The 127,880-nt window shown below is 38.4% G+C and overlaps 20 protein-coding genes, 1 long non-coding RNA gene and 2 pseudogenes across 25 annotated transcripts; 14 read left to right on the forward strand and 9 right to left on the reverse strand.

Annotated features, from left to right (window-relative positions):
* Positions 1–3,987: 3,987 nt before the first annotated feature.
* LOC126791725 (65-kDa microtubule-associated protein 6) lies at positions 3,988–9,307 on the forward strand. The gene is made up of 12 exons (XM_050518193.1): positions 3,988–4,552; positions 5,459–5,662; positions 6,058–6,324; positions 6,679–6,894; positions 6,971–7,126; positions 7,202–7,361; positions 7,450–7,601; positions 7,831–7,918; positions 7,991–8,064; positions 8,146–8,220; positions 8,426–8,782; positions 8,946–9,307. The coding sequence occupies exons 1-11, from the start codon at positions 4,478–4,480 to the stop codon at positions 8,762–8,764; spliced, it is 1,806 nt and encodes a 601-aa protein (XP_050374150.1). The 5' UTR covers positions 3,988–4,477; the 3' UTR covers positions 8,765–8,782; positions 8,946–9,307.
* Positions 9,308–9,752: 445 nt separating this feature from the next.
* Positions 9,753–14,314, forward strand: LOC126791737 (IAA-alanine resistance protein 1). Its single transcript, XM_050518207.1, has 11 exons — positions 9,753–10,394; positions 11,003–11,086; positions 11,216–11,265; positions 12,184–12,235; positions 12,372–12,482; positions 12,559–12,827; positions 13,122–13,271; positions 13,364–13,471; positions 13,582–13,683; positions 13,769–13,813; positions 13,913–14,314. Exons 1-11 carry the CDS (start codon positions 10,103–10,105, stop codon positions 14,066–14,068), a joined length of 1,419 nt encoding a protein of 472 aa, XP_050374164.1. The 5' UTR covers positions 9,753–10,102; the 3' UTR covers positions 14,069–14,314.
* Positions 14,315–14,377: 63 nt separating this feature from the next.
* LOC126791761 (uncharacterized) lies at positions 14,378–15,556 on the reverse strand. 2 transcript variants are annotated; one of them, XM_050518236.1, is made up of 3 exons: positions 15,169–15,556; positions 14,888–15,085; positions 14,378–14,765 (listed from the first exon to the last, which is right to left on the reverse strand). In XM_050518236.1, exons 1-3 carry the CDS (start codon positions 15,217–15,219, stop codon positions 14,481–14,483), a joined length of 534 nt encoding a protein of 177 aa, XP_050374193.1. In that variant the 5' UTR covers positions 15,220–15,556; the 3' UTR covers positions 14,378–14,480. The 2 variants fall into 2 exon arrangements, with proteins under 2 accessions (XP_050374193.1, XP_050374192.1); XM_050518235.1 differs by having other exon boundaries at positions 14,379–14,798; positions 15,169–15,371.
* A 1,254-nt stretch (positions 15,557–16,810) lies between these two features.
* Positions 16,811–18,188, forward strand: LOC126791742 (putative clathrin assembly protein At1g25240). The gene has a single exon (XM_050518213.1). The coding sequence runs from the start codon at positions 16,837–16,839 to the stop codon at positions 18,097–18,099; it is 1,263 nt and encodes a 420-aa protein (XP_050374170.1). The 5' UTR covers positions 16,811–16,836; the 3' UTR covers positions 18,100–18,188.
* A 1,022-nt stretch (positions 18,189–19,210) lies between these two features.
* On the forward strand, positions 19,211–22,152 carry LOC126791759 (uncharacterized). The gene is made up of 11 exons (XM_050518232.1): positions 19,211–19,385; positions 19,588–19,652; positions 19,755–19,825; positions 19,905–19,954; positions 20,190–20,263; positions 20,347–20,409; positions 20,770–20,857; positions 21,284–21,346; positions 21,420–21,499; positions 21,623–21,694; positions 21,783–22,152. Exons 2-11 carry the CDS (start codon positions 19,621–19,623, stop codon positions 21,865–21,867), a joined length of 678 nt encoding a protein of 225 aa, XP_050374189.1. The 5' UTR covers positions 19,211–19,385; positions 19,588–19,620; the 3' UTR covers positions 21,868–22,152.
* A 781-nt stretch (positions 22,153–22,933) lies between these two features.
* LOC126791762 (uncharacterized) lies at positions 22,934–23,875 on the reverse strand. The gene has a single exon (XM_050518237.1). The coding sequence runs from the start codon at positions 23,743–23,745 to the stop codon at positions 23,188–23,190; it is 558 nt and encodes a 185-aa protein (XP_050374194.1). The 5' UTR covers positions 23,746–23,875; the 3' UTR covers positions 22,934–23,187.
* A 3,048-nt stretch (positions 23,876–26,923) lies between these two features.
* On the reverse strand, positions 26,924–31,277 carry LOC126792397 (uncharacterized; annotated as a pseudogene).
* A 686-nt stretch (positions 31,278–31,963) lies between these two features.
* LOC126792398 (uncharacterized) lies at positions 31,964–35,990 on the forward strand. Its single transcript, XM_050518825.1, has 14 exons — positions 31,964–32,070; positions 32,164–32,444; positions 32,614–32,723; positions 32,806–32,916; positions 32,999–33,056; positions 33,145–33,234; positions 33,440–33,534; positions 33,658–33,711; positions 34,050–34,187; positions 34,506–34,563; positions 34,719–34,833; positions 34,994–35,063; positions 35,287–35,358; positions 35,577–35,990. The coding sequence occupies exons 1-14, from the start codon at positions 31,964–31,966 to the stop codon at positions 35,691–35,693; spliced, it is 1,476 nt and encodes a 491-aa protein (XP_050374782.1). The 3' UTR covers positions 35,694–35,990.
* A 265-nt stretch (positions 35,991–36,255) lies between these two features.
* LOC126792399 (beta-amyrin 28-monooxygenase-like) lies at positions 36,256–38,492 on the reverse strand. Its single transcript, XM_050518827.1, has 3 exons — positions 37,520–38,492; positions 37,247–37,434; positions 36,256–36,582 (listed from the first exon to the last, which is right to left on the reverse strand). Exons 1-3 carry the CDS (start codon positions 38,490–38,492, stop codon positions 36,256–36,258), a joined length of 1,488 nt encoding a protein of 495 aa, XP_050374784.1.
* A 5,700-nt stretch (positions 38,493–44,192) lies between these two features.
* Positions 44,193–49,504, reverse strand: LOC126791720 (vacuolar-sorting protein BRO1). The gene is made up of 8 exons (XM_050518185.1): positions 48,690–49,504; positions 47,415–48,365; positions 47,200–47,289; positions 46,667–46,735; positions 46,199–46,339; positions 45,616–45,664; positions 45,058–45,161; positions 44,193–44,957 (listed from the first exon to the last, which is right to left on the reverse strand). The coding sequence occupies exons 1-8, from the start codon at positions 49,365–49,367 to the stop codon at positions 44,460–44,462; spliced, it is 2,580 nt and encodes an 859-aa protein (XP_050374142.1). The 5' UTR covers positions 49,368–49,504; the 3' UTR covers positions 44,193–44,459.
* A 989-nt stretch (positions 49,505–50,493) lies between these two features.
* Positions 50,494–52,484, forward strand: LOC126791754 (uncharacterized zinc finger CCHC domain-containing protein At4g19190). Of its 2 annotated transcripts, none has more exons than XM_050518226.1 (3): positions 50,494–50,551; positions 50,850–50,919; positions 51,354–52,484. In XM_050518226.1, exon 3 carries the CDS (start codon positions 51,413–51,415, stop codon positions 52,262–52,264), a length of 852 nt encoding a protein of 283 aa, XP_050374183.1. In that variant the 5' UTR covers positions 50,494–50,551; positions 50,850–50,919; positions 51,354–51,412; the 3' UTR covers positions 52,265–52,484. The 2 variants fall into 2 exon arrangements, with proteins under 2 accessions (XP_050374183.1, XP_050374184.1); XM_050518227.1 differs by having other exon boundaries at positions 50,532–50,551; positions 51,388–52,484.
* A 621-nt stretch (positions 52,485–53,105) lies between these two features.
* On the reverse strand, positions 53,106–55,583 carry LOC126791753 (fruit protein pKIWI502). Its single transcript, XM_050518225.1, has 5 exons — positions 54,975–55,583; positions 54,792–54,891; positions 54,597–54,692; positions 54,423–54,503; positions 53,106–53,301 (listed from the first exon to the last, which is right to left on the reverse strand). The coding sequence occupies exons 1-5, from the start codon at positions 55,526–55,528 to the stop codon at positions 53,239–53,241; spliced, it is 894 nt and encodes a 297-aa protein (XP_050374182.1). The 5' UTR covers positions 55,529–55,583; the 3' UTR covers positions 53,106–53,238.
* Positions 55,584–55,881: 298 nt separating this feature from the next.
* Positions 55,882–59,284, reverse strand: LOC126791729 (ATP synthase subunit beta, mitochondrial). The gene is made up of 9 exons (XM_050518196.1): positions 58,748–59,284; positions 58,244–58,319; positions 58,061–58,149; positions 57,859–57,976; positions 57,668–57,771; positions 57,388–57,546; positions 57,072–57,296; positions 56,679–56,990; positions 55,882–56,308 (listed from the first exon to the last, which is right to left on the reverse strand). The coding sequence occupies exons 1-9, from the start codon at positions 59,228–59,230 to the stop codon at positions 56,198–56,200; spliced, it is 1,677 nt and encodes a 558-aa protein (XP_050374153.1). The 5' UTR covers positions 59,231–59,284; the 3' UTR covers positions 55,882–56,197.
* Positions 59,285–63,363: 4,079 nt separating this feature from the next.
* LOC126791760 (probable histone chaperone ASF1A) lies at positions 63,364–65,567 on the forward strand. The gene is made up of 3 exons (XM_050518234.1): positions 63,364–63,622; positions 64,732–64,847; positions 64,959–65,567. Exons 1-3 carry the CDS (start codon positions 63,514–63,516, stop codon positions 65,355–65,357), a joined length of 624 nt encoding a protein of 207 aa, XP_050374191.1. The 5' UTR covers positions 63,364–63,513; the 3' UTR covers positions 65,358–65,567.
* A 170-nt stretch (positions 65,568–65,737) lies between these two features.
* Positions 65,738–67,978, reverse strand: LOC126791731 (protein DETOXIFICATION 16-like). The gene is made up of 7 exons (XM_050518198.1): positions 67,703–67,978; positions 66,994–67,538; positions 66,786–66,872; positions 66,653–66,709; positions 66,303–66,541; positions 66,001–66,206; positions 65,738–65,919 (listed from the first exon to the last, which is right to left on the reverse strand). Exons 1-7 carry the CDS (start codon positions 67,976–67,978, stop codon positions 65,857–65,859), a joined length of 1,473 nt encoding a protein of 490 aa, XP_050374155.1. The 3' UTR covers positions 65,738–65,856.
* A 1,048-nt stretch (positions 67,979–69,026) lies between these two features.
* Positions 69,027–71,406, forward strand: LOC126791721 (bZIP transcription factor 17). The gene has a single exon (XM_050518186.1). It carries the CDS (start codon positions 69,143–69,145, stop codon positions 71,216–71,218), a length of 2,076 nt encoding a protein of 691 aa, XP_050374143.1. The 5' UTR covers positions 69,027–69,142; the 3' UTR covers positions 71,219–71,406.
* A 171-nt stretch (positions 71,407–71,577) lies between these two features.
* LOC126791736 (protein DETOXIFICATION 12-like) lies at positions 71,578–75,025 on the forward strand. Its single transcript, XM_050518206.1, has 7 exons — positions 71,578–72,263; positions 72,925–73,469; positions 73,567–73,653; positions 73,764–73,820; positions 73,917–74,155; positions 74,238–74,443; positions 74,550–75,025. Exons 1-7 carry the CDS (start codon positions 72,018–72,020, stop codon positions 74,601–74,603), a joined length of 1,434 nt encoding a protein of 477 aa, XP_050374163.1. The 5' UTR covers positions 71,578–72,017; the 3' UTR covers positions 74,604–75,025.
* Positions 75,026–76,852: 1,827 nt separating this feature from the next.
* LOC126791733 (protein DETOXIFICATION 12-like) lies at positions 76,853–79,407 on the forward strand. Its single transcript, XM_050518202.1, has 7 exons — positions 76,853–77,116; positions 77,441–77,985; positions 78,141–78,227; positions 78,357–78,413; positions 78,514–78,752; positions 78,854–79,059; positions 79,168–79,407. The coding sequence occupies exons 1-7, from the start codon at positions 76,853–76,855 to the stop codon at positions 79,237–79,239; spliced, it is 1,470 nt and encodes a 489-aa protein (XP_050374159.1). The 3' UTR covers positions 79,240–79,407.
* A 16,988-nt stretch (positions 79,408–96,395) lies between these two features.
* Positions 96,396–99,356, forward strand: LOC126791732 (protein DETOXIFICATION 12-like). Its single transcript, XM_050518201.1, has 7 exons — positions 96,396–97,131; positions 97,456–98,000; positions 98,084–98,170; positions 98,295–98,351; positions 98,452–98,690; positions 98,792–98,997; positions 99,106–99,356. Exons 1-7 carry the CDS (start codon positions 96,868–96,870, stop codon positions 99,175–99,177), a joined length of 1,470 nt encoding a protein of 489 aa, XP_050374158.1. The 5' UTR covers positions 96,396–96,867; the 3' UTR covers positions 99,178–99,356.
* A 1,819-nt stretch (positions 99,357–101,175) lies between these two features.
* On the reverse strand, positions 101,176–102,692 carry LOC126791763 (uncharacterized). 2 transcript variants are annotated; one of them, XR_007671852.1, is made up of 4 exons: positions 102,425–102,692; positions 102,053–102,257; positions 101,715–101,962; positions 101,176–101,356 (listed from the first exon to the last, which is right to left on the reverse strand). It is a non-coding gene; the product is annotated as an uncharacterized LOC126791763 (long non-coding RNA). The 2 variants fall into 2 exon arrangements; XR_007671853.1 differs by having other exon boundaries at positions 101,532–101,962.
* A 446-nt stretch (positions 102,693–103,138) lies between these two features.
* On the forward strand, positions 103,139–110,662 carry LOC126792400 (protein DETOXIFICATION 12-like; annotated as a pseudogene).
* A 5,557-nt stretch (positions 110,663–116,219) lies between these two features.
* LOC126791734 (protein DETOXIFICATION 12-like) lies at positions 116,220–119,157 on the forward strand. Its single transcript, XM_050518203.1, has 7 exons — positions 116,220–116,618; positions 116,903–117,447; positions 117,553–117,639; positions 117,750–117,806; positions 117,935–118,173; positions 118,283–118,488; positions 118,596–119,157. Exons 1-7 carry the CDS (start codon positions 116,352–116,354, stop codon positions 118,659–118,661), a joined length of 1,467 nt encoding a protein of 488 aa, XP_050374160.1. The 5' UTR covers positions 116,220–116,351; the 3' UTR covers positions 118,662–119,157.
* A 765-nt stretch (positions 119,158–119,922) lies between these two features.
* Positions 119,923–122,247, forward strand: LOC126791735 (protein DETOXIFICATION 14-like). 2 transcript variants are annotated; one of them, XM_050518204.1, is made up of 7 exons: positions 119,923–120,174; positions 120,448–120,992; positions 121,081–121,167; positions 121,244–121,300; positions 121,404–121,642; positions 121,747–121,952; positions 122,174–122,247. In XM_050518204.1, the coding sequence occupies exons 1-7, from the start codon at positions 119,923–119,925 to the stop codon at positions 122,222–122,224; spliced, it is 1,437 nt and encodes a 478-aa protein (XP_050374161.1). In that variant the 3' UTR covers positions 122,225–122,247. The 2 variants fall into 2 exon arrangements, with proteins under 2 accessions (XP_050374161.1, XP_050374162.1); XM_050518205.1 differs by having other exon boundaries at positions 121,410–121,642.
* Positions 122,248–127,880: the final 5,633 nt, after the last annotated feature.

A 127,880-nucleotide genomic window follows, 5' to 3' on the forward strand; every position in this document is an offset into this window, starting at 1 on the left:
CTTGAACCATGCTCCACATCCGAGAAACACATGCCATTTTTGGCACCTGTATCTATTTTCTTGAGGGAATTTTGGAGATGGAAACGTAACATTTTTCCATTCTCAAGTAAGCACATTTTTTTAGCCTCAGGCTAAGGCTCCGCCCGATCCGATATGCAAGATTTTGTTGTTACGGACTTTTGATTAGTCAATCTATTTTGACTATGTTTTCTGCTTACTATTTTTCAAGTATGACGTTGGCATTGCCATGTTTCTTGCTCGACTTTAGCTTAAGTCATCTATTGGAATTGGAAGCTTGTTTGTATTGTATTAAATATTGGCATAGTCAATAAAATATCTCGTATTTCTTGTTACAATATGAACTCGTGAGAATTTTATTTGCTTTAAACCTAGCATGAATGGTCAACGTTTGCAACTCACGTGGTTTTTAAATTGGCCGCTTTTGGGTTACATGAGACCTCAATAGTACTACATTGTGTTTTTAGACCTTAAAATTTGGAAAACGGACCTCGGAACGTCAAAATTGACGACATTTTTCTCGGTTACTGTTCCGACATTTCGGTAACGTTTTCCGGCGTTTTGACCGCATTCTAGCCACTTTCCGGTGCCACCATCCGGTTCCTGTCGGCATCTCCTGTCGGACAGCAGCCCCGGCCTCCTTGTCGGCTAGCTCCTAGTGCCGCCGGCCAGTTTTCAAGCAATCGGCGCCGCCGGTTCCGGCGAGTTTTCGACGATTTTTTTGTCGGTTCTCGTCATTTTTCCGGCTTATTTTTAGCAGTTTTTACTGCCACATTTTTCCAGTCCAAATTTTACCTGGTTTTGAGTTATTTTCACATGGTTTTTCGGTTAATTTTCTGGTTTTCTCCAAGTCGTTTCATAGCTCAAATGTTTTATTATTATTGGTGACCACCCACGCCAAATGGATGGTTTTCCACCCTAATTGTTTGGTATTCAACTACTCCAATACCATGTTTTTCTAACTCTTCAGTTGAAGAATGTAGTTCTATTGCCATGTGATAGACTCGATGGGATTGCACATTTGTTTCAATCCCCCCTCTTACAATATCCTACGGCGTATTGTCTAGAGAAGTTCACCGCGTCGTTGACTCTCTTAATTTTATTTTGAGCATGTCCCGCCGTGAAATCGAGTGTTTTGCTAATTGCGTAACCACCCACACTTTCCTACGGCGCATGTAGTTGTTTTACGGATCTCGTGCGAAGATGTTTTATATCTTCGTGCCTTGCTAAGTTTTCAAAGGCTCTACATGCCAATGATGGATTTTCATCTTGATATTTGTGTTAAGAATGGAGAGGAATAAATATGTCAGATTCCATTGACATTAGCTTTTTCAAGCTTAGACAGTAGCTTTGTTAGATGCAGACATAACTTTGCTTGCCTGCAGCAGTAGCTTTATGTAACTCAAGATTCTTTGAATCATGGGTTCGGTTTTGCTGTCTCCTCGGTTCTGACATGATCATTTTTTGGTCATTTTGAACGAGATATGATGATTCGAGTTCTTTGAAATTTCACATGATCGTTTATTTTTCATATTCACGAAGCGATTGGAGGATCACCTCACCCATGCTCCACATGGTGAGGCCGAGCCAGCCCCTCTCGGCGGCTCCATGACATTAAGGCCGTCGGTGGCGGCATCCCCTCCTTCACAGGAGTTTGTATTGCCTCCCGTGTTTTCTAATGCCTCCATAAGAATCTTTGATGCCCATCGCTCATTTTTCAAAGCTTGTTATCTTGCTAGATTTCAAGGAAGTCCTTATTTACTAAGGCTCTAACCGAGAACATTCCACTCTTACAAAGTATTTAAGGTGACATTAGTGGACCATATCCAACCAAATGCGAACATTTTTCGGTATTTTTATGGTATACGTTAAGAGTATCGACACGTTGGTGCATGTCGCTTTGCTTTCCACATTGAACGCTACATTTGCTAAATTTTCTAGCCATGATCATCATACTAAGGGCTAACCACCCTTCATATCCTCTCAAATCTATTTGATTGGATACCGTTGGAGAGTTCACCTCCACGATTTTTGATGATTTCATTTTGCATGTCTACTGGGATCGTCGTTGAACATATTATTCCTCATGTTCATTCACTGCACGATCTAGCAGAGCTCGGACTTGGTTATGGGTACTAACCTGCCGATTTTTGTATGGGGATATGTAATGATGTTCCATGCAGCGACACTTATTCGTTTCAGACCCACAACTCACCAAGTGTTTAGTACATACTAGATGGTCACTGGATACGATCCCAACGTTATTTTCACTAACGCATATTTGGTTAAAGTTGTTTATGTGTCTCTATTGTAGTAATCTCAATGGGTCTACTTGAAACGATTAATTATTTTGGTTGGTTATGATTTATGAATCACCAACACTTGTCCGCTATTTTCAATCTACAACCGTTGATCTCTATCCTGCGATACTAGCAGACGGTCACTTTGATGAGACATACTTCCCGTCGTTAGGGGGAGATGGAATGCTCTCATCGATTGCAAGAACTCATACCCATATGTGTTCATATGAAAGCTAATTCTTGATTCTGTATTCCGTCTAAGTAAAGATGATGAAGAGATTCAATAAGCTATAGATTCATATATGTAAGTGTTGTTGGGACACTATTGCTTTCATTATGATGCGATTAACTATGCGCCTATGCATTGTCATTGGACTTGCATTGCTCCCTTGACATGAGTTTAGTTCTACACTTAGTGAACCAATACAAATCATATTCACACCAACGCCGCCAGCAGCTCCAGCAACATCAACGTATGCCTTGGTGTAGTAGTCGACACTGGTAGCGTAAAGGATACGTACGGTTCCGCTTCGGACCAAAATCAGTCATTCATTGGTCCATTCCCCCATTCTTTTTGCGAAAGACACATTGAACTTTATGTCATTGGAACGCCACGGGTGTCTACTTTCCAGAACATTTTACAATTTGCTGATACCTATTTTGACGAAGAAGTTATGGCCGTTTAAGTGAATGAATTTCATTCTATCCGAGAATCTGATTTTCATTGCAAACTCTTGTGTTGAGTTGTTATGCAATCTTGTTTCCTAAGATCTAAGTTTGGCTAAGTATAACATGTATGATCTAAAGATGTGTGGCTAGATTAATGATTAATCATTGGCTTAAGACTACGTTTGAGAAACATGTAATGGACATTGTATAAGTTGTTATTTGTACTCCATAATTATGGCACTAATCATGGGGAGTTGTTTCGTAGACTTCAGGAGGAGTCTATCTCACATGATGCTATAAAATGTAGACGGTGCGTTGTGCTCTTTTCCCCTTCGATCAAGGTTTTGTTTTTACCCAATAGGTTTTTATTTTGTTTGACAAGGTTTTTACCGAGGCAACGATGTGTGCACCATGCAACCTAGGCATGCGACACAAGGGGGAGTGTTTCGGGAGAATTATTATTATACCCTTGTGTGTGTCTTAGCCTAATAGGTTTCATGTTAGGAAATAGATTAACATCTCCATAATAGATTAGGACTCCAAATCCTACATGATTGTGGTTTTGTAATGCCTATATATATGCTCTCATATTATTTAATAATACACAATTTTTTCATCTTAAAACAAACCTCAAATTTTTAGCCACGGGTTGAAAACGGTTAATGTCAACTCGATAAATAATTTTATTTCTTAGAGCTAAAATTTTAATCATGAAACTATTTAGAGTTTTAGGTTGGAGATGTCTTTAAATTCTCATATTCATAGATCACACCTGACATCAAATTCACAGCTAAGCTGCTCTAAGATTTTGTTTCACTGTGTACTAAGACTCTCTTGCACTCATCTCATGAAATATGAAACCCACGCGCGCAATATGATGTATAGTTTCATTTAGCATTTGGCTCATAATGGAAAGATAGTCATCTCCTCTCTATTTATATATTTAATAATTGATTTGTTTTTGCTCTTTACTTATTACAAATGCCATTGATTTTCTCTTTCTTTCTCTAAAGTCTGAACCTTTACCCTATTCTTCTGCTGCTTCTTCTTCCTCTCTCTCTTTCTAGTTGGTGCTAGTTTCTTCTTTTCCATTCCCCGTTCCGTCCAAAACCCATCTCGGAGATCCTTTGCTTGTTCCAATTCTCACACATTGTTCCTGAAAAATTTAAAGAAAAAAAGCGAAGAAAGCTTTTGGCAGTGAAGAGTGAAGAGAGGGTTCAGATCTAGAAGAGCCAGGGTTGTTTATGGCATGGAGACAGCCACTGTTGTTTCTTGGTCTCTTGGTCTCTCTTTGACTTGATAACAAACACTTGGTTAATGCTTCCTCCTTCTTCTTCTCCTTCTTGTTCAGTCTCTTCTGTGGTGTGAGCTTTTCTCACTGTCAACCTCAGTTTCTTCAATTTGGGCTCTCTGGGTTTGTTGACTACTTGAAAGCTCACAAGAATCTTGCTTTGACATCAATTTGAGGAAGACACAGAGATCTGAGCAAAATGCTAGCTCTTGGGAGTCCCACTATCAGCTTCAGAGCAAGCAGCGGCTGCAATCATTTGCTCAAAGAGCTTCAGGTCTGTGTCCCTCTTCTTCCACTTTCTGTGTTTCTTGTTGTTTTTAAGCAGTAAAGTTTGTAACTTTATGTAATTGTGTCTTCTGCTTCTGCTTCTTCTTCTTGGAAGCTTGCTTTTTCATCATGGGTTTTCAGCTCACTTTTAAAGTTGTTTTGCTCTGTCAGAAAGGAAAACATTAATTATTTCGCTAAAATGTGTCATTAGAGCTTTAAATTAGGGGTCTCTTTTATGGTTTCCTTTGAATTGGTAAAGAAAGTAGGTGTGTCAACCTTTTTAAGTTAATTGACTCCGTGAAATGTGATCTGTTCATCAAAATTTGATCATGGTCTTTATGAAACATGTGTTTGTATACGTTAGAGAATATTTTTCTGTTTTTCTTTGTATTTTTCTGTTCTTCTTGATGGTTTCAACAATATCTGGAATTTAGTGATTTATGACAAGATTGGCAGTTAATTATCTTTGCAAGTGTCTTCCTGGATTGGAAAGCTCCTCAATTTGGCTTTCTTTCTTCAATGGGATTTTTGGGACTAGGGTTTATGTTCACTAATTTTTCTTATGGGATTTGACTTTCTGTTGGTTCTTCCAAAATGGTCTTTCCTCTGGTATTATTATCAGAGATGCTACTCGACTGGAATGGAGTTGCCTTAATTTTGGGTTCTTGACTTTTGTTTCCCAGTTTCCATAATTCAACATTACCACTTCATCTATCTCAGTTTCGAAGATTCTCTTTTTCCTTTTCTGCTTTGCAAGTTTGATGTGGATCATGATAGGATGAGAAGGATGCTGTGTGTCTCCCTAGGTTACTTTCTGTGGATAAAATGTTTGTTACCCCATGTAATTGTGGCGAGTATTTCACTCATGTGAGTACAAGATACAGCAATAACTGGTTGTGCTTCTGCTTTGCAGCAAATATGGACCGAAATTGGTGAGACCCTTGCAGACCAAGACCGTATGTTGTTGGAGCTGGAAAGAGCATGCTTAGAAATTTACAGGAGGAAGGTTGATGAAGCTGCCAATACCAAGGCACGCCTTCATCAGTCTGTTGCGGCAAAAGAAGCTGAGCTCGCCACTCTCATGGCTACTCTGGGGGAACTCAATATAGATTCACCGGTAAAAAATCCAACTTTGACTTTTGTGGAATGGAGACCACTTTTTGTTCTTGTACTAGCTGTATTTTGTTCTATTTTGCAAATTGAGTCATTTACTTGTGATTAATAATACTCTGATTGAATGGCCGGATATGGGTACATTCCACAGAATTAATCCAGAATTGAATCAATGATTATGAGATGTGGTGGAGAATGCCCCTTGGCTTTTTTTGTTGTGTCCTTGGATAATCTTGCTTGTAAAAGAAATTTCTTTCTCAAGTGTCCTTTCTCTTATTAAATGTTGCTATACACCGGTCTGCCTGATAATCCATGTGTAAAGTATATTCGTACTGATTGTGGCTACCAATTGCTGTTTTAAGTTGCAAATAGTTTCTAATTTACAACATAATTCTACAGATTCGGAAAGAGAAGAGATCAAGTTCTCTGAAAGAGAAACTCGCATCTGTAGAACCACTGCTAGACAATCTAAAAATGAAGAAAGAGGCAAGAATGAAGCAATTTTCAGATATAAGGACACAAATTGAGAAGATTAGCGAGGAGATATCTGGTTACGATAACCTCAACAATTCCCTGATTAGTTCATTAACCCTTGATGAACATGACTTGTCATCGAGAAAGCTTACTGAGTATCAAGGACATCTGCACACCCTTCAAAAGGAAAAGGTGAGTTTTGAGGTCCTGTTTGAATGGTTGCAACTGCTGTTCTACATCTGTGTAAATGAAATTGTGACAGTAAAGATAAAATCGTTAGATAGCTTATGTCTGATCTCACAAATTGTCAACAAATTTTCAGAGGTTATAATTTTATTGCTGTAACCCAGACTTGCATTCATCTTTTGACATAGTTTACTTTCAGCTTATACCTTGTAGGTTGACTTCTCTTATAGACAATAAAAGCTGTCCCATTCTAGATTGGAGACTATTTGCACTATGGATGCTTTGAATTGCTTTACTTAAATCATACTTTTGTAATGTAATTGTATCTACATCTGATAATTTACACCTCTGTTTTGGCAGTCTGACCGTCTTCAGAAGGTATTGGGATTTGTCAATGAGGTTCATTCTCTTTGTGGTGTGCTTGGCTTGGATTTTGGCAAAACTATAAGTGAAGTGGATCCAAGCTTGCAGAGGACAAACACAGAACAGTCCACAAACATCAGCAATAGGACATTGGAGGGTCTAGAACAGACCATTCTCAAATTGAAAATGGAAAGAACAGCTCGAATCCAGAAGGTAATTTTATTGCTGCCTTACATGCCTTTAGATTCTGGCTATGAAATAGAAGAGTAACCCTGTTTCTCAAATACAGCTAAAGGATGTCGTTGCATCACTCTTTGAACTCTGGAATTTGATGGACTCATCAAAAGAAGAAATGAGTAAATTTTCAAGGATTACCTACATTCTTGGAAATGCAGAACCAGACATTACTCATCCTGGCTTACTTTCAGCAGATGTTATTGAACAGGTTAAATATCAGTCTCATCTATTAGTTCAAGTTCTCTAAAAGTTATCGTATTGATTAATTTGATCTCTTTGACAGGCATCTGCAGAAGTGGAGAGACTCACTGAATTGAAAGCAAGTAGAATGAAAGAGCTTGTTATGAAAAGGAGGTCTGAATTAGAAGAAATATGCAGAATGACTCACATAGAACCTGATACCAACACTGCTGCTGAAAAATCAAGTGCATTGATAGATTCTGGTATCAAACTTCACTTCGACTAAAGCCAATTAAATGTATTTGCTAAAATATAATTGCCTAAAAGATTAATCGTGTTACTTTTGTCCAGGGCTAGTTGATCCTTCCGAACTTCTGGCAAACATAGAAGCACAGATACTCAAAGTTAAAGAAGAAGCTCTAAGTCGAAAAGAAATAACGGATAGGATAGACCGGTGGCTATTTGCTTGTGAAGAGGAAAATTGGCTTGAAGACTACAATCAAGTAAGCTTTGAGTTTTTGTGGTAGACTTTTAGTTTCATCTGTTCTGTTTTGAAAACTTTATCTAGTTATTCTAGCTGGTCTTCTAGTTTATTTAATTTTTTTTTTGAGTTCGGTTTGTTTAACATGCATTAGTTACATCTATTTTTCATGCCATTGTTATTATTTATGCTTCTTTTTTTGTAATACTTCTAATTTTGTACATTTTTACTTTTTTTTTTTTGAATTTCAGGATGATAGTCGGTACAGTGCTGGGAGAGGAGTTCACATTAACCTTAAACGTGCTGAACGTGCTCGGGTGACTGTAAACAAAATCCCAGGTATTGTCTTCTTGAGCATTCACTACTATATCTGTTGGTTTAGCTGTTAGAGCTAACAATTTTTCTTTGCAGCAATTGTTGACAATTTGATTAACAAGACGCTTGCCTGGGAGGACGAGAGAAAGACATCATTTCTTTATGATGGGGTAAGCAGTTGTGTTGTAGGATCTGTTTTCTATCTAGTTTGCTCTCATTCTCTTTTAAACTTGGGTAATAAATATTTGCAGGTACGCTTGGTGTCAATACTAGAAGATTACAAGGTGAGCAGGCGGCAGAAGGAAGAGGAGAAGAAACGATCCAGGGTAAGTTAACTACAGTCTCTTATGTGGGTCTTTCATGTCTTTCAGCATTAACTTACTATGTACTATTCTAAGAGAAAGTTGTCACTCAAAAATGAGAAAAAAGGACTACTGTTGACTGAGTATGCATATGGCCACTTTGCTTAAAGTCTAATCATTTGGCTCTTTCCTCTTCTTCTTGGAATGGCTCACTCTCTTTTCTGTACAGGACCAAAAGAAGATCCAAGATCTTCTCCTCACAGAGAAAGAGGCCATGTATGGGTCTAGACCTAGTCCCAGAAAGAGTAACAGCTTCAGAAAACCAAATGGATATCGTGCTAATGGAAATGGATCCATGACTCCTAACCCTCGTCGGAACTCAGTTGGTGGCGGAACTCCAGAGCTCTTAACACCACGATCTTACTCAGGGCGCCAAAATGGATATTTTAAGGAAACAAGACGATTGTCAACTGCACCACTGAACTTTGTGGCCATATCAAAAGAAGATACAATGTCATATGCTACATCTGTTTGTGGTTCAGTGTTAGGCTCTCCCCCTCGTGATTGAAGCCAAATATTGGAAATGGTACGCTTCACCACCTTAAATGTTTCTCTCCATTTACTCTGTAAAACAATTTGCTTATCATTCTGCATTCTTCTCTTCACCGCCATAAGTCTTTCTCTCCGTAAATTCTGTAAAACATTTTGCTTATCCCCCTTTATCAATCAACTTGATGATGTTTTTGCAGGGTCAGGTAGCTGCTCACAAGTTAGATGAAAACTTCACCGGATTAATGCAGCAGCAGAAACAATGTGAATATTGGAAGGGTATTGTACACACTAGTCTATGATTGTAATTTGTTAGGATTTACGTGGAAAGTGGTAGTAGTTTAACTTTTGAGAACAAAGTTGTGCTTTGAAGGGTATAAGAGAGGCGACTCTGCTAGGTTAAGTTTTGGCATTTTACTTGTTAACTTGGGAATTCTTCCATGTCAATATCGAGTAGCTTTATATTAAAGAAGGTTATGGTAGTGCTGACCTTGTTCTTTGTTGGATTTGCTTGTGCTTTCACCATTTCAAGTTTGCTTGTATGTATATGACTTCCATACCATGATATCTCCCACTCATGAGCATTGCTGCCACAAGCTCAAAGCTTTTTCATTTCCTGTATCCATCATTAATGTTAAGCTTCATTAGAGCCGCAAAGTCGCAGTCTTTGGCTCAATTTTTAGCTCATGAATGCTGCCAAAACCTGCTCATTTTTTCTTAACCTTCTTCCTCGCACTGAAGAGTCTAAAACAAAGAAGCCGCAACTTCGTCCCTATGCAATTACATGGTCTTCTTCATGTTGTGACTTGGGATCAGTATGAAAGGTAAAGATCAGATTTTGGACTATCCTGACGGTAGTACCAAGAATACAAAGATCCGACCTTTCGGGTAAACTATCCACCGAACGAAGTACACTAAAAACTAAAGTAATTACCGTATTAATACGCTACAAAGCTAAGTCTACAACTTTGTAGTATCAACAACAATGATGTGAATTTATAGTTGCCTAGTTGGTAGTACTAGTGAGTAGTGAGCTAGTTGGTGGTAGCAGAGTTGAGTGTGGATCTGCGGAAGTGTATTATTTAGGATTTTGGGAGAGAAGAAAAGGGATCTGTTCTTAGATTCTTCTATTCAGACTTTGTTCTAAAAAAGAAAAAGAAAAAAAAAGAAAAAAGAAAGAAAAAAAAAAGAGGGGGATGGATGTGGTGACCTTCGGTATCATAATCGGAATAATAGTACTTTTCTTTATAGTCGTTTGCGTAGTGACCATCGAAGGAGTCTGTAAGAGCCGCTCTTAGTGGTTTATAGTCTACTCTGCTCTCAGTCTCACCCAAACAGCTCCTTAAACAGCCGGGAAATGGGGGCGTGTAAGATACAGATGGCGTTTGTTGTTGTTGGTTTGGTTCTTGGGTTGTGTTTGGATCTGGGTTTGGTTTGTGCATCTGGGGAGGCTCATGTTCATAGTCACAAATGTAGTCATGGGCATGACCATCATGGCCATGGTCACCAAGGACAAACCTTGATGGGGTCGAAGCTTCTGCCTGAGGAGTTGGCGGAGGAGGAAGATATGAAGTTGTATGGATTTGGGTTTCACAGTCATGATCATGATCACAGTGAGCATTTTGGTGCTTTGCAGCTCTCAGTTTCTGGTATGTATATTTCTTTTGTTGTTGTTGTAATCATCTTATGATATTCTTAGGATTACTGTTAATCTATTACCTTTTTGATTTTGGGTTTGTAATCTGGATATGTGTATAATGTGTGATGAACTGAATTGTTTTGTGAATTGTACTGTGTAGTTGCCAAACAAGTTCTGGGATTTTTCGCAAATAGTAGAATTCGATGACTGTATGATGGTAGACATTCTGGGAATGTGCTTCAGTATATTTTTAGTTTGTCATCTGAGATATCAGTACGAAACTATGTCATCTAGGTTTAAGAAATTGATTGGATCGGGTGGTAAATCAACATATGTGAAGCGCCTCTTTGAAAGTTCCGGTATTTAACATGGAACACACTGTATCACAAGTGCGAAGTCATGAGATGTTCCTCAATTGGTGTTTGATCTCTATATTTGTAAACACAAGCTTCAGTCTTTTTTAACTCTGCTTCACCCTGGAAACTGTTCTAAGTTGCTTAGTTCCTAACTTCCTATCTAATCTTATTACATTTCCTTGTCAAGTGGAAACACTCATCTGAAATGTATCCCTGACTCCATGTGATGTTCACCCTCTTATTGTTTTGTATGTACATATAGGTCTTTGGATTCATTCCTTGGGATGCTCGCTTTTAGTCAGCATGGCTTCTCTCATTTGCCTGATTATTTTGCCAGTTATATTCGGTAAGTGATGATGGAAAATGAAGAGATCCTTATTGATATTGGCAATGACCTTTTTCTCAGTTAAGTGATAAATTTTGCTCTAGGATGCCTGTCTCAGTGTCAGGGACTAACTCTTTACCATTTTTCCAGTACAGGGAAAACCATCCAAGGCAGTTGTTGATTCCTTGGCTTTATTTGGGGTCAGTTTCTTGTTATTCCTCAATCACATTCAACCTCTAGTGCTTCTGTACATTTCATGTTGTCAACTAATCACCAGTGCTCCCCTTATTTTCTTTGTCGTTGCTAATCTCGTGATTCTAAACTATTAGTGACATTACTTTCCATTTCATCACTTTCCTTTCACGCTGTTTCAAGACTTTCATGTTGACCAATGAAGTTGAAATTTTGCTTTGGGAAATATGTCTCCAATTTGCTGAACATTGCCTACTACAGGTCCTCCTGTGTAGTAGCAACTAAATCGCGAATTTAGATGGCTTTTGGAAATTCTTACAGTATTTTACTTTGGGCTATACATGTACGCTATACATGTACTGTTCTTTTTCACCCCCAGAAACTTGAAAGTTGAGGAGTTAGGGACGCTCTGTTCAACTCCTATAGCGTTGCAATCCTTGGTGGATTTCAGGGATCTAGAACATCTTAGGAATAATCACATTTTGGCATCTAAGTTGCAGTGGCTTAGAGGCATCCACCTTAAAATGGCCCCCAGAGTCCTAAAGCAGGGCTATACATATGTTGACTTAGGATAGAGTGATCAGTGAACTGTTAGATTTACTATGATTAATGTGTCCTGGCATAGTTACATCCAAAATTAAACATTTTGTTTTTTGCTTGAGCATGTCTTAGATTTGACCTCCGGCATTTCACCATAAAACGGAATCTTTTGTCCTGTAATGTTCTTGAATTTTGAATGCCTTTTCTGAACTAACTAATATATACTTGTTTAAATGTGTGGGATGAATCATACATAAGAAATTGTTTTTGTTACTTATGAACAAATATTGTCTTGATCGGAATATCACTTCAATGGTTACAATTTTATCTTAAAGAGCGTTTCTAGTGTTTCATATCTTGATCCGCTATTTGCATTGCATTTGCAGGCTGGAGCTATGTTAGGGGATGCTTTCCTTCATCAACTACCACATGCTTTTGGTAGGGCAATAGTTAGACATTCTATTATGATGCTTGGTGTGTGTATGTGTGTGTAGTAATACAAAAAGGGTATAGCTGTTCGTTCATCTTTGCATTTGCGTTTTTTACAAGTGAGCCAGAATCCAATTTATTGCAGGTGGAGGGCACTCTCACTCACATGACGACCATGCAGGCCATGATCATAGTGAAAATGAGCATTCACATGCACATTCCTTGGAAGATCTTTCTGTAGGAATTGCCGTCCTGGGTTAGTATTATTTATCATTGTGCGTGCTGTCTTATGGCATTTTGGTTGGATTCTGATTATATCTTGGTTGTTGCAGCGGGAATTGTGTTGTTTCTTTTAGTAGAAAAGATAGTGAGGTATGTTGAGGAACACTCTGGAGGAACTAATGCATGGGGTCATGGTCATCATCACCACCATCACAGCAAGAAACTGAAGGATGACAATGATTCTCATGATGACTCGCAGTCAGAATCATCCACTGGAAAAGATGGGAGGAAGTCAAATGCATCATCGGAAGGAAAAGTGGAAAAAGTTTTAAATGATTCTCTGAAAGAAAATTCTCATCATGATACTCAATTGCGTAAGGTAAGCAGCTTAATCGGCATATTGATTTATTTTCAAACTTACATCATGGTTGAGTTGCAAGTTCATTTTGTGTCAGATATGGGACTACTTCGTAACTTTATATAAATCTTGTATCAAATATAAATTACTTACATGTCTATAATAAGTTATTTACCTAAAAGTTAAGAATATCATTGGTTATTGATAATTTTATCCAGTTAGATTGTTATTAGAGGAATATGAACCTTGTTAATGAATTTTGTTTACTGGAATGATCTGAAGTATTAACATTGTGCCATCTGGCCAATCCTGCAGAGAAACACTACCACAGGTGATAAGGATAATAAACCAGATGTTGATGGTGCAGATTACTCAAGTCATGATGCTAAATCATTAGATGGAGCACCTGCAAGAAAACCCAACAATCTTGTGTTTGGTTATCTCAATCTCTTCTCTGATGGTGTTGTATGTGGTTCTCCTTTGTTTTTAATCTTGTACTTAGTCAAACAAAAACTGTGGTTATTATGATATTAACAAGCTTTGTCTTTCCACTGCAGCACAATTTCACGGATGGGATGGCCTTAGGAAGTGCATTTCTGCTTCATGGTACTGTTGGCGGGTGGTCTAGAACTCTATTCTTGCTAGCTCATGAGATTCCTCAAGAGGTTTGAATTCTCTCTCTTGTTCATTTAATGTAAAAAGGTAGCATGTATTCGATTATCAATCTTTTATGAATACATGCAGTGTTCATACGTATCACCTTACTCTGTCTCAGGTTGGTGATTTTGGTATTCTGGTGAGGTCCGGTTTCAGTGTATCCAAAGCTCTCCTTTTCAATTTCCTCTCAGCGCTTGTGGCCCTAGTTGGAACCGCAATGGTAGGATATAGTACTAGGGTTTTCCCTTTTCAAATTGTATCTTCAATTATTGAAATGGGGTAGTAATCTGTGGATTTTGGTGCAGGCTCTGCTTATTGGGCAGGATCCAGGGCAGTCGTCTCTGATGGAGGTGAAATGAGCCTATAAGTTTTTACATTTATGGTTGAAAAAATTACTTCATATTTGCCTGTCAAAAATCTCAATGAATTTCCTTTTCCCCAATTTGCAGGGTTTTACAGCTGGTGGATTTATATACATTGCTGTTGCTGGAGTGCTTGCAGAAATGAATAACAATGGCAGCTCATCACTGAAAAGCACGGCGATGCAATTAACTTCGCTGATACTCGGCATGTCAATTGCTCTATGCATTTCACTTTATGAATGAAAGTTCATTTAGAAATTGGGACTCAGATATTGATAGTGTACTGCAGTACTAATAGGGGATGAAATCGAATTACAACTCTGCTTCTCCGCCTGATTTGTGTGGGGAATGTGGAAATGAGACGAGAGAAGATAGAAAATAGAAGTATGATTAAACCTCGTCACAATACACATTCTATGGAACATGGTGCTTGTTTTTCCTCTGCTTTGATGCATTAAATATAGTTCTTAAAGCATCTTTCATTCTTTCTTTTCCTCTCAATTTGATTGATCGTTTTAATGTGTAACAAATACATGGCTCAACATATAGAAGCAGATTCAAAAACAGGCAATAAAGAGTTCGTACTGCATTTTGGTTTTCTATGTCTAGACTTAAAAAAAGAGCTAGACAAGTGAATGACATGAACCATTTCCGATCAAGACTTGTCCAGCTGCTGCAGCATTTGAAAGACGGTGATGCTCTGAGCAGGCAGAGGGCGAGGCGGATGAGGCGGCATTCTCCTCAGAGGGGATATGATATGGTCACCCCCGCCGCGGGTTAGAGTGTGATGCCTCTTCCTCACTGCTCTCACCGGAACAGAAACGGGAACAGGAGGCTGATCTACCATCTCATCCGTAAAACCAGGAGAAGACACTTCTGTTCTCTTACGCGGCAAAGAGCTGTTGTAGTTGCTCTCAGAAACCCTTGCTGTTCCTCCATCCTGTAAATTTATTTTACATGAGACTATATCAATCTGCAGATGTAACAACAAACATCACTACCACCAAAATGTTAAACACATAACAAAACAAAAAAGACAGAACTAAACACAGAGGTGCTTACATTGATGACAGAAGAGTCCGGCATTGGGCATTTCAGAGGGTGATCCTCATCCGGCGGCTCCGAAGGATGTTCGATTGGCCAGAACTCAAAGTCGAATAGGTCTACTTGACCTTCATGAAGCTCATTATGAATTTGAACGTCCATAGCAGCACACCTCTTTGTTTCATTTATCAGTGGAACTTCAGGTTCTTCTCCATCCTAATGAAAATGAAGTCTTCTATATAATGATAAAGATGTGCAACCAGCATATGGAAATCTTTGGAGAGAGAGAGAGAGCTTACATAATAATGACTTCCACGTGAAAATCCCATAGCGATACTAGTATTGTTCATCTGAGCAAATTTGTTCTCTTCTGGAGTGAGAGAGCTAGCTAAGGCTAAGGTAGGAAAAGATTGATGAAAAGACAAAGCTGCTGAGCAAAGACCATAAAAAGGAGGAGAAGGCTACGCCTGAGCTAGTAGTAAGGGTGGTACAGTGGTGAGTGGAAGAAGATCATGAAGAAAAGATTCCAATTCCCACCATTTTCGTCTTATTATTTTCTTATTTACTTTGGATTTGCTCCTTCCTGCTACTACTTTATTCATCTGTAAGAACCCTTTTCTTTACTTTATCTGGGGACCCTCGATGTTGCTCTCTCTTTAGCTCTTTTCACTGTCGACTCTCACAGATTCAATATATTCACAGAAAGAGAAAGAGACAAGCTTTTGATTTCACTTTGTTGCTTTGATTAAGGAACAGCTAGCTATATATGGATGTTAGTGATCGAGAGATAGCTAGGTTAAAAATGTAACAATCTCGCCGCTTTCTACTTTGTATGGTTTTGCAGGCGGAATATATATGAGCAGCTGCAAAAGCTTATAAACAGTCGCACAGACACATTCACATTGAGAAAGCAAGAAGCAAAGAACGAACAGAAGCACACAAAGGGGAGCGGAAATCACGAGATAGGCCTGGAGAGCTTCCTTTAAGCACTTTGTTTTTATAAATTGTTCATGTCGATGCATGCCAATTCAGGTTCGGTTCTAATTAAACTTCAAGGCTTCAAGCTAAGCACCATAGGACATCCATGCATGCTGCTGCTGCAGAAGTACTTCTACGCAAGTCATGTCATCAGCACAGTTTGTTACGTGAAAATTTTTTCACAAGAAGTCAAGAACGATAAAGCAATGTGATCCTTTAGCTGACAACTGAAAGATTTTGTTGTCTCTAGTTTTTGGATCGTCCTCTTGAATGGTAAAGTGTAAATAATATGTCCAGTATACATTATATAATACATTTCACACTAAATTATGATCGAGAAATTAGCACATTAAATTTGACATAATCAAAGTAAATTGAACATACACGTACTTTAAGTTCCTTCTTTTACAAACACTTTCCCTTTTCCGTTGAGAACTCATTAAACTACATTCTGTCTCAGTTGTTACTCGTGGCATCAGTATGAGGTGGTGGTATCACCGTTAATGTGTGGGAGGTGAGAAAATGTGACTCCATATTAATAGCAGCGTTAAAAGAGAGTCCGCAAATCAAGCCTTGAAAAACTCCTAACGTAACACAAAGCACCATCGATCAGTAATTTGCCAAAGAAAACATTACGTAACATCAGTCCAAGGTGATATTCAGGTCTCTCTAGACGTTTCTCAGTCCGGTCTGTAATGGCTTCTGTTTTTGGAGAAGCCAAATAATTACGGTCAAAACTCGCAGCTCACTTGTTTATTTACTAAATAACGCAAGTCCAGAAATAACAAAACATTACTACTCTGGGTTGTCCCGAAGCGTAAAATGGAAAATCAAAATGAAAAATAAAAATGTGAGGTAAACGGCAGATAGTAGGAACAACGAGATAGCGAGGCCAAAGGCCCCGAGTAAAATAGGCAAAGGGGATTCCATTCCCAGAGTTGCTGGTGACATTTGATCGAATAATCTAGGGTTAGGGGGAACCGGAGGAAATGAAGCTGTGGAAAAAAGCTGCCGGGCTTATCAAAGACCGGAACAGCATTTGGGCCGCCAGCATTTCTCGCCGGACCTCCTACCGCAACCCCGACCTAGAATCCATCGTTATCAAGGCCACCAGCCACGACGAGTTGCACGTCGATTATAAGCATTTCCACCGCGTCTACGAATGGGTACGTACCTCTCCTATATACGTAAAGCCCTTATTATATGCCATCTCCTCCAGAATGGAGAAGACAAGGTCATGGGTGGTGGCGCTCAAGGGCTTGATGCTCATGCACGGCGTCTTCTGTTGTAAAATCCCCGCCGTGCAGAGGATCGGACGACTTCCGTTTGATCTCTCAAACTTCACCGACGGCCACTCCAACCCGAGCAAGACGTGGGCCTACGACGCCTTCGTGCGGGCGTATTTTACGTATTTGGATCAGAGATCTTCTTTCCTGCAGGAGACGGCGACGTCTGCCGAGGCGTTTAAGAAACAACAACAGCTGGGGAGATTACAAGCCGTCGGCCTTGACCTCCAGCCTCAGGAGGAGGAGCCACCGTTGACGGATGAGATTGTGAAGCTTCGGAAATGGCAAGCGCTGATGGCCATGTTGTTAGAGATAAAGCCTCATCCCGGCACGGCCAGGGTGTATCTTGTTTTCGAAGCCATGATCTGCATTTTGACGGAGATCTTCGACGTGTACAGCAGAATCTGCAAGGCAATAGCGAAACTTCTGGTAAGGATATACGCGGCGCCGGGAAAAGAGGAGGCGCAAATGGCACTTGCGGTGGTTCAGATGGCGGTGACACAAGGGCAGGAGCTGGAAAGTTACCTTGAGTTCTGCAGGGAATTGGGTGCTCTTGGCTCTTCGGAGTGCCCTAAAGTGAAGCAAATCCCGGAAGAAGATATTAAAGACCTAGAGAAAATAATACGCGAAGCTAGTGATGGTGCGGAGAAGGAAAAAGAGGAGCCTATAGAGAACAGCAAGGCCATTGTAGAGATGCAAAAGGGTGATGATGATTTGTTGATTCTTTTTTATGATCATGATCGTCAGCGACCGACGAAGAAGAAAATGTTCAAAACTATAATCACAGATAAGTGGGAGGTGTTTCCTGATGACGATATGATCAGCTGGGTGAGTACTGGTTACAACGATGCCAGTGCTGCAGCTCCAGAATATAATAACCCTTTTGCATCCTCTTCGAGTCTGATGCCTCATGTTGCACCATCACATAATCATAACCCAATTCTTCCGGATTTGATTAGCTTCTAAATTGATTGTGGTATCAATTTAATGAATGATTGAAGTTCCATGATTGAAATGTCTCCGGCCAGGCGTCTCGATCGATCTTCGTTTATGCATACAGCATCACGTACCTATGGAAAACATATTATGGGATCAACAATTAGGAATGGTCTATATATATTCTATCGTAGCTTATCACCTCCTTTTTGTTTCTTCTCTTACTTTAGATTGGCTAACCATGCTAGCTTATTCCTTGTTCAGTGTTCTTTACTAAAAAGTTTTGTCTACAAACTACAAACTTCTGCCGATTCACCATGCTTCACCTAAGAAAGTAGTTCATTGAATTTTGACAGATACGTGCTGATCACACAATGTGGTTCATATATCTAGACTACGTTGCTCAAAATTGTCAGATTTGTAACTCATATAATAGTTTGAGGAAAAAATTAAACGCACAAATTGACAATCACACCACGATTTGTAGCCCTAAAACTGGATTCAATTTCATTTGCGCATGTTAGGAGCACAATAGCCACAGGATATCGAGGAACTCTAGGGCTAAGAGCTCATTCAATTAAAATTTATATCATGAAAATAAGTGTTCTAATCACTACTGAATTTTTTTTTTATGATTTAAACCTCATAGTCGATAGTAAACCTCAAAAAATTGGTCTTTATCGCATGGATTGATTAATATAATCAATATAATTTTTTAAAGACAAAAACTAGATCAGATCTTCATTAATTAAACTATTGAATAGAATTGGTGGACGTAAAATCTAAACTCCAAACAATTAGTTCTCTCACAACAAACTGGACACTAACACGAACCTCCCATAATTTTATGTATTATAACATACACCAACTAGTTGGACATCTGGACAACTTCATTTGTTTCGGAACAGTGACATATTAGAAAATTAAAACTTATGTAAACCAATAAAACAATTAAGACCACTTCATTTATTTAAAAAAGTAAATTAAGACCACTTCACACTGCATTTCATCGTGCCATAGAAAGCCGCGACCGTGTCTCGCGGCCGTCCATTTGGGTCAAAGGCGATATGCTCTGGTCAGAAAGAGTAGCCCAGTAGGCTAGTACAAAGGCCCGTAGCCCAATACATGTAATATTTTCCGCCAAAGTCGATAAAGTTGTCTCCCCCAGCCTTATCCTCCACCGTAATTCAAATCGTCCTCAACTCATAACTGGATATTCGCATTGTCTCCGTTCTGGATCCAATTGCCGACGAAACCCTACATCTACCAAATCGGTTCCTCCTTTCTTCTCAAATCCTCCACATCAGCTTCTGAAGGTACTGCTCCAGTCTCCTTATCTCTCCTCTGGTCAATTCCATTCAAATGCTTCGTTTTTATCGTATAATTGTCATCCAATTCTACTCTTCTGTGCTTAGTTATGCATTTTTCTGCTGAGTTTATATACTTACGTTCATTCGTATAGCTACGGATCTGTGTTAATTATGTTAATCTGATTCAAATTAACTGCGTATCTATCAGGATTTTCCGTTTGAGTTCAGCTTTGGCTTAATAATGAAGTTCTTAGAGTACACACCCTTGGATCGGTAATGTTTACTTATAGTTATTGAAAGATAAAATTGCAGCTTAATTTAGTAATTGATTCGTGTGTGCGGATTTATGATTGTGATTTGGATTTATGTTTGCAGATTAAATGACTTCTTTAGTCATTTAAATCTTGGAGAGAGAACTATTAAGGGTTGTCTTGAAGCTTACTCTTGTAAGTACATACTCAATTTGATTACTTTTGTTCTTAGAGAATATTTTGCAGAAGTTAAAATTTTTTTTTTGATTACAAGGTAAACACACTGGATCGGATAAGAAATTGTCTCTGAGTTTGGAGAATGAGGTAATCTCTGGCATACACATTTTTGTGGTTTTTTTTTTTGTATATTGTCGTCAAGTTCTTTGTTTCATGCGAATCATGCTCCTCAATTTATAGTGTGCAGTTTTTATTTCGAAACTTATCAGAGGCTTTTTGACAAATTTTATGCTTTCATAATCTTTATTTTAGCGACAATGTTATCTGCTTTAAGTGGTGGATTTAGCTTATGTTATTAATTTATTTGTTGTCTACACTACAGATTCTTGATCATCTTGGAAAATCTTCTGACACTGACTCTTCTTCACCTGCTGAGTTCCTTCTGAGCAGATCCAGGTTTGAATATTACCTAGATAGATTTTGAAAGCTGCAGCTTGTTCTTGTCTGTGTTTTAATCTTTAAATCTATGTTCATTCCAGTCGGAAGACATTGATTTACCTGGTCTTGACGCTCTATCACTTGTATCCGGACTATGACTTCAGGTACCCATGTATCCTATGTTGTAATTGATATATTGTTTCATGGTGGCTTTTACGAGAGGATTATGGGTAATGCCATTGTCAGCTTGTTTGGGCGACATGGCAACCCACTTTATAATCCTCTTTTGTTTGCATTGGGAGTGTTGTCAAGAGGTTTGACAGACAGCTTATTGTCGCTCTAAGGAGCTGAGAGTTCAAATCTCTCCATTTCCCAAGTCAAATGTTGATGATCTATTGGTTGATTTGTTGTGACTCTGCACCTTACCAATATGTAGTGTATATGTACTCTGATACATTTGCATCGACCCTTTTTAAATGATTTCTCTATATTATGTTGTTGCCTATTTTTTTGTGGTTTTTCAGTGCTATCAATGCTCACCAGTTCTTCACAGAGGAAACCTGGGACAATTTTAAGCAGATTTTTGATACCTATATGGTGGAAGCATCAAAGGTATTGCTTATTGTAAATCATGCTTGCTTCTGTGTTTGAGTATTGCCTCTGTCCAGCTAATGAATTACTTTGGGGGTCTTGCCTGTATTTTTCTGTTCAAAATAGATGCTTCTGTCATAATTATTTACTTTTACATTTGAGCCCTAGTGCCACTTTTTTAGATTGATGAGTCTGTTTCAATTGATCATTTGTGTTGCTGCCTTTTGACTACACAGTAATTTATGAATGTATTGTATGGTATATGGCTCTTTATTGATAGACTGAAGAGTTGAGAGTCATATTTCTTTCTCCCTTTTGGTTCTATTGGTGACTTGTTGCTGAGTCATGCTACGTGCCTACATTATTGTAAGTCCTAGCATTTAGGTTGACAGGTTCAGTCTGCTGAATTCTGAACCCTTTCTTTTTGTATTCTATTATTTATTTCAGGAATGGACAGAGACTAATGAGGGTAGTTCCCTGCTGGATACCTTGTACAAGGCTTTGGATGAGGTGAGCAGTTTTATAAAAAAGTGATTGCATGTTGCTGGAGGAGGCACTTTTATGTAACATTTGGAATATGCAGGTTGTAGGATTAGCAGAATCCGAAATTTATGTTTACAATCCTGATCCTGATGCAGATCCGTTTCCCGAAAGAGGAGTTGTGTAAGTTATCTTTTTGTCCTGCTCATTAAATATACACACGCATAAAATATGACACATCATCTTCCATCACATATGCATATAGAGTCGTATCTTTCCATGATAATTTCTCTTGGGTGTTTCCAGATGGTCATTCAATTTCTTTTTCTACAATAGAAAACTGAAACGGGTCGTCAGTTTCCGTATATGCTGTTTAAGGTGGGTTACAACTAATCATCTCAAAATTAAACAAATGTTTCCAAATATGACTGTTATTAATATTTCTCTGTACTCGATCTTGTGGCAGTAACTTGGTAACTGATCATGGGTTTATAATGGATGAACTCCGTTATGAGGAAGATGGAGAAATTTTTGATGTCATGGATATGTGAGCGTAAATATTCAATGATGAATATGTCAAAAGTACTTGACAAGCATCTGTACTCACGTAGCTTAATGAGATCCATTCTCGGGAGGCCTGATACACTATTAGTAGGTTTAGCTATATATCAGAAACATCAATGTTGATGCTTCGTATGTATGTAATAATAAAGCCATGTAGATATGGGACAACTCGTCTTGAAGAGGATAATTTCTTTTCCTTATCACTTGTTATGACGATATTCTGTTATATATTCAAGTTTAATGATTCTAGCAGATGTTTGCTAAAAGTAGCAGGTTACTTGAGTTTGCAGATCTATGCGGTTGTTTTTCTCATGTATTTTTATATACAGTATCTAACTTACATCAGTACTTGAAGGATCGCAACACAAGGAAGATGATTAAACATAGATCTGGCAGTAGTGATCAATGTATTATTGTTCTTTACGTCCTTATTAATTCTTGTTGAAGGTCCTGCAGTAGTGCAATTGCTTCCTGTAGCAGCGTGTTTTGTGCTGTTTTAATGTCAACTGCTTAGTTTGTATGTCAACGGCTTCCAATGTCAACTATGTATTAAAAAAATAATTAGAGATGTATCGCCTAATTGTGGATTCACTGGATTGATTGTTTGAAGAAGTTATATGAGCATCCACCATGAAGGCAAGCATAAAAAAATGTGTGTATAATGTATAAGAATCATACTTGATATCGAGCCCAGAATTCCGAATGCAAAAAACTTATCTAACATTATCGATAAATGTCATCAATCCGAAGTCTTTGTATCACTCTCAAAGGAACTACGATTTTGTATTCAGGTACTCGCAAAGTCGCAATTGACGTTTGATCAATCAAGTTCTAGTAAACAAACCCATTTTACTAATACTAATCAGCCTAATCTTTTCTCAGAACAATTCAAATTTAGACATGTACCCACAACAACTAAAAAGCCAAAAAAGCTTTCAATTTGGGATGGTGGCTTGCGGGATTGACTCATTGACGTTGTTAATTTGGCTGGAGTTGCTTAATGCCAATCTGGATTCAACAACTTCTTTACCTGGTCAAAATAACACACTACGGTACGGTATAATAATCAAACGTGTTACGTGCTTATATATTTGGAGAATCTGAATTTTTTTACAAGTGGTAATATATTGGTCGTCAGAAAATTAAACCAAATCTATCTCCTTCCTTAACAAAAGCGTTTGATAGGTATCATCAATTAGAGTAACTCTATCACACAAATTAATGAAGACCCTCAAATATATGGTTTGGTCTCTAGAATTAATTAAGCCTATTCTTAACGATTTCCACCATCAAAAGATGAAATTAATCTATCTGGAGAAAATGGGCTCCTCTTTGATGGTTTCCAACAATGGCTTCCTTGACCTGCAAGCAGCTAATCTATACTGGAACTCCGCCACTTGCAAACCCTCAACTCCGTCCAAGCTCAGCCTCGCCGGACCTTCACTTTCCCTTACACCGCCACCGCTCTGACTTTTCTCCTCCTCGTTAACGTTTTGGAGTACTGCTTGAGCCTCGGGCAAGATCCGGAGCTTCCCGCCGGATATCCGCTTGGCAGCGGAGTTGGCAGCGATGAAAAAGATGGTCATGTCGGCGGCGGTGACGATGGAGCTGAGCCTCCGCATCGGGAACATGATGTAGACACTGCCGAAGTCGAGCTCCTCGTCTGCGGCGAGGGCGGAGAAGCGGCGGCCGATGTGGAGAGAGTTGGAGTTGGCAAGGAAGGTGTTTGGAGACTCCAGCATGAGCTCGGCGGCCTTGATGGGTTCACGGAACTGCCTGACTTCGCCGGTGGGGAAGATCACACGCGCTGCCTTGGTGCTCTTGATGAGTGGCGTGGCTAGAGTGCATGAGATGTAGTTCCCCATGAAGAAGAGTATATGAAGACGAAGAAGAAGATCGAAGTATCTGAAGAACGGAGAAGAAGATCAAAGTATATGAAGAACGGAGAGGAGTTGCAGAGATGCGAGTCTTTGGTTGTGTTTATAAGTGTTGGGTGGGTTGGTTTATGCGTGTGATATATAGGGGTATGAGAGAGTCAAAGAAGAGGGAATGTGTGTGTGATATTATTGGAAAATAAAAAATTGTATAAATGAAAACTCATGTGTGCTTGAAGTGGAAGTTGTGTGTGGACCTTTGTTAGTTACTTGCTGTTATTTGGTACAATTTCATCATTTATTCTGTTTAAATTTTAAAATGTCTTTTATTTTTATTTTTCTTTAAATCAAAAAAATCTTCAACCGGTATGATATTATGTGAGTTTACGACCTCCGACTTAAGATGAGAAGACTATAAGTACTAAACACTAAACTTTATTTTTAAAGTTTGATTATTTTTTGTTCGTTAACATCTAAAAATATTTGTAGTTGGTATTATTGTAGATTCATGTTATTAAATCTTATACTTAAAAACTAAAGAATTGTAAAAATATATAAAATATTGTTAAGTCAATCGATTTTAAAAAAATCATCGCATTACATAACAAAGTCAATCCATTTGTTAAGCCACGTTATATAGCAAAAACTAATCCATACAATATTGTTAAGTCGAGCATGCTTCAAGATCACAACTTGCATTATGTAGCAACTGGTATAACACAACACAATAACTCACATAAAAAAATAGTCCATTTTATCATAAAAATCCATCAATATGATTTGGATATAAACATATTGTTCAAGATAATTGTATTTAGATTATTAAGAAATTAAAATAATAAAATGGTAAAGAGAGGTGGAATGCGCGTGTAAGGTGGGTTGAAAGGGTTGGGAAAATGAGGAGAAGGCGCATGTGTGTCAAACATGGATGTGTCTTCCCACTTTGTCACGCGAAGATTGCGCTGTTAATCCGTGTGGGACCCGCCAGAGGTTTTCCAGCTGTTGGGTGGCGCGAGAGCGAGAGGTCAGTGACTGTGATTCGTTCACTTACTAGAAGGTTTTGGAGTTGGACATTTATTTAATCTCTGTAAGGCCCAACTTTACGGGGGGCCGTCGAAATTGGCCCAGACTTGTTGACTTGGCTTCTGGTCATTTTGGGGGCAAAAGAGACCATTTTTTTTTCTATTCTACGGAGATTTTTCTTCCTCCTTCCTAAGTAGATTTTTGTTGCCCTTTTAACTTCTATGTTCCTTCTAGATATTGAACTCTTTATTGTTGGTTCAAAACTCACGACAAAATATACATGTCTTAATTTAAGTCAATCATATATACGTGTAATCATTTAATTTAGTGATGAATGTTCGTTGAACGTTCAAAATGTAAAATAAAAGAAAGTATGACATTTTAACCAACAAATTTTTGGTGTAGGTCGCATATTCGGATCTTCATTAATCAATAAGTTTTAAGCTTCAACCAATGCTGAACTTCATTGTGTTTTTTGGACCGATGAGTCGATGACGAATATACAAAGAATGGCGCTAAAATGCGTGTATAATCTTTTACAGAAAATGTGATGTGATGGAATTTCTACTAGCAATCGGTGTGCAACACTTGGTTAACATCGAAGACAACTGGAATGTTTGCTATATGGAACTACTTGAAAGACATTGTTGTCGGGGGATTTGACACACACCATAAGGAAATGCCTCCCAAATCTGATAAGGTGCTCTTATGAATCACAGTAATACGGATAGGACTTTACGTACTGCAATGTAGTGAAGGCCGCACAATCTTATACGTACCAGGAAACAATGCCAGCAACCAACGGCAGCACTCGTTTTCATTTCTCAATCTTTTCTTTATCACCTCCTATCACCAATTATGAATTAGGTGAGTGCATTGAATTTACTCCTCGATCTATTTCGTGATTTATGTAGTGAATTTCAACCGAGTTGGATGAGTTAGGGACAAGTGACCAACCAAAGATGTGGTACACAAGCTAGTACGTACTTGGATTGGTGATATGTCTGTATCAAGTTAATTAATTACATATATGGTATGGTAAGATAGGTTATCGCCAACATGCACTTAGCTTCCACTATCTGAAAACCACACTGTATAAATTGGACAATACGTTAAAATCCGGCCACATTCAAAAATCAGAGTTTGTGATTTAAATTCTCAAATAGGAATACATATGATGATATAGTTTTAGGTCTCGTGAACTTGCAATCAAAGCATGTAAACACTCTTATCAACAGAGTACAACCATGAAATTTATACTTTATATTTAAGCAATACGCGTTGTTAAACTCTAAACTTTAAACTCTGAAAATAATATTAACTAGAACCTTTAAATTTTCAAATTAATTGGTCTAATTTGATGTTTCTCCCCGCCCCACAAGGCCTTGGACATGAGCAAGTAAGCATGCTCTGATGGATCACTTACGGATAGAAGTAATCCTAGAATAAAAACTCATTAGGATTTGTACATATATCTTGTTATTCTTGTATCCAACGTTCATACATTCCACCCCACCCCAATAGGACCTTGGGTCCTTGGCCGCAGCATGTACTACGTCGGAAAAAACTAAACAATCACAAGCAGTAATTACTAATGAGCATTTACAATTTGTGTAGGCGTGTGTGTAGCTGTGTACTTCAAACAAATTGAGGGCAAAAGTCTTTTAAGACAAGTATTGCGATGTGGACAAAAGGCCACAGCCTGCAAAGCCAATTTTCTGATTGCAACATTTGCAGCATTGCATGCAGCAACCCAAGTAATGAATGATGCCATGCCAAGAGACTAATATCCAACCTTACTCACAATTTTGCATCACATTTATAAAAAAATGTGATCGAGTCTATATGCCACAGATATAAACGTACGCATTCAAACAAAAGATGATTGTGAGTCTCGATCAATAACAGCAAGACAAAAAGCAGAAATGAAGAATCTCTCTGCTATACCCCAAGGCATTGTTGTTGCATTAACCATGTTTTGATACATATCAACTAAAATTGTTAACATAAGTTATATTCACTAATTGGTGAAGAAAATGACATCTGGTATTTATTTGCTTTTATTTTGATGACATTATTTTCTTATGAGCCTGAATAAAATGTTGCTTATACATGCATTAATCACCTCCGATCTTCCAATAATCATTCAAGAATGGCTTAAACTCATTTCCCGGTTGGCTTTGGTTGGTTGTGTAATAAGGCCATAACCATAAGGGAAGAGAGGATCACAATGTGGATCTCCAACATTCATAGGCGGCTGATGAACCGTTTTGAACCAGGTGCGAGGAAGCTTGCCAGTGAAGCCATAGTCACCAAACAACACATCAGTGACTCCTTGGCCTTCAGTCCCTGGAAGCCAAGCTGCAACAAGAGCATCTATAATGGAAAATATGAATTGATCACTACAGGACGGCCGGCGATGAGGCAAACAACACATTTCATTGTACCGCAAACTTTTCTGATGGCTCTTCGGCCGATATAGGGATTGTTAAGTTTAAGTTGTCACCAGCTCCCTCGGCATAAGGTGGTTCTCCTACAATAACGATGGCATGGGAGAAGTTATTTGACTTCACAAACTTGGCATTAGGATTCTCCTTGTACACAACTTTGGTTTCAGGTGCAACTGTGTTCCTTATGGCACTTAGAATTGTGATACCTGCAGCCTGTTCAGCAATGCATATGCAGATAAAAGGATCGTAGTAGTAAAATTACATCTAGAATCGAATTTCAAAATAGTCTAAACAAATCAAAATAGACCAAAATATTGTTTACCTTGTTTGAGGTAGTTGCCACTTTTTCCCTGCCACTCAATGGTCCAACCGCCACACTGATAACCAAGATTATGTGCATGAGTTCCAGCTACAAGTATTTTGATGTCTTCTTGGGAAGGGGCAGCAATGGCTTCTCACCAAATACACCATTCTTTAGAAGCACTAGCGATCGCCTCACTGCTTCCCTAGCCAATTCTCTATGTTCTTGTTAAATCAGTCAAAACTAGTAAGTTTCAGAACATTCCTAATTGCATATGGAATGGTATCACTTGGTCTATGAACAACTAGCTACCTGACAGCCAACCTGGTTGACCAGACTGAGATCAGCCAATGGTTTCTCAAATAGCCCCATTGTAAATTTAACCCGCAAAATTCTTTTCACAGCATCATCAATTCTGCCCATGGTTTCTCAAATAACCTAATTGAAAGAGTTATAGAGGTGGGTTTATTTTAAAATGGGTGTTGATTTTTGGGTGTATAATGAATTACCTCGAGAAAATTAGAGATAAACCCAATTTTGGAGTCTCCTTTTAAAAATAAACCCATACTCTTTTTCTTTAGATTTAGACCCAATTCATATATATACTAAGCATTTATTATTGTTATTTTTATTCATTTCTTTATGTCTTCACCATTTTGCCCTTTAGATTAACTAAAACAAGATTTAGTATTTTCTCAATTTCAACATAAGTTTGAATTTTGAATGCTAAACTAAAATTTAGCTCCATTTAAATGCATCATAATCAATTACATTATGACTTTCTTGATTTTATACCTTAAGTGCATGTGCGTGTGTATACATATACTTGTGATATATTTTTATTTCCTAATGTGCAGGTAATATAATTTTCATATTTTACCTAGAGTTCAAAGTCCCATTTCATTTGAATCTTTAGAAAAAACTTCTACTTGCTTCAAAGAAATTAGGGGAAGAAGACAAGCATCAATAATTTTTCTTGCATGTGACTCAACAGACAGACTGATAATCGGAAAATTAATTTGAAATAAAAGAAAGGGTTGGAGAAGTGGAAGAAATGGCTCAAATGAGAGTAAGAGTTTTGCATATTCACTTTTACACTCATAATTGGTGTCATTGTACAAGCACGAATGATATCTGATTATAAGGTACATAATGATCTTGTTCTTTGTTATTTTTTCTCTTATTTTTAGGTATATTATTTTGATCGAGATAGTTTTTTAGTTATAGTTATTTACATTTCTAATTTACCTATTATGTAGGGCTTGAGTACTATAACCTTCTAACTAAATATAGGTATAATGTAGTGACAAATCTAACGAATAGGTATAATAAAAAAATGAGTCTAATACATAGGTATCAAACGAAAATAAATATAAAAATAAATTTTCTACACACCAGATGATTTTCAAAACCTCAAGTTAACTACAAAAAGTATCTAATTAAATATCCTATGCATATAGCCAAAAACTACCTATATATACATATCTTCTATAAATCGAAATTCATTTTCACCTAACTTTTTCATATGTTTTATTAAAAAGTTCCATGATTTTCTCAATAATTATGAAATTGATTGAAATAAAATAGTTAGTATTATAGAATAATTCATAATTAAGACATAAAGTTAATTAAAAACAACGTGAATTAAGACAAAGAATTACAAATTTGTAATAAAAATATTAATATAGTGAGCTTAAATTATGGGATTTTGTACATAATTTGCAACAAGAATTGGATGAAAGCTATAATTAAGTGATTTAGAAATATCTTATTATTTGTATCAGTGGCAAGAAAAGTAATTTTAATCAATAGCAGGTTTGGTTTCTTATATTAAATAATTTATTTTTCCTTTTTTATTCAACTTAATTGAAAGAGTTGTAGAGGTGGGTTTATTTTAAAATGGGTGTTGATTTTTTGGTGTATAATGAATTACCCCTTTTATTTTTCACCTGGGATGTTAGACCCTTGATGAATTCTGTAAAGTTGTATGGAACCATGACCTGTAACACAGAATTAACTAGGTGATCGGGTGTTATTATACATCAACATTAAGTTTACAAAAAAATTTAGAAAGCAAAAGAGATGAAAACAACCATATCAATGCCAGCACTAATCCCTTTCATAATTGAAAATACGAGTAATTGGCATGAGAAGGAGAGGTGATCATGTCAACACCCTGCCAATCTGAGATGACAATACCCTGGAAAACAATATCACAAGGTTTTAGTGTTTTACATATGTATAGTATTAATTTTATCAATACGATCAGAAGGTATATTTTACCTTGAAACTGAGAGTACCCTTAAGATAGTCGATGATCAGTTCACGATTAGCATGCATGTTTACTCCATTTAAGCTCGAGTAAGATACCATAATGGTTGCGACACCCTTCAAAATTGCACTGGGGTAGGGTGGCATGTGAATGCTCAGTAAACCATGTTTATTTATCAGTGTTATCACCATTCATGCCCATGATTGTTCCACCATCTCCCACATAATGCTTTGCACAAGCTGCAACCTTATCGCTACAGCAGAAATGGCACATATTAACAGCGAAAGTTATCCACAATCTGGTTTATTAGGAATTACATTATATGTTCAATGGTGATTTGGTTTCACCAATTAAGTAAAGTAATTACCTAGCTGATGTTGTATTGTTTTCGTTTGAAGAAAGCTAGCTAGTGAAATATTAGAAAATCACATCAAAAGAATAATTTTCTTATATTAGAAAATCACATCAAAAGAATAATTTTCTTACTTTCCTGCTACATAGGGGACGCCCTTTGTAGAGTTATCTGGTATCTCTCCTTGTAATCCAGGTATGATCTCAGTCATTGCTTGAACAAGCTTAGGATCTTCACTGTAGCTTTCGTAACAACGACCCCATCTTGGATCTCTACAAACCTGCAAACAAATAGTTATAAACTACAGAAAAGCCTTAAATGAATCATATAGGTATATATATGTTGATAAAATGTTCATGTCATCTTGGTTTTACCGCTACACAAGGTGCAAAGGTATAATGGATTCTTGTAGCTCTAACTTCAAGCGCAGTTGCTGCTCCAATCCTCTTAACAAGTTCAGGGTCCCTGGCAGATTTAGAGTTAGTACATTCTTAATTACTCCTTCTTAAGATCCAGGTGAAATTCAAACCTTAGTAATATTAGAATTAAAACTAGGATCAATCCTATATCAGCTTGCCTGGTAGCTCCCAGTCCAATGTTGTGAGGAAATATTGTTGCCTTGTAGACGTTGGTGTGGCCATGAATGGCATCAATACCATAAATCAGTGGAACAGCAAGCCGAGTCGATAAAGATCCTTTTTGAAAATCATTTACCATTCTAATCCAAGTTTCTGCAGAAGCTTTTGTTGCTGGCACACTCCCACCCCCACTCAAAATACTCCCTGCATGCCCAAAACAAGTCATTAGTTTCTTCCATCCCTTAAATTGTCTACAACTTAATTACATGCCCAAATACATATTCATCTAAAGGAAATACAAATAATGATACTTACCAATCTTGTACTTGTGCATCACCTCAGGTGAAGCAACACTGCGGTCCATCTGCGTCATTTGACCAATCTTTTCTTCCAAGGTCATCCGGCGAAGTAGGTCATTGATTCTAGTTTTTAAGGGCTGGTTGGGGTCCTTATATTCCATGCATTCTGCTTCTACCTTCTTCGTCATTTTCGCTATGCATAAGCATGAGAGAAGAAGCCCCATCAAGGAGATGAGAATTCTAGCCATTTCCTGGTATGCTTACAGAAGACTGTTGATGTAAAATGAACCACTTTTTTATGTTCTCAACTAAAAATCTAAAATCTCTTAGAGTATACTAAGCTATGAAATTATAGGAAAATGAACAAAGGTAATAGAACTTGAGCTAAAGCCTACAACTAGCCCCCCAAAGAAAGGCATCTATAAGTCTATAACGACCCTTAGTTATTAGGCAGCATGCAGATTTTTAGAACCAAAATTTGTGTACAGCTATCAGGAAATAAAAGAGGCGCAATTTTGGAAACATTACAGAACACATTGTTCAGTTTGAGCATTCTTCCAAGAAGAAATGAAAGAATCTGCAGCTCATGTGATCCATCTTTCTCCTAAAACCAAATAAACCAATCGGGGAGCCGAGTAACTTAATCATCACTACATTCAGTTAAGTGAAGGGTTTCCAGCTCATTCATGAATCCAACGTTTTCTCTTTTCTAGGCTAACAAAATGGCTTTAAGCTGCTAGGAACTTAGACAGAGCTGTTAGAGCAGAGAGAATGTGAGATGTGAGAGGCGACATTTATAGATTGTCTGCCTCTTCATTCAAGAGTTAAAATTAAGAATTATCATCTTCTGCTATGAGTTTTCATCATAATGACCCTCCTATGGTAAAAAGTCTGGATTGTCTTTTCCCATTTACATGCAGTACCTGACAGCTCAATGGTAACAGTTGTACCAAATCCACCAATCTGTTTTGAGAGTACTGCACTTGGCTTTATGCAAAATGGTATAACTTCTTCGGAAAAACTTGCTTTCTTGAGTTACGAGTTTAGGCTAAGAATGGCACTACTGTGTAGGCGCTATTACGAGTGTATCATCATATAAAGTAATCGGGTTTGGGCTTTTGGTTGCAAATTCAGACTTTTTGGGTCCAGTATCGGCCCAAAAGAGCCCAACACATCAAGGATACCACCCCCTCTGCGTCCATTTCACACACACACACACACTCTTCTTCTTCTTCTTGTCTGCGTTCTGAGAGCGATGAGCATGGAAAACGACGCACTGGAGAAAGCCAGTAGCGCCACCGAAGCACTTTACTTAACTCGAGATACCTACTTTCCGGCCAATTTCGACCTCAAAATCGCCAGACTGAAATCGGAATCCGATCTCGCTCTCAACCTCCTCGACTCCATTCCTCCAGGTAATCCTCCATTCCCGAGCTCCATGTACCACTCTTCAATTCTCCTTGCTTCATTTAAGCTTTTGCTTTGGTTCAAATCAGCCTACACTGTGATTAGAGTCTTAATCCGCTTAATTAGCTGTGGAACTTGAATTTTTATCTGATTTAAAGTAAGCGTGAGATTTACCAGAGCAAAGGAAGCTTCTAGGGGAGCGTGCGAGGTACGAGTATCTGAGAGGAAAGATATTGGATGCATTGCCGGAGTATAAAAGAGAGGCAGAGGATCATCTCTCCAAAGCTGTAAGTAAGCGAAAATGCAGTTACAGTGTTTGAGTTAGATGGGATGCTTTTGAGTTAAGGAGTTTCGCGATTCGAGATGCAGGTTAAGCTGAATCCATCTCTTGCGGATGCGTGGTTGTGCCTAGGGAACTGCATTTGGAAGAAGGGAGAGTTGCTGTCGGCCAAGAACTGCTTTACACTCGCGCTGAGCAAGGTTTAGTGTTGGTTGTATATCGTTGGTTTTAGCTTAGGGTTGGATTATGGTGGATGCTTATTTTGTCTTGTGTCGTGTGCAGGGTCCAAACAAACAGATACTGTCTCAACTTTCAATGCTCGAAAGGAAAATGGCTCAAGGCAATGTTTCGTTTTGTTTTTCAACGCATCTTTCCTGTCCACAATGTCAGCGTCATTACGCTGTCCTAAATTTGATCTCCTTTTACAGGTGCTGAAAATCAGGCAGAACTTGTTGATGAAAGCATAAAGCATGCCAAGGAAGCTATAACTTTGGATGTCAAGGATGGGAATTCATGGTGTAAGATCTTGTAACCCTAATCATTAAGAATAGTTTATTCTTGGGCCTTGAGTGAGACTTATATTTGATATTGTTTGTAGTTTAGCATTTCACTTTACTTGCTTTGCTATACCATTTATTTTGAATGTTTGCTAGCCTTCATTTGCAATTTTCTGAGAAATTTATCAAGTCTATTTATCTGAAATGATCCCACCTTTCTCGTCAGACAATCTTGGAAATGCATGTCTTACGAGCTTTTTTGTGACCGGAGCCTGGGACCATGCCAAGCTTCTGCAGTCTCTAAAGGCCTACCAAAATGCTGTAAATGCAAAAATTCTAAAGATCAGCTAATTAGTAATAGATCAATTATGGTTATTGATCTTTCCTCATATGTCAGGAGAACTATATGCATTCTAATAAATTTTCATTTTTTGATAATTTCAGGAAAAAGATGAAAGAATGAAATCCAATCCAGACCTGTACTTTAACTGTGCTACTGTAAGTTATGTTTTCCTTAGGCATAATGACATAAACTACTCATTGGTTTCTCCATCTTGTTTACTAGATGATTCCTTAAACTTTAGTTTATGGTAATTGGCTATAGTGTGACATTCTGCTCATAGAGGTGGACAGATTTAACGAAACATTAATGATGCACCATTTATTGTTCCAAGTAATTTGCATGGTGGCTTATTTAAAAAGATGAAAGGGATGATGAATACCAGTCACAGAAGTTTTATGACCTTGCTTAAGTTGATGCCTCTTTGTAGACATGTTTGGCGCATTTAGGTGTATCTTGTGCTACAAACAATTTAACACCAAGTTTCTTATCTCAGGTAAGCAAATATCTAGAAAACTATGATATGGCCCTTACTAGATTCGAAGCTGCTGCTTTAAAGGATCCTGGTCTCAATGCTATGGAGGAGGTTCAGAAGATCGTTAACCTTCTTGACAAGCTGGATAACTTGTTAAGGGTAATGCAGTTTTAATTTCTACATGTGACTTTTGTGGTCTTGAATGTCGGTAACCCAATTTTAGTAGTACCATGGTTTAATAGTTGCAAGCCACCATCTTGTGGATTACATTTGATGAGATTCAGAAACTGGCTCTAAAACAAGGACACTAAAGAATCTCATTATATATTAATCACAATCAAGTAAAGAAGCTCCAGGTTCAGGACACTTGATGGTCAATAGCTTTTATAGAATCTCATATATTACACTATGTTTCCCAATATGTCTTGCATATGTAGTCTTGATGTGTGGCTGTTTTTGATTAATTTTCTGCTATAGGGACAAGCCAGATCTAAACGACTTGCGTCTTTAGCATCATCTCTGGCTGTGGTAAATTGTACGCCACCTTACTCTTTTATGTATTGTAGCTTATGATATAAACTTGAATGAGCATGCCCATATGACCTTGTATTTCCTTTTTATTTTATTTTAATTCTCTTCTTTTTATTTGTGGGAAGTATAATGATTTTTGTCCTTTGCTTCTTTTGTTAGTGAATTCATCGTATAAAAGGGCTACTGTAAATCATCTATCTGAGGGTCTGAACAAAGCAGTAGCATTAGTGGGAAAAGTGCTATTTTTCATTAAGCATGAAAATGTTGCTCCTCTGTAAGTCCTCTGGAAGCATCTTGCATATGTACTCAGGTGTTTGTCTTTGTAAAGTTCTTTACAAGCTTGTAGTGCAGTAAGTTTTCTGTGGCTAATGTAGAATTGTCTACTTTTTAAATTGAAGTCATTGTGTAGACAAACTTGTTCTTTGTCTTATCAGGTACTATTTGGCATGCGATCCAGATCAAGTTTGCTTTGTTCTGTCAGTCTATGGCATTCAATATGATTCGGTAAGGGTTGCCAGAATTTGTAATTTATTACATGGTTATGTTTTTTTTTTTGCTTGGGTAGTTTTCATGTGCATTACATATTTAAAATTTGAATGTAACACTTTAACTATCTAGCTTTGTTTACATTCCAAAATTGAATGGTTTCTGGCCTTTTTGGGATTTAACAAATAAATAGATCATCCATCAAATTCATTTAACAGCTAGACTAATCTTCATCTCACAGATCAAAGAAGGAGACCAGATAACATTGTTGGATCCGTTATATCGGCAGGTCAATTTTTCATGGAAAGAAAAGGTACTTATGAATAATCATGGCATTCTTTATTTATGTTTTGTCGACAAAATACTTAAAATTAGAACTCAGATAGTCTTAATCATGGAAGACAGACTGTTGATTTTTTGTGAGTAATTGTAACAATCATTCACCCACTCTTGAATCTTGACAAACTAAATAAATGTATAAAAATTTAATATATTCATTAATGTTTTATGGTTCCCATGTATGTCATCCAGTTTTACCAGTTCAAATCATTTCGTGTGGATTTCAAAGAGCAATTGCTTGTGAATGGAAAAGCTCTGACTCCTCAGCAAGAGGTCCGCACCTCAATTCACGCACAGCATAAACCATGAATAGAGTTAAGGGTGCAGTACATTTGCACAGGTAGTTTTGTTTGCCTGTCACTGATGTTAATGGTGTATTATCTGTGAATAGATTAGGGATGAAGAAAGAGACGTTAACTGAGTAAATTCTGATGGAATTTTTGTTGTGCCTTACATTTTCATGGTATGCGCTCATGAAAGATGGTCTATCAGTCTAACTTCAGCTCATCTTACCTTACGACTCATGATTTGGTTGCAAAATGTCAGAAATTATATGCCTTTTGTTTATTAAGTGTACAGTACAATGTACCTTCAGCCTTTTGCTCTGCTGATAGAGTTATGCTGGTATATCTCAGTTTGTTTTGTTGCCCATAATTTGTTTGTCATTTTTCTTTCTCGCTGGGATTAATTCAGGGGTAAAATAAGATTTATAATTATAACATACCACAAAATGAATTTAGAAGTTCAAAAACCCAATTGTGCACAGAACATTATTAGAGACTAGCAATAGAAAACATACAGATGTAGATCGTGCTCACGCTTTAACTGTTAAACACAGTTAAAAACGATTATTAATCGGGTTTGGAGTCATCTAAGAACTGAAGGCACTCATTTTCACCAACTGATAAGGTTGGAGGCGAATGTGAATCCCTTCCACTGGAACGGGATTCATACCACCAGCAATCTTAGCGTTTGGATTTATCACTTCCCATTTGTATTTTGTCACGATGTGATGAAGAGAACACAGTAGCTGCAGACGAGCATATTCTTTTCCTGGACAGATCCGAGGTCCGCTGCCAAATGGAATGTTAGAGTAAGCAGGGGGCGTTTTGCCGTCCTCGAATCTAGTTGGATCGAACTCGTCAGGTGCTGAAAAGTACTCGGAGATTTTGTTTGTGCTGCTGGCCGACCAATACACCTTGATACGTACAAAGTAACATCACAAAATATAGCTTCAATTAGCAAGCAAGTTATTAAATTAGAGAACATGACATCACAATATATGGCTTCAAGGGAGATTTTCCAATGAGTACAACTAGTTGAAGACTTTCTAATTAATTATTAATTAGATTTATTTTTCGATTACATTCTTTCATCTCAACCGTTTAGATATTAAGTATATGTGAGTAGATTATATATACAAATTTTCAGCCAATTTAGTAATCGTTAAGGTATCAAACTATGTTAAACCAATGAACGAACCAAAACTGTTAAACATGAACCATTTAAGTTCATAATGAGTAAATCACATTTATGAATGTCTTAACGATTGTCAATTTTAATGAATTTTTGCATGGATGATCTACTCATATATCTACAAACTAAACAGTAGAGATCTAAATATGAGATTGAAAACTTGGTGAATCAAAGAGGTTCTCAACTGGTCCTTAACAACATGATCTTCATTGGAGAGCATATCTATATTCATCGATCTCCTTATTCATTGCCTGTTTACTTTTTACATTATATGATCTATGATTATAATGCAAACACCATCATACTTTTTACATTACGTTTTAGCTAGTAGTTATTATATTAGGGAATATGACTGATATGAGATCATGCATGATCAATCTACGTACCTTCCACCCTTTTGGAATTGTATAACCTTCGTAGATGAATTCGGAAATGACCTCCCTGAATGTTCCCTGAAGAGGTGGTACCAGCCTCATAACTTCAAGTGAAACAGCCCAAGAATATTTCATCTTCTGCATATCATCCCAAGTAAGTGCTTCACCGGGTTGTTTTGAGCGTGCAATCTCTAATTGTTCTGCGTTGATCCATCAAACTCCGGTCATTATTTACTTAATATTGTAGACGTAACAACTAGCTAGAAATTACTAATTAAGAGTTACCTGTCCGGACTTTGTCACATATTTTAGGGTTCTCTCCAAGATACTTGATTATGTAACTTGTAGCCATGGAAGGCGAGTGGAATCCACCGGCCATCAGACCCATTATTTTATCTGCAACTTCGTTCTCCGGTACGAAACGGCCGGTGGGATCTGCGTTAAACAACATGAAAGACATGATATCGTGCATTTGGACTCCACTAGACATTGCTGCTTTCTTCTCCTTGATCAACAAAAGAACCTCCTTCCTCATAGCATCCGCGGCTTTCATTGCTCGGTAGAAGGTGGTTCCTGGAACACTGAAAGGAACAGTGTGCAGCCCTGAAGTTATGATAGTCATCAGTTCCGTGAACTTTTCGGTACGGGCAGGGTTGTTTTGGAGGCCGGTGAAGAAGCGAGCAGATAGAGTCATCACAAGTAGCTGAGCGAGATGGTATACCTCAACTGTGCTTTTGCCATCCCAGTAAAGCTTCAAGTGCTCCTGAACCAAAGAATCCATGGTTTCTATGTACCGAACTAGAGCTTCAGGTTTCAGAAAACCCGGGGCACGATAGATTTGGACTGCATCGGCTCGTGGTATGGTGGCCTGGGAAGCAGCTTTTTGATATGAGGAACGAAAGAGCTTCTGCATGGAGTGTGGTCGCCATGCCAGAAATAGCTTCTCCTCGTTAGAAGCGATGAATTTGTGACCGGAAATGCCACAAAACACCACGGTTGGCTCGCCGAAGATGTTGGTTTTGAAGAGTTTCGGGGAGTGTCTTTTCATTCTGTCCCCGACAAATCTTTGCTGCGTCTCATTCATGAATGCGAAGGTCTCACCGATAATTGGCCATCCAAAACTTCCCGGAGGAAGGTTTTTGAGTTTGGAATTGGATTTAGAGTATGTGAAAGAAAAAAAGATGAGTGCACATATACATATGGAAAACAAAACAGAAGAAGGAATGAAGAGATTCAGATTCTCCATCTCCATATGCATGGTGATAAGTAGTTATTAAAGAAGAAGCAGATGGATGTGCATAAAATGTCTGCCAAAGCTTTCCTTTTATAGGCCTTTAATTAGGGCATCTCCATTTGCAGTACATGTAACTAATTTGAAAATTACATTCGTAACTGATGTTTTTTTTTTCTGGTTTCCTCCCTTTAGTCAATGGTCTCCCCAAATTTGTTTGATGATTCAATTTAGAACAAAGACTATCACCCTTTTGAGTACCTCACTAGAACAAGTGACCACTTCCGCATTACACACTGATAAGATCTTTGATTTGACTAGCGTTTATACCAAGGTTCTAAAAACGCTAGACACTAGTCGGGCGATTGCCAGGGATTAGCGCCTAGAGAACTAGTAAGGGGACTAGGCGGTTTGTATTTTTTAATTATTTTTAATTTTTATATAACATATAAAAATTAAAATAACATTAAAATAGGTAGTTGAATGGTCCTAAATAAAAAAATACTGAAAATAATCAAAACATAGATAAAACTTCATGAACCCACCTAAAACACGCATATAAACCATTCAGACCCGCACAAGCCTAGAATCCGCCTAGGTGGATTTTTTTGAAAAAAAAACGCCTAGACAAATCCAATTATGCAAAATCGGAATAGGGGGTTGGCACCCAGCTCCTAGACAGCCGCCTATCCCGTTTTTTAGAACATTGATTTATACTAGTTTGTCTATCTAAGATTGGACATAATTGACATAGTACGTAATAAGAGAAAGAAAATTGTTCTTTTACATTAGTGATTCAATTAAATGAAGGCGGCATCTTAGCCTTATTAAGGAGGTTTGCACGTAAAGAATACCTCTATTCTTTGAGAAAGTTCTCCTGTAACAGTGAAAACTTAAAAGTATCTCTATGAAGGAGGTAATTGTTCTTTAACTTAGTTGAAAGTTAATGAAGGCGGCATCCTAGTCTTACTAAGAACAAGAATAGAGGTGCTAAAAACAAGAATTCCTCACCGGGAACTGCCTAATTTTTTTTTTCAAGAGCATACATTTTTAGAAAAAATTATTGAAAAGAGCTATTTCAAAGTCAAAATGTTTAAAAAAATACCCTTGTATATCACTTGATAAAAAAGTGCCATATTAGAATGTGTTCACGATAAAATTGTCTTTTCTTTTTTAACAAATGATAAAAAGAGGTTTTTTTTCTTTTTTTCATTACCATTATACCCTCTCTTGCTAAATTTTGTTCCAGACCCATATCTTCTTCTCTCTCTCTCTCTCTCTCTCTCTCTCTCTCTCTCTCTCTCTCTCTCTCTCTCCAATTAATCCCAAAAAAAAATAGAGAGACAAATCGAGACCAACGATAGCTGATGCTTCTACCGTGGACCTCGACATCTCCTTCTTCTCCGACCCCATGACCTTTGTGAGCAGTACCCCCACGTCATCCTCCTTCCACCTCCATCAACTCTGCTGCCCACGTTCTCTCTTTCCTCACCCTCCAGCACCTCTGCAACCCTCTTTGTTAATGAGTTCTCTAGGTCTCTCCTCCTCAAATTTCTCTTCCTACATTGATTTCCTCTGCATTCACCCAATGATCGGCTTCGAAGCGCACAAACTGGCTAAAAATAGTATACTCCAATGGTGCACCAATATTAATTCCATTTGATTGGGTTGGATGGAGCACCGACGTGGTTGATGAAGTAAATCCCTTTGTGGAGGCCAAGTTGATGAAGTTGCACATAAGGTGTTCGACAAAATGCCCTAGAATGAGGTGAGAGGAAGTGTTGAAGGTTTTTGTGAGAATGGGAGGGGGGATTATTATTGGATTGATTTTTGTTCCCAAAGGTATTGCCGAAGTGTGAAAGATGAGGTCATTGAGGCTGAAAAGGTTGCGTTTGTTCATCTAGATATTTTGTGCATTGTAAGTCTTACATCGACATTTAGTTACTCACACAGTTACTTAATATCAATATGAACACAGATAGTTACCAACACAGTTAACGGGACAGTTACTCAATATCGATACAATTATAGACATACTATCATTGTAACTATTATGTTCATTATTTGAGTATCATTGTAACTATCTGGTTGTGTAACTATCAGATTTGATTTTTCTCTTACTTGGTTAGCTTTTGGTTTTATGTTTCATCTTATCAGTTCACTCATTTGATAGTGTATATTTAGTTCTAATAAAAAAGCCAACTTTTAGTTACCTAATGAGTTACTTGAGTAGTTACATGTTACTTCAGTAGCTACATTGTCAGCTACTTGAATAGTTTTCAGCTTTATGATCAGTTACTTTTGTAGTTATATCATGAGTTACTTTATTAGTCACATTGCGAGTTATTTAAGTAGTTACCATACTTGAAATAGTAACATGGCCAATTATATGATTGTTTACTTACATAGTTACCTGACTAGTTTGAATAGTCGCATGATCAGTTACTTTAGTAGTTATATGATAGTCACTCCGGTAACTGTTCCAGTCTTCCAGACGTTGTGAGTTGCGAGTTACTTGAGTAATTACATGATCGATTACATAATTAGTTACTTATGTAATTATATGACCAGTTACTTGAGTAGTCACATAGTTGCGAGTTACTTGAGTAGTTACACAATTTAGTAACTGTTCCCGTAACTATATTGACATTAAGTAACTATCTTAATAACTATATTGACATAAGTAATCGTTCTGAAAACTATATGAGGATTAAGAAACTATCTCAAACTAGTCATGATCAGTTATCTGAGTAGTTACGTGATTATTACTCCGGTCACTATATTGGCATTAAGTAACGGTCTCGGTACCTGTATTGACATTCGGTAATTGTCTTGATAACTTTCTATGTAACTATATAGATAATTGTTTGGTAACTGTGTTAGTAACTTTACTGGTATTAAGTAACTGACATGCTCCATTTGCTGCCTAGGTAAATAGTCCACACTATTGTTGCGATGCTTGACTAATTATAAGACTCATTATACCCTGCAAATAATCAGTTACATGACCAATAATTTCAACAGTTACAAGACCATTACATAAGTATTGCCTAATTACCGAAGTAGTTGCATTAATAGTTACTTGAACATTTGGCTAGTTCTATCATCAATTACATGATAAATTTCCCTGGAAACACTAAATCCATGAATCTGAGTAGTACAAGTGACGACATCAATCTCACACTCCCTCTTCTTCATTTCAAAAAGAAAAAATCTCATGCCTCATTCAGCTACCTAGCTCTAAGATACCCTTTAAGAATCTTGATTCCTCCACCATCTGCGTAGAACCTAACACCTTGAGAGTCCTTTTAACTGCACACTACCTATCACATTTTTGGGTATGTTAAATGAAATGTTGTCGATTGTTAGTTCTTCAATTATACATAAAGTGCAGCATAATGAAGCGGTGCAGAACCTATCAAAACATACATGTAAATGTTGGTTAATTGTAAAAATCTAAGTTTTTCAAGTGCATTCTGCTCCATGAAAATCACTGCGAAATAGTTGCCTTGAAAATGATGTCGATGTTTCCGCTACTATGTTGTATCTCTCAATATCGCACCTACAAAAAACTAATATCCACACAGTTACAAAACAGTTACTTAAGGGAAACCCTGTTGTCTATGTAACTGGATATGTAACCACTCACATAAAATGTAACTGCTCAAACTGGCCATGTCAATACTCAAATAACTAATCATGTAACTACTTCAATAACTACTATGTAACTACTCAAGTAACTAAACTGGCCAGTCAATACTCAAATAACTAATTATGTAACTATTTCAGTAACTACCATGTAACTATTTAAGTAACTACCATGTAACTATCTACAATATCTCGTTGCACTGCAATAGTAGCGTACTCCGACCATGTAGCTGGTCATCCAGCTGGTTAAATCAATATCACAGTTACCAATATAGTTACTGAAACAGTTACTCAATATCAATACAGTTATCAAGGCAGTTATCAATGTAACTACCATGTAACTACTCAGGTAACGTTACATAACTATTAAGATCTCCAATGAGTACAACAACATAGAACCATAAATTAGTGACAGAATGTGATAAGGTATCATTGCAAAAATGGAAGATTCCTATGTCAACCAAGATCTTTAACCCCGCCTACGTTCCTATGTCAAATTCATCTCACTAGTCATGTAATTGATCATAGAACTGTGGTCATGTAACTACTCATCAAGTAACTGGTTATGTAACCACTCAATTAATATATCATGTCACTGCTGCCTATGTAACTGGCTATATAAGTAATGTAAGCACTCATGTAACTACTATGTAACTACTCAAACTAGCAATGTTAGTACTCAAATAACTAATCATGTGACTACTTTAGTAACTACCATGTAACTACTTAAGTAACTATCTACAACATATCGTTGCATCGCCGCAAGTCCGCAACAGCAGCGCATTCCGACCATGTAACTGGTCATCTAGTTGGTCAAGTCACTGTCAAGAGAGAGAGAGAGAGAGAGAGAGAGAGAGAGATTAAGGGAGATTTTTCTTTGTTCAACATAAAATGAGAGTTTGAGAGAGAGAGACGAATATGGTTGGTTTAAGACAGAGAAAGAGACATTATGGGTGTGTGTGTTTCAATCAATTATGGTTAATTAATATATAAATGGTAAAAGTTGTTATCCTTGAGCTTGTTACTATGGTAAAGACAAGCTTGTAATAACTCAATCTTTAATGGGTAGAAGTTTTACAATGACCCTTATTTATCCGAAGTCCAAACTAAGAACCCTTATTATCATTTTGGGTCTTTAAATGACATTTTTATCAAAACCCCAAATTTTTAAGACTGACTGTGGGAGTTGCTTTATATGACCTTCTAGAAGGATTTCCTTGTCAAATGTGCCCTCTGGCATCACCAGCCCAGAATTTTTGCGTCTCTAGCAATCAAATCTATCTGACCGTAGCTAATCTACTCTTCGATCACTTTGATGTGCTCTGAGTCTCTGGCATCACTATCAGTCTATCCCAGAGTTTGATCGATGAAGCCAATTTGAGTACCACTTCAGTAGACTGCTGCATCTGGAAACTGTCTATGTGGATGTCGATCACGGCAACAAATAAACTCTTTGAACTTGGAGTATCGAAGGGCCGAAGCCGCCGAACCATACAGCCATACACGACATGCTTATATGACCATATAGGGAAGATTATCACTGAGCGTGAATATATATGATGAAACAAACAGAGGATATAATATATATATTCGATCTTAATTTTGCTAAAGAGGACAAAAGCTTATTACTCTAATGTGTACGTAGATATATACATTTTGAAAATTGTATGGGTAAGTGGGTAACCGTATGTACGTTAATATTTGTTGCATGGACAGCAGCAGTTCTGTTGGTATTTTGTGTGCTACTTAATTTAGAGTAAATGACGAATTCATTAATGTTTTTAAAGCTATATATGGATCCATTTGTTAATCTATATTATTTTCTTTCATTGGATCTCATGGAGTGATCTTGAATTTTCTAAGATCGAGAGTTGCGGCTATTATTTAATTTTTGTTCACTAGTAGCTAGCTACGCATGCTATATGGATTATGGTTGCCAACGAGTTCGATTTATGTATTCTCCTTTGCTCTATGCCAACGGGTTTTCCTTTACATGTATATAGAAAAGTAATAATGCACGTACCCTATACATATAGGACATGTCATTAATCAATTTATTATTAATCACGGAATGAAACCTCTGGTATTCAATCTTAAAATGTTTCAAACGGACGGATTTATTATTATTCAGAGTCTACATATATCAAAGTACGCTCTAAGCTATACAGAGAAAAATGTATAAATGAGCTACGAAGCCAAGAAGCAACCCACCAGACGACCACAAATGTGCCAGGCAAATAGACTATACAATCTCAAACGACCATATCTATTCATCTGAATGATAACTTACAACATCACATAATGAACAATCAATCGTATTCTGTACCAAATACGATCGCTCCTTCACTATTGTTGCTTATAGTAGCCTCCACTCTGGTGTGGAGGGTATTGAGGTGGAATGGTGTAAGGAGGTCGAGGATGCGATCCAGATTGTTGTGCATTGTAGTATGGACCGCGCCACCCTGGATAAGCAGGTTGGCCATATTCATGGGTTGCAGGGGGCTGTTGCTGGGACTGGGGAGGTGGGTAAGGACTACCAGCTTGAGGGGGTGGTACATGGTATGGAGGCGGCATCTGCTGTGTCGAGTAGGGGGCAGGCTGAGCATAACCCGACTGCTCAGGAGGTCGGTAGTAGGGTGCTTGAGGACGAGGATCAGTTTGTTGTTGTGAAGCAGCTCTTTGACTTTGACTTCCCGCAGAAGGATTGTACGTGCTTGAGCTTTTAGAATCCTGGAAACTGAGACCTGCCATATGTTTGTGCACGTCTTCTATCATTTCCTGACACTGGATATTTCTAGTCATCACAAAGTCACTGCACTGCTGCTTTACATTAGTTATTGCATCCTGTCAGAAAAATTGTAAATGAAATTAGCAATCCACCAATGTTTATGATGCCTCACACTGTAGAATAGTAAACTCAGCAGCAGTTGAACAAACAAATTACCTGAAGAGTGACATAAAACTTCAGACCCTCGTTTATGTTATCCTTGATTTCCCGGTACTTGGCTATGGCAGCTTGAATCTGCTTGTAACATTTCTCACGAGATGCTGGGACAAAATTCAGGGAATAGGATCAGAAACAAAATCAAAATGAAAGAAGAAAAAATACACTCAATATATATTAAGACTACACATGATTGGAATTCAATACATCCAGTTGCAGAGAAACACAGACCAAGCTCATATGAACATGTCAAGAAATCCTAGCTTATTACATGAATTCAAGTCTCACAACCGCGAACTAACCTAACTACGAGAACCTGTATGACCACAAATGTAAAATCTTTGTTCACCAGCTAACCATCACTTTGATTATGCTAAAACAGATGTAACCAGATAATTCCCGTTCAAAATCACTATGCTTTTATTTAATTATCATTCAGCACCCAGGCTTTGATTCAATTATGACACACCACCCATTCAATTATGCATCAAAAAATTGTTACCCTCAAAGTATAGAACCCATATGAAACGGTAGAAAGCCAAATAACAACATCCCTACCTTTGTAATCTTCAAGATTGAAGACTGCAGCGAACTCATCATTTTGGGCCTGGAGATGACAAACAATACATATATCAGTTGTGATATAACTAGGGAACAACACTCATGATAATTTATTTAGAATAAAACTTGCCCCAACTATTTAAACCCCATGTCCGTAATTAAAGCACAGAACAATATCTTCACACTGTTGAGATGGCACGCAGATCATATGCACACTATTTCATAGCATCCATCCTCATCAAACACAGGTATCTCACTCTCAGATTAAGACTATAAAGGTTAGGATCATTATTCTTGTAAAACCTCCTCCAGGAAGGTAAAGGGAATTGAGCCTCAGTGTCATCCAACTTCTTACCATTTTAAAACTGACCCTGCTCACCCATAGTAAACTAATAATTTCTTTCTAAAGTTCAAGATTGCCAAAATGAAGAGCAAGACTATATATTCTGTCACAAAGTTTGTCTCACCATGTGATTATTAAACTTATAATGCAATAATAGGCTTACAGACTGTAGTACAGCACTCATTGCAACACAATGAAGACAGATGTTGGTTAATAAGATAGGATAAAGAGCTGGACCTGGATTTGCAGCAAAAGCTGTTCTTGGGCCTCAATATTGTGACCAATGTCTTCACTTATAAGATCATATTTTGATATCTCCTTCCTAAAAAGATCCTCATAGGAGCCAGTTGATGTCATCAACTTAGGAAGTATGTCATCCTGAGGCCAAAAATAATACTAATAAGGGCCAAAATGCACTAAACTGAAGATGCAATGCAGCATCAAATATTGATAAAGCACATTAATGAGGTGCTGCAGGAACAAAGAATGCTTTCCGAAGAAGCCAAAAATCCAATGTAGTCAATAACTTAGCAATCCAAGAATATATATTAGCATTGTTACAACAAACCTGTCCATGTGGTAAATAACTTAATGACAGAATGCGTGGCAAACAAGAGAGAATCATCTAACAAGATTAAGTTGCAATTGGCAGGAAGATCACTGAAGTGGGGAAAAAACCCACTATGCAAAGGATAAACACTGCACCTTTCTTTTCATCTCTTTGAGCATGTCTTCAAGGCCTGCTCGTTGAGCACCAAGTGTTTCCAATTGCCGCTGCATTATTGAAAAAACATATAAGAAAAAATCACATTAAGAATAACCAATTTAACACAACATTACTCTATCTTCAGAATAGGTGGAACAAGATATCATCATAAAGTTTTCTCCTTTTCTGTTATAATATATGTAAACATTTCGTAGAGGCATCTCATATTGACAAACAAATCTATATCTATGTACATATATATGCATAGTTAATTTAACATATTTTCATTGATGAACATAGTACAAACATCATTTTCTGCCAAAAGCAAGAATGACAAGCATATCTTCTGAAAGTAAAATTTAGTAATTATTACGCCAAAAGCTGTCACTTGGAAAATTACAAACAGAAAATATAGTTGGGCAGTCAGCAAGAAACAAGGGAGCAACATAATAAGCAAAACAACCAGGCAAAAATACCACGAGAAGTTTTTGCTTAACTCAAGTAAAATGAAGTAAAAAGATATAAACGTTACCAAGCTTTGCTTCAGAGCCCCTAGTATAGCATCTTCATTGGCGTCCAACGACATTATTGGCCTAGCTAGAGTTGGTAGGGCAGATTCAATCTATGAGCAAATAAGACAAAATGACTTAGAAATACACATGACCTACTTATAGGAGGTAATAATTCAAGTCTACCAGAACTAAATAATTTCAAGTGCGGCACACAAAGGATTCCAAAAAAAATTACCGGGTGACGATCAAGGATTGACATGAGAGCTGAATGTTCTCTGACTGAGCGCTCAATCCGAGCATCACTGTCTGAAGCTTGCTTCAAGTTAGCTGCAAACCTACTTAGTCTATCCTGTAAGTTTTTAGTAAGAGTGCTTGACTGAGGCCTCGTCCACCGTGTTCCAAACTGGCTTCTAAACTGGGCATCTTCTCTTGACTCTTTCTGCAAGAGCTCATCAATGTGTACCAAAATTTCCTGGTTCACCCTTCTCAAATCCTTAAGTTGTTGCAACTCAGCTTCCAAAGCAGCAGGGCCCCCACTAATCTGCACTGCCTCCACGTCTTCCTTAAGCTCCGTAGGAAGAGTAAAATTTCCTTCTAAAGCAAGGATAGACTCAGGAAGGTCCATCTCCTTGAGCCTTACTCTGGTAAGCTCACTGGCTTGTTGCAATTTTTCAGCTTGAGTCCTGATAATATCATCGACCATTTCAGTATACCTGGAAAGAGCTTTTGCACTACTGTCCGGGACAAGACTAGCAAACATCTTCTCCTTGCTTGCATCCAAGACCTCACTCATCGCCATAGGCTTCACCATGGAAAATGCTGGAAGGGGTGGTAAGGAACTAGGGGACGGAACCCTCATGAGGTAAACTCTATCATTCTCCTTCATAGCCCTCTCAAGGTTACGGTTAAGGTTGGCCTCTAATTTGTTAATTGCATCCAAAATTTGTGCAGCAGCCCCCTTTGTTGATTTCTTGGACTCCGCTAGAGCACTAATCCCACTCTTCAACCGTGCAATTTCCTCTGCAATCTCTTCTTTCTCATGCAGCTCTAGACCACACCTATAGCAAGCTTCCGCAAAAAAGAGCGCGGCCTTCAACTGCATGTGTGATATCCAAGCCTTGTCAAAATGCTGGTTCAAAGTGGGGGAATTCGACGCAGCCAAAGCTTCCTCGTAGTACAATCCAACCTGTAACCACATCCATCATATCAAATTGTAACCAAATCAAGTTTCAATTCCAATGTTGCATATTGCAAACAGAACCACCTGAAGTCGAAAACTATATGCACTACTGTCACAGCTGAATACATAACGTTTCATAGCTAAACACAACTTGATCATAGAAAACTATAAAGCTGAAATTCACTCAACCACAACGTAAAAGCTAAATAATTAACATTTTAAAGCAGAAGCACTTGATTCGATGCTGAAGTTCACTCAATCAGGCCATCAGATCACTTCAAAGTTCTAACTAGCACAATCGAAAACCGAATTGAAATGGAAAACACAGACCTGCCTGGAGATCTTGGCACAAACACCAGGGGTGCTGCCTTTGGCTATGGAATTCTCAAAGACACTCTCCTGCGCCTGAGCCAGCATCAGCCTCTCCAGCATCCCGGCGCACTCCACCGACAAATCCACCGTCGTGGAGCTCCCAATCGACGCCTTGGTCGCCGCATTGTCCCTCAGAAACGCAAACGCGCCGGCCGCGGCGATGAACGCGTGGGACGCCTGGCGCCGGCCGTCGACGGTGGCGCGATCGTAGGACAGGCCAATCTGGCTGTAGACGGCGCCGAGGTTGAAGAGCACGGCGGCCTTCTCGAGGTGGATGTTCTGCTGCGAGGCCTTGTACTTGTTCTTGAAGGCGTCGTGCCAGACGAAGGTGACGGAGTTGACGTGGTCGGCGTCGGGGGAGATAGGGAAGCGGGTCTCGACGAGGCAGAGGGCTTTGTAGTAATTTTGGAGGAGGTCGCGGCGGGCGGGGAGGGAAGGGTCGGGTTGGCGCTCGAGGTCGGAGCGGAGCTGTTTTAGGGTTTGGAGGTCGTCCTCGAGGTTCTGGGCTTCGCGCTCGGAGTAGTGGAAGGCGATGTAGTTGCGGAGAGGGCGGTAGAGGTCGATTTGAGTGGTCTTCTTCTCGAAGATGGCGAGCATGACGTTGGTGGTAGCGGAGGAGGACGGCGACGACGCCATTGGAGTGTGATCGGGTTTTTTGTTTTTGATCTAGGGAGAATTGGGGAGCACAGAGAGAGAGAGATGAAGGCAAGGACTGGGAAATTGACCGCGTCAGTCTGGAGCACTCTTGCGCCTCTGTGCGCGTATTTACTTTATATCTTTTTTTTCGATCATGTTTTTCTTCATTTCTTCTGCACGAAGCGAACTACTATTATTAGTAATCTGAACAAGTTTTGTACTTAAAATTACATTAACACTTTTTTAATACATATTATTTGAAAATAATATTATATAATTTAAGAATAATAATGTAAAATAAAAAAATCAGAATCATCAACAAAATTTAAAAACTCATATGCATATACTTCTCACTTCAATTAGACACACACGTACTGGGTGGTGGTTGCTATTATAATTTATAAATTGAAGAATCAAATGTGTTTAAAGTAAACCTTCTCGAGGTGGAATCATCTAAACATGCTTAAAAGCCGTAAAACATCCGCATAGACGCTTTATATTGCAACGGGTTTGCTCGTCTAGGCGCGGTCGAAAGTTTTACTCACCTAGGCGCACGCCTCGCCGACTTTTAATAACATAGGATGATGCTTTTGATATTATTCATTGTTATGTTCTTATAAGGTAAATAATATTGAAGTTTGTGAAGCGTTGTTACTTTTTCCATAATCATTTAAATATTATAAATGTTTCTAACTACTATATCGTTTCATATGATTTCATAAGTTTTTTTTTTAGAATATATGATTTCATATGTTTAGTAGTCAGAGCTAATGAAAGTGTCAGTTGATGTCTTTGTTTAGTGACCGTTTTGACCAAAAAAAAAAGACGGACCATAGTTTCCTTCACACTTGCATTCATCAAATCGATTTTTGCGGTTAGACGGATTACATTTCAGTACATTGTGTAGACATTAAGCTGTATATCTACTGTTGGGGTACTATAGTATTTTTGAGTGAAATATAAAGTAATTCAAAAGTTTAAAACAAACCGAGTAAAAATTAGTTACGAAGCTGGAGTAGGTAAAAGAGTGGGTAAAAACCGTAAAACCGTGCGGTGGTGGCGTGTGCTTCGCTGTGTGTGTATATAAATACGGGAGGGCCAAATCGGCGAACCGCGTTATTATTTGTTGAAGGCCAAAGAGTCAAAGCCCTATTCTTTCTTCCGACGCCGCCGTTTTGCATCAGGTACCTCTCCTAGGCACATCCAGGGTTTAAATTTTCTCTGTTTCAGTGATTGGTTTTGTAGTTTGATATTTTGATTCGGTGTAAAATCTGGGGTTATGATGATTTTTGATTCGTGGTCTGTAAATTAATCTTCGATCGAGTTTTTGGTTTGATTAAAAAATATATAGATTTGATTGGATGAAATCTTCAGTTTGTGTGATGTAAAGAAAGATATGCAAGAAGAGAACTTGATTGAGCTACTTCTCAGTTTGGTTTGAGTCTGATCTCTGACATTCTCTTGTGGTATTGTTTGTTGTAGATTAGCTTGAATTAGACTTACCGATTTGGGCTGGACTTTGGTGTTTATAGCTGTGATCTTTCTGGATAAGGTAAGAGCCGAATTGTATATCCCAAAAGCTATATTGTTTCAAATTCAAAAGTTTTAGTTGATGATATGTTGTGTAGATTGTAAGATGTTCTTGGTAAACTTGGAATTGAATATTTTTGATTCAATTACTCAGTGCCCAATTGTACATTTTAGTTGGTAATGCGGTAACAATCTGTGTGATGCTCAACTATTTTATAGCCAAGTAATTATAAATTTGGTAGTGTTTGGAGTAAGAAGTCACTTTGTTTGTTATCGTACAGTATATGGGTTTTAAATTAAAAAATATGACGTGTTAAAGAGGGGAAGCCAAGAGTCTTATTATAGGAACGAAAATGTCCTCTTTGGTGTTAGTTTTCTGAGTAACTAACTGCATGCGTGCTTGTTATTAACCGGACTTTATGATCGAAAGCTAACACTTTTTTTCTCTTCTTTGAGATGCACTTTTCGTCATCATCATACCAAAATGCAGATATTGTACTGGTTTTTGTATCTCAATGGACACCAGGAAGTTCATGCAACTGGTCGAGGAGAAGAAGAGGAGAGCTCTGGAGAAAAGAGAAGCCCCTTTGAAATGGGAGCAGAAACTAGAAGCTGCTGCCAAGGCAAAGGCTGATGCTGAAGCCAAAGCTAGGAAGTTGAAAACTTCAAAGCATAAGAGAAGGTCTTTTTCAGACTCTGATTCCTATAGTGATGACAACGGCATTGATAATAGGAGAAAATCAAGTAAAAGAGCCCACAAGAAGCACAAGAAACGCCCTCACTCGGAGTCAAGTGACAGTGAAAAGAAGAAGGTAAAGAGATCCAAGCGGAAGCCAAAGAGATGTTCTTCAGGTTCAAGTGATGAGAGCAGTGATGGATATGAGAGTGGCTATGAAGGAGATAAGAAGAGGAAGAAGCGAAGCCACAAAAGGCACAGGGGTCATGATTCCAGTTCAGAATCTAGTGCTTCTGATTCTTCAAGTGATGACAATGATGAGAGACTCAGGAGAAGTCATGTGAGGCACCACCGGCGCCATAGGAGGGCAGATTCTGATAATTCCGACTCTGGTGATGATGAACAGAGAAGAACCAGAAGAAGTCATGCAAAGCACCCTAAACACCACCGGCAGTTGAAATCTACTTCTGATTCTTCAAGTTATGAAGATGGTGAGATTAGAACCAAAAGTCATGCAAAGCACCATAAACGACATAGGCGATCAAATAGTGTTGATTCAAGGTCATCAGAGTCCGATTCTTATGTGCGCGATAGAAGTAGCAGATCTTTAGGGAAGTCATCAGATGACAACCATGATGAAGCAGATAAACATTTGGAGGACGAGGAATGGCCACCATCCCCACCGCCATAGACACCGTCACAATCATCCCTCAGGAGAGGAGCAGGATCACCATCCTCTGGATTCAGTTAAGCCCCATGGAATGCATGTTGAAGATCGTTGTAGAAATGGAACTGATGACATTGATGATGCTCCTGATGATCAAAATGTGTAGATCATTTTAAGATGCATTCTTCACTTCCTTGAATTGTTAACCTTAATTCTCGACTGTGGCAGATATTTCTTTCTTGCATAGGCACAATTCTATTGGACCAAGAGGCCTGGCCGTTTACAATGTATAACTGTTTCTGATTTCTGCTTTTAAAGTGGTCGATTGATCAGCTTAAAGATTGAAAAAAAAAAAAAAAGAGGTTGGCCCTGAGATGTTGTCGATACTTGATTTTATTTCCTGAACAGCTTGTTTCCAAGAACAAGTTTTATATAGTTCTATGTAATTGTGTAGTTATCGTTTCTCATTTATGTAGGTCTTGAAAACTCTGGGAGTGAGTTCCATTAGTTAGCAAGGTTCAAGATACAAATAAGAGATCTGTTATCTGCGTATTTTGCGGACTTTGAACTAAATTTCAGTGAATAGGTTCAAGTTCCTACTGGATATGGAATAGGAAATGTTTGTAGATAGTCAAACCCCAAGCAATTATCGACACTTTACCCTTTCGAAGTTGCACAGCTCACAGCTGTTGCAGGGGTTCATTAGCAGATTATCTATTCTTCAACCTTCGAAAGCAATTAGTATGACTCTTGACACAAAATAAAACCGCATTAAACTGTAAAAAGTGTAACGGGTACTGGTTAGAGCAGACATCTCAGACTAGGCACAAGACCAAATGACAGTTGTAACAAACAACAAAATTGCTACGTCGAACACCAAAAATTGTATGTATTTATCTGATTCCAGGCCAGGATAATTTATCCTCAGCGGTGGGGAATAAATTAACAGTAACTATTACTCAACAATGGTACAACAATGCAGACTTTCAATGTATAAGTTAGAAGTTCTTCAGTATTTTTTCACTCGCAACTCCATCTGATAAAAGAATTGAGCTAACTTCCTGCAAAGGAAAAACATGACAAATGTCAAATTAATAACCAGAACCACAGAAATCAACATATGTGGAGAATATATTAGCTTTTAGTATTAATATGATCACAAACAAGACATCTCATTCTCAGGGCTATACCACATCCTTTCCAGTCGTATGTATCAGATGGTACCATATTCCACTGAACTACGGGATCCATTGAAGATATCAAAATTTTAACAAATTAATATTCCTTTCCTGGCAATCACACAGGCTTAATGCATATAAAAATGTGATTGAATCCGAAGCAGTCGTGAGAACAGAAGTTACTATGCAAAAATATTAAAAAAATAAAAACATTAAACCGCGTGAAATAGAAAGAAGGGAATGCTGGAAGTGATGAAAACATTTGGTTGCTGATCTTTGCTCATATCAGACCAAAGGGTTACTACGCATTCATTATTGCGGATGTAGTGAGTGCATTCCCCAGAATAACCAGGACCACTGTTCCAAAGTGTTTTTGATTTCAAGATCAGAGATTCTTCAACTCATCCATCCCTCTAAAGAAATTGAGATATCTTTTTTTGAGTACTTAAAGCAGCCAGGTTAATCGCTTTCCTTATATTTAGGTCTTTTTCCCATGAAGAAACAATTTACTTATGAATCATAAATAGTGATTCAACATCATCTACTGCACCAAATCTTCCCCCACCCCACCCCATAATGTGACTTCACCAGTTTTGCTTCCAAACATACTTATGTCTTAATCCAACATTCATCATGTTTGCTAATCCAGTATTAAGAGGAAAGAGCCAAACACCATTCGTCCCTAGAGTCAAGACTAAAAACAAGTCGTTCCTCTATAGATATCTTTATCTAACTCTGATAAAATTTAGTAGACATAACAACAATAGCACCTTGCAGCCGAGAACACCACTTCCCAAAAAATGTATGTCCCTCTTAAAAAGCACTAGACGATTTATTGGATATGTCTTAAACTATTAGTTTCGATGCCCCCATGAAGCAACACCCCAGATGTTCACATAGATGTTACCAAACATAAACAAGCACGAGATAAAACAAAGACAAACAGCATCAGCAGAACTACCAATAAGCATGACAAAGAAAGAGTAAAATGAAGCAGTAAAAACCTCGGCCATCTGTTTCTGCCCACAGAGAACAGCAGCGGTGGATAGAGGGTTATACACTTGCTTGGCTCTAGAAAATGCAGCCTGCAAATTTAAACAGAGTGCATTAACTTCATAATCAAAATCGTAGCAGAAGTAGTGACAACTTAAAATAAGCGCATTGCAGCAAGTTCCTACCTGTACATAACCGCTTTGTCCAGTCCAACCATCTTGTGGTTGTGATAATACAGGAACTATCTTTACACCTGAAGCTTCCCAGTCTTTAAATCTATCCTAAACATTCCAAACCAACAAGAGCCACAATTACTTAAAGTCACAAATTAAATTGAAGTAGAGCATATGAAAATGAAGAACAACAAGCTCATGACAGACCTGATAGGCCATTCTGTCAAGGTTTCTGGCCCCATAGTAGAGCTTCACGTCGGATCGCTTATCGGCGTTAAACCCTGATTCAATCAGAGACCTAATTGGACTGCACAACCACAAATTCAAAAATCCAAATCAAACTCCAAATTCACTCTACTACCTTGAATAATCAATTCGGTGCTGACAAACCTGATTCCAGATCCCGTTGCGAAAATCAGAACCGTCGGAAAACTCTCCGGCGGCTCTATCCGCTCGATTTCGAATCCCTTCCCCATAGCCTGAGTCAGCTCCACAACGTCGCCCTTCTTCAACCCGCAGAGCAGCTCCGCAATCGACCCCTCCACGCTCTTCACCAGGAACTCAAACACGCCCTTCGTCGCCAGGGACGGCGGCGACGCGATTGCGAGGAAAGACGGCTTCTCCACCTCCGGGACGCGGAGCTGGAGGTACTGCCCGGCGCGCGTGTACGAGGAAGCGAGGTCAGGCGCGTCGGAGAGATCCACGCGGATGTGGAACAGCGACTCCGCGGCGGGCTCGACCTGAGAGAGCGGCGCCGGGGTCCAGAGAGTGGTGTCCTGGCGTACGGCGGCGGAGACGGCTGCGAGGCGGCGGCGGCGGCGGTTGTGGAGGGTTAGGCGGGAAGGGGTGAGGCGGCGTAGGATAGACATGGGAGGGAGGGAGGGGCTAAAGTGCGCATGGGGGTGTAGAGGTGCTAACCGGGTTTGGGAGATTGTGAATGACATGGTGTGGGCTAATATTGCTGCGGCGGATTTGGGGATGCCGGCGCCAAACTTGGTGTATGACACTTTGAGTCAAAGACGACGACGACGAGCCTCGTGGTTGAATCGGAGTTGAGGTTAGATTTGTAAATTTGATCCTCCAAAAATACACGTGGCATGGTTTTGGGAGATCCTGATTGATGCAGGATAACCGGTTTGAATGATCACAGCCACTCGTTATAAGTCGGAATTCGGAAAAGACGTGGCAAAGCTCTTGCAGCGGTAGACGAGGCCGGCCGGAATTCGTCTACCTCTGCATTTTTGGAAATGAGAAGATTGTACATACAATGGAGGAAGCGAAATGGGAAGCAAGGGAGAAGAGGTTTGAAACTCATCACGTAATTCACATAAACAAAGAGTTGAACATCAGCGCATCCAAGGTTTGGGAAATTGAAAAGGTAAAATAAATTTACATGTCCTCTATCTTTCTTCCCCTTATTGTAAAACAAGGAAAAAGGGGATAGGCCATTGCCTCCATTTCTCTCACACTCGGCAATATCCTTGATTCTGAAATGGGAAATGCTCATACAATTTGTCTCAAAAATGAAAAATCCTGTTCGCCGGCATTGCCAGCGCCACCTAAATTATTTGGGTTTTCACAGTTATCAAGATAAAGGAACAAAGATGTGTGACTTAAGCATTTTCCTTGGCAATCTTCTCAGCCTTAGCAATAACCTCCTCAATTCCTCCAACCATGTAGAATGACTGTTCTGGAAGGTCATCAAACTTACCATCCAACACTCCCTGTCAACACAAAATACCAAAATTAAATACCAATCAAGTAGAGAAATCAATGTACGTTCAAACTCCTAAATCTAGAAAATGGGACAGGTGAAGACTTGATTGATGCATGCCCAATGAGGGTGAATTGGTAAAGCATCATTGGGCGTTCAAAACTCATCATTAAATCTTTCAAACACTGATAAAAGAATAAATTATCATGTTAGTACTTTTATTGGCAAGGAAAGCAATGGCAGTACCTTAATAATAATAAAAATTGACAAAATAAATGAAAAACTATTTTTACTTTTTTTTCCCTAGTTTTTCTTACAACAGAATAAAAACAATTGGAAGGATAATAATCAGGCACGCGCTACTTCAGAAATGAGATTACCTGGAAGCTCTGAATGCTTTCTTTCAACTCTACATACTTTCCAGGGGCACCGGTGAAAACTTCTGCTACATGGAATGGCTGGCTCAAGAAACGTTGAATCTTACGTGCACGGGCAACAGTCAATTTATCATCTTCACTAAGCTCATCCATACCCAAAATGGCAATAATATCTTGCAAATTCTTGTAGTTCTGAAGAACCTTCTGCACTCCACGAGCAGTGTTGTAATGTTCCTCACCCAAAATATGGGGAGAGAGCATACGAGATGTGGAATCAAGGGGATCAACGGCAGGATAGATACCAAGCTCAGAGATCTGTTCAATTAAAAAACAACAAGGTTACTTAATTGAAAACATGCAAAATGATTCAAAAGTAGTCCACAGTTGTGACAGGACCTGTCTAGACAACACAGTTGTGGCATCCAAGTGAGCAAAAGTTGTTGCGGGAGCAGGATCTGTCAAGTCATCAGCGGGCACATAAATAGCTTGGACAGAAGTAATGGAACCCTTCTTGGTGGTTGTGATACGCTCTTGAAGACCTCCAAGATCAGTAGCTAGGGTAGGCTGGTACCCGACAGCGGATGGGATACGACCAAGCAAAGCAGACACCTCAGAGTTAGCCTGTAGGATAGGACAACAACACATAACCGGATTAACATCATGCAATGTGAATACAAACAATGTGCAACAATTCCTCAAAAGTCATGCTTACTTGAGTAAATCGGAAAATGTTGTCGATAAAGAGAAGCACATCTTGCCCTTCAGCATCACGGAAATGTTCTGCCACAGTCAGACCAGTCAGCCCAACACGAGCACGGGCACCCGGGGGCTCGTTCATTTGACCGTACACTAGAGCACATTTGCTGTCAGCCTGATGCAATATAAATGGAAGAGAAAGTGAACAACAAAAACTGATAGAGGATTGTGATGAATGTAAATAAATAATAATAATAATAATAATAAATAAAGGATAACACGTAAAGTGTACAGACCTGCTTTTCACCGAGCTTAATAACACCACTCTCAATCATTTCCCTGTACAAGTCATTACCCTCACGAGTACGTTCTCCGACACCGGCAAACACGGAGAAACCACCTGATCAACAAAGATAGGCCGTAATGTAAACAAGCAATAACTTTTGCAAAACCAGTGTGTCAACATCTCTAACTTTTGAAAACTGACCATGAGCTTTTGCGACATTGTTGATAAGTTCCATAATAAGCACAGTCTTTCCGACTCCAGCACCACCGAACAACCCAATCTTTCCTCCTCTTTGGTATGGAGCAAGAAGGTCAACAACCTGTAAATGAAACAATATAAATACACTGAATAGTTTATAATAAAGTTAAAGCATACAAGAAGCAAAAAAATATGCGGTCCATACCTTGATTCCAGTAACAAGGATCTGTTGTTCAGTAGCTTGCTCAACAAAGGCAGGAGCTTCTCTATGAATGGGCAGAAAGTGATCGGTATCTGTTGTAGTGTCAAGAGATAAAGTCAGAAAATGTACCCTGGTAATATCACATTGCAAATGACGAGCAGTTACTTTATGGTTTCCGGTACTTACTGATATCGCCTCTGTGATCAATGGGCTCTCCAATGACATTCATGATTCTACCAAGGGTAGACCTACCAACAGGCACCTAAAAGCCAAACAGAGAACACATTATACTCCCAATTCATCGTACCAGAACCAAACCCCTGTAACCAAACAAATACAAAAAGACCACTAGCGCACAATCAGTGCGCCATGAACCAAATGTGTAACTCTAATATCAAAACGCATCAGTGTATAAGTGAGCATTTATCAAAATCAAATATTTCCAAGCGCAAAAGCTACAAATGTTAAACGATCAATAATGGGTCAACACAAAACCTAGCCAATAGAACGAATACAGATCTAATATACACTAATACACATCACCAATTCATCATTTCCACCTATTTAAATCAACACCTTAACCATAAAATGTCAGTAAAGCCCCAAATTTTCTCATCCAATCTCAACACACATTGCTTATCAAATCGAAAACAGCCACTGAAAACCATTGAAACAGATTAATGAGCTTACAGTGATGGGCGAGCCGGTGTTGAGCACGCGCTGGCCTCTAACAAGACCCTCAGTCCCATCCATAGCAATAGTCCTGACCATGTTCTCACCCAAGTGCTGAGCCACCTCAAGCACCAACCGGATCGAGTTGTCCAGCACTTCCAGCGCCGTCAAGATCGGCGGCAGCCCCTCCTCAAATCTCACATCCACGACGGCTCCGATGACCTGGCACACCTGCCCGATCGCGCCTTTCCCGGTGAACTCGTCGGTGATTTTCCCCTTCGCGCCATCCTTGGGCCCGGCCGGGGACACCGACTTGGTCTCGGTGGCTGCGGCGGTGGCGTACTCGGCCACGCGCGAGAGGAGGTAGCCGTAGGGCGACGCGCGGTGGGGAGGGGGCGATGGGGAGGAGAGCCTGGGGTGGGAGTTGGAAATCGGAGATTTGGACGGAGATCGGCGTACGGATGACCGGACGAGAGAAGATAAGAGACGACGAGAAGCCATTTGGTTAGGGCTTCAGAGAGAGAAGAGGAGACAGTGAGAGAGAGACTACTAGGGTTTGTTATTTCTTATTTGTGAAGCTCAAGGAGACTTTTATGTACAGCTACCAGGCCCAAAATGGGAATATTTTATTTTTTTTCATTTCCTTAATTTTATTTATTTATTTTTGACCTTTTCGGCTTTCTGTGCGAGTGTGTAGGTGGAGTAAAACGCTGCGTTACAGTACCGCTATCGGGTTCAGGTCGTTGCCTTGGTAAAATTGCGACACATTTACCTATTTGCCTTTTGGGTCCCACTAAACCAGCCAACCAGGTAAAGATTCAACGAACAAATAGGGTTAAAAGTTAAAACTTCAAAATAGTTTGGTTCTAAACCTGTAAAAGAGTTGGTGACTTTTTTGCAAGCATTGATGAAGAGCTGACACATTCACGTACTATGAAAGTTCATCATTCAATCTCCAACTTTGACCTCTTCGGTTGTAAATTGTAATACACTCGAACAAACTAATATGAAGAGGGTACTTCACATAAAATGTTTCATTTATACATGTATATCAAAATCTCTACAAAGGTATGAAAGTTAATCGTATCCGTCATGCTCAAATACAGTAATTAAAAAAAATACAAACTTTGTATTTCTAATTTCTTGGAGTCATATGAACTGGGATTTCAGTTTAATAAGGGACATTACCACCTTAGATCGAGCTGAGGTATTGTTAGGAGATGAAACGTCTGAGCTGAATTTAACGTGTCAATAGAGGTGGATGTTTGTTGATCATAACAACATAAAATGCTCTTTCTTTGGTCGCATGCTGAAAGAGATCGAATAGTGTCGATTAGCTTCAATTGATAGCGATCCAAATGATGGATGGTGTGGCACACACAAGCTGTATATGGTTATGTGTTACAAAAGAATGTAATATATATCAGATAGATAAAAACATTTTCTCTATTCATTAATAAATAGACATTATATATATGTATTACATTGAGTATCTCGTTGAATAAGGGATTATATATCATTTCTTATCTAGACTAACATATACTGATTAGGACAAGATACACCAAAACATTACGAAGAGTAATTCTCATACAACACTCACCATTTATCACGATCTTAATGTGTCATAGTGCATAACCATTAACTCGGTAAAAACATTTCCAAGCAAAATAAAAACATCTTGGGTAAAAATAAAAGGTGGTCAAAGGGAAAAATAGCACAACACATGGTCTACAATTGAAGATAACATGTGGTATAGTCTCCCCATTAAGTCTGCAAAACAACTTCACATGATCGGTAACTCAATCTCGGAGTTTAGATAAATAGAATATATGAACGCTCTTCACATTCTTCAAAAGTAGCAATGGGTTAATGATTTCAATATCAAAACTCACCAAACATTCTTAAATCAAACATATACACTTATCCGTACATGGATCAAAAGAAAGAGAATTGCATAACGACTCAAATAAAGAGTTTGCAATGAAAAACATATTCACGCATGGTATGTTCTTCACGCACTTAGACAATCATAACTTCTTTGATGCAATAGGTATAAATGAACCATCAAAGTTCTAAAAAATAAACACATGTGGCTTTCCAGTAATATATGGTTTACAACCCAGTTCGTTATGAGCTGATCACAAAGCTTTGTCGAAGTTGACTCAGCTGCAGGTTTTGGACAAATCCGTCTTAGTTTACTAAAATAGTTATAACTCACTCAATATAATATATATTGTCCAATGGTTAATGTCCCTGGAAAATAGACACATGGAGCTTTCCAATGGTACTAAATTCACTATTTTCCAACAAGTGAGCTGCCATATAGATCTTGTGGAAGTTGATATATGAATATGGGCATATTCTGGCATCGCTTCATTAAAATGTATTTTGTGTTGGGATATAGGATTTGATGTCAAAACGTGTTATGATCAAGTATTGACATATGTGTGGGCGCACTCAACCATCATCTTGGCCTTATGAATTTAAACCGAATGAGATGTCGAGTCAAATATATTACAACAAGTACATACATACACATGTCGTACTTAAATGGAGAGTTTCATCTCCTAAGACTTATCATCGCTCAAACGGTGGAAACATATTTTCTCATACATTCGACTAATTCATATAATACTTGTAGGCATTAGTTGAACGTTCTTACTGCCTTTAACCAACTGATGAATAACATCATCAATAACAGTCATCACTTTCAAGACCTAGTATTCTCAAGATCTTTTCATTCTAAGTACAGTTGCATGCAATATTGCATATCCCCATACAGTTATGGGTAAATTACTCATGCGTAATGAGGGCCCTAGCTATAAGCTATAACCGCTTAATTGTTTCTCATACTCATCCATTATGCAAAATGAACATGGGGTTACAGGATGTTCAACATCTATCCGCCTATGTAATAAAAAGTTTTCGAAGTGAATTCTCCTGCATTATCCAGTCTAATAGACTTAATTTGATGATTAAAGTGGTGAGCCATGAGTTTTTAAGCAATGAGCTTCATAATTGCATCATTTGGCTCTTAGTTCATCAAGAATTCATCACACTTCATTTTAATATCCCTACCGTAATCAAGTTATCGCGCTATGTGGTCTGGAGGCACTTGAATTAGGTTAGAACTAATCCATTCAGGATCTTTATCCACATCTCTTAACTTAGTCCCAACAAAGATGATATGTGACCACAAGCTGCAAATTCAATTGTTTTGGAAAACATCCAACTGACAAGGTATTATGAGGACAAACTGTCTCATATTTGATTCCATAGGGTCTTGTCAGAGAGTTTGCGCTTTAAGATGAGTCTAAACTATCCTCTTTCTCACTATGCCTAATAAATGTATAATTGGTAAGATTTACATGTGTGGTGTTGGCATTACCTAACCAATGACATATCTCTTTGTTAAAACTATATCCTAGGGCTTTTCAGGAGGCTATGTCGGCAACATGGTCGATCATCACTATCAATTCCAGCCGGATAACACTTTATATGTAGGTCAATCTACAATGTTGGAATTTTTCTTCAACAAAGTATGTATGGTTCAACATCAAACTCATTCAATATTGTCATTGTTAAAAACATAATCAAGAAAATTCCATGTATATTGACGACAAATAACTCCATAAGACCATAATCACCAATTGTCGAGTCTCTCTTCCATGACGCCGTATGAGTTTATCTTAACTCACTCTAAAGCAAGATACGAAATCACCCCAATTATTTTCGGATTCAAATGAGGGTTGCAAATGAGCACCAAAAGGAATTCACACAATCTTGAATCATGTCATGCGTAGAGCTCTTTAACAAGCCGGCTTGCTGCTTGAATATTATTAAAGATGACAAATCACGGAAGACACGCACTCCCAAGTCCCACCCCATCTCTTGTTTTGGTTCATCCCATAGTAAAAAATTAGGATTCCATAGGTTGTATGGATATTTTTTTTCTTAACCAATATAAACAAGAGAACTAATTCAAAAAATAAAACTCCTTTATACTTACTTTCCCAACTGATCCAAGTGGAGCGTTGGGGTCACATCAGGAGGAATACATTCATACAAAGGGAGAATGCGCGTAAGAAACATCAACCAATTGAGCTAATTTATCAGTACAACGATTTGTTCCCTAATGAATATAATGAAGAACAACCGATGAAAAGTTTCTCACACTAAGAAATTAGGTTGTATGGACTTGGTGAGAGATCATGAGACCACTTTTTTATTTGTATCATGTTACTTATATTGGAAATGAGACCAAGCGTCCTAAACTTATCACACTTATTATTTTTCGGACCACTAGATTTTAACCGTTTCTATTGGTATTCAAGTTACATTTCATCTTGACACCTTGCATTTATGTATATATAGAAAAAAATGTTTATCATCTTAAACTCTAAAATAGTCAAATCATGGCTTGGGCTCTATTGCCAGTTTGCCACCTCCCGGTGCATATATACGCCGGATGAGACGCAAACGTGTGCCAAAAATGTCAAATTTGCTCCCGCCCAAATTCCTACCCTATTTCCCTCCACAGCATCACCACCGGCTACTGCCGGTAATCCTTTCCCTCTCCATATAATTACCCTCCCAAATCCCCTCTCCTCTAAATCTCCACCCCTCTCATTCCCCCCTCCCCCTCACCTCCAGCTGTTCGTTCCGAGTCTCCGGTGTTACAGGGTTCTTGCGAGAGTCGGCCAAGGCTTTAAATCCCAATCCGGAGGCTCTTTAAGGACCCAGCCGATTAGTCTCAGTTGTTGTTTGATTTAGGTTTCGTGAATATGAGTGCCGTCAATATCACAAACGTCGCCGTTTTGGACAACCCCTCCGCTTTCCTCAACCCCTTCCAGTTCGAAATCTCATACGAGTGCTTGGCTTCTCTCAAAGACGGTAATTCGTTAAACCCATCATCATAATATCTTCGATTTCACTTCTTGTTTTTTTAATCTGGATTAATTTTGGGGAAAATGCTGGTTTGGTTTTGCTTGGGGTTCAGCTAGGGTTTCTTTCCCCAAATACCCAATTAGTTGAATCTGATTTATCTATTGCTGGGTTTGTAATTTGAAAATGATTTAGCAGGATCAAGTATTTAGGGGGATCTTCTTGAATGTATCATGGTCAGTTTGTTTGATACTTTTGTTGTGAATTTTGTTGGGACATTGTATTTGGGCATGTTATTGATCGTAGCATTCATCTTGGATTATCACTGTGCTCGTGAAACAGTTCCGAATCGAGGTAAATGTCCGATTTCTTGATGGGTTCACTTTTCTTTGGGCAAGCTTTGTATTCGTAGTGTATGATTTTGTGTTTTTGTATTGAGGATGAATGTAAGCTATCAGTTGTCTCGGCTGTTAGGTTGGTTGTGTTGTTCCAGGTTAATGACCGACACAAGCGATTAGTTAGTTTATGATATATGTCTGCGCTGGGTCTACTCCAGTGGCAGTGCAGAATATGTGGCATATCTATGTTATTTAGGTGGTTCAGGGTGTAGGTGATGACTGATTGAACATATTTGGGTTCAGATCTTTAAGGATGACATGAATGTGCCAAGAAAGTTAAGGAATGCACTTATTATGTTAACATGGGCTGAGAATCTTACTGTTAGGTGGTTGAGATGTTTCAGGTCAATGACTGACATGGACGATTAATAGTTTTATGATTTATGCCTGCCTTGTTTATCTTCCAGAGGCATTGCAGAATATGTTAAAAATAGGTGGTTCAGAGTGTGGGAATTACTGAATCGAACATGTCTATGTTCCAAACCTTTTCTTTGAACAAGCATGGTTGTCTTTTGGTTTTAGGATAATAGGAATGTCCTGGGAAAAAAGAAGGATAGGCATCTTAGTATTAACATTTGAGTGAAACTATGATCTCCTTGCAGTCTAATACAGCGGCCATCTGAAAGTGACAACATACTAGCATGTCCACCTTTTGAATGATCTCATCTTTAGTTGCAATGTTTTTAGGTTTAATATGAGATATTATTCAAATTATTGCAGACCTGGAATGGAAGCTCATATATGTCGGATCTGCTGAAGATGAGACGTATGACCAACTCTTGGAGAGTGTGCTTGTTGGTCCTGTCAATGTTGGCAACTATCGTTTTGTATTCCAGGTACTTATACTGATCCCTTGTATCGGGTTTTCAAGTTTATTTTAGGTTCTCAACCTGGATGGGAAACTAAATCCTCTTTCTGTTTCCTTATGTGTTCTGTTCTCCTGGCAGGCTGACCCTCCAGACCCAACAAAAATACGTGATGAAGATATCATTGGTGTCACAGTACTTCTGTTGACATGTTCTTATATGGGGCAGGAGTTTGTTAGGGTGGGATACTACGTGAACAATGATTATGATGATGAACAACTGAGAGAGGAACCTCCCCCGAAGTTGTTGATTGATAGGGTCCAGAGAAATATCTTAGCTGACAAGCCGAGAGTGACTAAGTTCCCTATCAATTTTCATCCTGAGAACAGTGAACACGAGGAGCCAGCGCCTCCTTCAGTTGAGCATCCAACAGAACTGAAGCAGCCTCTATCTTCGCCTGATTTTGCAACCGAGTCAAACATCAATGCAGAAGAACCATCCCTTCCACCTGTATCATCCGTTGGAAGTGTGGAAAATTAGGTGGTTTTACATCAAATCTTTAAATCTGCCTGGCAGGGTGACCGTTTTTGGTTGACATAGCTATATTAGGTTTAAACATTCCCCTTTTGGAAAACAGTTTGACGCTCATCTAGTGTTTGATCAGAATGTTTTGTGCGATCATTTTCTTGTTGGGTTGGTAAGATGTGCCATGGGATTGCCCCAAAGTTGTAGCATTCAGGGTACGTTTTTTTTTATCTGATAGAAACGATGTAATCAAGTTCTCTTGCGTAGCCTAGACTGAACTTATGAATGAAATAGAATGGAATGCACTAGGTAGCTTTCGTGGAAGATGTTCTAGTAGGGTTAATGTTATTTGCTTGCTTTCAAAACAATCGTGCAATAGAATTGGACTAGAAATTTCTTCCATTACAGATCAATATCCTTGACTTCAGATTTGAGGTTCTGTACATCAATTTGTTCTCTCCTATTTAAATGAAATTTAGTCCATATCATCCGAGCTGTTTGCATGTTTCATAAACTAAGCAATTGTCTTTTCAATCACCAAGGTGGTATTCTGAACTCTATCAGCAGCTTTCATGGCCTGAAATGTTTAAGTGAACATACATCAAATAAGCTCTCATATTTGACATGTACAAATTAGTTTTGAGTCGGACTCCTTTACCTCTTGAGACCAATCAGTGCAGGCATTTACTGTTACAAGTGCAATAACTTGAACAAGAAGTGCACAAATGATCCCCATCCAAAGCCCCATGCCTCCAATATGAAGTGTGAAAGCAAAAAGCACAGCACTAGGAATTCCCACAACATAGTAAGCTCCAAGGTTAATGTATACACAAAGATTTTGCCATCCACACCCTCTAGCAGCTCCTGTGATTATGAAGAGGAAAAGACAGAAGGCTCTTAAATTGAGTAAATTCCTGCGAAATTATAAAATTCATAAGTGTTGTCAACTGAATTTATGACCTGAAAGCACACATTGGAATCCATCCAAGAAATCAGACAGTGCAAGCAGTGGCATCATTTCAGCAACATATCTGATCACCTCATTCTCGTTGCTGTAGAGCTTTCCCCAAACACTGCGAATCAATACCGTGGCTACTGCTATAGCAGCACCCTCGGATAATGCCATTGTGATCATGACTTGTAGAGCTAATTGTGCACTTTGGGGCCGCCCGGCACCCAATTCATTTGACACTCTTGTACTGTTATGATAACAGAATGGTTTTAGAAAACATACCTAGTACTAGTTCTATATCGTTGTCAACTTAAGCAGTAGTAATGAGAAACCACCAAAAACTCAACCCATCACTAACCTTATAGCACTGCCAAGACCAACTGATACCATATAGACCATCCAACATGTGTTAAGGCTGTTTCAACAATGACAATTAGGTCTGCTTACATTGCTATCACTACGTAGAAACGAATAGAATAAGACAGTGATACCTTATTGATAACACAGATGTCTCAAGTTTTGGGTTTGGGAGGAGACCGGACAAGAGAACAACCATTTCAAATGTCCAATATTCGAAGCTGCATTACACAGATTCTAGTTAACCAGTAGTTACAGTTGAAACTTGAAAGACAGTTATAGGTAGTCTGCAATAGAAATTCACTAGCTTTTGTATATATGGAGAAGAAGAAACATAGTTACCATATCATTATAGCCGATGGAATGGCAAGCTTGATAAAACTTGAGATATCATGCAATGCCTCTTTTGAGAATCCTGTCCAAGTACTCTTGCAGTCCGGCGAGATCATCACATAACTTGCTAATAACAACAGATTTACCCAATTCGAAATGCTAATCGCCAATGCTGCACCTTTACTACCCAAGCCAAGTTTGAAAATAAGTGCCCAGCAGACTATAATGTGAAGGAAAGCTGTGATTCCAGAGCTTATCATCATTGGAAACACATTGTTTTGTGTCTGTAAGAATCTAATGAGGCATTGGAGGAGGCTATAGGCGAAAAGACCTGGTATCATCCATCGGTTAAAGTTTCCTGCTTCTTTGCATATCTCGTGGTCTTGGCCAAGAGCAATGAGGATGGTGCTTGTGTAGAACCAAATAAGTGCCAAGGGAATGCTCATTGCCAACAGTGTTAGCATTCCTCGTTGCATATGAACTCCAAGCATGTGGTACTGTTTAGCTCCATAGGCTTGGCCACATAACGTCTCTAATGCACTCGCCATTCCCAACTGTGCTGAACAATATCAAATATTTGTTAGAAAAAAAAATAACTAAGGAAGCTTATTTTCCAAGCTCTACTAGGAAAATTGAACTAAAAGACCAAAACTTCATTTGGTGAACATATTTGGTATTCTTTTAATTAGTTGTGAAAAATTGATCGATGCCCTCTTACCAAGATATCAAATCCGGTGACAGAAGCAAACGAAGAGGCCAATGAAGCACCGGAAAGTGCAAGCTCCCCGAGATGGCCGACGAACATGACTGACGTGATCTGTAAGCTACACTGCAGCAAGCTTACCGCAATAAGAGGCCCTGCTAGCCATAGTTGCTTTTTAGCTTCTTCAATAACATCATTCACTCTACCAAATCCTAGCCGCGATGTTTCTGCATCGAATTCTTGATTTTGAACCAGAGGAGTGCCAAGAGTACTGGAGCTCACTTCTGCCATTGTTACAGAATAGTGAGAATACAGAATCGAAAGAGCATATTTGGCAGCAGATATTGTTAATGGTTGGAGGCAATTAGTGAGATGGGAATCATAATTAATTAGAAAACAAGGGAGTACGTGACAAAGAAGAAGACAACATAGGGGATAGTATATACAATGCCCAAACGTGTCATCATCATGTGATACTTTTAATATGCATTTTTGTTCGGTATTTTTGGTCGAAAGTGCTACCGACTCTTAACCAAACTCTTTTTCTTCCATGTGGCCAATTTTCTAGTTGACGCCATCACAGCTGTTCGTTACACTAAAAATTCTCTTCTTTGACTCCTTGAGTATTATCTACGTTTGAACTTTGAAGGCATTGCCTGCTTTTTGTTTGGATCAAATACTAGTGGGGTGTTGCCCATGATTTAGGTTCGTAAGTTTTGTGTTTCCTTGTCTGATTTATTCCTTCATTAATGATTTCTTTTCGCGTAATGTAATCTCCATCATTTAATTACTTAACCGTACATAGACATTCTTTGATAATGAATTTTGATTTGTGTGAAAATTATAACTTAAAAAAGTGAATTACACGCATCAATGTATATTTACACAAATAGTTAGTTCTTCAAGTTTATTATATAATTTAGTGTCTCAATAATTAGGTTATGTGGACGCCGCTTGTTTCGACTTTGTGATTTTGATTTTGATTATTGCCGATCATATTGAGATTGTTTCTCATCCTCAATTGGCTATTTTCCTCTTCGATTATAGTATTTGACAACTTTAACCCTCAAATATAATCTCTATGTGAATTCAACGACTGAAATTGCTTATTTATTATCGGTTATCTGGCCAAAAACTAATTCCTCTTCAATCTTCTTGATACCCCTTTAAAAAAAAAGGAAACACAACTCAATTCTCAGTTTTTGGTGAAAGCTTTGCATCTGATCAGAAAAAGGGTAATCTCGGGAAGTTCCGGGAAAAGGGAAACAAATCTGAGTCTCTTAAATACCAATTACTATATAAATGGATTCGGATAATCCACGGTTTGGATCGCATTACTATTTAGCGCGAGTCAAATACCCCGTGAAGTTTCCCAGTCGAGAGTAGTCTTCGTCTTCCTCTTCCTCACACAATTTACATCCCCTCTCTCTCAAACCTTCCAGAAAACCCTAAAACATGGAAGACTCAGTCATCGGCAAGCCGCCGATTCCCCCTCCAGATCTGACCGTCAAGACTAACGATTCCGGCGAGGACTTCGAGTCCCTCCCGATCCCTCCCCTCGATCCTCAATTCTTCTCCTCCGACGCCGTAATGGCCTCCGACTCCTTCATGTCCGATCTCGGCTTCGGCTTCGGCTCCGACGACAATTGCGACTACGAGCTCACCTTTGACGATTTGGACAACCTCTACCTCCCTTCGGACGCCGACGGTTTCCTCCTCCTCGACGGCTTTGATCCGACGGCTCAGCCCAGCGCCGATTCCACTGTTGTTTTGGATTCCGACTCTCCGGAGCCAGACTCCGACGGCGTCGTCTCCGGTTTTCTGAATTATCCGTCGGAGGAGTCCGGCGGCCACGATCAGGAGTTTTCGGAGAATTCTGGCGGGCTGGTGTCGTCCCAGGGATCGGGGATACCAGAGGCGGTGAGCTCGCCGACTCATTCCGGCAGTTCCGAGCGGGACGTGTCGTCGAATGTCACCACCGTCGATGAGAAGGTGAAGATCGAGGAGGAGACCGCCAGAAACGGCTTCGTTGCGAAGAGGAAGGAGAGCTCCGGCGGAGGCGGCGGCGAGGAAGGGAATGTGGAGTCGAGAAGCTCGAAGTATCGGAGGGCGGAGAGCGGCGGCGGTTTGAATGATGAAGATGAGAAGAGGAAGGCGAGGCTGATGAGGAACAGAGAGAGTGCTCAGCTTTCGAGGCAGAGGAAGAAGCATTATGTGGAGGAGCTTGAAGATAAGGTAAGGGCTATGCATACCACTATAGCTGATTTGAACAATAAGATATCATACATTATGGCCGAGAATGCTACTTTGAAGCAGCAATTGAGCAGCGGCAGCGGCATTTGCCCGCCGCCGGGGATGTACCCAATGCCGCCCATGGGGTATCCATGGATGCCGTACTCGCCTTATGTGGTGAAACCGCAAGGTTCTCAGGTGCCTTTGGTGCCGATACCGAGGCTTAAACCGCAGCAGCCTGCAGCTGCGCCCAAGCCGAAGAAGAAATCGGAGAGTAAGACCAAGAAGGTTGCTAGCATTAGTTTGTTGGGATTGCTGTTTTTCTTGTTGCTTGTTGGTGGACTTGTTCCGATGGTGAATGTTGGTTTTGGTGGGAGTTATGTTAGGGATAGGTTTTATGATCAGCAGAGGGCGAAGGTTTTGACAGTTGAGGGGAGTTTGAATGGATCAGAAGGGAATGTAGGTTTAGGAATATCGGGTGGGAAGTTTGATGTAGCTAACACGATTCATGAGAGGGCTCATAATCAGAAAGAGCAAGCGGTACCTGGCCTGGGTAATGCCAGTGAGCCTCTTGTTGCTTCTTTGTATGTTCCCAGAAATGATAAACTTGTTAAGATTGATGGGAACTTGATTATTCATTCGGTCCTGGCCAGTGAGAAAGCGAAGAATCATAAGAAGAGTAGGGAGGCCAAAGTGGAAGGAGCTAAAGATTTGGTTTCAGCATTGGCTATACCTGAAGCTGGAGTGAATAGAGGGAGACGGGCTCCTTTGTACACTACTCCTGCCGGACAACGGAAGGCTCTTGCAGCTGGTTCTGCTGATGGGAAACTGCAGCAGTGGTTTCAAGAAGGTCTTGCTGGACCGTTGTTGAGTTCAGGCATGTGCACTGAAGTGTTCCAGTTTGAATCGGCCGCAAGTCATTCAGGAGGTATAATTCCTGCATCCTCAGTTGCTAATGTTTCTGAACACAGTTCAAATGCTACAAGGCTTAACACGGGAGGAAACAGAAGAATTCTTGGTCGGGCAATTCCCCTTGCTGGATCCAATCACAATGTTACTGGTGGAGAACGCTCCATAAGAAACAATCAATCAAGCAACAACTTTCAAGGAAGTAATTCTTCAATGGTCGTTTCAGTTCTGGTCGATCCTAGAGAGGCAGGTGACATTGACGTTGATGGCATCATCAAACCCAACTCTGTTTCTCGGGTTTTTGTTGTTCTGCTTCTTGACAGCGTGAAGTATGTCACCTACTCATGTGTGCTTCCTCGCTCTGCTCCTCCTCACTTAGTGACTACTTAACATGGACCTTCAGTTACGGAGTTTTAGAGGGGGAATACCTAGATCTAATTTCAGAAGCTCCCAGTTAATCTATGTAACAGGAGGTAGCTGTTTCTGTAAGACTTTAACTTGATGATCTCTACTTTCTAGTATTGGGAGCAAAGGTCTGAATGTTATCACTGTAGCGAACATGTGGAATCATATACTCATGGCTTGTTGTAGCCATCTGAGTTTGTATGGAACACCTAGGTTATATGATACCAGCATCTTTAGTTCTTTACGAGTAATGAAATATATACTTTCGAAATGAGTATTTGCCCCCCCCCAAATTGTTTTCAAAGTGACATGAATTTTCTCTCGTAAAGATTGCCTTCACTGGGTTTCGTTTCTCTTGGTCTATTAGCCTTGCTAATCCACAGATTAAACCTAGTTTGGAAACACCTAAAATATTACAAAAAACTTCATCCTTTACATGGTGATTATTGAACTCCATAGTCTCAATCAAGAACAAAGTTGGAAACATGGAATTCAATTTTTCTTTGACTTCCTCTGACGTCTGTACCAGTCAAGAAATGTCCAAAATAAGCCAGACTTGGTTCCCAAGTAAAACGTGACTGTTCACAGATTGAATGAAAATTAGCTGTTTTTAATATTTTGTAAATTTAATGTTCAATCTGGACAGTCCGAAATCACTGGTGTCCGTTAAGTGCCAAAACTCTCTCTCCACCTCCGCCTTGTATTTGTACTCCAACTTTGGTAGTAATATTACATGAGCTGAGCACGATCCCCTCCCAAAACCCTCGTGCAATCTCAGACAAAAATGGAGGAGGGCTTGTTATTGCCGAGAGGCAAAGATCATGTGGAGGAAAGAATAGAGTCATGGGGTTTGTTTTTCGAAGAAGTCAAGAGGTTGGGTTCCTTGGCAGGGCCTATGGTTGCTGTTTTGCTATCCCAGTACATGGTGCAGGTTGTTTCCATGATGATGGTCGGTCACCTCGGCGAGCTTGCTCTCTCCAGCACTGCCTTGGCTATATCCTTCTCCGGGGTCACCGGCTTCAGTCTTCTTGTAAGTCGATCTTCCACATTATTGAACATTAAGGCTAATATTATATAGCATCAATATACATCCTGATATTAATGGTTGAATTTCTGGTATCTGCAATACTGCACTAATGCTTGGGGTTGGATTTGTTTGTATCGGTCGTTGTTCTAATCTGTATCCCGTTGCATGTTAGACTTCATTAACTTGGACAATGACCCCCCAAAAACTAGGTTTTAGATTCAAAGAGGCCGTTGATAGTTTTGATCTATATAAAAAGATGATATTTGTAGCCAAGTTTAGGCCAACAGCTTTTGATTGGATATCAGACCTTTGAGGTTGATGCTGTAGAGTGCTCTGTGTCTTATTGTGATTGTTAAGAGGAAAGAAAATTCAATAATTTGATTCGTAAGAGGTCATTAGGACTAGCCAAGGATCTCGTAGAAGTAAATTTGAGTCCTGTTGAACAGCCGTTGTAGATAAAATACACATTCGAATTAATTCCATAATCTATTTGGTTGATTAGTGTTTTGATTGTGCAAACGCCATGTTGGAAAACTATGTGCAACATCTGTTCCTAAACAGATCTTCATGGAGTTTGTTATCTGAAATCCAATTACTTCTGTATAATTGATGTGACAACAAGATCATGTTAGTGACTAGATTTTGTATCTTGATCTTTGAACAGCTAGGAATGGCCAGTGCACTTGAAACTTTATGCGGGCAAGCATATGGAGCTGAGCAATATCAGAGAGTTGGACTTCAAACCTACACTGCCATATTTGCTCTCACCTTAGTTTGTCTTCCTTTATCTTTAATATGGTTCTATATGGGGGAGCTACTTATGTTGATGGGCCAAGACCCTGAAATCTCACGTGAAGCTGGCAAATTCACAATCTGGCTTCTTCCTGCTTTATTTTCATATGCAATTCTCCAACCGCTCAATAGATACTTTCAGACTCAAAGTCTAATAATTCCTATGCTCCTGAGTTCTTTGGCGACTATTTTGTTCCATATTCCTCTCTGTTGGGCTCTAGTATTCAAGTCTGGACTGGATAGCCTTGGAGGGGCATTGGCAATGAGCATATCGTACTGGTTCAATGCTATTGTACTTGGATTGTTCATGAAGTTTTCTCCTGCCTGTTCAAAATCTAGAGTCCCAATTTCTATGGAGCTATTCCATGGAATGAGAGAGTTTTTTCGCTATGCTATCCCTTCTGCTATAATGATATGGTACTTTTAATCTTCTATTCTATTTGCATTGTATAAGTATTTAATTGCAATGTCCTTGTTTTATTCTGTGTTCTTGATTTGTTTTTTTTTTCCTCAGCCTTGAGTGGTGGTCATTTGAGCTGCTTATCTTGCTGTCTGGGCTTTTACCAAACCCAGCCCTTGAAACTTCAGTTCTTTCTGTATGGTAAGCTTTCTCTATGTGACTTCAATTATCAAGTCTGTCAATTTTGATATCCATACTAAAAAGATGGATCAACATTAGGCAATGTGATATATATTAAGTTTTTGTTACAGTCTCCAGACCATTGCCACACTCTATTCAATACCATATGGGTTTGGTGCTGCAGCAAGGTAAGCCTTAAACACACATATGTCCCATCAGATTACATGTTCCTCTACTTTTACTTTAAGTAATAACTTATCGTCTTTTTCTTTGGACATGTACAGTACTAGAGTTTCAAATGAACTAGGTGCTGGCAACCCAAAAGGTGCTCGTATGGCTACTCGTGCTGCGATGTTTCTTGCACTTGCAGAGTCAACTGTAATAACCACAATTCTCTTTGCCTGCCGCAATGTATTTGGCTACACTTTTAGTAACGAGAGAGATGTTATTGATTACGTCACAACCATGGCTCCTCTAGTTTGTCTTTCTGTTTTACTAGACAGTTTTCAAGGGGTTCTTTCAGGTGAGTTGCTATCTTTTTCTAATGTAAGTTCTTTCTTGTACCAATCTAGTGTTAAAAGTTTCGTCAATGGTTTAATCTTCAGGTATTGCTAGAGGATGTGGGTGGCAGCATATAGGGGCATACGTAAACCTTGGAGCATTCTATTTATGTGGGATTCCAGTTGCTGCTACTTTAGCTTTCTGGGTGCAACTAAGAGGAAGGGGTCTTTGGATAGGAATACAAGTTGGAGCTTTGGTGCAAACCACTCTGCTTGCTATTGTAACAACTTGTACAAACTGGGAAAAACAGGTCTGCTCTCTACTCATTTATGACCTCCTGATAATCTTACTCCTGATGTTAATGACAGGAACTTTTAAACACCAAGGATCTTTATATTGGCTTATTGATGTTTCAGGCAAGTAAGGCAAGGGAGAGGATATTTGAGGCGAGCGACACAGAATCTAATTGACTGTTGCACTGATCGAGCAGAGATTAATAAGTTTTGATGATGAGCATAATTCTCTTTGATCACGGTACTAAGGAGATGTTACTATCTTCTTTTAATTGAGCTAACAGCATTCCTGCATAGAACACAATGAGGGTTCCCATATTGAGCACCTGAAAAATGTGCGGAGCGCCTTCAATGCACTGGCTGTCCCTGAACAGCCTACAGCCACCTTTAAAGGGCCGAAAGTTTTAAATGAGCTTTTATCATGATACACTGATGTGGAAAATGGAAAGTTAACTGTCAATTGTATGCGTTCTGCAATTTTCCTTGCGAAATCTTAAACTTTATGTCTGCAATACAAGCAAACATTTAACATCTGGTTTGTTTTTCTAATCATTTTTCACTGCAAGAAATCACCTATTAATGTGATGTTAACATCAGTGCTAGCTAGTTGGCTGACAAGTAGTCCATTGTGCTGTAGTCTCAACTCTCATGTCGGCATTTGTATACGATTGGTATAAATGTAATAAGTACTACTGGATCTTGCATATATTGCAGATCTGAGTAGTCTGTGGTACAATGATATGCGACTGAGGGCCCTCATCACCCAAGTGGGCAATATTATCAAGAATGAATTAAGCTGCAGATGGTTCTCTGTAAGAATTAAAAATAGTCAAATTAGGAGACTCTGAAGTCTAAACAAAAGAGCAATTGCTTTATATGATTGTTTGACGCTGCTTCACTATTAATGGGGGTTAAGAATTGTTGTGGTCCAAAAGAAAAAAAGAAATATAAAGATGATGATAATGAAAAGCAAAACAGGTTCTTGATTGTGCATGCTTCCCTCTCTGAACAAGTGTTCCTCCACTCTTCATCACCACTTGAAAAAAGTACAAGAAGCATAAAGTGTGTTAAGGCTGTGATCTTTCCCCTGCTGGGGAATGCATCAATCCCACACAGCATTCAACATCACTAAAAAAATATGAAATTCAAGTTACCAAAAAACATTTATAATAGAGGAGTGAAAGAAAGAAATAATAAAATCCACAAGGGATGAAGAAAACAAATGACAGATCTTGAGCTACAAACTGAAGCAGCAGCAGCAGAAGAGAAGACCCCAATCAGAACCTTAAAAACTTATTGTACCCAAATAAGCAGAGCAAAACCATTTTTCTCTTGCCGTAAAAAACAAGAATCCCCAAATCCACAATCACAAATTGACATCCAAATCATGCATGTGAGAGGGACACAACAGATAGAAGCAATGACCTTCAGCGATTATATATCGTCAGACTCAAAAGAGAGATTGTTCACTCCTTGCTTTACTTGATTGGTAGCTTTTGTGCCTCTCTTTTACCTCAATGTAATTCCAGTCTGGACTAGGACACCTAGCTCGCTAGCTTTCAGCAGCATTCTTATTGGTCTGGTAGTACTGATACCTAACGAGCCCGATAAAAGAATAAGAGAAACAAAATCAAGAACAATAGGATCACAGATGTTGGCTACACCTGTTATTATTAATAGGATCAAAATAAAATTCTCCTTAGTTTTTTGACTGATCATATTAAATCACCTTATTATCGACAATCGAATTTGTAGAAATTACTTAGCTTTGTCTGCTTTGTGTAATATTGTATAACTTAACCATGCTTTATTTTTTACTTTTTCCCAGCTGATGATCCATTTCCATAATCCCTCGACTGTACAATGTTAAGTGATCTACTCGATCAGCACACCAGTCTTGACAAAAAAAGCGATCTGCTCATCTATCTACATCAACATATCTTCTCCATTAACAAAGTTGTCCATTCTCCAGTAATGCATTCACTTATTTGTCTGTACCAGAATAATGTATCATTAAATTTCCTACTGTAATTGGCACCATAACTTGTAATTGGTAGGATTGATATGTAACAGCTCTATAACAACAGAATTGCAAACATATAAGTATGTGGTTGAACATACAGAAACATATTGCAAGATCGGATCGAGAGAAATGTACTGGGGCACATGTTTTTTCTGATTTCTTCTCTAGCTGATGAGTCTGGCAGCCACTTGCAGATTGTGAGCCTTGAGAGAAACGAGCCTGATTTGTCTGTACTCTGCCAACTGTCACATGATTTTAATTTTTGACAGCACATTTGGTTAATATTTAAGGGTCCAGTCCAGTCCAGTGGTTTTTATTGCATCAGTGCTTTGCTTCTTTTTAAGTACGAATGCATTACCGAGATCCCTCAGCAGAAATTGCAATATTATCTGTAGATAAAAATATGGAAGAGAGCTTTTTATCATTGCCGACAGAAAAAAATGATCCAAGAAAATTTGGCAGTACCAGTACTAGTTTGACATGGGGTTATTTCTTTGAAGAACTGAAGAGGCAATGTTACATTGCAGGACCTATGGTTGCTGCGATTCTATCCCAAAACTTGCTGCGTGTGGTTTCTATGATGATGGTTGGTCACTTGGGAGAGCTAGCTCTCTCAAGCTCTTCCATTGCCATCTCCCTCTCTGGAGTCACTGGCTTCAGTGTTTTTGTAAGTCATCGTCTTTTCTGTTCATGTGCATTTTTGTATCTCCAGCTCTTTGGTTTTAGAAATGCCATTAACCTGTCTTACACTCTTACCACACAAGTGATACATATAGTTCACATATCAGTAATGACAATTGCCAAGTTATATACCTTGCATGGTAGCTTCAATTTCATATATATAACAGTGCTATATCTACACACACAATATCTATAGCAGAAGTTAATTGGCAACTATAAACATAAAGTCCATGACTCGATACAGCTGGTGGTAAATTTTATGTCTCCAATAACCAGGTGGATCTCTAACACTCAAGTTACGTTGGAACAGATAGGAATGGCCAGCGGACTGGAAACAATATGTGGGCAAGCATATGGGGCTAAGCAATATCAAAAACTTGGACTTCAAACCTACACTGCTATATTTTCTCTAAACTTAGTTTGTGTCCCTCTATCTGTGTTATGGATATATATGGAGAACTTACTAATTCTCATGGGTCAGGATCCTCTGATTTCTCGTGAAGCTGGAAAATTCACAATCTGGCTTATTCCAGCTCTCTTTGCTTATGCAACTCTTCAACCACTCATCAGATACTTTCAGACACAGAGTTTGATAACACCTGTACTCCTAAGCTCTTGCGCCACCCTTTTGTTTCATATTCCTCTTTGTTGGGTTCTAGTATTCAAGTCTGGACTGGATAATGTTGGAGGGGCACTGGCAATTAGTATTTCATATTGGTTGAATGTGATTATACTTGTATTGTACATGAAGTTCTCTTCTGCTTGTTCACAAACCCGAGCTCCAATTACTGTAGAGGTATTCCTTGGAATGAAAGAGTACTTTTACTATGCCATCCCTTCCACAGTTATGATATGGTAATTTCTATATATATAAGTACTTTTACTATGCCATCCCTTCCACAGTTATGATATGGTAATTTATATATATATATATATATATATTTTCAAATACTTAGTCTCCCATTTCCTCCATATGTTCTTGATTTTTGGTGCATGATAATTAAGTGTAGCGTTGAGTGGTGGTCATTTGAGCTGCTTATTTTGCTTTCTGGGCTGCTACCAAATCCGGCTCTTGAAACTTCGGTCCTGTCTGTATGGTATAATTCCTTCTTGATACTGATATTAATACAAATGTTTTAATTTGATCTCTTTTTATATGCAACAAATGTGACATCGGTGAACTTTTTGTCAATAATTCTGTTTGATTATGTTTTTGGATAGTCTAGTCTCCAGACTATTTCAACACTCTATGCAATACCCTATGGGTTTGGTGCTGCAGCAAGGTATATTTGTTCACCACTAATAATGCTCAAGGCATATGAATACAACTAATAAGATCCTATCTTTAATCTTTTTATTTCTTTTGTCCTTGGATATGTATAGTACTAGAGTTGCAAATGAACTGGGAGCTAATAACTCAGAAGGTGCTCGTATAGCTGCGCGTGCTGCATTGTGTCTTGCAGTCACAGAGACGAGCATAGAAACAACAACTCTCTTTGCCTTGAGGCGTTCTTTTGGTTACACATTTAGCACTGAACCACAAGTCATCGATTACGTCACATCAATGGCGCCTCTAGTGTGTTTGTCTCTTGCACTAGACAGCTTGCAAGGGGTCCTTACAGGTTTATGAATTAGAACTGTGACAAGGAATGAGTTATTTTTGTTTCTTCATGCATGCATGGTCTGTTAATTCTGTGAGTCACATATATGGTTTAATACACAGGTGTTGCTAGAGGATGCGGGTGGCAGCATATAGGGGCTTATATAAACCTTGGAGCCTTTTATCTTTGTGGGATTCCAGTTGCTGCTATATTGGCTTTCTGGTTAAAGCTGAGAGGAAGAGGCCTTTGGATTGGAATACAACTTGGTTCTTTGGTGCAGACCGTATTTCTTTCAATTGTAACTTCTTGTACAAACTGGGAAATGCAGGTATGATTTATATCTCCAACAGTAAATGTTAAAAATAGGTCGACTTAGTAAACAAACTATGCTTATAGGAGCTGATCTTTGATTTATGTTGGGCTTTCTCTTTTGCAGGCAAAGAAGGCAAGGGATCGGACTGGGTATTCTAAAGGAGGCTCAACAGAAGATGTTGGACTGTGCCATTGATGAAATTCATTCCAAATAAGTTGCCGAAATTCCTCGACAAAGTTGCAAATTGTTCAGAATTGATTCAGAAATACTAGGACTAGAGATCGACATTTGAGCTCACATGTGTTCGTTTGCTTATCCAATTGGTCCAATATGACTCTTTTAAGTTATTGATATTATTTAAACTAGCTTTCATATACTCGCTTGTGCGCGTGCGTAAGGACTGTGCTCGCGCAAACGTATTTTATTTTCCGAAATTACGTTTCACATATGCATATTGTCCTTCTCTTACTCTCTATTATTTTTCGAAATTACGTTTCACATATGCATATTGTCCTTCTCTTACTCTCTATGTGATATGTACGTATCTCAATAGTGCAACAAATTATCTTTTTGTTATATGAGGCCTATGAGTATGTTGAGATGATTCTCTTTGAACCGTTATATGAGGAAGATTAATTTGCAAGTGGATACTCCTAACGCCTTAATTACCAATTCAATTGCAAAAGCTAAGTTTTTTTTTACTGATTGCAAAAACTAAGTTGATCGAGGAGGGTTTTATTTGAAAGAGGAGGGTTGAAACTCACTTCAACTGCTAAATACGTGGAGAGTGAGAATCCACATCGTGCACTTCTATTTTTTGTTTCAAGTTATCCCTTTTTTCTCCTTTTCTTTTTGCTAATTTCTTATTTGATTTTGTATTGGACAATAATGACCAATTTATATGATAATATCTTTCCCCATCTTTCTCTAGATCATGGGTATTTCGGGCAAATCCATTTATTGGTGAAGCTGCTTTCACTAAACAACCGCTTCCAATTATATAATGGAATTCATGAACTTGAAATTACATTAATACCTTCACACTATATGTTAAAGGTAAAAAAGTCAAATAACAAAATTAAAATAGAATAAAATTTTAAATTTTATCTACTTTCTCTGCATATAACTACCTACTACCACTCATTCATTAAAACCATAAGATAAAGGAATAGAAGCCCACACTACCGCGGCCCTATTTATTCTCTCTCTAGAGGCTCTCTCTAGGATTAGGGTTTTCTAGGGTTTCTTTTGCTGTGCGGCGCAAGTTCTATGGCGATTTCGATGGCTTCCGTTGCATCTATAACTGCTAGGCTAGCTCCAAAGCTCTCTTTCACCAAGGAGGACGAACCAGTCGTTCTTGGTAACCATAGATTGCCGGAGAAAGGTTTTCTGGCGCCTAGATTTTACTTGGTGGGGAAGCTAAACGCAACGAAGGTTGTGATCTTCGATTCTTTCCATGCGGCAGTGCGCTCTATGTGGAGAAATTCTACTCCAGTGGAAGTGGCGGTTCGGGGAGACCGCTACCTTTTCACTTTCGCCAATGAACAAGATCTAGCACGAGTAAAGAAAGGAGGCCCCTGAGGTTTCTAACGAGCGATAATTTTGCTCAATGATTATAATGGTTTTTCAAACATCATGCAAGTACCGTTGATTTTTGTTTGGATTTAGGTAGAGATCAAGGGTTTGCCGGCAATGACTGAAGCCACATCGCAGTTGGTTGGTGAAACAATCGGCAAGGTGCTGCATGTTGATCCGGTTTTAGTGGTTAGAGGCAGCCCCAAGATGCGATTGTTCTTACCTTTGAATGATCCAGTCAAGCTCGAGCGTCATCTTAGGGTTTCTCTCTCTTGTGACAAAAGGTTTTATGACAAAAGTTTTCATAAAACTTAGCCTACCTTATTTTCAAACCACATAGGTGGGCTGACCCCTATTGGGTGAGTGAGGATGAAGCTCACCCATACTATAGTTTTTTGTGCAGGTTAGGAGCCAACAAAGGTTTAGGAATTGTGAAGTTTAGGAGTACACAAGCCTTTAGTTACTTTGTCTTAACATTGTTACTCTATTTGTGTAACTTTGATTCTTATTCTCAAAGTTGTAATTCCGAGGTTGTGTTTAGTTATTTGTCACCTAAACATATAATTTGGGTTGTTGTTGTTCTTTTTGGGTCGGTGACTCTTTGATCACCTTCTGTTGATTTTCAAATTATTTGTAAAGCTCGCGTTATTTTTAAGGTATATTATAAAGTTATTACTTTCCATTTTTCAAGTTACATTTGTAAACTTCATTTGTTATTTTCTTGCGAAAAATTGTATAGGTTTCCAAACTAGCGAGTGTTCAACGAACTTTGTTCGTTTATTTGCTTGTTAGTCCAAAATTTTAAAATCTAATACCACCATTTTCCCTTCTGGGATGTGACTTTTTTCCTTCTACATGAAGTTCTCTCTTGCCTATTCAAAAACCAGAGCTCCAATTTCGAAGGAGGTATTCTATGGAATGAAAGAGTTCTTTAGTTTTGCATTACCGAGATCCCTCAGCATAAATTGTGATTTACTATATACTATTTTTAAGTTGGGTCGGTGTGATGTTCACCACACTATAGCTAATCTCGCACGAAGTTACTTTTCTACCCTCGGTTTTTGTGCTAATTACGGTCTTGCCACTCGACTATGGATGAAAACCCAAATGATCGACGCGCGTCATAATCCTTCTCAATCTTAAAGGTTCTCGCGCTCACTCTCCGTTGCTCTCGCTGTTCTCTCTCTTTCAGAAAGAGACTCTCCCTCATTATGGTCTTCGGATCTCCTCACCTATGAAGTACATAGACTGGGTGGATGGCAGGAGTAAAACTTCTATGACAATCTAGGTTCGTTCTTCAAATTCGCTTTCAAGTTTCACTCATCCTAGGGAAATGAGTAAGGTTCGGTTTTCTTGGTAAGGGAATTCTTCTGGGCCTATCATATGAATTCATCAAATTGTGGGAATATTAGATTCTGTTGTTTGTATGATTAGATTGATTTATTGTTTGTTGTAGATAAGAGAAAGTTTTGGTGAGATTGAAGTGAAAAGAGAAAGTCTCTTGGACCATGATATGGGAGCTGCAGAGGACCATTCACAGAAAGTTGATTAATAGACTTCTAAGTTCCGAATATTTCTTCTTATCAAGGTATGTTTACTTTAGCTTCATCAAAGATTTCATTGATTTTTTTTCATTCTAATGAACTCTTAAATATATCTGAATTTCGTTGTAATAACCCGATTTTTTGGAACGAGTATTGGATAGTTTTTAAGTTAATAAATTCGTGAAATTTATTTAAACGAATTTTGTATGCTTCGCGAAGTGGTATGTCGAAAACGGAAATATTATCGTAACGTTTATTTAGAAAAACGTTACGTTTCCGTGACGTGAATATCGACTTTTACTCCGTCGATCGTTTGTGAAAACTTCCTTCACGAAAGTCGTAGAGCCCGTCGATACGAGTTCGTGGACACATCACGCGTTCGAATAGGACGTCGTACGTGAAAGTTATTAATGACGGAAGTTCGTTTCCGATTTTGGAAACTGGTATAAATAGACAATTAATGGAGCTAGGATTTCCATTTCAGGAAACCCACCCCGCGCCTCCTTTCTCTCCCTCTCTCTCTCTCCCCCTTCGCGTTCTCTCTCTCTCCGAGTCCCTCTCTCCCTCCAAAAATTCTCCACCGGCGATCTCGCCGTTCAGCCCGCCGTGACATACACCGCCCCTCCCAATCGTATCGCACGGACCCCCTCTACAAACCCCGAGGTCGAGCCATCCTCCCTCGCCGCTGTCAGTCCCCGCGCCACAACCGGACCTCCTGCGATCCTCACCGTCGCTTGCTCCGCTCCCGGCGACGCAGAACCCCCAGCGCTCATCCCCTCCGTTGCTCCTCACTTCCAGAGCCACCAACACAATAACCAGAGCTCGAATCGCGCCGCCCAAATCGCAGATCGCTCGATCTTGACTCCGCCGGCATCTCGAGTTCTCTGACCATTTTAGGGAATCGTACGGGTAAGGAGTGCATTTATTTCGATGTTGTGATGTGTGTGGATGATTTTGGGATTGATTTGATGAAGTTTTGTGGTGAGATCAGAGGAGGAGGATGAGGGGAGATACCGCCGTATAGGGCGGCGCGTGTAGAGGCGTGGAGTGGCTTAGAGGTGGCGTGAGGCCGTGGGAAGGGCGGAGGAAGGAAGATGAGAGGATTTGGGGCGGCGGTGGCGTGCTACGCGCCAGCCTTAGGCTCGGCGTGTGGGCCCCACGCGCTGCCACATTGAGTGGCGCGTGAGCGCCACGCGCGGTCGCCGACGAGTGGTGTGTGTACCCTACGCACCACCACGTGCGGCGGCGCGTGAACAGTAATTTCAATTAGTAAATTGTAAAATTAATTTTTTACGACAGTGAATGTAAAAATGTGATTTACGTACGGTAAATGTAAATGTAAATTACTTTCAGTAAATGTAAAAAATAATTTCAGAAGGGTAAATCAGTAATTAATATTTACTGAGACAGTATTTACATTTGAATATTATTCATACGTACAAAAATACATAAACAGTATGTATATGTATAGGGATACATAATTGATGTGTATTTGTACAGAAATACATGAATAGTAACTCCATGAATAGTAATTTCGTAAAACCAGAAATTGCTGAACAGTAACTTATTATTACTGTTTCGGCATTTAAAGGTTTACACAACGATTCTAAATTCTTTTCTTATCTTTTCAAGGTGAAATATAAATCAAGGAAAAGAATTACATTCGGAAAATTGTGGAATTACGCTCGAGTTGATAAGGTGAGTAAAATCTCACATATATACGAATCTACCCTTGCGGAGATTCAAGATTATGCAGAATTGTTAAGAATGGAATATGACATGTATATGATATAGTGGAATATATATATATATATATATATTTGTATAAATGGTAAATATGTACATATATATATATAGTTTGTTATATAATATACTGTTATGATTTCATTGTGATTATGTCATTTTGATGACGAGATTTATATATCGAGCATGTGATTTGATTTGTACAACATGATATGATGATTATTGTACGTGGTTTAACATGGAGATTGTTAAAATGTTATTTTGTCTTCGGACGAGTTTTTGTCTTCGCACGTGATTGATGTCTTCGGACGAGTTTTGTCTTCGGACGTGTTTGACATGTCGGAACCTAGCATTTGGCCGGGCGAAAGTTACGATATAGTTAGAGCTCTAGTATGTCTGCCGGAGTACTGCATGTGAGGTAACAGATGGGTTATCGGCTCATGAGTACTCATATATTTTTGACGTTGGGTAGCAGGAGGTTGCCCAATGTCGGCGGTGTACTACGTGAGGGGTAACAGAGGTGTACCAGCGTTCATTAGTACCCGTATTATAAATGCATTTGGGTAAATAGAGGGGTTGCCCAATTTCTCATGAGCACTTTCATTTTCATATTTTGGACAACCAGATGGGCCGTCCATTGACTCATGAGTGCATTTATATTTGATGTTTTTGTGGGTTTCTGTATATATTGATATGCGAGTTTTATTTTTGTTTTTACTCATACGAGCTGTAAAGCTTACCGAGTTTGGTGTTTACAATCCCGGTGCATCAATTTGATGGTGTAGTGGATAACTCCGCAGGTGTGGATTAGCGGGAATTGACGGACCGCTCAGAGGACTTGAAGTTATTTATTTCCAACTTGTGTGAGGATTTTGTGTGACTATCTTGTGAGGTTGTTGTGAGGATTATACATTTCTATTTGTTATAATATTGAATTATAATTTGGTTTGTAATAATCGGTTTGACTGAGTTGTATTTTGAACTCAGAGATGATCCGCTGTGGCATTTAAAATGATTTCGATTCATTGAGATTGTTTTAGTGTTTTTCATGACTTCGAAATTTGAGTTTCATGCTAGAAATTTCGGGGTCGTGACATTCGTCTTCAACTTTCTAGATTGTCTCAATTTTTTTGTCTTCTTTGAAATGAAATGGACAAGTCACTAAATTAATAGTTAGGATCATATGCAAGTCACTTTGAGATAGTTATTTATAGCGCATATGATAAGAGCTAGTTTCAATTCATATTATTGGTTATAGTCCATGATCATAGTAGGTTATATGACTTTGAGTATAGCTCATGTTGTGTTGTCGGCTTTGCTTATATCTCGAGGAGGCTTATATGACTTTGAGTATAGCTCATAATACAATTACTTTTGTTTCCAGGCTTTTATGCTTCGTCTTTGCATTTGTCATTCAGTTTAGATGAAGTCATCAACTGAACTAATAGATCTGCTAATGTTTTTTTTTTAAGAATAAAGATTCCCCAATTCTTGGAGTAGTTAATATGTATTTCATTAGTATAACAATTGAAAACAACCCCTACAATAGTAAGTTAGTAACCAGTTCGTTTGCACATAGTTTGGCATATGTTGGATCATAATTTTCATATATTTTAATGCCCTAAAACAAGAAATTTACTTATTCTATGTGCTTAATTTAATTTAGACTAATTCATTTCCATGTTTTGTAGAATATCTTGACAAGAAGAGGAAAATGTAAACTTCCGGTAATTTTCCGAGCACAATCACTTTTAGCGGCACTATTATGGCGGAACACCACCACTTTTGATAGTTTCATGCATTTTCTGACTAATTTTATGGAGAAGTAAGGGAGGAGCAACACATTGTTCTATTACAATTAGATCTCATCTTTTTAATTTGTATTTAACTACACCACTTTTCTCTTTTTCTCACAAAATCATGGCTTCCCATTGTCCAAAAATCCACACATATATTATGCAAAAATCTGATTTGATTTTTGGGTGAAATCATCACCTCTAGGTTCATCATTACCTAGCCATCCACCTACTTTCTATTTTATCACCTACTTCTTCCATAACCACATACTTCCTCCTTTATCACCCACTTCCTCCTTTATTACTCACTTCTTCCATAACCAACCACCCCACTTACTACACCATTCTCTCACACTTTTTTTACTTTTTCCACCACCATTCTTTTTTACAAAAACCTCTATTATCACCATCACCAAAGAAAAAGAGGAAGAAGAGGAAGGAGGAGAGGAAGAGAACCTTTCCATTTACCCATCTCATTCTAAAAACACCAAGTTTCATCAACTCATCATCCACTATTTTTCATACACCATCAATAAGCAAGGAGGAAGAAGAGGAGTCTAGCATCATTTGAGGATCTCCATCACCACCATGTCAAGATTTTCATGAGTTCATCCATATCATCCTCAACTTGACATTCACTAGTCACCTATCTACTCTTTTTTTACTTTGATGTTCATAAACATGTTGAAGCTTGTGTATTTGGTTATGAGTGAGTAGTTAGTTTGTTGGGGCTAGGGTGAAAGCCCTAGCCAATCTTGTATGACATTGATATAAATATTTTGTTTGATACACTTTTCATTAGCACTCTAATATGCTAGTTCAAAAGTTGAACATTCATGCTTAAACTTAATCAATTTAGGTATGATTGTTTGCCATGACATGATGAATGATTAAGGCTTGATTAACCTTAATTGTTTGAAATATGATAGCATATCATATGTGTATGTTAGAGTTGTGAACTACAATCACTTAGAGATAAACATTGTTGGTTTGCATGATTTCTTCATCAACAAACTTTATGCACTTATGGTAATGCATTTGATATTTAACCGGATTCAGATGCATGACTTGAGTAATTATGTACTACACTAGAGAGGGGTTGCTTGATACCAACAAAGGAGATTGTCCCTTGTCATACCCGAGAGAGATACAAGGAGAGAAATTGGCTAGTTAGAGTGACATCATTCAATTTAGTAGCATCATTATTTACAAGAGAAGCTAGAGGTGGAAACCTTAAGTCCAAATTTCCATCCATTTCATCACATCTAGTTTAGCATAGCCTAGTTTACATTTTAAGTAGTCATTTAGTTTTTAGAAGTAACTCCACATTCGAAACAAATTTGAATCACTACATCATCTTGTATATATCCGCCATGAATTTGGGTTTATTTGTGAGCATTGATTTGTGACTTGTACATTGCATATTCTTCTAGTTAGAGAGGGTTTTTCCAATCCCTTGGGTACGATATCCCCTACTCACAATCCCACTACACTATAACTTGACCCTTATACTTGAGGGTGACCTTTGAGTCGACATCATATTGACCGTTTTTAGCTGTGAAGAGTCAGTTGAAAACTTCCATTCCCTTTTAAGCTGAAAAAAAAGATAGAATAGATCTGCTAAAGTTTAAATTTGCATCAATTGTACTAATATATATGCTAGCGTTTAAAAAACTTTTGCCTAATATTCTTTTGGTATATGATATTTAAATATAGTTTATGCATCCCGTATTCCAATGGTTTATTAGTGTTAACTGGTTGTTTTTCATTTTTGGCTTTTCCTCTTTATGATACTAGGATTTTGCAATCTGGTTAGAGCATCTATATATATTCACTGCTTACCTTTAAAGTATCTTTCTTGGAAAACAGCTTTCTCAAAATCATGTATCAGTTGTATTAGTGTTTGACTTTACATTCTCTTTGTTTATGTACTAGAAAAATGTGTGAGAAAAGAGCAGCGCAAGCTTTTTGTGTACCTGAATAATCATTGCTTATTTGCTTAATCAATTTTCGAGTGAATGAAGAAAACTCGGTAATTCCCACCTGTCTAAAACATTGTTCCATTTGAACACAACTCGAGATCATGGTATATCAAAACATTACTTTGGGTCCATGTGATATAGCAATGCATGCATATTGATATAGTCATATGATGTACTAAGTGTTTGCATTCTTGACATAATAGTAGCACGAGATACATGGAGTATAGTGACCAGAAAAGCCAATAGGACAAAGACATGAAAGCTCATTGAGATTAGTGAAACTGCTTGGAGTCTGGTCTTTTAGGGTTTTTGCAACTAGGAACGAAAGTTTTAAGGTTAGAATTATGTTCTGCACGCATTAGGAACACACTGTAGACACATGAAATTTAATGCAGTAAATTATCTTCGTTAAATGATTAAATCGACTAAGAACCCGACAAAATCGCACACGTGGCCCAAAAGTTTACAAAGTTAGTACGAATCCGAATAAAACTCGTGTCAGCACATAAATGGATGATCGTGATCGAAACTACGTGATTCCGACTTAAATCAAAAATTGAATGTCGTTGACGATTCGAAATGGTAATCAGACATTTGATTAAATTAATAAATTATTGAACGGTTATAATTAAATCAATTATTTTATGTTTAATTTAGTTATGAGAATAACTAATTTTAAATTAATTAGAAAATACATATTGATTTAATTATACAATTAAAGAAATTTATTATTTTAGTGTCATTAAAATATTCTACAAAATAGAAACCTTGGACACTATAAATACCTCATTCAACATGAAGAGAGGGACTAGAGAAGAAGAGAGAAAATCACTTGAGCAAGGTCACTCTCGAGAAATCCCGAAATATCCCAAGTCCATGAAGAATCATCAAGCTGTCAAGTCGATCGTTCTTCATCAAATCCAAACTCAAGTCCACGAAGAATCATCAAACTGTCAAGTCGATCGTTCTTCATCAAATCCAAACTCAAGTCCACGAAGAACCATCAAGCTGTCAAATCCATCGTTCTTCATCAAATCCAAATCCAAACTCAAGTCCATGAAGAATCGTCAAGATGCCAAATCACTCGTTATTCATCAAATCCAAATCCAAATCAAACTCAAATTCTCAAGATCAAGTGCACGCCACCCTTGAGCCAAGTCATATACGGAGATAGAATCAGAGGAGTTCACAAAGATTGTAACTCCGCGCTTGATATTCAATAAATCACACTTTATTTGTACACGTGTCTGCATTCTCGTTTGTTTTCAGACTCTCGTTCTACACACACTATAAGTCATCATCCATATCACACAAGAATACATTGATGTTGTACCACTCCATATATATGGTAGCTATGCGTCTCAAAAAATTAATATAGAGATCAATCTTTTTCTTTCACCTCCAATGTACAAGTGTCATAAAAGTAAACAAATTTTCTTGCCTCAACCAACTTCTTTCTTTGGTTTGCAATATTTCCCTTTATAATTACACTTTTGGCTCAAAACATCGTCTATAGTGATCAATGAATTGTAAACATGTTATCTAGCTTTTTACTTTTGTGGTTGTTCTGAGCAATCGAAAGTAGGCAGTTGATGCAAAGATGTTAGACTGCCCCAAGTGTGATTTCACTTTGTTCATCTTTGTGTTGTGTCTTAGGTTTTAGTTCAGTCATTCTAACATGCAATTCATTGGCATGTAATAAAAAAAATTGTATATGTAGCACATGTATCTAATTTTAATGTTTCTATTGTCTATTTTGCTTTGATGCAATGTAGCAGAGTTGAACCTTATTGATTTTGCATCACTTTCTTCTTCCTCTGCTTTTGATCAAGGTTAGTACTAACTTCTCAGTTTTGTGAATCTGTTTGATTTCCTTTCAGAGTCTAATATAGTAAAGACATAAATGGTTATTAAGATCATTAAGATATTGCCCTTTTTTTGGGGGCAAATAATGCCTCCATTATAGGGTTAGATATTTAGCTATTCGTGATCAAGATCAAATAATAGACACATTGAACTTATAATGATTTAGTGGGGAGATGAAATCAATGTTAGCTTATTGATACTGAATTTGCTAACTATTAAAATTAAAGTGAAGAGACAAAATATTTTTATTGTTGAGTTCTAATTTATAGCTGAGATCTCTATAATTTTGGATTATTACTGTAATCATCTAATTATTTATTTATGATGATACGCTCTGAACTTTTTTCTATTCCTTATGATTTTTACTTTTATCTTTTACTCGAATCGAGAGTCGTTTTAAGCATAGCGACTTTAAAAATTGACTTTTTGATGCATAAGTTTTTCAAAAAATTTCTTTCACGAAAGTTGTAGGGCTCGTCGATACGAATTCGTAGACAAGTGGCACGCCCAAATCGGAGTGTGTATGAAAAAGTTACAAATAAAAAAGAAAGTATAACATTTTGGGGAAATAGTATAAATAAGGGGTGAAAAGAGGAAAAATCAGAAAATTAGAAATTCAAATTCACGCGTCACTGTTCATTCGAAACCCAGCTGGATCTTCTCCGGCGGTGATCTCCACCGTCCAACCATCAATCGACGTGCCACCGGTCCCATTCAAATTGCCTCACCATTCAAATCACGATTTTGAAATCACTATACTGTTCCTGAATTCCTCCATGGTTTTTGGCCACTCCTCGACCGAATGTGGTAGAGTTGTAGGTATGAAAGTTGTTTCTTTCCTCTTAATCTACAACTTTGATGTTGGGGTCGAGTGATTTTAGAGAGTGGTGACACATGTGACCCACTCGCAGCCACTGCGGTGGCGCATGCAAAAGTTTTTGGAGCTGTGAGTTGCTCCATCGAGTAGTATTCATTGATATGAACCGAATGACATATTATTCGTCTAATTAGTTATTATATGAGAGCATGGGGATATTATAGGTTGAGGTTTTCAAAATTATGATCGTTTGTGATTACAGATTGATGTTTATGTGATATCTCATGATTAATTAGGACAACGTACAGATACTTCACTCGATGAGGATACTCACACCGGGCGCTACTAGCTGTCACAAAATGAGTGGACCTTACTTTTGAATATATATGCATACAATTTGTTTTCATAAACTATCGGTTATTCTTTTTGCATTGGTTTGTTGATACATTTGTGATATGTCTCGTTGGAATTGAAATTGATGCATGTTATGTGATTGGCTTGATGGATGATTGATATGATGTTGCTTGTGTGTGTCGTTTTTGATGATGCGTTTGTGATATGCTTATCAGAATGGATATGAGACTTGTGTTGTTAAGGTGAGTGTTGTAGGCTTGTTGTGAGAGCTTGTGATATCGACATTTATTCTCGATCCATTGGCGGTTTGTTTTTGAGTTTGAAAAGGGTGGTAGTCTTATGGTATCGAGTGTGACTCGAGGTTGTCTTACGGGGTTTATGTGGATGAGTGTTATGTGTTGGGTGATCGTTCAGGTGGTGATTTATGTTATTTTAGTTAATCTGTTGGATGGTATCGGTGTGGAGTATGAGTTTGAGAAGAGTGTTGGATATGTTATCGAGTGGGACTCGTGATTGATTTATGGATGTGTCGGAGGCTGTATGAGATATATATAGTGAAACTAGAAGAGAGGGGATGAACTATCAGATTTATTGATTCGTTGGTTTGAAACAGTATCTTGTGATACCCCTTTTCCGCCTTGGAGACGATGTGGTATAGTTGATGATACCACGACAGTCTAATACCTTTTCCGTTAGCGCGATGTGACGGTGTTAGGAGCCTGAGAGTATGATTATTTTCCGGGGGACATACTATATGACATGATTATATGATTATGACTAGCATGGCTAGTCCTTTTTCTAGAACCGGAAGAGATGGGATAAACTGGTAATGTTCTGATGATATGATATTGACTAGCGGGGCTACCCCTTTTATTAGAACCGGAAGAGAGGGGATGAATCGACAGTGCTATGATGTATTGTGAGTGTCTCTGACTGCCCGGGGGACATATTGTTTGATGATACCAACAGTGTTATAGAGTATGATACCAACAGTGTTACAAAGTATGATACCGACAGTGTTGTATGTGCCACTAGGTCGCTAGGAGAACCTCAAATATATATTCAGAGATTGAGAGGATATATGTGACACTTGTATGGTGTGCATTATGGTCATGTATTGGTTTGTGAGAGATATGATGGGTTTGAGTGTGAGTTTCGGTGTTGTTATTTTATTGTGTTGACTGCCCTTGTTTTGAGATCGAAAGTGGACATGGATAGTTCTTGTGAGAACTCGCATTTTTGTAATTATGTTAATTATAACCTTAAATCAAATGCATATGTATTTCTTAGTATATAAAATTGGAGAAGTAATTACAATCGATTACATTATTTTAGTATTGATTTTTTGTCCACTTACTCTAACGTGTTTTCATTTTTTTAATTACTTTCCCATGTGCCATTTGTTTTCAACCGCCCAGTTTGCAGGATAAGCTTGAGGATGTCAAAGGTACCTGAAGTGAGACATAGTCATCTTTGCAGCTTCCACCCGTTTAGTTTTAAGGTTATTGACTTGCTTTGATTAATTTGAGTTTGTGGTGGAGATGAGTTAAATGTTGGGACCACAGAGGCTCCAAGTGTTAAGGTTGGACGTGTTAAATAGAAGTGTCGTTTTTCGTGCATGAAATGATTGGTTACTTTTAAGGGAGACTATGTCGAATTTTTTTGTATGCCTTCTTTGATAGTGGTACGCGCACGTTATCCTAAATATTAGATTATTATTTGGGGTAGGTCGTGTCATATGAACTATATTGTTGTTTTGTGTCACAGCCCCAAAATTTCGAATGATAAAAGTTCGAATTCGAAGTCATGAAAACTCTAAAACAATCTCAAATATATTGAAATCATCTTATAATAACAGTGTATCGAAACTGAGTCCACAGCACGACTCAGTCGACTTGAATAATACATAACCAGTTTATACCTCAGTATTATAACCAATGGAAATGTAAAATTCACTTAATACTTACCACAAACAGAAGAAAAAAAATCTTCAGAGTAAGCCTCTGAATTTGATAATCCCCACATGCAGAACTATCTCCTACACCATCGAATTGATGTACCGGGATTGTAAACACAAACCTGGTAAGCTTTTCATCTTGTATAAATAAACCAACAGTATAACATACATCGCATACAAAAGGAAATATGACATATAACATTTAAAGACAAACATACTCATGTGACATTGGGCAACCCATTTGTTACCAAATATCATTTAAATATGTGTGTAATCATGAGACACTCAACCCATCTATTACCCAAAATCATTTAAAAACATGGGTACTCATGAGACCCAAACAACTCATCTGTTACACCTCATGCAGTACACCGATAGGCACTGGGCAACCCATTTGGTTACCCAAAATCATTTAAAACATGAGTATTCATGAGACCCAGGTACCCATCTGATACCCCTCATGCAGTACACCGACAAACACTGGGCAACCCATATGTTACCCAATATCACTCAAAAATATGGGTACTCATGAGACCCAGACAACCCATCTGTTACCTCTCATGTAATACACTGGCAGACAGACTAGAGCTCTAACTGAATCGTAACTGACACCCGGCCAATGCTTGGTTCCGATTACTGCCAACAACATTCGATGAACCGTAGATAATCAAGATCACGTAATTTAAACCAAAACATATTTTTAGAACAATTTTTATAAGCTATTGATGCAAAGACTATGTTAACATCTCAAACTAAATTCAATAATTATAACACTACTTCGATCATGATGATCATTGTGAGGTTTACTCACCTTATTTCATGCGTGCAACTTCCACGACACCGAGAACGATTCCCTCGCTCGTTTCGTCAGTCACCTAATAAGTGCTTAGAAAACGATACGTCAAATCTCAAGTTACAATTCATTACAGATGAACAATGTTCATAATTTACTGTTCACAAAACACTGTTCATGCGCAGCCCGTTTTCCGACCACCAACAATGACCACTAAATTTTACCACCACAATATAAATGACATTCCTAACAACTTTCTAGTTCACCACAAAGTCCAAATCTAAGCCTAAACACTTGAATTTAACAAAAATCGAAAAGTCCCAATTTAAAACCTAGGATTTCTTTTCTTCGATTCTCCTAGCACAAAATGATTTGGATTAAATCTTTTGGAGGGTTTGTAGTATGGAAGGAGACCTTCAAAATGGGAGAAAAATCTCACCGATTGGTGGCCGAAGGAGGGAGATCCGGCGAGGTGTAGTTCGGCGAAACTGTACACTTTCGGAGGAACTTCCGGGCTTCACCGCTCCCAAACGGCAGCGAGATGCTGGGTGGCGTTGCCACCAATCGACATGGGACCTTTCAAACGGGACCGGTGCGCCGGTCTATGGTGGCCGGACGGCGGAGATCTAGCAGCCCAAAGTCGGCCGCTCGGGAGGAAAAATCTGGGTTTTCGGGTGAACAGCACACGATCCGAATTTCTGTTGTTCTCCCCATTTCTCTTTAATTCTCTTATTTATACTATTTTCCAAAAATATCCAAATATCTTTGTATTCGTAACTTCTTGATACGAACTCCGATTTAGGCGTGCCGCATGTCCACCAATTCGTGTTGACGAACTCTACGACTTTCATGAATGACGTTTTTAAAGATTCCTAACGGATAAAAAGTCCACTCTTGACCCTTCACGATAACGTTTATGTGTATAAATCAGTTGAACATTTTCGTTTTCTCATTCATACTATATAATCGGATCACCATCAATTTAAATATCTCCGAACAATCGTTAGAAAATAATTATAGATTTCCGGGATATTACATTTTGTTTCTCTTTTCAGTTCTCAATCAAGAATAAAATACTCAGTTTAAGTGTTGATGTTGTTATGTCAGTCTTTAGCAATGTGAATTCCATAGGTATATACCACTTCTTATGCATTAAAAAAAGTTATGGATTCTATATTTAGGAAAAAGGTTTCAGGAAATGTTACTTTTTTCTTTTCACAAATTTCTCTGGCATTCTAAATCAATATTTTGTAGCAGAAAATGCTAAAGACACAAAACAATTATACAAAAATATATACCAAATGATGTGGCTTGTGCCATATCATCATCATCCTAACCTTAATAATTTCTAACATGTAGGGTATTTCTAAATTTATTAAATGCTTATTAATCTAAAAGTAAAAAAAAAAAGAAAAAAAATTCATTTTGATAAAACTAAAGATAAAGAACAGGATCCTAACACATAAATATATACACACCAAAGCTCAATTTCCTTTTTTTCAAGTTTAGATTAGGAAACCTGTTTCAAATTTTCTTTTAAAAAAATAAACGAATCAAATTGAAAATTCAATAAAGAAAATTAGAAATAAAATAAAAATACAATACAATGTAGATATGAGTTTTGACTTTGCGTATATGAGGAAGGTTACGATCTAATTTTAACAACGACAAGAGCAACCTTGATGTTCAGTTATGGAAGTTAGAAAATGCTTGAAATTGGTAAAACCAAATCTGATAAGTCTAGATTCATCTCATCAACTCTTCTGCTAAGGAAGTTAATTAATGATCATTATTATTATTATTAATTTTTAGTTGATGAGAAAATTTAAAATAATTAGATATGCGAGTTGGAAGTTATAAAATTTAGTATGATGCCACATAATTTAGTATCATTTTTTTGTAAAACAATTTTAGTGCATGTAGCACTACTCCTCAAGTTGAACGTTTCTGCAAACATTTTAATAATGAACTATGTTTCCTTCTCGTTGGGATTTTGTAAGCTTCAGGGTGTGATGTTTTATGTTATATATTACTTCTTTCGTTGTTGTGATCAGTTACTTTTAGTTGTTTGGAATGAGTGTTTGCAGATCTCATACAAAGGCTTCACATTCCAATTTTGATATTAGATTCATAATCATGATGCGATTCGTCGTGCGTGATTCAATTCGTCATTACATTCATTAATTATGTTTGTGCATATATTGTATATGATTTTTCACTTGGATTTTGCATATAAGCATGTTGATTTACTGCATTTAATTATGTTTCCATTTGGCTTTAGGATATGATGATATAACGTTTGCATTATATGAAGCAAGCAGTGATGTGCTCATTGCAACTTATTCGAAATATCTCGCTCAGACTCCCAAATCCCAACCACCACCACGCAGTATTTCTTTGTAATCCTTTGTATAAGACCACATTGTATAAGTTGCTCACACTTCTAAGTCCTACAGCCCTACTCATTGTGTTTTTCTGTTTAATGTTGATGGTTCCTAATTACCAACAATAACTCCATATACAGGTAGATGTTACTGATATCTATGCACTGTTAAGCTTCTGTGTACTGCTACTATGACAGCTATTTATCTCGAGGAATGACACAAAATCTGTAACAGCTATGTCTTGATGAATGGCACAGAATCTGTACAAACATAAATACAAAAAGGATTACGTTGGTCTCCCATACATCAGTCTGTTTACGATGCTGAGTCATTAAGGCCCGCAGCAAAGCGCGGGCACACTTTCTAGTGCTAGATAATAAATTAATAATGCATGAAAACAGTGAAAGCTGCAAAGTATGGAGGGGAACTCGACCTTCTATAGGAAAAAAAAAATCTAGCGAAAATGAAAAACAAAGAAGCAGAACATGTTGGATAAAGCTAGAGACAAAGGAAGACTAAAAAAACATATCGAGGTGAGAAAATAATTGCAAAGGGACAAAGATGCAGTCATGCAGCAAAAGAATTTGACAGAAGAAAAGGTTCACGGTCTCAAAATAATAGTACCTGAAACATTCACAGATGATATCGGGTCTCTCCTCACAGAAGTGTTCTTGGTAGTTGGCACCGACGCATGGTATCATACACGACAACGATTCCCACATGTTGAGACTCAGTGAGTCCCCCACGAACATTATCTTCTTCCCCCTCCATCTCCTCAGAAACTCACCCCCATCAAACCTTCATACAATATCAACAAACAACTCATTGGTTATACCGGAATCCGGTTTAGCTCGGAGGCTTATTCTGTCAGGCTTATTGTATTGCAATGAAGTATAGACATAGACCCGAAACCCCGCAGAGTTAGAACTCAGAAGAAGTACATTGGCAAGTTACATGAGTCGTGTTTCCATGCATACTTGAGGAACTGCTTGTATTACTTGTAGATAAAGATATGGAAGAGAGCTTTTTATCAATGCCAACAGAAAAAAATGATCCAAGAAAATTTGGCAGTACCAGTACTAGTTTGACATGGGGTTATTTCTCTGAAGAACTGAAGAGGCAATGTTACATAGCAGGACCTATGGTTGCTGCGATTCTATCCCAAAACTTGCTGCGTGTGGTTTCTATGATGATGGTTGGTCACTTGGGAGAGCTAGCTCTCTCAAGCTCTTCCATTGCCATCTCCCTCTCTGGAGTCACTGGCTTCAGTGTTTTTGTAAGTCATCGTCTTTTCTGTTCATGTGCATTTTTGTATCTCCAGCTCTTTGGTTTTAGAAATGCCATTAACCTGTCTTACACTCTTACCACACAAGTGATACATATAGTTCACATATCAGTAATGACAATTGCCAAGTTATATACCTTGCATGGTAGCTTCAATTTCATATATATAACAGTGCTATATCTACACACACAATATCTATAGCAGAAGTTAATTGGCAACTATAAACATAAAGTCCATAACTCGATACAGCTGGTGGTAAATTTTATGTCTCCAATAACCAGGTGGATCTCTAACACTCAAGTTACGTTGGAACAGATAGGAATGGCCAGCGGACTGGAAACAATATGTGGGCAAGCATATGGGGCTAAGCAATATCAAAAACTTGGACTTCAAACCTACACTGCTATATTTTCTCTAAACTTAGTTTGTGTCCCTCTATCTGTGTTATGGATATATATGGAGAACTTACTAATTCTCATGGGTCAGGATCCTCTGATTTCTCGCGAAGCTGGCAAATTCACAATCTGGCTTATTCCAGCTCTCTTTGCTCATGCAACTCTTCAACCACTCATCAGATACTTTCAGACACAGAGTTTGATAACTCCTGTACTCCTAAGCTCTTGCGCCACCCTTTTGTTTCATATTCCTCTTTGTTGGGTTCTAGTATTCAAGTCTGGACTGGATAATGTTGGAGGGGCACTGGCAATTAGTATTTCATATTGGTTGAATGTGATTATACTTGTATTGTACATGAAGTTCTCTTCTGCTTGTTCACAAACCCAAGCTCCAATTACTGTGGATGTATTCCTTGGAATGAAAGAGTACTTTTACTATGCCATCCCTTCCACAGTTATGATATGGTAATTTCTATATATTTTCAAATATTTAGTCTCCCATTTCCTCCATATGTTCTTGATTTTTGGTGCATGATAATTAAGTGTAGCGTTGAGTGGTGGTCATTTGAGCTGCTTATTTTGCTTTCTGGGCTGCTACCAAATCCGGCTATTGAAACTTCGGTCCTGTCTGTATGGTATAATTCCTTCTTGATACTGATATTAATACAAATGTTTTAATTTGATCTCTTTGTATATGCAACAAATGTGACATCGGTGAACTTTATGTCAATAATTCTGTTTGATTATGTTTTTGGATAGTCTCCAGACTATTTCAACACTCTATGCAATACCCTATGGGTTTGGTGCTGCAGCAAGGTATATTTGTTCACCACTGATAATGCACAAGGCATATGAATACAACTAATAAGATCCTATCTTTAATCTTTTTATTTCTTTTGTCTTTGGATATGTATAGTACTAGAGTTGCAAATGAACTGGGAGCTAATAACTCAGAAGGTGCTCGTATAGCTGCGCGTGCTGCATTGTGTCTTGCAGTCATAGAGACGAGCATAGAAACAACAACTCTCTTTGCCTTGAGGCGTTCTTTTGGTTACACATTTAGCACTGAACCACAAGTCATCGATTACGTCACATCAATGGCGCCTCTAGTGTGTCTGTCTCTTGCACTAGACAGCTTGCAAGGGGTCCTTACAGGTTTATGAATTAGAATTGTGACAAGGAATGAGTTATTTTTGTTTCTTCATGCATGCATGGTCTGTTAATTCTGTGAGTCACATATATGGTTTAATACACAGGTGTTGCTAGAGGATGTGGGTGGCAGCATATAGGGGCTTACATAAACCTTGGAGCCTTTTATCTTTGTGGGATTCCAGTTGCTGCTATATTGGCTTTCTGGTTAAAGCTGAGAGGAAGAGGCCTTTGGATTGGAATACAACTTGGCTCTTTGGTGCAGACCATATTTCTTTCAATTGTAACTTCTTTTACAAACTGGGAAATGCAGGTATGATTTATATCTCCAACAGTAAATGTTAAAAATAGGTCGACTTAGTAAACAAACTATGCTTATAGGAGCTGATCTTTGATTTATGTTGGGCTTTCTCTTTTGCAGGCAAAGAAGGCAAGGGATCGGACTGGGTATTCTAAAGGAGGCTCAACAGAAGATGTTGGACTGTGCCATTGATGAAATACATTCCAAATAAGTTTCAGAAATTCCTCGACAAAGATGCAAGTTGTTCCGAATTGATTCAGAAATACTAGATCGACATTTGAGCTCACATGTGTTTGTTTGCTTATCTATTTGGTCCAATATGACTCTTTTAAGTTATTGATATTATTTAAACTAGCTTTCATATACCCGCTTGTCTTACTTTGTGTGTGTGATATGTACGTATCTTAATAGTGCAACAAATTATCTTTTTGTTATATGAGGAAGATTAATTTGCAGATGGATACTCCTAATGCCTTAATTGCAATTCAATTTCAAAAGCTAAGTTTTTTATTTTTATTTTTATTTTTATTTTTATACTGATTGCAAAAACTAAGTTGATCGAGGAGGGTTTTATTTGAAAGGGGAGGGTTGAAACTGAATTCAATTGCTAAGAACGTGGAGAGTGAGAATCCACATTGTGCACTTCTATTTTTTGTTTCAAGTCATCCCTTTTTTCTCCCTTTTTTTTTTGCTAATTTCTTATTTGTTTTTGTATTTGACAATAATGACCAATTTATATGATAATATATTTCCCCATTTTTCTCTAGATCATGGGTATTTCGGGCAGATCAATTTATTAGTGAAGGTATTGACATCAAACAGCCGCTTCCAATTATAGTAGTGGATGGATGGATGGATATTCATGAACTTGAAATTACATTACTACTCTCACACTATAGGTTAATTTGAAATTTCTTTTAATAATTCAAGGTAAAAAGGTCAATAACAAAATGAAAATAGAATAAAATTTTAGACTTTATCTACTTACTCTGTAGATAACTGCCCACTACCACTATACCAGAATGCCATTATCTAATCGATAACCACCTAATCAATATACAACTGGAAAAAGAAGAAAAAAATCACATGTATATCATATAAATCTAGGTCCCTGCATTACAAGCTAAGCCTGATAATTTTGAGAACTAAGATATAGCTGCCAGCAAGAATTACATTAACATAATCAAGTATAAAGCAGGCTATCCTCTATATAATATATATTAGTATCCAGTAGAAAAAAAAAAGTTATCTGACAGATCATATCAAGATATGGGAGGGAGCTCTTTGGAGTCTGGACGCACTGCTTATACAAATATTTGTATTATGCAATAAAACTTATAATAATCAGCATTAGAATATTTATCTATATATTGTCTTCAATTCTCACAAAACTTACAACTTGCTCTTCTAGTGATCCTGCCATTAGCTTTTACTCTCTTGGTCATTTTCACAAATTTGTTCTTCCTTGACAGTTCACAAATAATCAGTTTCACGAATTTTGGGGTTGACTTTGTATAAATTCATGTAAGTTATTAAACTTGGAAATTGAATAAAAATCACATTTTTTCATTTCCTTGTCGATGACAAACGAAACGAAACCAACTTCGGAAATTTAAATTGAATATGTGACTTTAGAGTCGACTTTTATTTCGTCGCTCGTCTCTGAAAACTTCATTTACGAAAGTTGTAGAGCTCGTCAATACAAATTCGTGGACACGTCACGCGTCCTAATTGGACGTCATATGTGGAATTTATTATTGACGGAAGTTGGTTTCCGAATTTGGAAAATGTATAAAAGGTAGGGCTGTAAACGGTTCCAAAACAACCAAAAATAGGTGGAACCGTAAACCAAACCGTGTTATTTAAACGGTTCGGTTTTTATTTTTTCAGAATAGGAACCGTTTGGTTCGGTTCCTAACGGTTCCATGACGGTTCCGGTCCCAAAACGGTTCCAAACGGTTCCAAAAAAACATTGTCTTAAATTCAAGACTGATGTTAGTTTGAGCATATCATACTTATAACTAGTGACAAGAAATGAGATTGATAATTCGAGACAAGATAATTCCAAACCAGGGCATAGTCTCTGTTCTCCACCAAATGGAGTATAACTAGTACATTAGTTTAAAGCAGCTTCTCCCTTTTGCAATGTCAAAGAAATTAATGTATTATATGCATGATTAGTTAGTACACAAGCAAAGACACAGAGTTTGAATTATCATCAAGAGAAAGTGAAATATAAAACTAGTTAATAAACCTCTAACTTACCTCCCATCTCCATGGAACAAACTGATATGGATGTTCATAGTTCTCTTCATCCATGTGCATAGAACTAAAGACACCAAAACACACCATCCTATTGGAATCAAATACCCTGTAAAATCCAATATCGAAATCATAAGTAACTCGAAGTGCCTACCCTCATGTACATATAAATATACATATTCATACTTATGAATTCCCACTGTTTTGTTAATTTAAAAAACATAGAAAACAGTTGAAGACGTGGTTTTAGTTTAAGTATTAGGTTCTTATAGTGTAATTCTGACCTTTGATTTCGACATCTCAAAGAGCTTTTCTTCAAATAGCATTGATAATATTTGCCATTCTTAGAGTCTCACTAATCACCTTCAGATCCAAAATCAACATCCTCAAATTTAGTTTTAGCAAAATAAGAGTAAGGAATATGCAATATCATGAGCACACTGTAAATAATACATTATGGGACTTACATTTTGAGTAAATGGCAAGGACATGTAATCGTCCACTAATAATCAATCTTGTGCTTGTTCAACCCCATGTTCTACTCCTGCACATATATACAGTAATTTGAAAAGGACTCACACTTGAAAATTAAAGCCAGAACTGGACAGATTCATCTTCAGTTTCCTTTCACCAAAATGAGCCATCATCACTACAATTCTTACGCATGAAGTATGACAAGTAGATATGTGATTTCAGATTTTGCAAATCTTTGTTTCTGCCAAAGAAATGAAGTACAATTACTTTTCTAAAAGGATGTACAATCCATCAATATGACACAAAAACATTATTCCTCGTCTATACTTACCATAAACTTTAATTTTCCAACAACGAAATCAGCTGAGAGCGTGGTCACAAATGAAAAATGGACTGGCTGAAATCTGAAGTGGGTGGTTGACTGTTCATATTCTTCTTCATCTACACTAACTGCATTGCTTCTCATGTGCGTTGATAAGGAAAAAATGAGAAAGTCTATGACTTATCATTTAAGGGATTCTGTATCCTGTAATCCACTGTGAAACAGAAGGCATTAGTATTTCAGTTGAGATCACGACTAGGTAATTCAAATAAATAACATACAACATAAATCCCATGAATCTAGCACCCCATTTGAGGAAACTCACATCCACATACACAAGGGTGAATTTCGATTCCAAATCGATAATAACTTGTTACTAACCTGTTGCACATAAGGATCTGACAAACCCAATTGCAAACTGATGGAAATGCGTCTTCAAAACTCAGCGGAATATCACAATTCCTATCTATCTCTTCTGCCACCACCCCCACCTGCCTTGACGAAAATTTACTTCACGTCGAATACATTACTTCCACAGTGTGATCAAGACCTGAACCCACGAGATTCTGCCAATTCCAGATGAGTTCCGCAGATTTCCACCGTGGTTTGTGTGAAATTAGTCGACCACTGCTCTCCGTCATTGAAGGAGGCAAAGATGTGAGCGACACCAAAAACATGCTCTCCGTCACGGACAGCAGGTCCAAGAGTAACAGTCTCCTACTGAAGTAAAAGTGAGTCTAAGATCTAACGGTCAGTATTTGTTATATTTAAAATTAACGATTTCTATGAATTTTAGATTTTAGAACCAAACCGAACCGAACCGAATTGTTTTAAAAACAGTTCGGTTCTATTATATAACTTCATTTTTTTTTTCTAAGAACTTAACTGAACTGCTGTTAAACGATTCGGTTCCAACGGTTTCTTTAAGAACCGGAACCGATTAACAGCCCTAATAAAATGGAAGTTTTGGGAAACCCTAGTTTCCAAAATTGGAAACCTGCCTTCTCTCTCTCTCTCTCTCCCCCGCAGCCCCTCTCGACCCCGACCTCCCTCTCAAAAAAATTTCCTTCGTCAATCCCCTCAGCTCAGGCCTCCATGGCTCTCACCGCCGGTCTTAAGACCACCGCAAGCTCGACCACTCCCACCCTTGGACGCTACACACCGCCGCTCACTGCATCGAAGATTTTGCAGATTCCGCCGCTGACCAAGCTCCATTTTCGGCTACACCAGAGCACGGGGCCAGCCTACCCTCGCCGATCTTCATCTTTGGTTCGACCTGCAAGCAATTTGGAGCTCAAATCGCGTTGCCACCTCATACTTCGTGAATTCGACTGCCGTCAGCATTTCAAGCTTCTCCGACGACTTCCCGGCGATTCTGAGGTCCAATATAGATACGAAAATGTCTTAAATCGTGTGATGTACATTTTGTGTGTTGATTGTTTGGTGGTTTGAAGAGTTTCAGAGGAGGAGGGAGAGCTCGTGCCGCCACCTAGGGTGGCGCGTGAGAGAGATTGGAGTGGTGCAGAGGCGGCATTAGGCCATGGAAGGGATGAGGGAAGGAGAGGATTGAGTTTTGGGAGGTCGTGGGTAAGCCACGCTCGCAATTGGAGGTGGCGCGTGAGCACCACGCGCACCCACTGTGGGTGGCGCATGAGCGTTACGCGCGGCTGTCGGGGGGTGGTGCTTGAGCCCCACGCGCCGCACGTGGCGGCGCGTGAACATTAATTTTATAAAAAATCATTTATGTACAGTAAATTATAAAAGTAATTTATGCACAGTAAATTATAAAAAATAATTTCTGCACAATAAATTGTAAAAGTAATTGAAACAGTAATTTGGTGAATAGTAATTATAATGAACAGTGTATGTAGTGAACAATGATCACGTAAAACAGTAATTGCGTAAAATCGTAATTTTACTGAACAATAAACAATTGTGTGTTTCGGCATCTGAGGTTTTACGTAACGTTTCTAACCAGTTTATTATACAACTAGGTAACCGACAAAACGAGTAAAGGATTTGCTTTCAGTATTATGAAAATTACGCTCAGGAAAATAAAGTGAGTAAATCTCACTGTGATGAGTCTACCTTTAGCGGTGACTCATATTATGTTTTATTTAAAAGATCGAATTATGACATGTATATGACATAGTGGGTTGTGTATGTGTATAAATGGTAAATACGATATATATATATATATATATATATATGGGTTGCTATATTATAAACTGTCACGTTCTTATTTTCAAATGAGTTTTACTGTGGCAACTATATTTATTTTATTTGAGCAAGAGTCGCTTGGTTGTTGTACAATAACATGTGTGATTGTTATTGTATGTGGTTTTAACTTTGAGTCTTGTTAAAACGTTTTTCTGCCTTCGGACATGTTGGCGGTATCGGAACCAAGCCTTGGCCGGGTGACAATTACGATTCAGTTAGAGCTCTAATCTGTATGTCGATGTATTGCATGAGGGGTAACAGATGGGTTGCCTGGGTCTCATGAGTACCCATATTTTTTGTGATATTGGGTAACATATGGGTTGCCCAGTATCTGACGGCATACTGCATGAGGGGTAACAAATGAGTACCTGGGTCTCATGAATACCCGTATTATAAATGTAATTTAGGTAAATAGATGGGTTGCCCAATGTCTCATAAGTACATATATTTTCAGATATTATTAGACATCCAGATAGGTCGTCATGTGTCTTATGAGAGCATTTATATTTAATTGTCGTATGTATTTTCTTTTGTATACGATGTGTGTTATACTGTTGGTTTACTCATACGAGCTGCAAACCTTTCCGGGTTTGTATTTACAATCCCGGTGCACCTATTCGATTGTGTAGGGGATAGTTCTGCAGGTGTGGATTAGCAGAATTGGAGGGTTACTCTGAAGATTTTCGAAGTTTATTATTTCTATTTGTAGTGAGGATTGAGAAGATTTTACATTTCCATTTGTTATAATACTTGAATTATAAACTGGTTTTGTAATAATCAAATCGACTGAGACGTATTATGAACTCAGTTACGATACACTGTGACTATAAGATGATTTTAATATATTTGAGATTGTTTTAGAGTTTTTTATAGTTTTAATTTCGAGTTTATAACTTGAAATTTCGGGGTTGTGACATCTCATATTTGCCTACACATATTTGTCAGTATGGTGTTTTAAATGAATGGAAAAAATAAAGGGAAAAGGAAACATTGGATTAGGGTTCCCGATGGAAACTCACACTTTAAAAGGAAAAGAGCATATCAAACATGGTGTTTCAGACTTGATCTAGGCATTAGCTTTCTAACATAGTTACCCTTATTCAACAGTGTCACTCAAATGGATCAACATGCCCCCTATTCAACAACACAATTAGATAACTAAACATAAAGATCACTATTCTCTACCGTCATATATAGAGTTAAAATTCTTAGGAACTATCTCAAAAAATAGTCTGGCATATTTCAATAGCAATGACACCAAAATTTATCCAACGCATATCAAAAATACATTACACAAAGACCCAAAATTTTGAACTTATTTAACTATTATAGTACTAAATCCAGTCCCAAATTTCTCAATAGCATTTGAAATCAGAAAAGCACCAACCCAAAACTCGTCTTGAGTTTCATGATTTGGTTATTACCTTTGTTGGGTTTTAGTATTCAACTCTGGTTTGGATAATCTTGGAGGGGCATTAGCAATTAGTATTTCATATTGGTTAAATGTGCTTTTGCTTACCTTCTACATGAAGTTCTCTCCTGCCCTTTCAAAAATCAGAGCTCCAATTTCGAAGGAGGTATTCTATGGAATGAAAGAGTTCTTTAGTTCTGCTATACCTTCTGCAGTGATGATATGGTATTCTTGGTCTCCCAGTAGTCCACTATTTCTATATGCATATGCTAGTGATGGTAGTATAGCCTAGTATTCGATCATGTTCAAAATTAGATATCTTATTTTCTAAATCTGTTTTTCTTATTCTTGTTGATGGTTGTAGCCCTGAATGGTGGTCATCTGAGATGCTTATCTTGCTGTCTGGACATTTACAAAATCCGACTCTTTGAAACTTCAGTTCTTTCTGTATGGTAAGCAGACAGGCTCTTTTTAAGATGTTTAATATTATACACTCATTCTACAAATAATCGTCTAATTGAACCAAATTGTATGTAAAAACAAATGATAACTGTCACGGTCCCGAAATTTCAAGTATGAAACTCAAATTTCGAAGTCATAAATTTTTTTAAAATAATCTCAATAAATCGAAATCATTTTTATGTCACAGCGGATCATTACTGAGTTCATAGTACAACTCAGTTAAATTGATTATTACAAACCAAATTTATAATTCATGCATTATATCAAATTGAAATGTAAAAATCCTCTCAATCCTCACCACAAGATAAAATAAAACAACTTCAAAGTCTTCAGTGTTGTCCGTCGATTCCACTAATTCACACATGCAGAATTATCCCCTACACCATCGAATATGTGCACCGAGATTGTAAATACAAACTCGGTAAGCTTTGCAACTCGTATGAGTAAAACAACAATATAACTCGCATAAAAATATATACGAAAATACATAAAACATCAATCATAAATGCACTCATGAGTCATTGGACGACCCATCTGGTTGTCCAATATTAACTGAAAATATATATGCTCATGAAAAATCGGGCAACTCCTATGTTTACCCAAATGCATTTATAATACGGGTACTCATGAGCGCTGATACACATATGTTACCCCTCATGTTAGTACACTGCTCGACGTTGGGCAACCACTTGCTACCCAACATCCAAAATTTGGGTACACATAAGCCTGATACACCTCTGTTACCCCTCATATTAGTACTCGGCAGACAGACTAGAGCTCTAACTGTATCGTAACTGTCGCCCGGCCAAGGCTAGGTTCCGACATGCTAACACGTCCAAAGACAGGTCCACAGACCACAAAAACGTTTTAACATAACTCAAGTTAAAACCACGTATAAACAATCATCGCATGACATTGTACAAATCAAAGTGACATGCTCAAATAAATAAATATTAACGCTAAAATGAACTTATTCGCAAACGGAAATTATGACAGTATATAGTATAACAACCATATATATGTACATATTTTACTAATTATACACATACAATCCACTATATCATATATATATCATAGTTCATTTTTTAATTAAGCGTAATTATGAATCTCCGCAAGGCTAGATTCGTCACTGTGAGATTTTACTCACCTTATATTCCTGAGCGTAATTTCCACAATTCCGAACTCGAATCCTTTACTTGTTGTGTCGATCACCTAGAATAGATAAGAAGTGAATTTAGAAGCGTTACGTAAAACCTTAAATGCCGAAACAGTAATAATGTTTTATTGTTAAGCAATTTCTGGTTTTTACGATATTACTGTTCACATAATTACTATTCACGTATTACTGTAAAAATACGTATTAATTACGTATTCATGTATGAGTACATACTATTTACGTATTTTTGTATGAGTACATACTATTTACGTATTCATGTACATCCATGTACTATTCAATCGTAAATATTATCTCAGTAAATAATAATTACCAATTTACCCTTCCGAAATTAGTTTTGCAATTACTGTACGTAAATTATATTTACCTTTAATGTACGTAATTTAATTTTTACATTTACTGTACGTAAAATAATTTTATCTTCACCGTACGTAAAAATAATTTTACAAAAAATTACTGTTTACGCGCCGCCGCATGTGGGGTTCAAGCGCCACCTCCGGTAGCCGCACGTGGCGCTCACTATGGCAGCGCGTGGGGCCCACCGCCGCACAAATCCTCTCCTCTCCTTCCCGGCTTCCCCTCCATGGCCCAAGGCCGCCTCCTACCCTCCTCACGCTACCTCACGCGCCGCCTAAGGCGGCGGTACTCACTTCTCTTCACCTCCTCCGATTCTCCTCTAATTCCTCCACAAATCCATCCAAAACACAAGAAATCACACGATACAATCTTCTAAATGAAATTTCGTACCTACGCGAAGCCCTAGGACGGTCGGAAGTCGCCAGAGGAGCTCGAAGTGTCGACGAGGTCGATCTCGCGAGGGGTGAGGCCGGCGGCACGATTCAGCTCCCCTTCGCTTGTAGGTGGCTTCAGTGATGAGGATCCAAGGTGGCGAGGCGGTCTCTGTGCTCGGGTCTCTCCGGCGACGAAGCTAGGACGGCGGAGGGAGTCGCGCGAGGCTTACGACGGTGAGGAACAAACGCGTCGAGCTCGGGGTCGATTGCGGAGGGACGTGCGACGCTTATGGGCTAGGCGGTAAGGGCCACTGTGGGCTGGTTGGCGAGATCGCCGGCGGAGTTTCTGAGGGAGGCAGAGATCGGGGAGAGAGAGAGAGAGAGAGAGAGAGAGAGAGAGAGAGAGAGAGAGAGGGGAGGGAGGCGGATGAAGGGTTTCCGAAAATGGAAACCCTAATTCCTAAAATTCTCTTTTTATACCCACTTCCAAAATCAGAAACAAACTTCCGTTGTTAATAACTTTCACGCATGACGTCCGATTAGAACGCGTGGCGTGTCCGCGAACTCATATCGATGAGCTCTACAACTTTCGTGAAGGAAGTTTTCACAAACGAGCGACGGAGTAAAAGTCAATTCTCGCGTCGCGGAAACGTAACGTTTTCCTAATTAAAAATTTCTGTTAACAGTTCCGTTTTCGATTTTACGACGTTGCTAAGCGAAACAAATGCGGTTTAATCAATTAACACTCTTATTAAAGTCTAAGAATTCAGATAATTTGATTCCGAGAAAATCGGGTTATTACAATAACATTCGGATTCAAAATGCTACAATGATAATAAATTTGTTAAACAAAATGTATGTTTATGTGTGATTTATATCAGTATATGTATGTATTAGAATTTTCAAGGTCAGGTTTGAGTAGAGAATCAAAAAGGTCAGGTTTGATCTCCTTTTAATTAAAAAAAATGCATTTCAAGATAGAATGCAAGTTTTTTTTTTTAATTATGGAACTGACAGTCTGCAAATTAACCATATCTACTTCATCTCTATTGCTTTGAGATGGCTCTCCATTTGTGCATTTTGATATATTCCAAATATTTATTACAGTCTCCAGACTAGCGCGGCACTCTATTCAATACCATATGGGTTTGGTGCTGCAGCAAGGTAGGCATATCAAACTTAAACTGTGTATTTGAACGAAGTTGTTTCAACTTTCAATCACCACTGATATTTATAAAATTATCAAATATATGACTGCATGAATTTAAGTTCCAAATTCTCTTTTTAGGATTTCATAACCTAAAAATTTTGACAAATGACCAAGAATAACATATAGTTGTTGTTTAAAAAGAAAACACGTACGTACATATCCTAAAAAACAGAAAGAAAACAGGTACTGCATGCATGCTTACTTTGACATGTACATGCAGCACTAGAGTTTCAAATGAACTAGGCGCTGGCAACCCAGAAGGTGCTCTTATGACTACGCGTGCGGCGTTGTTTCTTGCACTCACAGAGACGATTATTATAACGATAATACTCTTTGCATGCCGCAACGTATTTGGCAACATTTTTAGTAATGAGGGAGAAGTTGTCGATTACATAAAATCCATGGCTCCTCTAGTTTGTCTTTCTGTATTATTAGACAGCTTTCAGGCGGTTCTTTCAGGTGAATTGCTCTATCTTCTGCTAGCTAGTATATATAAGTCCTCTTATGTATCAATCTAATGTTACATTTTTCGTCAAAATGGTTGAATCTTCAGGTATTGCAAGAGGATGTGGGTGGCAACATATAGGGGCTTACATAAACCTTGGAGCATTCTATTTATGTGGGGTTCCAGTTGCTGTTATATTAGCTTTCTGGGTACCATTGAATGGCAGGGGTCTTTGGATTGGTATACGAGTAGGAATTTTCATGCAAACCACTCTGCTTGCTTTTGTGACAACTCGTGCAAACTGGGAAAAACTGGTCTGCATGCTCTCTTAATTTTTACTCCTGATCATCAATCATGACTCTGGAATTGTTACTGTGAAAACTCTAACCTAGCTAGCATTTTTATGTCGGGTTTTGATGTTTCAGGCAAATAAGGCAAGGGGGAGGATATTTGAGGAAAACTATAGACGTTAATTAATGGATTGTTGGGAGAGGATATGATATCCCATTTGTACCTGGAAGAGGATCATATTCTATCCCATCAAAAATTAATTAGTGGATTGTTGCGGTCCGCCAAAGCTTTACTCCTTTTGTAATTCTGATCCAAATCCCCCTGTTCTTTTATCTTTTATTCTTTCATTTTTTGGAATTATTGTAACAAGTATTTGTTCGAAATGCAAATTAGCCCGTCCGATTGTAGAATTTTGTCTACTGAACTGATCATCTCGATCCGGTGGGTGACCCAAACAATGTCGATTACAGATGTGAATTTTCAAAGTGGGTCATCTTGGTTGGAAATAAATAGCATGGTCCCAAACTTCAGTTCTGTCTGTATGGTAAGCATCTCTTTGTGAACTTCTGTAGAGACTGAGTACAACCCCTACCTGTCTAATATTCATTCCAATAAGATGCATTCCAAGAAAGGATGCAAATATGCTCTCTTGAAGCTAATGGATTGCTGCACTAAATTCAAAGATCAATGAGTAGTGAAGGACTTGCTGTATGTCTTGCATTGCTTTTGCAGGCAGTAAAACATTTCACAAGCTCATAAGAGCTTGTCGGCGTGAATCACGGGAAGTGTTTTATACTTTTGTAGATTATATATAAGCATTTTCGTGTATGATTTGAGATATAGAAAATACAAGTCAACTTGGCATCATAGTCATTTTTTCTTCTCTCGTGCTCTTTTTTTTTCTGGTTTTTTCTCTTTTTTTCCCGCCGGTCGCCGCCGCTACCCCGCTGCTCCGGTCTGCGCCCCACTGCCCTCTGACGGTCCCAGACGTCGCCGCTCCGGTCTCCGCCTGCCGCTGCCCTTCCGAGACACCCATGCTACCTTCCGACCCCGCTGTCGTCCGACACCCCTGTTGTCCGACGTTTTGCAGCTTTTTTTCGGCATCCCGGCCCTCCGACGTCGCTCCTCCGGCGTGTCTTCCTCTTCAACGCGTCCGTCTCGCCCTCACGGTCCTCCGACGCTGCCGTCCTCTCTCCGTCGTTCTGTTTCGCGGCTTTTTCGACAACTGACCCGGCCCGGATTCAATCGATCAGAACCGGCAGATCTGACCCGATCTGGCCCATCCCATATTCAGCAGCTTTAATGACTGTTTAGGTGCAACGACGCCAAATTTTTTAATCCTTTTTTTTTTGGTGTTTTTGCTGCATACTTCCTGATTTTTTACATTGTTTTTCAATGGGTTTTGGAAATGAAGCAAAAAGTTCTTAGATTCCTGATGTTCCGACATTTGAAGTCTTTGTCAAGGGTTCTGATAGTGGATTTTTTTGGGGCGCCAAACTCAACGAATCCAATTTTCGTAAGTGGAAGCGCATTATGGCCGCTCATCTTCGCGGCATGCACAAGATAGGGCATGTCACCGGAGTCACTAAGGCTCCTAGTCATGATGATACTATTGCCTACAATAAATGAGACGACGACGATGGTCTTGTTATGTCTGTCTTATGGAAAGCTATGAATAACGAGATCGCTGATTTGGTGGAGGCATGTGCCACTGCGCAGGCAATATGGGAGACACCGGAAAGTTTATATACTAATGACTATGATTTCATACAGGTTCATGAGTTAATGTGCATCGCTTTGGAAATACAACAGGATGGGCAACCGGTGGCGCACTATTTGACCAAACTGAAGAATATTTAGGCTGAAATTGATGCAAAAAGTCCTTACCTAATCAAAAATCAGGAGGATATTGTTTGGTACCAAAAGGAGAATGAGCTTGAACGAGTTCACCATTTCCTGAAAGGTCTTGACACAAAGCATAACAGTGCGAAAGGCGAATTGCTCAGAAAGACCGAACCCCCTAGCCTCATCACCGCTTTCACCTATATCCGTAAGGATGAGTCTCAGCAGGAGCATCTTCTTCAGACACAGGCTGTCGTTTCCGCCTTACTGTTCATGCTCGATCTCCCGCACCACCCCTTCCGCATGCAACTTCCACACCACTTTATCAACAAGGACCACCACCAGGCTTCGGGAATCAGCCCCGCTCTCCTTGCTCTAATTGTCATGATACTAACCATGCTCGTGCGACCTGTTGGAAGTTGTATCCACACCTTAGGCCTAAGAAGCCTAATTATCGTCCCAAGGCGAAAGCAACTATTCAATTAGTTCAGGAACCGGATATCTATGGTGTGGTTGGACATGATCATCATACAACAGGAGGAGCCCCACCTACAGCCTCCATAGCTGGTCGTGGTCAAATTGGTATGACTTTCAATATTTCTAACTATGTTAGTTTTGATATATGAATTATTGATTCTGGTGCATCTGATCATATGACTTATGACAAATCTTATTTTGTCGTATTGTCCCCTCCACCAGTACCCTACGTTACTAATGCTAATGGTGAGGCCTTCCCCATGTTAGGAAAAAGGTCCGTTCGTATTACTCCCACCATAGAGCTTCAAAATATGCTCTATATACCTGCTTTGTCTCATCATTTGATATATGTTCCCCAATTGAACACTGACGCTAAGTGTTATGTGACATTTTTTCCTATGTATGTGATATTTCAGGATCTTTTCACCGGAGGGTTAATTGTTCGGGGGTATCTGAGGGGCCGGTTGTTTCATCTGGATCTGACATATGCCGGGGAAAAACCAGGGGAACACTCTCGGACCGCTTTACTCTCCACTTATGACAAGCTAAGTGAAGTTTGGTTATGGCATCGTTGCTTAGGGCATCCATCTTTTAGTGTTATGAAAAAATACATGCCTACTTTGTTTTTTAGTGTGGATGAATCATTTTTATATTGTGAGACATGTGTTTTGGGCAAGAGTCACCGCTCTACTTATTCCTCTAGTACTTCTACTAAAAGTATTATTCTTTTTGAATTAGTTCATTTTGATGTTTGGGGACCCTCTAAAAAGTCTATTGTGTCAGGAATGCGGTATTATGTGTCATTTATTGATGATTGCACACGTCTTTCATGGATTGTTCTTCTTAAAACTAAAGATGAGGTTTTTCCAGCTTTTCGTGCCTTCTACACCTCTGTCCAAACACAGTATAATGCCACCATTAGAGTACTTCGTTATGATAATGGGGGGGGGGGAATATATGAATCGTGTCTTTCAGGAGTTCTTTTCCACACGCAGAATTGTTCATCAAACAACGTGTCCTTACACACCTGAGCAAAATGGGGTTTCTGAAAGGAAAAATCGTCATTTACTTGATATGGCTCGGTGTATTCTTTTTAGTGCCCATATGCCTAAATACCTTTGGGGTGATGTTGTCATCACTTCCGCCCACTTCATTAATCATCTTCCCTCTCGTGTCCTTCAAGGAAAAGTTCCCTATGAGGTGCTTGCATCTCATGTCTCTTTACCCTTTTTTCATAATCTTCCTGCTCGTGTTTTTAGTTGTGTTGCTTTTGTTCATCTTTCGCAACATCAGATGTCTAAGTTGGATGCCCGGCCAGTTAAATGTGTGTTTGTTGGATACGGCGGCCATTAGAACGGGTACCGGTGCTATCATCCACCTACCCGGAAATACTATGTCTATGGATGTTACATTTTTTGAGGACATGAGTTATTTTACCTCTTCTGATACTGCTCTTCAGGGGGAGAATTCATATTTCGAAGAGTTGTATCATGGAGAGGGGGAGACAAGTGAGCCAGTAGATATGGTGACAAGTTCCGTTGAGACAAATGTGTCAGCTACACAGGCATCACCAGATGATTCTGGTGTAGTCACTCCGGAGAATCAGGTACCAGAAGATGATAACACAACTGCCCCTCATGTCTCCCGTACTGTTGTTCATACACCTGACCAATGCTCTCCTGGTACAAAAGATCATTCATTTGAGGTTAGTCATTCTATTGGGGCTAATAGTAGGCAATATGTCTTGCCAGATAGGTCTACTCGAGGTCAGCCAACAAAAAAATACGAACCTACCCTTCAAGCTAAAGCTAAGTATCTTGTGGCAAATTATATATCTACCAAAAGATTATCTAAGTCATATGAGTCATTTGTGAATCAAATATCTACTGTATCAGTACCTAACAAAGTGCAGAATGCATTGGGAGATCCAAAATGGAGGAAAGCAATGGAGGAAGAGATGGAAGCATAACAAAAGAACAATACTTGGGAGCTTGTATCTCCACCACATGGCAAGAAGGCTGTGGAATGTCGTTGGGTGTTTACAGTGAAGCATAATCCAGATGGGCCAGTAAGCCGGTATAAAAAATGCCTAGTAGCAAAGGGTTTCACCCAGACATATGGCATAGACTATGATGAGACATTTGCACCTGTTGCAAAGATAAACACTATTCAGGTATTGCTCTCTTTTGCTGCTAGTTTAAACTGGCCACTTAGGCAGTTTGATGTTAATAATGCATTCCTTCATGAAGAACTAACAGAGGAAGTATACATGGATCTTCCGCCTAGATATGTGGCCGCTTCTCCAAGTAACTTTGTATGTAGATTGAGAAAGTCTTTGTATGGTCTTAAACAATCACCGCGTGCTTGGTTTGGAAGATTCTCACAATTCATGAGAAAAATTGGCTACAGACATAGTAATTCAGACCACACGTTATTTCTCAAACATCAACAAGGGAAGGTAACAACCCTAATTATGTTAATAATATGGTAGTTACTGGGAATGATACTGATGAGGTGGATAGATTACAGAAACAGCTAGCCACAGAGTTTGAGATGAAGGACCTAGGTACACTCAAGTACTTCTTAGGCATTGAAGTAGCCTGGGGAAGTGATGGTATCTATCTATGTCAGAGGAAGTACATCTTTGATCTACTAACATAGACATGTATGTTGGATTGCACTCCTATTGATACTACTATTGAGCAGAACCATCGGTTAACAGAATATCCAGATCAAGTGCCTACTGAAAATCCTCGTTATCAGAGACTAGTTGGACGCCTAATTTATTTATCACATACCAGACCAGATGTTGCGTATACAGTAAGTGTCGTAAGTCAGTTTCATGTGTAATCGCAGTGTGGACCACATGGATGTTGTCGTGAGGATTTTGAGGTACTTGAAGTCAGCTCCTTGAGGTTTGTGGCTTCACAGATGTAGACTAAGCTTGAAATATTACAGATCGAAGATCCACATTAGGGTACTTTACCTTTGTTGGGGGTAATCTTGTTACATGGAAGAGTAAGAAATAAAAAGTGGTAGCTCGATCTAGTGCTGAAGCAGAATACAGAGGCATGTCTCAGTGAGTGTGCGAATTGTTATGGCTTAGAAATTTACTACAAGATTTGGGTATTAAGCCTAAGTGTGCTATGCAGCTGTACTGTGACAACAAGGCAGCTATTGATATTTCACAGAATCATGTGCAACATGATCGTACAAAACATGTGGAGGTTGATCGTCCATTTATAAAACAGAAGCTAGACGCGAAGATCATTAGTTTTCATTTTGTTCCTACAAAAGAACAACTTGACGATATGCTCACAAAATGAGTGTCTAAAAATGTCTTTTATGATTCACTTAGCAAGTTGGGCATGGTTGATATATATGCGCCAACTTGAGGGGGAGTGTCGGCGTGAATCACGGGAAATGTTTTATACTTTTGTAGATTATATATAGGCATCTTCGTGTATGATTTGTGATATAGAAAATACAATTCAACTGAGCCCATTTGACTGTGAATGAGATTTCGTCATCAATGTAGCCTGTTTACTGCACAAATTTTTGATCAGAATGTACACAAACAGTGCTACTGGCGAGTTTCAGGGTGAAAAAAAAGCTCATTTGCATTGTAATTAAAGCAGTATTTTATCCTGATCATATTGTTCAGGATTCACATATTGTCTCAGTATCAAATAAGTTCATGTATTCATTCTCAAGAGAAAGAAAGAAAAAAAGTGAGTCCACCTCTTTCTTGATTTTTGTGTGTTCAGATTTTTACACCATCTGACATCAGCACGTCTGTCATAATAACAATGATATGAACTTAACTTATAAAATAGATGGTGACAGATTTTTACACCAAGATTGAGTCTTTTCCTTTTGGTCAATATCAGAGCCGGCTAAGCCGCCAGTATTGATTTTGTGTTAGTGTAGAAAATGAAGTCTTTGACTGTTTACATAATTTTTACTACCTCCTGTTTCTTTCAGATTTGTTGTACGACCAGAAAAGTATCTTAAGTGCCAACTCCAGGTACTGAAGAAAACAAACATGGAGGAGGGTCTGTTATTGCCACGAGACAAAGATCGAGTTGAGCAAAGAAAAGGGTCGAGTAGTACAAGCAGTCTAACATGGTTGTCGCTCTTGGAAGAAGTGAAGAGGTTGGGATGGATAGCAGGGCCTATGGTTCTTGTGGTTCTATCCCAGTACTTGGTGCAGGTCGTTTCAACGATGATGGTTGGTCACCTTGGTGAGTTAGCTCTCTCTAGCACTGCCATTGCCACCTCTCTTGCTACTGTAACTGGCTTTAGTTTCTTGGTAAGTCTTTCATGTTCACATTCTAATGGTGATTTTTTTTTTCCATTTATGCTTTCATCCATTTTGCGCTGCAACTATTGAAATGTCAATTAGGCCTATATTGATATTGTTTCTGTGAAGTTAGTCGAAAAAAAAATCTTTAGTGGTGAGTTATGTTGTTATGTTGATTTACAGTGAGTTTACAGATTAAATTGAATAGAAAGAACATGTGCGGATGGTTAATTGTTTATTCTGGATATCTGCTTTCAGTGACTAAATAGATCTGTAACTTGCTATTTAAACAGTTGGGAATGGCAAGTGCACTGGAAACTTTATGTGGGCAAGCTTATGGAGCTGAGCAATATCAAAAACTTGGATTTCAAACTTACACTGCTATATTTTCCCTCAACTTAGTTTGTCTTCCTCTATCTGTAATATGGTTCTATATGGAGGACTTTCTGATTTTTATGGGTCAAGATCATTCAATTTCTCGTGAAGCTGGCAAGTTCATAATTTGGCTTATTCCGGCTCTGTTTGCTTATGCAACTCTTCAACCATTGTTTAGATTCTTTCAGACACAAAGTTTAATACTTCCTATGCTTCTGAGCTCTTGTGCAACCCTTTTGTTTCATATTCCTCTCTGTTGGGTCCTCGTATTCAAATCTGGAATGGATAACCTTGGAGGAGCATTGGCAATGAGTATTTCGTACTGGTTGAATGCGATTTTACTCGGACTATACATGAAATTCTCTTCTACATGTTCAAAAACTAGAGCTCCAATTTCTAAGGAGGTATTCCGAGGAATTGGAGAGTTCTTTCGTTTTGCAGTCCCTTCTGCAGTCATGATATGGTAACTTAAATACCCTGATAGGATTATATCTGTATTCTTTAAACTTAATACTTTAATCATCCTTGTTTTTTTTCTTTAAATTTTGATTATTGATGATTATTACAGCCTTGAGTGGTGGTCATTTGAGGTGCTTATCTTGCTGTGTGGGCTTTTACCAAATCCTGCACTTGAAACTTCAGTGTTGTCTGTATGGTGAGTTGCTAAATATGTTCCACAGTTCTGAAATATAGAAGATCTTCAGTATAATAGGCTCTGAAAGAAATCATAGAATAGCTTTAATATTCTCATTGATATGTTGACAGTCTGCAGACCATTTCAACACTCTATTCAATACCTTATGGATTTGGTGCGGCAGCAAGGTCAGTACACACGCCGTTAGACCAATACATTACCTAATATATCCAAACTGTACAATGCAATTTAGTACTTTAGTTTGCTTAATTAAATCTGTATAAACTAACAGTCTTTTTCCACAAGCATTATGCAGTACTAGAGTTTCAAATGAACTAGGAGCTGACAACCCCGAAGGTGCTCGTATTGCTACTCTTGCTGCCATGTTTCTTGCAGTCACAGAGACAACTATAGTGACCACAACCCTCTTTTTCTGCCGACATGTATTTGGTTACCTATTCAGCAATGAGGAAGAAGTCGTTAATTATGTCAGAATAATGGCTCCTCTAGTTTGCATCTCTGTAATACTAGATAGCTTCCAAGGGGTCCTTTCAGGTGCATTGCTCTCTTCTTCTTCTTTTCCAATTAAAAGATATCTTGACTACCTACTTTCATATTATATAATTTCTTAGTGTTATGTATAAGTGTTATGAATGGTTATCAGGTATTGCAAGAGGATGTGGGTGGCAGCATATAGGGGCTTATATAAACCTTGGAGCATTTTATCTATGTGGGATTCCAGTTGCTGCTACATTGGGTTTCTTGTTACAACTAAGAGGAATGGGGCTTTGGATTGGAATACAAGTTGGTGCCGCTGTTCAAGTCACTCTGCTTGCTATTGTAACTTCTTGTACAAACTGGGAAAAGGAGGTCATTCCTCAACTATTTCTGTCTTGATAATTTTGTTCTTTTCCAGATCTTTCCACTTTTACTAAGGGTCTAAACATGACTGAAACTAACCTCATTTCAACTTCCAGGCAAGTAAGGCAAGAGAGCGAGTCTTTGAGGAAAGCTCTCCAGTTGATAATGGATTGTGCCACTAAGCAGGGCAATGAGTTTTTCTTATTAATGTGTGTTAGCTGATATCACTCTTGTGATCAGCGTGAATCACTCATCTCCTCATCTTCGGAGTGACTTCCTGTATCTTGATTGATTCCTAGAATTATGCAGTTCTTAATTGTAATCAATCTAGAATATTCTTGTAGTGATTGTGATTGAGTGATTCTGTAATACAATGATTCTATGGAAAATCATTCTTAACAATGTGGTATGAAGGTCTGAAGGAGCTAGAAGTACAAAAGTGCAGCATAACATGGTGCATTTGTGTGTAAACTCTATACATGGTGTATCACGCAACAAATAATGCAAATGAAGTACATATGAGGGAAAGCTCTCTTAAAGTTGCTGCACCTAGCAGAGATTTATGTGCTTTTAATGAGATTAGTTCTCATTATGTCTTGAGGAGAAACTTTAATCGAGTTCTTGTGCCTTTCTCTGTTCTTTTTGGCAAGAAAAGTTGTGTTTTTACCCTGTTGTACCCAAAGTTGTGAACCAGATTTATTCCAGAAATTAATGAACACAGAGTAAGATCCAAGTTTCAGTATATTCTTTCTTGATTTGGAATATGAGAATTCTTAACAATTCAGCTCAGTTCTGCCGTTCTAAGAAAAACAGCATCTTGCCAAGTTTTGGTGTTACTGTGTTAGTGACAAGACAATCATATAATAGACTAGATGACAAATACATCACAAGATTATGTAATGGCAAGTGATTTAATTTCTCACCAAAAATTTATGTCTATTCTTTTGGCGAGGCGACAATGTTCAAATTTTTACCTCTTTCTGTAGTCTTGCATATAAAGCTTCTTTACTTTCAACTAATTGTTTACTATATCTCGTTTGTCAGATTGTTTTGTAATATTGATCCGTCCCTGCACGTAATGATCAAAAGAGATATATATGCTGCATATAAGTGCCAAAACTTCAAGGTGCAAAAAATGAGGAAGATTTGGAGAATCAGCAACTTAAAATGGACGCGTGGATAAGTGGGGATTGTAAACATAATGACAAGATGTCATGTGTCTCTTGAAACCTCCAAATCTGATACAATCCTAAACCCGAAGACGCCCCAAAACATGAATAAAAACAAATCAACAGTGTCCAGTATTCACTGATCAACCTTGAGTTTAAAGACCAAAACGTTCACGTCTCCTTTATAATCCGATGTCACAAACGAGGAGGTACATTGGACTATAGAGAAGAGGTCCATAACTGTGACATGCAGAGTTACAGAGATTTTCCAACTATGGAAAAAGGGTTGTTGATAAAGGAAACAAAGGAGGAGAACAGAGAAGAAGGTGGTTTTCAAAGATGTGGTGGGTTTGTTCGAGAAGTGAAGAAGTTGGGTTACATAGCAGGGCCTATGGTGGCTGTGAATCTGTCACAGTACTTTCTGCAGATCATTTCGATCATGATTGTTGGTCATTTGGGTCAGCTCTTTCTTTCCAGTACTGCTATAGCCATCTCCTTCTGTGCAGTCACCGGCTTCAGTCTCATTGTAAGTCCTACCTTTTATGTTTCTAGTTTCGTTTTGGCGATTTGGGTTTGTCTGTGGTGATTGATTTATATTGTTTACCAACCTACGTGACTAAAAATGTCCTATATAGTTGTTTTTGTTTATGATATCTGTTGTTCCTTTTACGATAAAGAAGGCAATGTAGGGTATAGTTGAGTGAGCCAGACTTTGTAACTGTTAGGTTGAGAATTAAGGATCAAATCGGCTTGTTGATTCCTAACCTGATGCATTTTGTAATATGTGCATGATGAGTAGTTTGGGATGGCCTGTGCACTCGAAACTCTCTCTGGGCAAGCATATGGAGCTCAGCAGTATCGACTGCTAGGACTACATATAAGCACTGCCATCTTCTCTCTAATGCTAATTTGTCTTCCTCTGTCTCTTGTGTGGATATATATGGAGAAAATACTAGTGTTGTTAGGCCAAGACCCTCTGATTTCGCATGAAGCGGGTAACTTTGCAAGGATGCTTTTACCTGCACTGTTTGCTTATGCAGCTCTTCAGCCACTTTGTAAATATCTCCAGACACAAAGCTTGATCGTTCCCTTGCTTTTAAGCTCTTGCGCCTGTGTGTGCTTCCATATACTTGTCTGCTGGGTCTTGGTGTTCAAGTCTGGCCTAGGAAACCTGGGGGCAGCTTTAGCCATTGGTATGTCTTATTGGTTGAATGTGGTTCTACTCGTACTATATGTAAAGTACTCCAGCACCTGTGCACATACCAGGGTTCAAATTTCCTATGAAATATTTCAAGGCATTGAAGACTTCTTACGTTTTGCTATTCCGTCTGCTATAATGATTTGGTAACCTTCTTCTTGGTAGTTTGGTCTATTTCTGATTTTCTGGTCTGGCACTGACTCTAAAAAATTGATTTCTCATTGATATTTGTAGCCTAGAATGGTGGTCATTTGAGATCCTTACCTTGCTTGCTGGTTTTCTACCGAATCCACAGCTTGAAACTTCAGTTTTATCAGTTTGGTATGTTAAAAATATTATGAGTGGTATAAGAACTTTGATGTGATCTTATCAGTAACAAGTTTCATTTTCTGAGCAGTTTGTCAACTATCTCATCACTGTATACAATTCCAGAAGCACTAGGTGCCGCAGTAAGGTGTGTTCCAACAACATAAATCTATAACAAAAAGATGAATTCTAATATAAATTAAATCTTCTTACTTTATTTTCTGATAATTTGTTATCTTATGGGGCAATAGTACTAGAGTGTCAAATGAACTAGGAGCTGGAAACCCACAAGCAGCTAGTGTAGCAGTTGTTGCTTCGATGTTTCTTACCGTCTCCAGTTCAGTCATTATAAGCTCAACAGTCTTTGCCAGTCAATCTGTTTTTGGCTACATTTTCAGCCGTGAGAAGGAAGTTGTGGAATATGTCACTGCCATTGCTCCTTTGCTTTGTCTGTCAGTTATAGCAGACAGCTTACACGCAGTTCTTTCTGGTTAGTTTCTATTTCTTCCACGGTTTCAATAGTGCATTTTCAAAACTATAAATATCTGTGCAGCTCAAAGTGTTCTCTTCTTCTTATTTTTTGTTTGAGTTCAGGTATCGCTAGGGGATCCGGCTGGCAGAACTTGGCAGTGTATGTCAACCTAGGAGCTTATTATCTTGTTGGGATTCCTGTGGCTGCTACGTTGGGTTTCTGGTTCGACTTCAGAGGAAAAGGCCTTTGGATTGGAATACTAGTCGGTTCTTTTCTGCAAGCAGTTTTTTATTCTATCATAACAAGTTGTACAAACTGGGAAGAAAAGGTAAACCCTCTCTACATTTTGTTCTTTGATAGATACAATTTTTAGTATTATGTGGGCGACCGGTATTTCAATGAATCAAAATGAGAAAAGCAATTTGTTACCTGAAAATAGTCCTGCCTTAACAACGAATGGTTTAATTTCATATCACTCATATTTCTGTTTCTGATGAAAACATATTCTAATGAGACATTCTCTGGCCTTTACTACTTTTACAATGGCAGGCAAAGAAGGCGAGGGAGAGAATATTAGAGGAAGCAGCTTTAGTAAGATAGCAGCATTTCCATTATGTTCACAGTGTTAAGTCTATATTAGTAATTGATTAGCTTGTCTTAATCATTAGTTAATCATAGCAGGTGATTTACACGTGTCTTTGTTTTGTATCAGAAACTATATAAGCTTGTGTTCTCACACTTTCTTTATGAAGCCTGAATACAAAGATCATTTTTTCTCTGTCTATTATCATCTTCAAGCTTAGCTTTCATGGTATCGAGAGCACAGGTTCAATTCTGAAACCCTAGATCGCCGATTCAAGAAGATCGAGCCAAATCTTAGCTCAAATTGGAGCTCATATCTCTCAGATAAGTACAATTTGATTCTTAATCCTTGAATTGAAGAACTGTATGATTCTTGATTCTGATTCTTGAAGAAGTATATGTGTGATTGTTGATATTTCTCTGAGATTCTTGCATCGAAGCTTAGGATTTGTATGTCGAACACAATCGTTGTCTCAAATTCTGCTGAAACTAGTCAAAATTGCCCAAATCTAAAATTTTTTTTTGAGCTGCAACCCTAGCTTTCTAATTCGAGCTAGTCTCTTGTTGATTCATCTTTAGTTTGCTTCCGCCTCTCTAGATTCTTCATCTTCTTTTGATTCCAAACCAAAACCCTAGCTTTGATCTTAACTAATGGCTAGCTCAGGCACAAATCAACCTCCGCTCCCAACTCACACCACAATGATTCTTCCTAATGTGTATCTTGATGACACGAACTATCCTTTCTGGCTATTTCGCATGGAGTCTTTTCTCCGGGGCCAGCATCTCTATGGATTTGTGGATGGATCGTATTTGTGTCCTCCACAATTTACTGTTGCTTCTGATGGTGTTACTCCTACTATGAATCCTGACTATGTCGCTTGGAAAGCTCAAGATCAATGTATTGTGAACATGATTGGACAAACTCTAGGTAGCAAGGCCTCTAATTGTGCTGTTGGCAGTCGATCTGCTCATGAGTTGTGGACTAGGCTTAAGGAGAAGTTTGCTGATGCTAATAAGCAGAATATATTGCAGCTTAAGTCTAACCTTCAGAGCATAAAGAAGGGCTCTGATGATATTGAGACTTATCTAGATAAGATTAAGGCGGCAGTGGATGCTTTAGAAACTGTAGGTGTTTCTATTGATAATGAAGATGTGGTTCTTGCTGTCCTTAATGGTCTACCTAATGAATTTGGTGCTATCAAGACTGTTATTCGTGCTCAATATACATGTGCATCTCTGAATCAATTGAAGTCGATGCTTAAGGCAGCAGAAATGGATATCAGTGCAGAAACTCAGTCTATTCAGAGTCTTATTACAGCTATGCTAGCTAACTGCAAGATCAATGTGTCTGGCCAACCAATCTCTGCTACTAACTCTGATGTTGCATCTAGCTCTACTGCTCCTGGAGTGATTCAGCCTGCATCTCTTATGCATTCTAGTATGGCTTCTGCCACAGTCCCTATCATGCCTCCACCTCAGCAGCAAGCTCCTGTTGTTCCTCCTGGTTTCTCCAATGTCTCCACACAATCCTATGTTCCTGTTCAGGCTGCTCCTTATGGTTTTACTCCAGTGGTCTACATCCAAAACAATGTGCCTACTGGCTTCTATGCAGGCAGAGGCAACAATATGCGCTTCAATAATAATGGGGGTGGCCGAGGAAATCAGAATGGAGGTGGACAGTTCAGAAATAACAATAACAACAACAATGGTAACAATGGTGCAGGATCATCTACTGTAGTTTGTCAGTGGTGCAACAAAACTGGTCATGTGGCCAAGAACTGCAGATCTCTGCCTGGCAATGCTCATAATAATACCAGCAATGCAAATCAAGGGAGCCGGTGTCAATATTGTGGCAAAACTGGTCATGTTGCTTCAAGATGTTTCTTCATCATTGGTTTTCCAAATCAACAACTGAATGACACTGAAAATGCTACTGCAATGGTGGCTGCAAACAATCTTGGTCCACAGTTCTGGCTTGCAGATATAGGAGCCACCAACCATATGACCAACAATCCTCAGCTTCTTCAGAACTTCACAACCTACCCTGCTAATGATGGAGTACAAATTGGTGATGGTAAAAAGCTTACAGTTTCCCATACTGGTGATACAAATTTGGGGTCACTTAAAATGAATAATGTGCTTTATATTCCTGATATTGCTGCAAATCTGCTTTCTATATATCAGTTATGCAAACAGAATAATTGCTTAGTTTGGTTTGATGAGTTTATGATTGTGATACAGGACAAGATGCAGGGCAAGGTTATGTTCCAGGGACTGAGTGAACAAGGTCTCTATCCAATTCCTTTTCAGCTTCCAGTGAGTAAGGAATGCAAGAGTAGTGCAACTTCATCAAATAAGTCAGGTTCAAGCTTCAATTTACTTTCAAGTTCAAGTTCAAGATCAGTAGGTTCAGTTTTTCGAAGCAAGGCTTTTGTTGGTCAAAAGATAAAGGAATCTTTGTGGCATAAAAGACTTGGCCATCCCACAAATGAAATTGTGCAAGCTATGTTGAAGAAATGTAATATGGAAAGTTGTTCAGAGAAGGAGGATATCATTTGTGAACCTTGTTTGCTAGGAAAATTTAATAAATTGCCTTTTGTTTCATCTCAGTCTAGTTGTAATTCTCCATTTGAGCTTGTACATTCAGATGTTTGGGGCCAGCTCCTCATCTCTCTATTGATGGATACAAGTACTTTGTACTGTTCATTGATGATTGTATCAAGTTCACTTGGCTTTTTCCAATGAAAAATAAAATGAAGTATTGTTCTACTTCAAATCTCTGTGTGCACTCATCTCCACTCAATTTCAGTCTGTAGTTAAATGTTTTAGAAGTGATGGTGGTGGAGAATATATAAATGCTAAGTTCAAGGAGTTTGTGAATCAACAAGGTATTATTCATCAAGTTTCTTGCCCATATACTCCTCAACATAATGGAGTTTCTGAGAGGAAAAACAGACATATCAGAGAGACTGCAGTGACTCTAATGCAAAATGCTTTTCTTCCTGATTTGTTCTGGTATCATGCTTGTGCTACTGCAGCGTATCTGATCAACAGAATGCCATCTCCTTCTCTTCAGATGATGTCTCCATATGAGAAGTTATACAAACAAGTACCAAAAGTTGAGATGTTGAGAATATTTGGGTGTGCTTGTTATCCATTGTTGAACAGGACAAATAAACTTCAACCAAAGACAATTAGGTGTGTCTTTGTTGGTTTTGCTGCTGGATATAAAGGCTTTATGTGCTACAGTCCAACTAGTAGAAAGTACATTGTTTCAAGGCATGTCTTCTTTGATGAATCTGTCTTTCCTTATGCTGCAAGTGTTAGATCTTCTTCTCCTCAATCAGCAGGAATACAATCATCAAGGCCTTGTTCTTCTCAGTCACTCACTCAGTCTCCTGGACAAGCACCTCAGCCTGCTCTTGTTTCTATTACAACTACTTATGTTCAACACAACTCATCAAATCAGGTACATTTTATTCTTACTTCTGCTATATCTTCAGAAAATACAGATGCACTTGTTCATAACAGTGAAAATGGTACAAATGAAAATATTCATTCTGAATCTCATACTGAGACACCTGCGGTTATTGAGGCATGTCATTATATGGATAATGATCCAGTAATTAATCTTGTTTCTGAGCCATCTACTGTGATAACTAATGTGATGCCAACTTCTCCTACTGGTCCAGAATCATTGTTTGATGATCATGCTAATACTTGTATTCAGTTCTCTGAAAGTGCTGGATCTATGACAGTGTCTTCTCAGCCTGGTCATGGCTCAGTTTCAGTAGTTCTCAATTGTGAAAGGAAACTCACTCCTTCTAGTCATATTTCATATTCTAATATCTTACATCCTGTTGAAGGTGTTGTTCCAGCTGTGATAAATGAGCATGGTATGCTAACTAGAGCAAAAAGAGGAATCCAGAAAAAGAAATGCTTTGTTGCTCTTCTTTCTCAGATCAGTAATGACCCCAGTGTTACTGAACCAGCCAATTACAAAGAAGCTCTTCAGATTCCAGAATGGAAGGCTGCTATGGATGAGGAGTATAATGCTCTCATTCAGCAAAACACATGGTCTCTTGTTCCTCTTCCAACAGATAAAAATTTGGTGTCTTGCAAATGGATTTTTAAAGTCAAACGTAATGCTGATGGTTCTATTGCTAGACACAAAGCAAGGTTAGTTGCTAGAGGTTTTTCTCAGGAATATGGAGTTGACTATGATGAGACATTCTCTCCTGTGATTAGACATACAACAGTTCGTTTAATTTTGTGTCTTGCTGCTCACAACAAGTGGAATTTACATCAGATGGATGTTAAAAATGCATTTCTGCATGGATTACTCAATGAAGAAGTTTATATGGTTCAACCTGGTGGTTATGTGAATCAGTCAGTTCCTAATTTTGTTTGCAAGTTGAACAAGTCATTATATGGGCTGAAGCAAGCTCCAAGGGCCTGGAATGAGAGATTTACAAATTTTCTGCCCAAAATTTGTTTTACCAGTTCTTATGCTGATCCTAGCCTGTTTGTCAAACAAGTTGGTAATGATTTTGTGTTTCTGTTATTGTATGTTGATGACATAATCATTACAGGGACAAATGAAGATATTATTGTAGAAGTCAAACTGAATTTACAAATTGAGTTTGATATGAAGGATTTGGGAAAACTTCATTTCTTTCTTGGTTTGGAAATTGACTATCTGCCTACTGGTTTGTTTGTCTCTCAAAGAAAATATGTAAGAGATTTACTCCATAAAGCTGGTTTAGATGATTGTCATGTCTATTCCACTCCTTGCAAATCAGGGTTGAAGTTGTTTACTAATGCAGGTTCTCCTCTACAGGCACATGACATTACTCAATTTAGGAGTTTGGTAGGTTGTCTTCAATATTTGACTTTTACCAGGCCAGACATTGCTTTTGCAGTAAATTCTGTTTGTCAATTCCTTCATAATCCAACAGAAGTTCATCTTCAAGCTGCAAGGAGGATTCTTAGTTATGTCAAGGGTACAATGAATCAGGGAATATTGTTCAAGCATGGTGACATCTCTGGATCATCTATTTCTAATATGCATCTTCAAGCCTTTTGTGATGCAGACTGGGCTGGAGACCCAAATGACAGAAAATCTACTACTGGTTTTGTGATCATGCTTGCTAATAATCTCATTTCTTGGTGCAGTAAGAAACAAGGTGCAGTTTCTAGATCTTCTACAGAGGCTGAATACAGAAGTATGGCTGATACAACATCAGAGATTATGTGGTTAATGCATCTTTTGAAAGATCTTCATGTTTCTCTTGGTTCTGTTCCAATCTTACACTGTGACAATATATCTGCTCTGGCCCTTGCTACTAATCCTGTGTATCACTCCAAATTGAAACACATAGAAGTGGATATTCATTTTACAAGAAATCAAGTCAAGGCAGGCTATCTCAAGCTTCAATTTGTATCTTCCAGAGATCAACTTGCAGACATCTTTACTAAAGGACTTTGCTTTCCTCAACATCATCATCTCTGCTCCAGCTTGAGGCTCCTCACTCCCCATCAAGTTGAGGAGGGGTGTTAAGTCTATATTAGTAATTGATTAGCTTGTCTTAATCATTAGTTAATCATAGCAGGTGATTTACACGTGTCTTTGTTTTGTATCAGAAACTATATAAGCTTGTGTTCTCACACTTTC

Source organism: Argentina anserina, chromosome 4 (assembly GCF_933775445.1).
Source record: "Argentina anserina chromosome 4, drPotAnse1.1, whole genome shotgun sequence".
Classification (NCBI taxonomy): Eukaryota; Viridiplantae; Streptophyta; class Magnoliopsida; order Rosales; family Rosaceae; genus Argentina; species Argentina anserina.

Bases quoted from the DNA above. Each gene is read 5' to 3' on its own strand.
- LOC126791735 (XM_050518204.1), top strand. From the start codon at position 119,923: ATGGAAAAAGGGTTGTTGATAAAGGAAACAAAGGAGGAGAACAGAGAA. The intron at 120,993-121,080 runs GTAACCTTCTTC...TGATATTTGTAG, and splicing joins CCGTCTGCTATAATGATTTG to CCTAGAATGGTGGTCATTTG. The intron at 121,301-121,403 runs GTGTGTTCCAAC...ATGGGGCAATAG, and splicing joins GCACTAGGTGCCGCAGTAAG to TACTAGAGTGTCAAATGAAC.
- LOC126791721 (XM_050518186.1), top strand. From the start codon at position 69,143: ATGGAAGACTCAGTCATCGGCAAGCCGCCGATTCCCCCTCCAGATCTG.
- LOC126791737 (XM_050518207.1), top strand. From the start codon at position 10,103: ATGGGGGCGTGTAAGATACAGATGGCGTTTGTTGTTGTTGGTTTGGTT. The intron at 13,472-13,581 runs GTTTGAATTCTC...ACTCTGTCTCAG, and splicing joins CTCATGAGATTCCTCAAGAG to GTTGGTGATTTTGGTATTCT. The intron at 13,684-13,768 runs GTAGGATATAGT...ATTTTGGTGCAG, and splicing joins CCCTAGTTGGAACCGCAATG to GCTCTGCTTATTGGGCAGGA.
- LOC126791734 (XM_050518203.1), top strand. From the start codon at position 116,352: ATGGAGGAGGGTCTGTTATTGCCACGAGACAAAGATCGAGTTGAGCAA. The intron at 117,448-117,552 runs GTAACTTAAATA...TGATTATTACAG, and splicing joins CCTTCTGCAGTCATGATATG to CCTTGAGTGGTGGTCATTTG. The intron at 118,489-118,595 runs GTCATTCCTCAA...TTCAACTTCCAG, and splicing joins GTACAAACTGGGAAAAGGAG to GCAAGTAAGGCAAGAGAGCG.
- LOC126791729 (XM_050518196.1), bottom strand. From the start codon at position 59,230: ATGGCTTCTCGTCGTCTCTTATCTTCTCTCGTCCGGTCATCCGTACGC. The intron at 57,547-57,667 runs GTCTGTACACTT...ATATTGCATCAG, and splicing joins TTAAGCTCGGTGAAAAGCAG to GCTGACAGCAAATGTGCTCT. The intron at 57,297-57,387 runs GTAAGCATGACT...CCTATCCTACAG, and splicing joins ACATTTTCCGATTTACTCAA to GCTAACTCTGAGGTGTCTGC.
- LOC126791725 (XM_050518193.1), top strand. From the start codon at position 4,478: ATGCTAGCTCTTGGGAGTCCCACTATCAGCTTCAGAGCAAGCAGCGGC. The intron at 7,362-7,449 runs GTATCAAACTTC...ACTTTTGTCCAG, and splicing joins AAGTGCATTGATAGATTCTG to GGCTAGTTGATCCTTCCGAA. The intron at 8,221-8,425 runs GTAAGTTAACTA...TTTTCTGTACAG, and splicing joins AGGAGAAGAAACGATCCAGG to GACCAAAAGAAGATCCAAGA.
- LOC126792398 (XM_050518825.1), top strand. From the start codon at position 31,964: ATGGTAACAGTTGTACCAAATCCACCAATCTGTTTTGAGAGTACTGCA. The intron at 32,724-32,805 runs GTAAGTAAGCGA...TTCGAGATGCAG, and splicing joins AGGATCATCTCTCCAAAGCT to GTTAAGCTGAATCCATCTCT. The intron at 33,235-33,439 runs GTAAGATCTTGT...CTTTCTCGTCAG, and splicing joins CAAGGATGGGAATTCATGGT to ACAATCTTGGAAATGCATGT.
- LOC126791761 (XM_050518235.1), bottom strand. From the start codon at position 15,219: ATGAACAATACTAGTATCGCTATGGGATTTTCACGTGGAAGTCATTAT. The intron at 15,086-15,168 runs GTAAGCTCTCTC...CATTTTCATTAG, and splicing joins CACGTGGAAGTCATTATTAT to GATGGAGAAGAACCTGAAGT. The intron at 14,799-14,887 runs GTAAGCACCTCT...TTACATCTGCAG, and splicing joins CGGACTCTTCTGTCATCAAT to ATTGATATAGTCTCATGTAA.
- LOC126791733 (XM_050518202.1), top strand. From the start codon at position 76,853: ATGGAAGAGAGCTTTTTATCATTGCCGACAGAAAAAAATGATCCAAGA. The intron at 78,753-78,853 runs GTTTATGAATTA...TTTAATACACAG, and splicing joins CTTGCAAGGGGTCCTTACAG to GTGTTGCTAGAGGATGCGGG. The intron at 79,060-79,167 runs GTATGATTTATA...TCTCTTTTGCAG, and splicing joins GTACAAACTGGGAAATGCAG to GCAAAGAAGGCAAGGGATCG.
- LOC126791742 (XM_050518213.1), top strand. From the start codon at position 16,837: ATGAAGCTGTGGAAAAAAGCTGCCGGGCTTATCAAAGACCGGAACAGC.
- LOC126791736 (XM_050518206.1), top strand. From the start codon at position 72,018: ATGGAGGAGGGCTTGTTATTGCCGAGAGGCAAAGATCATGTGGAGGAA. The intron at 73,654-73,763 runs GTAAGCTTTCTC...TTTTTGTTACAG, and splicing joins ACTTCAGTTCTTTCTGTATG to TCTCCAGACCATTGCCACAC. The intron at 73,821-73,916 runs GTAAGCCTTAAA...GGACATGTACAG, and splicing joins GGGTTTGGTGCTGCAGCAAG to TACTAGAGTTTCAAATGAAC.
- LOC126791754 (XM_050518226.1), top strand. From the start codon at position 51,413: ATGGACACCAGGAAGTTCATGCAACTGGTCGAGGAGAAGAAGAGGAGA.
- LOC126791759 (XM_050518232.1), top strand. From the start codon at position 19,621: ATGAAGTTCTTAGAGTACACACCCTTGGATCG. The intron at 19,826-19,904 runs GTAAGTACATAC...TTTGATTACAAG, and splicing joins TTGTCTTGAAGCTTACTCTT to GTAAACACACTGGATCGGAT. The intron at 21,695-21,782 runs GTGGGTTACAAC...ATCTTGTGGCAG, and splicing joins TTCCGTATATGCTGTTTAAG to TAACTTGGTAACTGATCATG.
- LOC126791732 (XM_050518201.1), top strand. From the start codon at position 96,868: ATGGAAGAGAGCTTTTTATCAATGCCAACAGAAAAAAATGATCCAAGA. The intron at 97,132-97,455 runs GTAAGTCATCGT...ACGTTGGAACAG, and splicing joins TCACTGGCTTCAGTGTTTTT to ATAGGAATGGCCAGCGGACT. The intron at 98,691-98,791 runs GTTTATGAATTA...TTTAATACACAG, and splicing joins CTTGCAAGGGGTCCTTACAG to GTGTTGCTAGAGGATGTGGG.
- LOC126791720 (XM_050518185.1), bottom strand. From the start codon at position 49,367: ATGGCGTCGTCGCCGTCCTCCTCCGCTACCACCAACGTCATGCTCGCC. The intron at 46,736-47,199 runs GTAACGTTTATA...TCAATAATGCAG, and splicing joins GGGCTCTGAAGCAAAGCTTG to CGGCAATTGGAAACACTTGG. The intron at 46,340-46,666 runs GTGCAGTGTTTA...TTTTGGCCTCAG, and splicing joins TCAAAGAGATGAAAAGAAAG to GATGACATACTTCCTAAGTT.
- LOC126791753 (XM_050518225.1), bottom strand. From the start codon at position 55,528: ATGTCATTCACAATCTCCCAAACCCGGTTAGCACCTCTACACCCCCAT. The intron at 54,892-54,974 runs GTTTGTCAGCAC...GTGGTTGTGCAG, and splicing joins GCAACGGGATCTGGAATCAG to TCCAATTAGGTCTCTGATTG. The intron at 54,504-54,596 runs GTAGGAACTTGC...TTAAATTTGCAG, and splicing joins GACAAAGCGGTTATGTACAG to GCTGCATTTTCTAGAGCCAA.
- LOC126792399 (XM_050518827.1), bottom strand. From the start codon at position 38,492: ATGCATATGGAGATGGAGAATCTGAATCTCTTCATTCCTTCTTCTGTT. The intron at 37,435-37,519 runs GTAACTCTTAAT...GGATCAACGCAG, and splicing joins ATGTGACAAAGTCCGGACAG to AACAATTAGAGATTGCACGC. The intron at 36,583-37,246 runs GTACGTAGATTG...GTACGTATCAAG, and splicing joins CAATTCCAAAAGGGTGGAAG to GTGTATTGGTCGGCCAGCAG.
- LOC126791731 (XM_050518198.1), bottom strand. From the start codon at position 67,978: ATGGCAGAAGTGAGCTCCAGTACTCTTGGCACTCCTCTGGTTCAAAAT. The intron at 67,539-67,702 runs GTAAGAGGGCAT...TGTTCAGCACAG, and splicing joins TCACCGGATTTGATATCTTG to TTGGGAATGGCGAGTGCATT. The intron at 66,542-66,652 runs GTTAGTGATGGG...TTATCATAACAG, and splicing joins GGTCTTGGCAGTGCTATAAG to TACAAGAGTGTCAAATGAAT.
- LOC126791762 (XM_050518237.1), bottom strand. From the start codon at position 23,745: ATGGGGAACTACATCTCATGCACTCTAGCCACGCCACTCATCAAGAGC.
- LOC126791760 (XM_050518234.1), top strand. From the start codon at position 63,514: ATGAGTGCCGTCAATATCACAAACGTCGCCGTTTTGGACAACCCCTCC. The intron at 63,623-64,731 runs GTAATTCGTTAA...AAATTATTGCAG, and splicing joins CTTGGCTTCTCTCAAAGACG to ACCTGGAATGGAAGCTCATA. The intron at 64,848-64,958 runs GTACTTATACTG...TTCTCCTGGCAG, and splicing joins ACTATCGTTTTGTATTCCAG to GCTGACCCTCCAGACCCAAC.